Below are 144,179 nucleotides of genomic sequence, written 5' to 3' on the forward strand. Positions count from 1 at the left end.
GTGAGTGACAGGGAATGTGAGTGAGAGAGAGTAACTGAGTGAGTGTATTTGGCAAAGGAGTGTTGGGTGTGATCTGAGCATTCCTCCAAACGCCAAACCTGAACCTTTCAATTTTGTTAAGATACTTCAATAATTGGATTGTTAATTTGTTTATGCCAAAATGTCCGAAAAGGTTTAAAGTTCAATTTAAAAAAAGTTCTTTTGTTATTAGTTTAGTATAAATAATCCGGAAGGGGAAAACTACGCTGCACAAGGAGCATACGAGCGCAAAAAACACAAAAAACATTTCGTATCAAAATTTGAAATAATTTCAAAAGTGGATTCGACAAAGGTCCAGGGTAAAAATTCCCTCGGTCTGAGAGAAGGCAAAGGGAGTTTCATTATGCTACAGTTGCGTCATCACATAACGGAATCACTCAAAAGAGGACACTGAACATGAAACGATTTCCCTAATTTCTCTCTAACCCGGCCAATAACAGTTTTCTATTCGACCAGTTCTAAAACCGATGAAAGGGCCTGAAAATAAAAAAGGGAGGCCACAGAAAACATCGAAAGAAAACCGAAGGGAAAATCGGTTAAATAAAATATGTTCATTCATCGTCAATCAATTATACACATTTAATTTTCAATTTCGTTTCTACCGTCTAAATAAATTAAAAATCTACTAATATAGACATGTGTACCATTTTACCAAGGTTGAACGTTCTATGCTGCTTAATATTTTTTTACGTTGGACATGGTATTTTACTTCAAAAATTATAGAGGATAAAAAGTAAGAGAAAGAGAGTGAATGAATTATTAAGAGAGAGAGAGAGAGAGAGTGAGAGGGAGGGAGGGAGAGTGAGCGTGCGGGGTGAGAGAGCGTAAGTGAGTGAATAAGAGAGAGAGATAATGAGTGAAAGAGGAAGGAAGCAAGCAAGTAAGTGATTGAGAGAGAGCAAGTGAATGAGTGAGTAAGTAAGGGAGAGAGAGAGAGTGAGAGAGAGAGAGAGAGAGAATGAGTGAGAGAGGGAGAGAGAGTGAGGGAGAAAGATAAAAAGAGAGAGAAAACGGAAGCGAGCAAGTAAGTGAGAGAGAGTGAGTGAGAGCAAGTGAATGAGTGAGTAAGTAAGGGAGAGAGAGAGAGTGAGAGAGAGAGAGAGAGAATGAGTGAGAGAGGGAGAGAGAGTGAGGGAGAAAGATAAAAAGAGAGAGAAAACGGAAGCGAGCAAGTAAGTGAGAGAGAGTGAGTGAGTGAGTGAGTGAGTGAGTGAGTGAGTGAGTGAGTGAGTGAGTGAGTGAGTCAGAGAGAATGAGTGAAAGAGGGTGAGTGAGTGAGTGAGTGAAAGAGGGAGAGTGAGTGAGTGAGTGAATGAGAGAGAAAGGAAGCAGGCAAGTAAGTGATTAAAAGAAAGAGAGAGAGTGAAAGAGAGCTTAAACGGGTGAGTGAATGAGAGAGAAAGGAAGTGAGTGTGTGAGACATGGAAAACAAGATTGAGTAAGTGAGTGAGAAAGAGAGGGTGACTGAGTGAGTTATACGTCGCAATATGCATCAATTATTTTTAGTTAATAGTCTTTTTGTATTATGGTGTATGTTTATAGAGTACGGCTGGAAGCCGTATTTCGTCTTGCTTTAACAGTCGGACTTGTAAAGATGATGATCTGGGGTCCTCATTTTCTCGCTGGGATCACATTCGACGATTCAAGGGATGAAATTAAAATTATTATAAGAGTTGCGGGAGTCGACGGGAGCGCAGGATCCATTCTCAGAACGGCAGGCCGACCGTAACTTCGTGAATAATCCAACCGTTATTGGCAGCTGGAGAAGGTCCGTGTCTGTCCGGCCACCGGAGGCGTTTCGGAACCTGCGTCAAATTTGAAAACGCGAAAATCGGAAATTATAGGAACAATTCAGTGGGACGTGTGCCTCTTGACGTTTATTCTAAGAATAATCAACATTGATAACAGACCCAAAGTCAATATCTCTAAAGATTATGACGGAAGTTTTTCCACATTTCAAGAAGGGGGTTCAACTCCGCCAACCCAACAACAAAACGATGGCAAATAGAATTTCAGCTTCTTAAATATGTTGAAGGCAAAAAGAAAAAAGGAGGGATTCGTTAACAAAAATAATAATTAAAGGCTGTACATGGAAATTTGCCTTACAATGGTGGTGAGACCGTGAATGTTCCTTCCAAAGACCCTTTTTTTTTGCAAATACAAAATGATAACCCAGCCGATTTTATTTTCGGGTTTTTTATTTATTCTTCAGGTGTTATTCTTAAGAGATTGATTAAACGTTATTCCAGAGAATGTGGAATTTTTACAAATTTGCCTTCCCGCACCCGCCCCTCGCCCGGGGCTTTGAAATAGTTTAGCCACATTTTTGACTCGTTTTGACCCGGATCGCCGAGTTAAACCACGTCGGAGGAATCGAAGGGCGAGGTCGACGGGTATCTCAGTGAATCTTTAGCACGGAAACTAACCAATATTTTTAGATTGGGAGGAAAGGGCTGCATGCGGAGGGCTGGAAACGAGGAGGGGGTGCCCATTAAGTTATTAGGGCGTAGGCAACGTGGCAACGTGGCCCGGGCCGCCTCCTAGCATACACAACTGATATCCATCCACCAACTATTTCACTAGCTACAAAGCTATCTAAACACCAACCCGCTCCTCACCCACCTTCCTCCTCTCGGGCCCACAATCTCTCCTCTTCTCCCCATCCCCCTCCGACGACCTTGGACAAAATCATCTCCCTGCACAGAGCCGTGGCCCGAAATTCTTCCTCCGGCCGAGACGCGTAGACAATTTATTAAAGCGACAGTTTAAAAAGAACCGCTATGAATTTCCCCCGTCCACCTCTTAGAGGGCCGACACGATCCGACAAACCTGCATGTGATTTCCATTTGGCCAAAGGGGACGCTCTTTCCTAGAGATCCGGTACTCCATACCCGACCGACAACCGCCCTTTAAGAGAATTAATCGATTACGACCCGCCGCAGACGTTTTGAAATGAAAATATAAACAAATTGGGGCTCATTTGAGGTTTTCATATTCATGGATATGAGATGGCCACATGCTGTTGAAAATTCTTCATCCCTGTGCTTTTCCTTTATTTGTAGTTTTTCTATCCTTTGATAAAAGTTAAATGAAGGTGATTTGCTCTTTTTTCTGTCTTTTGTAGTAATTTTACTATTACCGGCCCAGAGGCTTAATCAAATCTCACACGACAAACTTCTCCATGAAAAAAGTACAAAATTCAAGGCACATCAATAAGAATGTGCCAAAATCTGAATCACACAGAAGCCAAGAGAGGTTTTGTAAAAAAAAAACATAAATAACAGAACCAAAAACTCCTCAATACTGTAAAAAAATTAAAACTTTTCTAGGTTGTGCAATGTACTATTTTGGTCGTAATGACTATTAATATAATATTTAATTAATTTTTAATAATATTGAGGAACCTTGTGTAATGGTGTTTTCCACAGTGTGCAGCTTTGACTAACTGCGTTCGTAAATATTACGTTGAGAAACCTTTTTCATTTTTTTGTCTTACAATTAGTCTTGATCTACCGAAAAATGCACGAAACAGTATATAAAAATGATTACAGCGCTCTCCCACTAATCCTAACTTTGTTGTATTCCGAACAATCCAGTACCCTGAACTGGACAAAATTCAAGAAGACAGACATACTGAGAGGCAGAGAGTGAGTGAAATAATGAATTAGTGTGTGGGTGAGGGGCTGAGAGGGTGGGTGAGTGAGTGAGTAAGACAACGTGTAATTAAGTGAGATAAAGATTAATTAAGAAGAAAGTGAGTAAGTGAGAAGGTGAATGAGTGAAAGAGAGATAGGGTAAATGAGTAAGTGAAAAATAGAAAGAGCAAGTGAGTGATTGGGAGAGAATGAGTGAGTGAAGATGAGAGAGAGAGAGAGAGAGAGAGAGAGAGAGAGAAAGAGAGAGAAAGTGAGCGAGTGAGTTTGAGAGAGAGAGAGTGAGTGAGTGAGAGGGCGAATGAGTAAAAAAGAGAGAGGGTAAATGATTAAGTGAAAAAGAGAGAGAGCAAGTGAGTGATTGGAAGAGAATGAGTGAGTGAAGGTGAGAGACAGAAAGATAGAGAGAGAGAGATAAATTGAATGATTGAGTGAGTGAGAGGGTGAATGGGTGAAAGAGAGACGAGTAAATGAGTAAGTGAAACAGAGAGAGAGCAAGTGAGTGATTGGAAGAGAATGAGTGAGTGGAGGTGAGAGACAGAGAGAGAGATAAAGTGAGTGAGTTTGAGAGAGAGAGAGAAAGTGAGTGAGTGAGTTTGAGAGAGAGAGAAAGTGAGTGAGTGAGTGAGTGAGAGGGCGAATGAGTGAAAGAGAGAGAGGGTAAATGGGTAAGTGAAAAAGAGAGAGAGCAAGTGAGTGAGTCAATGTGAGTCAAAGAGAGAGAGAAGTGAGTGAGTGAGTGAGAGAGAGAGAGAGAGTGAGTGAGAGAGAGAAAGTGAGCGAGTGAGTTTGAGAGAGAGAGAAAGTGAGTGAGTGAGTGAGAGGGCGAATGAGTGAAAGAGAGAGAGCGAGGGAGAGAAAGAAATTGAGTGAATGAGAGAGTGATTTATTTATTGTATTGCAACCCTCATCATTGAATTTTTTTCTTTATTCCGTGAACAGCAATTTGTCAATAAAATTTGAATTCAATAATCTAAGGTTCACCCATGAAACATTATTTCTATTCAAGGATATTGTAAATTTTCGGAAGGAAAAGAGTTGTGTGAGTATTCTTTTTAGTGTATCAGAAAAGTTACATACATTTTAATAGAAAATGATCTTCATCGCAAAATACCGTACATTTACAGAAAGGAGAGTAATTAATTAAGAAATATTATCGTTATATTTTATGACAGAATCTGTTCATACGAGAAGTTGGGGTGACATCGCCCTCCCACATCCTATAATTGACGCACTGATCGTAATAAAATTTCACCTGCGTTCCCACCAATCATAAAACAGGAGAGTGATTCATTTTTAATTTAAAATCCACTTTTTAGACACGGAAGGCTTTTTGTTCTCAAAAATCGGTGTAACATAGGGCGAATTGTTAAGATTGTATGAATATAAAAATAGTTTTCTTTGATCGAGACACCAGCATTTCCGGTTTATGTTTGGGGTTGTGGCCGTTGTTGGCGTTTTTCGAGCCGGTTCCTATGAGATATAACGCGGGTTGATGAACGCCGGCCTGGTTAAAGGTCCTTATAAAAAGCGTAGGAGGGATGAAAAACCTATTGCATATTGAAGGGAGTGTGTGGGATCCAAACCGAAGCCCTTCGTCGGTTCAACGTTCTCCACAGATGTAACACATGTTCCAGAATCGAGGACCGTCTTTTACATGTCTGGATATCGTGTATTTTCCCTCCGAGCGAAATACGACGTCTTTGAAAACACGGTTTGAACATTTAGTTTGGAAGGAGTGGAGGGAATGCACGTCGATCCTAGTCTGGCTTATTCGTTTTATAAATGGGCGGAGGGCCACTTTAAGAAGTCGGTTCAATTCGAAATCAACTGTTGAAAACGTGAAACGCAACAAATATTTGAGGATAAAACCTCGGGTTGAGTCAAAAATTTCAGAAACATTGAAGTATGTAAACATGTAGACGCGTTTCGACATTTCTTCTTCAGTGGTGTGTTTTTTAATCATACCAGTACAGGCGGGCCAAACATAAAGCGAAACTAGAGGCTTCACATGAAAATCTCACAGTTTTACAACAGAAAAGCTTAAGTCAGTCGTATTTAACAGAAAAGATTTAAGATAAGAAAGTGCAGGAAAACTCGATCCGAGCCTCTTTTTTTTTGTCCGTGTGAAATTCCACGTCGTCTCGACAGGTGTCGACCCCTTTGCCCTTAGCATTTTGCGGAAGAAGGATGGTAGGTACCGTTCGATGGTCCTGGGCCTTTTCCTCCGTTTTTTTGCCGTCTGAGGTAAACGTCGTCGGTTCCCCGCTGTCTGCCTGAAAGAGGAACACAACACAGCCAGGATTCGCAAACGGACGCCCACCCAAATAAACCACTCGATACCACAGCGAAGAATGTTTTCTGGTGTATCTTGTTATGATTTGAAAGAACAAATATAAACAAATTGCTTTATTCAAAGTCTCAGTTCAAATTCAACTACTTGATAACTATTTTTATTTGATTTATTTTTCACCTCAGGAAAGTCCTCGAGTATGGGAATCCACCCAAGTTCCACCAGATGGACAACTTGTTTTTCAGGTGCAGTCCTACCTCAGAAATTGTTCATGTAGGAAGGACCTTTTCTACTGCCGACCTGAATTAACATCTGATTAGTAATATTCCAAAGGAATCTTTTGAGGAGTGAGTGAGTAAATGAGAGAGAAAGAAAGAAAGAAAAAGAGCGAGTGAGTGAGGGTGAAAGAGAGATTGAATGAGCGAGATTGAATGAGTGAGCTAGTGAGTGAGGATTAAGAGAGAGAGAGAGAGAGAGAGAGAGAGAGAGAGAGGGAATNACCTATAAATTTACCTATTTATCTATATATCTATAATCTCTTTTTATGATAAGAGCTTCGAGCAGGGTTGTCGCTCTAAGTGAGGTTGGTTAATGGCACATGAAACCCGCATATGCTATAAAATACGCCCGTTGTGATGCGAGACAGGATTCAAACCAGGATTTCAAAGAAAGGCTCGATATGAAAAGCGAATGTCGTTTTCGATTCGGAAAATTTTCAACTACCATCCCAAGGAGAAAACGAAGAAAGCACGATAACTAACAATAAACATCAAAGACACAACGTAAAATCTTTTGGAACTTTGGTAATTGCAAGATTTCAGAAAAACTTTCATAAAGAAGAGAATCTATGGGGTACTTAATATTCCACCATCGTCTCTTTCACAATACACATTCCCACTAATAAATACATTCACTGTCAATATGCCCAAAGAAACACAAGACGAGATATCTACAAAGTGTTAAATGCAATAAAATACATTGTTTCCTTTAAAAATCAGAAGGGTGACATTCCTACATGCTCTCTATACGGAGCCAAGGAATGACACCCTTCAATTTAGTAGAAAAATTCCAACATTTTTCTGAAATGCCGTTCACTGGGCGCTATGGCCAAAAGTAAGTGTCTTTATATGTATGATTGAAAGGTTTAGGTATGGCGTTTGGAGGAATGCTCAGATCCTACCCAACACTCCTTTGCCAAGTACACTCACTCAGTTACTCTCTCTCACTCCACTCCCTGACACTCCCTGACACTCGCTTATACTCTTTTTTATGAAATGCCGTTCACTGCGCGCTATGGTCAAAAGTAAGTGGAGGGTGGTGAGGATTCGGTTCGGTTCGGATTATTAGCAGGATTTAATTAACTACAGTGGACTGTATTTTTAAGAACGTTATTATTAATGAACAGAGAGAAAACAGCAATTACGTTTAGGCTTTTTTACATTAAAAAAAATTAATCAAAAAAGCTTTAACAAGAACAAGAGGAAATAATGGTGTCATAGCCTGGCGGTAGCAATTTGAAGTAAAACTTTAATCTTCTTCAGCTTCTACAGAGGGTCTTATCCACAATTATGCCAAGGAATATCAAATGCTCTGGAGTAGTGAGAATGAATTGTGGTGTTTGCATGTAATTTTTTTTACGTGAGGGCCTATCTCAAATTACCTCGAGGATATCGAGTACTCTTGGGTAGCGTGAATAAAGTGTATTTTATTAATGTATTTATTAGCGTGAATGGAAGTGGTTATCCCAATTACCCCGGGATATGTCCAGTGCTCTGGTAGTGAGAATGAAATGTGGTGTTTGCATGTAATTTTTTAACGTGAGGGACTATCTCAAATTACCTCGAGGAATATCGATTACACTTGGGTAGCGGTGTAGTTTATTAATGTATTTATTAGCGTGAATGGAGGAGCTTATTCCCAATTACCCCGGGATATGTCCAGTGCTCTGGTAGTGTGAATGAATTTTGATGTGTTCACGTCATTTATTATCGTGAATGTAAGGTTTTATCCCAAATTACCCCGGAGAATATTCCTAGGTTTAATTCAAACTGAAATTTCAAAAAATGTTTGAAACTTCTATCCAATTGTGATTTCAACGGTTGGTGTGAATGGCTCCTAACATGGAAGGGGCAAGAATATTGTACGGAGGAGTTTGTATTGTAAGGAAAACTTTATAGGTTGGAGTTCTTTGCTGTCACGTGGAGTTTATTATATAAGTTCAAAGATGCAGTATAAAGTTTTTTCTTCTCTATATCGTCAGTTTACATTTCTAGACGATTTTGTATCTCATTGTACAGTCGTGTTGGTTACCTACGCCCTAACGGATAGCAATATGACTACATTTTCGACCTTACATCTAACATTAGCCCTGGCCTGTTAGATCGAGCAATGTTAACTAGCCGATTCTTACAAGTCTACGCCATCAATTTTCTCGATCTATCACGACAGAGTTAACAGGGTTAACACAAAGACCGTGAATACCCCTAGTATGTCATACGTTTTTAAAGCAGGGCCAATTGTACCCGGTCAGATGCTTAAAGCGGGGAACACACTTACCCGATGCAACGCTATGCGACGCTACCCGATGCAAATCCAAGCTCCGATTTTCCATAAGGTTATATTACACCCGGGCACATCTGCCCGATGCTACCCGACGCAAATCAAAGTCCAATTTTCCATAAGATTGCATTACCCTCGTGCACATCTGCCCGATGTAACGCTAACGCTACTCTACGCTCTGCGATCCCCACTGATCAGATTTTCGTCGGGTAGCAGTAGTACAGTCGAAGACAAAAGAACCGGACACTCATATTTTTATTTCAAACTATATGTATTATTGTCGTTATATTAATGCAACGTACTTATTTTAATAAAAACCAAATTAACCGGTAGGGTGTGCACATCTATGCGACGTCAAGTACCACGTACAGTTACACAGCGTGTACCACAAATCAGTATCACTATCGCAACGCCTCTTTTGTTCTTAATGCATTATTTTGAGCACAACCATGTAATAAATTGTTAGTTAAATGTAATTGTTTTAAATAAAGTTATTCCGGTGTTTTGATAAATTTTCTGCCTAACAATCACAATTAGATAATTTTTATAAAAACTCATGCATTTTTGATCTCGTTTAATTTGGTTAAAATAAGAATGTTGTAATTAATATAAAGACAAAATTACATATACATAGTTTGAAATAAACTATAAAAAATATGAGTGTCCTGTTCTGACCCTACTCGACGAAAATGGTGTAATTGTATGAGCAAAACCATGAAATAAATTGTTAGTTAAATTTTATAAGCAAAACCGTGTAATATAATGTTAGTTAAATTCATTATATCAAAAAATGGTATCCCGGTGTTTTGATCAACTTTCTACCAAACCATTAAAATTATTATTTTTTAAATAAAAACTAACGAATTTTTGATCTCGGTTAATTTGGTTTTTATTAAAATAAGTACGTTGCATTAATATAACGACAATAATACATATAGTTTGAAATAAAAATATGAGTGTCCGGTTCTTTTGTCTTCAACTGTACTCGATGCTACCCGACGAAAATCTGAACAGTGGGGATCGCAGAGTGTAGAGTAGCGTTAGCGTTACATCGGGCAGATGTGCACGGGGGTAATGCAATCTTATGGAAAATTGGACTTTGATTTGCGTCGGGTAGCGTCGCATAGCGTTGCATCGGGTAAGTGTGTTACCCGCTTAAAGCCAGAAACACACCCGATGCTACGCCATGCGACGCTACCCGATGCTACCCGACGCAAATCCAAACTCCGATTTTCCATAAGGTTGCATTACCCCCGTGCACATCTACCCGATGCTATGCCACGCTAACCTACCCGACGCTCTGCGATCCCCACTGTCCAGATTTTCGTCGGGTCGCATCGAGTACAGTCGAAGACAAAAGAACCGGACACTCATATTTTTATTCAAACTACATGTATTATTGTCGTTACATTAATTACAACATACTTATTTTAATATAAACCAAATTAACTGTGATTAAAAATTAATTAGTTTTTATTTAAAAAATTAATTTTAATGGTTTGATAGAAAATTAATCAAAACACCGGAATAGGATTTTTTCATATAATGAATTTAACTCACAATTTATTGGCGTAATATACTAAAATTGGAACAATTTATTACAAGGTTTTGCTCAAAATAGTGCATTAAGAACAAAAGATGCGTTACGATTGAGATAGTGATTATTGTGATAAACGCTGTGGACTGTACGCGACGTGTGCTTGCGTCGGATAGAGGTGCACACCCCACCAAAACGTGGCAAGGCGTCGAGTAGCATCGGGTAGCGTCGCATGGCGTAGCATCGGGTAAGTGTGTTCCTGGCTTAAGAGATGGTCTTGGTATGAACTTTACTTCACTGAGGACTTCAGAAAAGAAATTGAAAGGTTCTGGGAGGAGATTTTTACAAATTCCTTAAATTTTCATTGAGTTTACTACGAACTGTCGCTACGGACTTGTTTTACCTGATAGAATTGCATAATGAGTACTATAGCGATAATAGTTGGGTATGTAAAATCCATTAGTGAAGATGAAATGTTTGTTGTAGTACTCGATAAAAAAAAGGCATGTTTGGGTTAAGTGCGATAACTGACATCTCGCGTGATATTTGCGGAGCCTTAGCTTCGATTAGGGAGTAGCATCCTCTTTTAGCGACAGCTGGGTACTACCTCAAGGCAAATTCTGTTGGTCCGTTTCTTCCTTCTCCCCACCGCCGATTCCGCATGCAGCTCGCCAATTCGCCGACCCTCCCCACTACTGCGAACTACTCCGGCAGACTGCAGATAAACAAACAACGTGAGTAGGGTTCATTCAGGAGAATTTGCACCGGTCGGCCTTGACTGACGTGAATCCGCCCAAGGACGGACGTCGTCTCCCGACCCCCTTTCGTTTTTGCAACCGGACACCGGCACAACAGACTCTCCCTCGGACCGGAAATTCTCATTCAAGGCCGGAGTTAAAAAACCGTTACTGCCGTTTAAATGGACCCTGTTTTATGATTACGATTTTTGCATAACCTCCCAACCACGACAACCGTTAATACAATTGTTATGCAATTTCGTTGATCATCAGTGTTTTTTTTTTCATATGCGGAACCTATTCATTTTGATATTTGAAATAAATGACACCTCGATGCCACTGTCATGAACGATGTAGTGGCAGCCTCACCAGAACGTTCGTATTTCCCATTGAAATCCATACAGGGCCTTTTTGTCTTATTTTTTTTTTTTTAAATTTAAATTCTCTCGTTGTTGCCCGTTGATCGGTTCAGTCCATCCACTTCTGAAGACTGTAGCGGTCATTCACTTTATTCATTCAATTTCGCCTGAAACGACAAACTTGGAGGCCGATTATGGCCCTTTAAATAATTTTTATGAAGGGGCCGCCATTATGATCTCAATTTGGATGTAAATTAACATAAAATTAAATTGGAACGAATTTTCTTCACCCGGAAGTGTAAGGTCCAGCTTTTTACGGCCAGTAATAAAAGTTAAGACTAATCGATTCATTTTTGATATATGGCTAATGTAAATTATTGATTATAAATTACGTCTTTATTAATTCCTTTATGTTTAGTGGTCCGATTGACCAAATTATTTCTTTGAATTAATTATTCTTTGTATGTAAGGTCTTGGTTGAAATGAAAAAGTTAGTGCCACGAGCGGGATTCGAACCCACGACCTTCGGCTCAATACGCCGCTGCTCTAACCACTTGATAAAACTTAACTGAACCAATCCCGCTCGTGACATTTTTTCCTTTAGTCACGATAGCTCAAGTGGTTAGAGCTGCGGCGTATTGAGCGGAAAGTCGTGGGTCGAACCCAACTCGTGGCACTAGCTTTTTCATTTCAACCAAGACCTTACAGAATAATTAACTGAAAGTCCTTATTAATTTTAAACTCGTATATTAGCCACAGTTCGTAAGTTTTGTTTCATCAAAACAGGGTGTTTGGATATTCGTGTTACAAATTTTGCCAGTAGATTCTAAATTCAAAATAGAACCAAAAAGTCCTAATTAACTATGGCCCGAATCTCAACAGTTTAGGAGTTTTTCACTTTTTCTGATTTTTTAAGATTTCACGACATTGCTTCAAATAAACAATGATAACTCCAAAACTAAAAGGTTTTGGACAAATCCTTTGATACCATTTAAAACTACGTTAAATTTCCAATAAGGTGTGATCAATGCTAAATTTGTAAACGTTCGTGAAATAAGTGTTTTAGTAGCGAGAACGTTGAAAAAAAATTAATTTTTTTTCAAAGTTGAAAATTTTACTATGGTGAATTTCAGCAAACGAACTCCATTTTTTTTCTTTTAAGATGAAGAAATTGATGAATGAAAGGAAAAAACCGTGCTTGAAGTATTGGTACGGTGGAACGATTAATAATAATAAAAAATAAAAAACTTAAGGAAATTTCGAATGAATTTATTAAACGTTTTTTTAATTGGGGTTCGAAACCGAAATAGTGCATTCTCGCTACTAAAACACTTATTTCACAAATGTTTACAAGTTTAATATTGATCACATCTTATTGGAAATTTAACGTAGTTTTCAATGGTATCAACGGATTTGTCCAAAACCTTTTAGTTTTGGAGTCATCATTGTTTATTTGAAGCAATGTCGTGAAATCTTAAAAAATCAGAAAAAGTGGAATAACTCCGAAACTGCTGAGATTCGGGCTATAGTTAATTAAGACTTTTTGGTTCTATTTTGAATTTAGAATCTACTGGCAAATTTTGTCAAGCGAGTAGCCGCACACCCTGTATAGTAAGTTGGGGGAAGGGTAGCGTGAAAAAAGGACCAGGGGCGAAAGTGGGAATCGAACCCACGACCGCGGGGTCTACGAGCCGAGAGTCTATCACGCTGACCAATTGGCTGCCGCGGTCACGCAAAAGCAACTAATACACACACACACACACACACACACACACGTATGATCATACAGGCTTATATGTATATTAAGTGGGCGTGAGAAAAATAGCGCACTTCTGCACATATAACAGAAGCTTGTAAGCAAATTTTGCTTCAACTGCCCTACTTCTAGAAACGAAGATTTTGCTAAATGCGTGCTTGTTAATGTACATGTACATACACAAAACCACCTGGCCATTACCCGACCTATCACTGCTGATAAAAAAATCTGTGCGAAGAATCCATAATTTGATTGTCAAAACTTACAAAAAAAATCAGGACAAAATATATTGTAATATATTCATTTCAACAATCGAAATAAAAATAATAATACTAATGCACTAAAAAAGATTATTTTAATATATAAATGTTTAAATAAACTTCTTTGTGTTAAGGTTAATATCGTCAGACAAAAGCCCCACAATAGATCCATAACTTAGAGAAAATTGCCTCTATTAAAAATAATTAAACAGTCAAAAGTAAGGAGAAAGCATAAAAAATCCAAAATTAGTTACAAAATTTTGCTATACGGAAAAACGAATTACGGATATGGAATCTATCCTGTTCCTAACTCTAACTTAATATAACAATTTTTAACCTTACCATAACCGCACAACCCATGCGCCGTCCTCGATATAACGAACAAATAAATCGTGAATACAGCCCACAAACGTATGTTAAAAGAAATTTAAGGGTTACTTCCTATCTAGAAATGTCACGGTATATTTTAGTTCTAACATAACTTTTACAAACCTTACTCTATTTCTAACTCTAACCTAAACTAGCCTTACCTGACAGTCTCTAACCCCATTCTACTTAACCTAACCAATTTTCGCGCTATTTTTAACCCAAGCTGACACTTCTAACCAGTGCGCACTCCGCGATAACGCGAAAACGGTCTCGCCAATAAATTTGTTAACCTAGCCCAAAACTACATGTTAAAAGTTACTTTCAATCTGGAATTGTCCCCGACTATTTGAAGACACAAGACAAGACTATTGAAGACAGTAGTTTTGGCATAAGACTAACCCACAACGGCTGAGTCTCGAACACATGGGTTAGACTACCACCAGCACGACAAACAATATGTGTCCATATTTGCAGAAAGAAGAAAGACAAAGAAAGCTATCTCTTTCGTAGTTAAATATAGTCCACTTAATTACCACCGTGCGACCTTCCAGCACATGCAAAGTTTTTAACTGGTTTGTTTCCTTCGGAAATGAAACTATTTTGCATCTGTTCTATCCGAGAAGGGATGTCACGTTTTTAATCTAATACAGATACCAGATTTTTTTATACTAGGGACTTTCTTACCGTTATCACTGAAAAATTCATGTTATCAGCGGACACTACGATTTTTTTTTACATCACCCTGAAACTATCCTCAACGAAATATCAGATCCAATATAAGAAATATTTAAAAATCATATCGACTCCTGTACGACAAAAATTACTTTACATTTTTTTCCTACGCTTTTCTCGCCGTTTTTTGTCAATTTTTGTAAAGTTAAATAAGAAAAGTCCAGGCAAATAACCAGTAATATAAAAAAATATCGCACGTATGCGTATGTGATAATTTTGCAAAGGTTATTCATTTGTTAAGGTTGAGGTTAAGACGAATCGGACTCTTTACTACCTTGCTTACCGAGAACGATATTGATCTACAGTACAATTTCCATTATTATCTAGAGCAGCTTGTTAAACATAGGCTTTTTCAGACCCCAAAGCTTGTTAAAGGGCTCCCGTGTCCTTCAGGCTTGAGCTTTTTTCTCAGGAGTAGAAATCTCAGCCTGCTTAGGTTGCACCAACAGAGGAGATGTTCAGTCGTTCCTTCTTCCGACTACACGTGCTAGAAGATTTTTTGTAGCTCCATTCAGCACCAAGTTTTCATCATACTCATTTGTGCAATACTACTTAATATATGTCCATTCTTCTGTACCATAATCCAAAACAAACACAACCAATTTTTTTTGTGACAACAGTATTTATTATACATTATAAGTAGTATAGGTGACAACCCGGACAAACAGTTTTTACCCCTCCCCTCTCATCTCCTTCGCCACTAATCGTCGGATCTGATGGGGCATGGGATTTAACGAGTGACGTCACTAATTTTTTCAAAGGGGTTTGACAAGGGTTGTGACGTCACTGATTTTTTCATCACTACGGGATTTGACGAGAGTTGTGGCTACCGTTCTGCCCTCACTGATTTTTTTTTCACCATCCTGGGGCCGGGGTTAAGAAAAACTGCAGGTTTGATGAATATATATTATTTACAAAGTGTTAAATTAAAATAATTCAATTTCGTGGTCGCCTTTGTACATTAATGATATTTTCCGTTGGATTGGAAGAAAAATCTCTAGGTTCGAGGTATTCGAGGTCGGCGACAACGGCATCACTTATTTCGTTGGGTTTTTGGCCAAACCCTTCACCTCGGAAGCGAATCCAACATACAAATCGGAAATTTTTCCAATACTTTTTCGAGCAATGATTTGGTTGAGAGCACGTACAAATTTCATACTTCTATAAAAATTATGGTAAGTCAATATTTGTACAAAATAAATTAGGTTATTATGTATGTAAGTGTATTACCCTGTGTTGTCTGGACGAACTCTTTCAGCCAACACCTACGACGAAATCGATTGCGCAACATATTATCAAATTTAGACTAGACTAACATGTTCGACTATGTCTCATCCCTGTTGTGTGTGTGTGTGTGTGTGTGTGTGTGTGTGTGTTTTCCTCCCTCCAGTAAACCCTGGAGGAAGGGAGTTTATTCTGCATGTTCCTTACAAAGTTAATACATGCAACAACGATCAGTGTCATACATTTAATTACGCACACTTCATTCTAATGCTTATTTTTGTTAAGATGGCATTATCTTAGTTTGAATTTCTATTTTCTACATTTTTTTATATTATTTTACAGGCAAGTTAATTATCACATTATCCGCATTTGGAATCACAGAAGCACATCCAGATCGACTTCCCGAACAAAGCGCTGAAAATCTGCGAGGTAGACAGTCAACAATTCGGTTTTGCTTGGCGGCCACACTCCTCCCCCCAAAACACCCTCTTCATAAATCGGCTTCTTGGTCCTTCAAAATGCGAGCAGGAAAACAACACATGATCAAGGTTTGAGGGACTTGCTGAGCACACGTGCATATCTCGTTTTCGATGATATTATTAATAGCTATAAAGGTAGCTATTAATCTTTCCATGACCACTCAAAACCTGGGTCATTCTGCTGCCTTGTTGAAAGGATGCTGCGAGACAGGACTTTACTGTAGGGAAGTACTGTTTTGTAGTGGAACCGGTACCGCTTTTTTCCCATTCTTCGTTCCAAATTCTTCTGCACTTATCTTTGGTCATTGCTTCCACATAGCTCTTTGGTATCTTTGAGAATATCACCGTAGTATTTCCCGCTGCTGCATCTTTTGCAAGATGACCTGCTTCCTCATTTCCCTCTGTACCAACGTGCGCCTTAACCCATCGAACGAAACCCAACGAAAGGATGTCTCCATCCTCCATTTTTAGGAGTTTCAAGATGTTTTTTATATTAAAAGCAGTCCCTGTCAATTTGGTGTTTTGGCTGAGTGTATTAAGTGTGTATTGTTTGACTGTCGGTGTGTATTACAACTGATTTATCTCCTGGTCTTACATTCTGAAACTGTATCCAGTCCAGTGCTTTCTCTATGGCTAAAAGTTCTGATTATTGGAACACCAATCTGCTAATTTGTATTTCATCGATTGAATGAGTGAACCGGTGCTGTCGTAAACAGCAGCTGCACATCCCACGTTCGTGTCTGTCTTACTCCCATCTGTGTCCCAAGTAACTGTCTTTTTGATTTTCTTCTTGATCAGATGTAGTTATCACTTCAACTGTTTGTGGATGCAAGAGTGTGTGAACCGGGAAGTGTGTCCGTCTGGTAGTCGGGACATATGTTCCCATCATGACTATGATATGCCACACAGACTTCCACCACTTCCTTGATTTTCAGGTCTATAGGTTCCTCGCCAGCCAGAATGCATCCAGCGTTAAATTCGTACAGTGCGGTAACCTTTAATCACTCTGAGTAGGATCCTCCGTTGAACACTTCGCAATTTTTTAACATTGTATTTTTTTCCGTGGCTTTTGCCCAAACCTGACATGCATATGTAAGCAGAGGGAATATTGCGCCCCTGTATATCATCGATAGTGCCTCCCAAGCTGTATGTGTGTGTGTCTGTTTGTCTGTCTGTCTGTCTGTGTCTGTGTGTGTTTGTCTGTTTGTCTGTCTGTGTCTGTGTGTGTGTGTGTGTATGTGTATGCGTGCGCGCGTGTGCGTCATTCCTATATAAATTCTCTACTAGGATTAATCGAGGTTAAAGTCCATCATAACAATATGTAGAGAATAAAAGTGGTAAACAAACAAGTCCATGAATGTCTACATTCTCTGCTCGAAGTTGTGAATTACTTTTGTTGTTATTAAAAAAATTAAAAAATAAAACGAAGACATGTATCTCTCTTTGTTTGTAAAGCCTCCTCACTGCGCCAAAGTGAAGATAGGACAAGAAGAAGATTTGAAATAATTCTCGTACAACAATTTTGGTTTGCGGGATTTATTCGAATTCTCCAGGGACCGTCCAATTGGTCAGGTTTACGGGTGTTTAACTCCCACGCCAGTTACCATACATACATACTTTCATACCGTTATATTGAAAATTACTTCACACCCAAAAATAAATTATTTTCAATTTTAAAAAAGTAAAACTTTTCCAGAAAAAAATTGACTTTGTATATGAAAACACCGTTTAATTTATAACAAAAAATCCTTCTATATGTACAAAATGTAAGAAACAAAAAAAATCACTGGAAGTTGTTACATGTATATTTTTTAGTAGTTACATGTATAATATTTAGACAGTTTTTTCTTTTATATATAAAAGAAAAAAAGAAAAACAATAATTTCATGGGTTCAAGAGGAGGAAGGAAAAACAGGAGACTTTACGTAATATTTTTGATCCTGAAAAACGTCAGACGGAATTTGTAGGTTAAATAAATAAGATATCATAATGCGTTCTTTTTATTTTTTGTTTTGATGTAATTTAACGACAATTTGACGTCAGTAATCTACAAATCACTATCAGGTCAATTTGAAATAACAACCACTGAAGATTTAAAAATTGACGGAATCCCTACCGTACAGGAAATTGTTAAAAAAAGTCTGTACAGATTTGGCAGTAATAAAAATTAAAGAAATATATGACAATAAAAAAAAGAATAAGAAATTTTATACAGGGCAAATACAGACAACTCATGACCAAGAAGTGGGAAATTTTATAATATTGTCGTCTTAAAATGTGTAATTTGTTTGTTATCGGTTCATTGCTTCTAAGTTTTCTTTCTTTCTCAAAACTTCAGATAAAATTTCGGACTGATCTTTTTTTCACGGTAATTCTTGGTCGCTTCTATCATGTTCATTCCTAAAAATCTTTAGGTCCAAGGCATTGGGATGAGCGGAATAGGTTTGAAGGAATTTTTAGTAATAGGTTTTCGCTACATCTGGAACAAAGGGAATATTAAGGTCTCGGTGTAGGGTGAGGTTTGATGCATAAAATGGAGGGTCAACAATTTTTCTTAGGACTTTTGATTGAGATCTTTGGATTCGTTGGGAGTTGGAATAGACTAGAGGTCATACCATTCTACTTAAGTATGTGAACCATGGTGTATAATCAATCTTTTTTTGTCGAATTTGGATCATCTGTCTTAGTGATAACAATTTGTAACGTCTGTTTAGTTCGTTTCTCTTTATTCCTGTGTTCAAATTCCAAGTATTTCCAGGTCGTGTACCAAGCAATAACGTGTTCGACAGGTGTGTACAGGGCGACTGGCGATAAGTGACGAAAATTTCAGGAGGTGTTTCTACTCACCATATGCAACAAAAAATTTCCTATAAACTCTAAAGACTCATTTTGAGGGGGAGATATCTGATTACGTATTTAATGCCGGAGGTGAAGCTTAAGAAGAAGATGGTGGACAAAGAAATAGGACTTTTCATCGTCGGACTTATACCAAGAGCCATCATCGGTGAACGGGATGGGAGGAAGTCTTATATGAAAGAATTTCATGGTCGTCCGGGAATTATTATCAGGAGGATAACTGGGTGGTGAAACCATTATGTTTTTAGGGTTTCTAGTTCTGTCTTAACTTAACCATTGAGTTTTGAGTTGTCTATTGAGTCCATTGCAATATTTCAAAAACGTTTTTTCATCCAACATCTCATTAGTTGACTTAGCTGTTTTAAACAATGCGTATGTTGAAGGCTGAGGTCTGCAACATTCTTTTCTCTGTTTTCGTACATAATACGACTTCAGGTCTTTATAATAATAAAACTAGAACTAAAAACCCTTAAATTGGTAGGCTATAAGTAAAACTCAATTTAAATACAATACAGATACTGTTACAACCAATATAAAATACATTCTGTGCATAAAAGAATGAAAAATTATTATATAAACAATCAATTAAAAACCAAATTCAAAGAAAAGAAAAATACTCAGCTCCTGCGTCAAGCTTTCGAGAAACATATCTATTTTATAAGGCATTCGTAGTCCCAACTCCCATCTTTGTTTCACTTCTTATTATCTTACCCTGAAATCCTACCTATGCTTTAGAGTGATGCTTTAGAGTGATGGGAGGCAACGAGTTCTCGAAAATCTGACCGATACTAGCCGGCGTCCCACAAGAAGGACCTTAGGCAAATCTTGGGGTCTAAAACCGAAAATGGCCTATTGGCTATACACGGCAGTAATAAGGCCCAGAATAAATAATCTGGTGGAACAAAGCTCAACAAAAAGTAGCTACCCAAACATTAGGCAGCATACAAAGACTAGCAAACCTATGTATCACAGGGGCAATGAGAACACCCCTACAAACGCATTAGAAACTTTGCTAAACCTACCTCCACTGGAAATATTCATACAAGGAGAGGCTAGGAAAAGCTCACTTAGGCTCCAGAAACAATTAAATTGGAAAGGAACTAAACAATTCGGCCATACAACCATAATCAACAAAATCAGACACCCATTATTAGAAATGGGGACTGATTACATGATCCCGGAAACAATCTTCACAACTTCCTATAAAGTCTCAACGGACTATAAATGAGAGGAAGAACACAGGAGAGCATCAGATACAATGATATAGTACACAGATGGCTCCAAAACAAACGAAGGAACCGGATCAGGCGTTTTCTGTACAAGCCCAAAACATGAGTAATCAAACTCATTAGGGAAGTACACTTCGGTCTTTCAAGCGGAAATACATGCCATCAATGCTTGTGCCCTGGAAAATCTTAAACACACTGACAAAAAAATCCTCATAAGATCAGACAGCCTATTAAAGCATTAGCATGTAAAAGAATTACATCAAAACTAGTCAGTGAATGCATCCAAAATCTCCAAAACCTGGGGAAACACAACAACCTGATGATATCTTGGGTGTCAGGGCACAGGGGAATTTTGGGTAACGAGAAAGCAGACAGACTGGCTAGAGGAGAATCTGCAAGACCATACATAGGCCTCGAACCTATCCTTGGGATAACAAAAACAAATATAGAATCCTCCATCGCAGAATGGATCCAAGCAGAACAAAAACAAAAGTGGATAAACTCTAGCGGTGCTAGATATAGTAAACTTATGATGAAACAACCCTCACCGAGACTGGCAAAAACACTGCTGCAATTGGAGAGGGCCAAACTCAGAGGAGTGGTAGGACTACTAATCGGTCACTGGTATCTGAGAAAACATCTACACAAGATGGGTATATACAGCGATGATCCCATTTTCAGATTATCAATGAGGAGGAGGAAACAGCCACTCATATCATCTTCGAATGCGAAGCAACGTACCAACGTACGTAATAACCAAGAATGGAGATTTAACCTAACGTACGGAAAAGACTTAGGGAATCAAATTGCAGCAACAACAGTCAATGACCTGATACTTCTAACAAGAAGGATTGAGTCTATTGACTGAACTAAGGAACTAGGAAGGTACAATAAGCCAGAAGGCTGCAGTGCCTGGGGAATACAAACCCCGCTTCCTAGTAACTTTTCCACCATACCATACCATACCCACAAGGGAGCATTCTTGGTCCCATCCTTTATAACTTCTATAATGCTGACCTGTACACTCTAAGACCTAATCACCACTTACGCCGACGATATTGCAATTTTGTCTTCTAACTCACATCTATCAAAGCTAGTCCAACATCCAAGAACACCTTGAGCTTACCGAAGACAGGTGCAAAAAGTGGAGGAAGACTTTTATTTACTCAATGTACGTTCACATTGAGAAAACAGACTTGCCCTCCATTGTACATCAATAACAAATAAATACCGACCTCCATTCAAGTCAAATATTTAGGAACAGCAAAATGACGTGGGATCCCCACACACGGCTTAAGAGAAAACAACTTAACTTATTTGGACGAAGTCTTCTAGAACCGAAATCCGTGTTGACCGTTACACTAATGTTACACAAAACTTAACTGCGACCACTTTGGAATATAATGAAATTGAGGCGATCTGCATCCAACCTCCATCAGATCGAATCCTTCCAATCAAAAGTCCTCAGACAATGTCAACGGTCCTTTTTTTATTTTTTTATTTACGGATCGAAATCCACTATAAAAAAAAGACATTTTACAATAACANTTGGACTCTCTCATGCAGCCGTGTTGCAGTGTAAGAGTATAGAGATAAATAAAAGGTTGTTTCTTATGAGAGAATGTAATTGTGTAGCATTTGGAAACATTAAGAGCAAGTTTGTTATTAGAGCACCAGGTTAGCACAATTTTGTAATTGTAAGCAATCGGAAGGAGAAGTGATTATGGAATAGATTTTCAGATCATCAGCAAATAGCTTTACATCACTAATCTCACTGTCCACAACGACTTCAGCATCGCAATAAACGAAGATGGCCCCTTGACCCCCTTACCCTTTAAACCCTTACACTGAATGAATATTGGCTTCTCATGGCATGTGCCCTTCAGGTGAAGTACTGTGATCACATTTGTAATATATACTAGGTACAAGTATAGGTTATACTAGGTATTTCGGTTGGAATATGATTGGTTCAAAAGGCTAGGAATTGTATGACGAATCTGATGACATGGGAAAGTGGGAATATCTTAATTTTTGAATTTATAACTTTATTTATATTATTTATAAATTAAAGAAATCATAACAGCCCACGCGCCCAATTCAATTACGAAATTGTCTAATCTATCTACGATCTAAAAGGCTTTATAATTATTATATCGAAAACATTCGCGGCCTTTTTTCCTCCTTTTAATCGATGCATTTGTGAAAGCAGAGATATAATCTGAAGGGAGTTAGAATTACGGTCCAACCCGTGGCGGTTTAATAAGTGGTTCTTTTCCTTTTAATCGACGTCAGATAGCAATTTTAATTCTAGGAAGAAGCCAGTTTTCCCACCGGATTGACTGTGATGCTTCATTGGGCAAAGGCACAAGGCCATTTTTTTCGAAGCAGGTGCTTACAGACACGCCATTTATCCACCCCGGCGGGCCGAACAACCCGCTTATATCAAAGGAGGATTGATTCATTTTCAAATCCAAGACCGGACTTTAAACCGATTTCCCGATGAAAATTTAACGTGACGAATTGGAGAATATAATTCGGACCGGTTTACCTGCTCGAACATGATTGGTGTGAACATTTCCTTCAATAACTCGTTTTTCTACTCGGTTGCCACAATACACTTTAATTGAGTTAATTTTATGCCATTATGTGCATAGGCTAGGAACAACCTATTGCCAGGAAGAAGAAGAAACATCGAAAGATGTCCTCTGGAAGTTTTTCAACGATGGACAGATAACAGCAAAGACAAGTGAATGACGATAAACGAATATCAGTCACGGGACGTTAGAAACATCATTTTACACGGCAAATCAGAAGATAAATATAAATTATATCGTATACAGATTTCTCCAAAACCAGTGAAGTAACCAGGTCAGGCATATTTTGTGTGAGTCTGAACCATAAGCAATCTAACACTACAGAAGGAACACCTCGGTCTTTCAAGTTTCAAGCTGAAATACATGCTATCAATGCTTGATCCTAAGTAAATCTTAAGTTACACTGTTTTGTGAATCCTACAAGTTCAGACAACCAAGCATCCCTAACTGCTTCAGTACGTAAAAAGGTCACATCGTAATAGTGTGTGAATACATCGAAAATCTCCAAAACCTGTGTAAACATCTCAATATTAAATTTACTAGTTTTCGTGGTCCGCTTGACCAATTAATTAAGGTTTTTAGTTGAGATAAAAAAGTCAGTGTCACGAGCTGGATTCGAACCCACGATCTTCGACTAGATACGCCGCTGCTCTACCACTTGAGCTATCGTGACCTCGATCCACTCTGACACTAACCTCCCATCTCAACCCCACCTTTTGAATTTTCCCTCCTTTTTGCCATTTTTCAATCTGGCAATATCTTAAGTGCGAGGAAATAAGAATTCTTGGTTTGAACAACAGTCGAAGGCCAGAAGAGGAATCTACAGCAATAACGGCCAATGACCTACTTTTATCTTTTAAGTGGTACTTCTTACATTCTTAAAATAAGGATCAAGCCAATCGAAATGAACTAGGAAAAGTACAGAGTACTAAACTTCCGCTTGTTGCTACATCTCTGATCATCTTGGCATTAATGATAATATTAAAAGTCTTTATTAACTTTTAACAGTACTTAAACAAGTACAATATTACATATTCCTTTGTTTATTACATATGTGACATGCTAGACTTACTCATAGCCATTGAGACCGTCTCAGGTCTTGGCCCTACTGTTTTCTCTTTTATTTATGAGAAGCGTATAGCGGTGATCAATAATCATCCAAGGACGATCTCTGATATTAGTTGAAAAATCTTTAAACTGCAACACGGCTTCATGAGAGAGTCCAAGCTGATGATATGCAAAATAGCGTCTGACAGGCAGCGAGACTGGACGGACCGGGATGTTTCAAAACAACCAAAATACAAGTTCATCACCCGCGGACCTAAACAACATTCCATAGTGAAACTTGCAACTAGTACACAAATCCATCCACTGAATATGGCAAAACNAAAAAAGGGCCAGTGGCGACGGTGGGAATCGAACCCACGACCGAGGCGTCTATGAGCCGAGAGTCACCCACGCTAACCACTCGGCTACCGCGGTCCCCCAATTTTTATTATTGTTTTCCCAGAATGTGTTTCCGAGATCTAGGCGTTCTATTTGTGAGAAGGAACGAATCTTGTTTAGGTCCGCGAGTGATGAACCTATATTGTGGTTGTTTTGTAACATCCTGGTCCGTCTGTTCTTGCTGCTTAGGCCTGTCAGACGCTATTTTGCATTTCATCCTTTTCATTATCAGCTTGGACTCTCTCATGCAGCCGTGTTGCAGTGTAAAGATTTTTCAACTGATCTCAGAAGTCGAGATCGTCCATGTATGATCGTTGATCATCGCTATACGCTTCTCATAAATAAAAGAGAATATAGTAGGGCCAAGATGATCAGAAGCGATGCCACATAATGATGATGAGAAGTACTAGGTAGGTTGTTTGGTATTTCCCAAGCACTGCGTCCTTTTTAGCTTATTGTACTTTTTCTACTTCAGCACCAACCACCACAAAAGATGGCTAAATGACAAAACACGTCTGACAGATTTGGAATCGCAAGCTTAGTTGCAATTGACATCATTGATAGACAGACCAAAAATGATCTGCTACGACCACATTACAAGTTCATTACCCAGCAGACAACAATGTGAAATCTTACAAATTGTAAACTTAGTCGCATATTATATGCCAGGCCCATTAATGATAAGAATGATGTACATAAAAAAATGATGCTAATTCGATAATAATATGTTGTGGATGCGGGGTGGAACAAAAAAAAAGACTAGATGGTTCAATCGTTTATAAAACAATAAAAACAACTTTTATTACACGCGCTTCAGTAAACAAAAAAACCTATGGTCATTTTCTTCCTTTTAAATTAGTGTTTCCTCTTAAGTCCTCTTTCTTCTCTTTAGGTCTTTAAGTTCTCTCGTTACATTAAATTAAGATAAGAGAGCTTAACGATTTTATTTTTAGAATATTATTATAAAAGGCTGAAATGAATTTTACCCTATAAAATATGAGCCGTTTAATTTTCACCCCTAGGGCCGCCTATGAAGGGACTAAGGCGTCGGGGTTATAAGCAGGGAATGGCGCTTTGACTCCATTTCTTGGAATATAGACAAATATTATCATTCTTTTTTTGAGGGGGGAATCTCGTTGCAATTTATGAGTCTTATTCGTGTTTTTCACACTGCCCATTGAATAGAAATTTTCCAATAAAAATCAAGATATTCCGGGAGAGAAAATATTGTCACATACAACCGGATAGAAATTACTTAAGTGGGGTCTGGTTTTGTGGAGCCGTCGTGTCGTCGTGAGGAATCGGTTTAGTAAACAAATCACGCATTTGCCTACACCCTTGATACTGCGTAGTAAGCACTAAAACAGCCAGAATTCTCAGCCAGAAGCTTTCCAACTGCGATCCGGCAGGAATATTTTCTTCGTATCCGAAGACAATTTAGAAGAAATAAAACAGCGTAAAAGTGGCCCGATGGCAAAGATTTTCAATCTTTGTGTTCCATCCTCAGTCAGGACATTCTTTCTTTGTAATTGTATGTGTTTCTGATCTTGGGGGAAAATCGACTTGCTCAATATCCGGCTTTTATCACAACTTTCACATTTCAACCTTAACAATATCTTTTAACCGTTTGGGACAAGGAAGTTGTACACGAGAATAAAACTTACCATGATTTTTTTTATTAAAGTCTATTATGAATTATATATCAAACTCTTGTTTCTTCTGGATGTCCTGGAAAGAAAATGGAGGACCTTGTGATGATGAGTTTGATTCTATTGCCATTTGTAGGCGGTGATGTTTTTTAAAATATTACTATTCTTTATGGACCTTTAGGTAGTTCCTCCTAGTATTACACAATAGACCTAAGTCACATGTGAAAAAAGACAACTGACAAAGGAACCACTTCTAGTATAGATTATTTAGTAAACTTTTAAGTTACTGTTAAGGAAGTTGCACGGGAAAATAATTAAATAGCTTAAATAAAATTTCAAATTAGGTAGTTAACTAGTAAATCATTATTTTATTTTCATTATTTTCAGTGGTCTAGGAAAAAATGGCCCGAATCTAATTTAATTTAACACCAGCTGTTAATAATTAACAAAAACATTTGACTAACTTTTTTATCCTATTGCAATATGTTTATGATGTTACGTTTTGTATAAAATAAATAATAATATATACCCGTAGTTTTCAAATTATTCTATAATTTTTAAAATAGCATATTTTTAGCACCGCTGGATTGATTCCGCAAAAGAAAGAAGTCTGCCTTTCACTCCTTACTGCTGTGAGGGTTTTTTTTGTTCGTTTATGTTTTCTGCTAAAAAAATTACATTGCAGGCTATGATTTTTTTTTCGTGATTAGACATGTCCTTCTGGTGCTTTCCTGATTTCTGCCTCTAATTTTCTTATTCAATCTCTTGATGTGATAACCTCTAATTTGGCGATCAATTTTTTATTCGTTAATGTGGTTGACTAAAAACATTTACCTTGCAGACTATGACGGAAAAATATCTTGGAAACTTATGAAAATTATGTGCCTTTCTGAAATTAAACTGTTCAAACATTTAAATTAAGATTTTTTTTTTTCAGTTTTTCCCTTTGAAGGAGGAGAAAGTATTGCGTTCAGCCAAAAAACTGTGTGTAATGTTTTCTCTCAATTTGCACTTTTTTGGGTACCCTGTAAATAATAGAATCGAAATTTTAAACCCCCCCCCCCCGAATGAACAATCTGGATCCGCCCTTGGCTCCGTCTGTAAAACAAAAAATTTCAACCGCTCGTTCAATTTGATTTTTGTGTTCCGGATTTTGTAAATAAAGTTATGTACGTCAATCTAATGTTTGTTTTCATAGAGATACCCCCTCGATCACATAATTTAGGAATGGACTGGCTAATTTATAAAACTTTAATTTACTACATACTATTAGTTAAATACTTGAATGAGAGGGGTCCGGTCTGATTTTGTTCTGTGAAAGGGGTCCGCTGGCTAAGAAGTTCGGGAAGCCCTGATTAATCAGTCTCCAATTTTACGAATCTGGGTGACTGCTTATCCAAACAAGAATTCTTTGTTGTCCTGTTATGGTTTCCAAGGTTGTGGAGATTTTTGGTATATTCTGCGACTATTTTGGATGTGACCTTTTTTACATGCTAATGCTTTTAGGATTGTCTGATCTTGTAGGATTTAGAAGTCAGTGTAACTTAAGGTTTTCTTAGGACCAAGCATCGATAGCATGAACTTCAGCTTGAAACTTCAAAGACCGTTTTTATAGGATGTAAAGAATGTTTCTGGGATCATGTACCTCCATTTATTTAACTTCGATGAGTAGCCAGGAACCCGAATTTTGTAAAAAAAAAAAAGAAAAAAAAGTCGATATTATTTATTTTATCTTAAATTTTATCGACCACCATCCTTAAAGGGTTGTGTCGCTCCCACAGTCCGAACGTAGAATATTAAACCCCTATAGCTATACGAATTTTATTTATTAAAGCTCGTGGGTAAAAAAAGGATAGGGGATGGTTTAATCGTTTAATTGAATGTAAATGTAGGAAGAGTTCGGAAGGAAAAAAATGGCCTTGAACACGATGAGCCAGCAGGTACCCGAAGAGAATTCGTGAGAATCTTTTCACGTATTTATTCGGTGGGGCGAGTCAGCAGGGTGTTCGTATATATCCTAGAAAGGGTAGTGGCGAGTAAAAAAATAAGCGATATGATAAAAAGTAGTGAAGGGATTGTGGTTGAACCCCCACCTAAATGTCTGAATAGTCCCTTGACCTTAGAGAAGCTATGTTGCCACTTAGCCCGACACACCTTATCCACGAATTCCTCTTTCCCTCTCGCTCCTTCCAACGCCCTTCTCTCCTCCCACTCTTCTTCCTAAATATAAACAAATTAATAATGCACTGTTAGCAGCCAATGACCGGGATCGAAAGGCACAGGCTCCATCGAGAAAACTCTTTTCTGGCGACTCCGGGAAGAGAATATTATGCTTATGTATTTCCTTCAAATGAGTCACAGACTACGTCTTGGCCGGGCCCCTCCTCCGGAAAAACAAGACTAAAAACGGCTTCAAGGGCCATCTGTTTACCTCCTAGGCCCCATTCGAAACGCGTTCTTTCAGAAAATGGAATTAAATTCGATACCAGATCGGAACAAGTCCACCACCTATGCAGGAAGTCAAAGAGGCCTCACATAAAAAAAATACTCCAACAGGTGCATCCATCCTCCGGCCTTCCTCCTCCTTGCACTTCACAGGGCATAAATCGTCGGCCGGCCTCTAAATCGAAGCCAATTACGATTTTTTGCTTATTACCACGTTATTTGAATATACCAGACTTTCGTAATTAAAAAGCGTCTATCTAGTATCTTATACAACAACCAGCCTGAGGCAATCGACTCGCCTCCTTTATTGTAGAAATAGGAAATTTATCTATCAACCACTTCGTCGTGAGCTTTAGAAAATAAGGGTGCGCCCGAGCACGTTCCCCACATAACATTTCTTTCTTGCAAATGTGCTGAAACAAAACTCTTTCGTGTTAATTGTAAGGAATATCTCAATTCAACACTGCATACTATTANGGTAGGGTTAGATTACCTAACTTACGGTAAGGATGGGTTAAATACATTTTTCTTCTGTTTAAATAATTGAATTTCACTGGATTTTACACAGGTTGAAATTAAATTTCTACTTTTAGCCTTTTTTTATGTAAAAATTTCTTATTTAGTACTAATGTACAATTTAGAGGCAAAAATCAAGTATTTTTGAAACAAAAAATTTAAAATGAGATTACAGCTCAAAATGTATGTTTTGAGAAAGTGCATGTGATGACTGGAAAAACCAAAAAAATTATTTCTATGTGCAAGGCCACACATTTCGTGTATGAAAGCTTCAAAATTGAATCAATTTGAACTTTTCCCTTATTCAACGTAGAGACCTGTTGTCTCTTATTCAACCATACACGGAAGAAATAAACTGTGTCATCTCGAACTGAAATCGGTACTGTTGATTTGAAAAAAACTAAGGCCTACACTTTAAGGAAAAGCATGAGGTACTTTTAAAATGACACCTGGAAAATGCTTTGGTGCAACCTAGTATAATATAAATCAGAATTATACCGGCAGGAAAGATTAATATAAACAGTATCCCCTGTAAGAAAAAAGATATTAATTTTTTTGGGGGGAGCATTTATTCTATATGAAAATACAAGGGTTATATAAAAAAATCATTTTAATGAACGTAAAATAAAAGGATAACAATAACAGTTTTTTAAACTATAATTTTCCAAAACAGTAAGAGATATATAAATATATGTCCAATGTAGCTTTAATAAATCGACATGCATAATTTACATATGCAATGCTTATCCTACAATCACATGTGCATAAGGACCATCATTAAAGCAACAATGGTGATATACTATCATTTACATGTAGAAAAGAATTTCAAAAATAATTTATATAAAGCTGCATATACACTTAACTTAATAACAATGTAGTTATAAGTTTAATATAATTTGAACCGATATAAATACTATATTGAAGGAGTAAATAATTTGGTCTGTGGATGCATTAATATATTTTTAATATTTTTTAAAATAAAAACAAGAGCTATTAGATTTATTATAAGTTATATTATGAACATTTTGTCACAAAAATTTTCATATGTTGGTTGACTACATCAGCTTTTCACAAAGCCACACAGTCTGAATAAATCAAAATTGTACATTTATGTTTGGAATTTTGTTATATTCATCAATCAGGTTAGATTTGTTTCATTTAATTCATGCGAACTTGAACCTGTAAGTGAGAACAATAGCCATAAAACGAACAAGGCGATCAAAACTGTAATTATTTTCCAAGGGTTTCTTTTCAAGCTGCACACTTTACTTCCAATTGACCTGAAACATTAAAACATGAGTTTAAAAATAAATCAACAAGGATATAAATACATGGGCGATGGAAATATGCGTGTGAAGTAAACATATTAAGGCAGTTCCACACCAGCAGTCAGCTAATATAGGCATAAACAAAATGACTTTGTCTTGTGTTCTGTCTTACACCTGTCACAGATCATAATGTACTTCCTTTAGTGTAAGGTAAAGGTTGAGGAAGAGCCTGACAGCCTTGAACTTCCAGGTTGCCTCTTCTCCAAGTCTGGAAATGCCTTAAGCCAGAAACACACTTACCCGATGCTATGCCACGCTAACCTACCCGACGCTCTGCGATCCCCACTGTCCAGATTTTCGTCAGGTCGCAACGAGTACAGTCGAAGACAAAAGAACCGGACACTCATATTTTTATTCAAACTACATGTATTATTGTCGTTATATTAATTACAACATACTTATTTTAATATAAACCAAATTAACTGTGATTAAAAATTAATTAGTTTTTATTTAAAAAATTAATTTTAATGGTTTGGTAGAAAATTAATCAAAACACCGGAATACGATTTTTTGATATAATGAATTTAACTAACAATTTATTGTACTCGCTTCGGCGGTACATATACTAAAATTGGAACAATTTATTACACGGTTTTGCTCATAAAATTTAATTAACAATTTATTTCATAGTTTTGCTCGTAAAATTACACCATTTTGTAATGTCGGGTAGCATCAGAACAGGACACTCATATTTTTTGTAGTTTATTTCAAACTAAGTACATGTAATTTTATCGTTATATTAATTACAACATGTTATTTTAATGTAAACCAAATTAAATGAAATCAAAAATGCATAAGTTTTTATAAACATTGTTTAATTATGATGGTTAGGAGAAACTTTATTTAAAACAATTAAGTTTAACAAACAATTTATTAGATGGTTGTACTCATAAAATTTAACTAACTATTTATTACAAGGTTTTGCTTAAAATAGTGAATTAAGAACAAAAGATGCGTTGCGACTGTGATAGTGATTATTGTGATAAATGCTGTGGACTGTATGCGACGTGTGCTTGTGTCGGATAGATGTGCACACCCCACCAAAACGTGGCAAGGCGTCGGGTAGCATCGGGTACATCGCATGGCATAGCATCGAGTGTGTTCCCGGCTTTAAGATTGGCTACAAAGAACACTAGCATCTACAATACAGTAACAAAAATACTCTAAGAATAACTACGTCAAAGTAGATATATAAGTAAAGTAATTCCTTAGAAGGGCTTAATGTCCATTACCCATTGGATGTCGCTAACAAAGGGTCAAACAACTTTACAATACTTCTTTTATACCATTCTCCATTAAAAAGCCACGGGCTGTGTCAGGATTCTAACCCAGGACTCTAGCATATTCTAGACACCCTAATTGATTAATTAAATTTTGTTAGGTATATCATCAGAATTTGATATCAGGCTGTTTCACATAAAATGTCTTTTAGGTTTTATAATAAAGGTTGCTTAGTAAAACCAAAAGCAGTTTATTTAAAGTATTAACGTTTAAAAAATAAAGTTAGAAAATGCTTTTTGGACTTTTTTTTTTTAATTTATTGGCCTTATGATCTTGCATATTAGCCATGGTACGAATTCTTTGTGTGTTCAAATTGGGGGTTATCGGGAAAAAAGGGCCATAGGTGACGGTGGGAATTGAACCCACGACCGCAGCGTGAGAGTCTCTCATGCTAACCACTCGGCTACCGCGGTCCCCCTTTTTGGACTTGGTTGACACATGAGGACAAGATAGGTTTGCTGTGTGGAACAAATTTAAACCTAAAAAAAATTTAACTTGCTAATTTAGTGTTTTGAACCAAGAGTACTTTTCGGCGTAGGAATTGAAGGCAGAAAATGTTGACCTAGCAAAACCTTGAGGCCCCCACAATATCAATTTTCCAAGCTGAGATCCATACAGTACCAACAACAAACTAAAACTATAAGTAAATGTAAAGTCAAGTCTTCCAAACCCAACATTAAGATGTAAAAACATGATATTCTATAAATATTTGAAGTAAACGGTGATGTGGAATGCATTCCTTTCTTTTATGTCTTTCAACAAATAATAAAAATTAATGAAAACTTCCTTATACTCTGGTAAAACTGTCATTAAATATTTAACAAATTCAATTGAATTATACACATTAATAACAAAAACAAAATTAATAGACACAAAGTAATGATTTTCTAACTGACTTGTCAACTTGATACTAAACAAAACATTAAAAATAAACTACTTACTTTAGCCACCTGGGAATTGCAAATATTGAATACCTTCTTCTATATTTACTTTCATCTTCTTCAACTAAGAGCAACTTGGAATTAGAAGAACCATGGCCAACCCTCCTGGGAAACTGAGCTGGAAAACGAATCATAATTTAGTTTTTCCTAATTAATTATGAAGACATATTTACAAAGATTCAAGCCTGATAAGACTATACAAAGATGTTTATTTACAAAAATACATGCATATACAATTAAAATACTCTACAATGGAAATTAAATTAGAAATGGGACAATTAGAAATCTTTGGTGCTAAGTTGTGAAGATAAGAGGCAAAGAGATGGAGCTTAAAGTGGGAAAGGATGGTGCTTGGCGGACTGAATGAGGAAGGGAATTCTATAGGTTGGAGGCACGGGAGAGGAAGAAAATAAGATAAAATAAATAAATAATAAAAATAAATAAATAAGAATAAAAAAGAAAGAACAAAATTGTTGAAGAAGTCAGAAGGGCAGTAGTGAGTTTGATGAGAATGGATATTTTTTAATTAATTTTATTTTTGTATTTTCTTATTTATTTCCCTTTTTATGGGGGGTATTTCAACTATGAGGTTATATGAACCCTTCGGGTGACACTGTTTTTGAAAAAAAAGCCCATTTGTAAGTATGTCGGGTTCGAATGCAGGGATGGTTAGGGGCTGCTGGATTCGAACCCAGGACCTTTACCTTATAGGAATGAGCACCGTGTCAATGCCTTAACCGTTGTGGCCACCAACGCCCTAGTCCCAACCCTTAGTTTTTATTTTTCTCTCTCACTATTTAATACTTTCTTTTTTCAATTAATATTATAACAATGTACTTAAGGATTTCATTTCCTTTCTATTTACAATTATATATAGAATATTTGGTAAAATATTTGTGAAAATCAAGGAGCCAAATTTTAGACCATGACTTACTACCCTACATAACGTAAACCATCCCTAACTCTAGCCCTGCCTAACCTAACTGTTCCTAACTCTAACGCTAGCCCTTACTTAACCTGTCCCTAACTCTAACTCTGCCTAACCTAACCGGACCCTAACCCTAACCATACCTACTGCAACCTATCCTTAACATTAACTCTAACCCTACTTAACGTAACCTAACCCAACCATGCGCGTACCTGTGTAATGCAACATGAATGACACAAAAATGGTCATGCAAACAAAATATGTATCCAGCTCAAAAACATACCCATGTGGATAGTTAATAAACATTAATTTCTGGAAGAATAACAACAGATAATTCTTTAGGTCTGATCAACTGGAATGGATTTTTGGACAATTTTTATATCACTGGTTGCAGGGAAAATTGGGTTAAGTCAAAAATCAAAATTTTGGGCAAACTTTTTTTTTGGGGGGGAACAAGTTTCCATGAATGCTTTTCTGATTGTCTCAGTTCTGAAGTGATTTTGTTATTCTTCAACTTTTACTTAAAACAACTTTCAAAATTTTTGACTGCAACCACAGATATGAAACATATTTAATAGATTCACAATTCCATTACAGTTTTAACAGATAGTTTTGGTTTGATTTTACAAATGTAATGGATTTTTGCTTTTGTTAATATGTGTATTTTTTTTCTCAAGTTTTCGACATCTTGATCAATTTAATCCATGTGCTTTCTTTTTTATATCAATGTTTTTGGTTACCAAAGTAAACCATAACTAACATTAATAAGTTTGTAAACAGCAATTTAACTACATTAACAACAAACAGCAATAAAACAATTAATACATAGCACAAATAATACACGAAAAATTCAGTTTGTGTGTAAGTGATGTTCTTAAATTTATCTACTTGATTTTCACAAATATTACACCAAAGGAGTTCAATAAGTAGAAAGAAAATGAAAACCTTAAGTACATTGGTATATGTAATAAAATTGATTAAAAAAGAAAGTATTAAATAGTGAGAGGGAAAAATAAAAACTAAGGGTCAGGACTGAAGCTGAAACACCACCTGCATATTTATTTCCTAGCCCTGACTATATATCAGGATTATAATTTTAAATTAAACAAACTATAAAAGGTTTAACTTAATAGACTGGTACCTGTCTCTTCTGGGCGGGATGTTGGAAACATATTTTCATCAACATGAAGCACAACGTCATCCCTCAATTTGGATGCCTGCATAGGCGGAGAGTTCTTTTTCAAATGCTGTAGTGGAAGTTCACTATTTGGTTTGAACTCCTCCTCATTCATAATCTGAACATCAAAATTCAAACAATTAGTTAATTAAATGATGCAATTGATAATTTTTATATCTGTGGTTAAGTGAAAAGTGGGTTAAGTCCAAAATTGAAACTTTTTGGGAATCATTTCTCTTCCTCTTTCTCTGGTTTTGTTATTTTACTATGTTCTGAACATGATATTCAAAATTTTGGACTTAGTCCACTTTTCACTGCAACCACAGATAAAAAACATTATTTTATAGTTTTCCCATTTTAAAGTTATTCCAACAAACAAAAGGATTTACTTTTCCAAGATTTTTGGTAAAACTTGAACAATTTGTTTTATTACCTCTGGTAATCCTAGTCCAGATCTTGCCCAATTAACTGTCAGCAATTTTTCTCGTAGTGCGGCTGCAACTGGAGATACCACCTTGTCCTGGGGTAGAATTAATTTATTACAATCTGGACATTTAAAATCTGGTAGGTCATCAGTCGTTCTTTTACCAATCTGTTCATATACACTATTGTTCAAGCACCTCCAATGATAAACATCTGTAAAAGTGGAAAAAATTAAGTCATTAATATTCCATTCAATTTCAATGATAAAAAGTAAATAAAAAGTTATTATAATGATGCAAACATTACAAATACCAATTAGAACAAAATACGTTGCATATTAACTTAATTTCTGCTGACACACTCACTGCTGTGGGATAAGGTAGTAGGTCTCTGAGCTAACATTGTTTAACACAATGTGGAGAATTCAGGAAATGTGAGAAACTAATGCTTGAAAGAAAAAATGGTGAAACAAAAGTTTAGAATGGAACTTCAGGGAGCAATAAAAAATCAAGTCTTGCATGAACTGTATCATCAACATCACTAGGTATGTAGGAGGATATGTGACTAAAAAGTTTGTGCAGTTTAGGTGTGAGAATGACAGAGGATCAAAACACAAACTCCACTTCCTAATAGTGATCCCTAGGAAACACTAAACTTCTATAGCATACGACAGTGTGGAAAATTGTCTCCACCTTTCAAAATCCAGAAGGAGAAGCAGGCTAGGGGTACTGTGACATCCCAACCCACAGTTATTCCAAAACCCAATTCGACCTCTCATAACTAATTTCCTTTGTGCTTTTAGATACCCTTGTTACGTTCAATATACTGCTGTAACATCTCCCCCCCCCAAGTTAAGGTGGAACAGCTAAGCAAACTCCAGATATCAGCTCCAGACCTCAAGTTTTAAATAATGCCTTTTCCTGTCTCATGGGGGATGACAGGGGCGACCTTTTACTACTCCTAAATACTTGTGGGAAAAGAGACTATGTGCCTCAAAAAGAAAACTACAGCTTGGAGGAGACAGGATTTATGGATGTTTCAGAAGAAATGGAGCATACAGACGCTGCAGAGGTCATAAAGGCTACACAGGGCATGGGAACTCCAACTACTGAAGAACTGATGAGGACAGCAAAAGAAACCGAGAATGACTCAACCAGGACAACAGTAAAGCTGCCTAGAAAAAATTGGGTACAGTTCTCCAGTTCTATAAGAAGCACTACATGGCACTTAAAAAACAGATTAACAACAGAAGTAGTAACGATAAAGTCCCTCAGAGTAGATCCATAAAAAATTTATCCAGAGAAAAAAGTGTCTACGAACCCGGAGTGTGGAATAAAATGGAAGAACCTTCAGGAAAAGACCAAAGGGATCTAAACGAAGTACTTTCATTGATGCATTACAAAAATGTCAGGAATATTACCTAAAACCTTTATAGGGTAAGTTTTTGGGGTTGAATGTACTATAAACATCGTAGGTAATAATTTCAAATGAATTTGTCTGTCGCTTTATTAGGGTTGGTGGGGTGAAATATGGTATTTTTGTACCCTTGTCATTTAGAAGCATTAATAGATCTATCGTTATCATATAAAAGACATTGGTACTATAGGTATACCATGAGCGGTTAAGGACTAATGAGTATCCAGTGACACTTCTCACTACTTAGAAGTTAGATGCCATCAATGTGTGTACTGAAATAAATCCTAAAGCTGGAAAGGACAAAACCTTTAATACGCTTACATATTTTTAAAAAAAAAGGGTGGACAGACGAAGCTATACAGGCCTGAACAAAAAGCTTCCAAGATAAGCTAGCGCCTTGGGAAAATACAAATCTTTTTTCACTCCAAAGAAAGAAAATGAGAATGGTAATGAATTATTTCCATAGAAAGGGGAAAGTAAGCTGTACGATTGTTGTATATTTTAGCTAGAAAATAGGTGAGGGTACCACGCTGCCGGCCTGACTGGATGGTTCACAATTGATCATCTATGTCATAGCACAGTGCAAGTAGGCTAAAGGGGCTCTGATGTCCTATGTCCTATACCCTTTAAAGTGAGGTACCCAAACTCCCATTCCTCACTAAACTAAGTCCTACCAATCGCACCCCCTTTATTCCTGCCTCCCATCAGCATCCACTATCCTCTCCCACACAATCTTGAGCTAGACAGAAAACAGCATCCACCCCAATAAAAGGTATTATGCAGACCGAGCTGAATGACTTATTGGCAGCCTTAATAGACTGTCTTGAATTGTGCCTCTCTGATACCGGGCGACCTCAGAGAGTAATTAGCCTTACTCCATCATGCAGGGCTCTTAGATCTTGGCGGAACTCGGAGCAAACCATTTAGTTCCCTTGCTGCATGTAAAATTCTTATGAGTAAAGAAACTGAAAAACAATTAAACCTGAATCAGGACATCACTGCTTCACAAACTAAAAGTAATTAAAAAGGAGACAAACCTTCAAATGGACGTTCAGTCTATGGTAACACACAACACAAGAATTAACCCATTTGGGAAACCCTCATCAATGAAATCGCCAAAGTAGAGTTTGACAGAAATTACTTCAGGCCAGGAATGATGGACCTTGACTGTGAGAATGACAAAACTGTAGAATGGCAAGAGGAAATAACTCCCAAACTGGAAATTAACAAGGAGAAGAAATCAGTAGTGAGGGTCAGAGATTATGTTCCAAGACCCCACTCGATTCTTAACTCGACCTTCTCCTCCCCCAAAAGAATAATGACATGGAGAAAATGAGAATGTCCCAGGTGAACATCCACCATGGAAAAGCTGCCTTGGCAGTAACAGCTGGGATGTTCACCGCACTACACCTATGGGTAATTCCCATCCAAGAGCCCTGGAAGTGGAAGGGATAAATCAAAGGTTTGTCCTGCAAAGACAGTAAGGTTGTATGGGATTCCAGACAAGAAAATCCCCATGCATATATATTAATTAGGAAAAAAAAATATCTCTATCTTGTAGAATTCATGTCCAGATAGCAAGTCTCCATTCAAATAGAGATAACGAGGGATGGGAAAAACTAGAGGCAGTGATAGCATTGGCATAATTCCCAGGAGAGGAAGACCACCATCCCTTGATTCCGCATAGATTGGCTTACCACTGCACCAAGAAAAATCTCCCCCTTCTCGTAGGATGTGATGCCAATGCATACCATCAAATCTGAGGTCACAACAACAACAGACGAAGTGAGTCACTTAGAATTTTTGGTGAAGGAAAGATTAGGAATTCTTAATTGGGTCAATCCCCCACCTTTGTGACAAGACAAGAAGTATTAACATTTGCAGCTATACCCTGCACAATGTCATAAGGCATTGGAGGGTTCTCATGAAGAATCAATGTCAGACCACACACAGAATAGTAAGGTTTGACATTTAATCAGATAGAAAAGACCCTATACAATATAAGAACCCTTGAAACAATGACTGGGCAAGGTTCATTGAATTGGTACAACACAACTTGAACCATGCAGCAGTGTAGGAAACACCAAAAACCTGCAATGAGTTAGAAATTGCAGTCACAAATATAGTTATAGTTTTATTTATATCATTGTATTAATTAATTTGTTAATTTATATCACAAATATAGTCACAAATATTATAGTTGATGCATAAAAATCAAGCTGCCCTGTGAAGGAACTCAAAAGAAGAGGAACCACCCTGGTGGAATAGAGAACTGGGCAAACTAAGAATCAAAACCAGAAAAGCATTCAATTAAGCTAAAATAACAAGCAACTGGGGAGAGTGTAAAAGGTTACCCACCATCTGCAGGGTAAAGAGAAAAAAACTTTTACAAATTCTGCAGTAATGAAAACTTTTGCAAATTCTGTGGTAATGCAAATATCCTCAGTATCAACAGCAGCTAGACTACATAAACCACTAGCAAAGGACAGAGTAGGTATAAACACTGCCCTAGCACTGTAGCTACACAGTAGATGCAAAACAAAAAGCAATGCTTCTTCTAAGTGCATAACAGATAAAAGAAAACTGGAAGAAAGCAGCCGAAATATGCAAAGAGAAAAAGATCCTCAGGCCAATCAATTCTTCCAGCCCATGTAAAGTGCCAGGAATGGATGGGATTCTACCCATCCTGCTGCAAAAAGGAATAGGAATAATAATTCCAACTCTGGCGCGCATATATAGCAGCCTAGCATTAAGCTACATACCACAAACAAGGCATATGGCAAAAGTAGTGTTTATACCAAAAATTAGGAAAAGAGACCCTACACTACCCAAATCCTATAGACCAATTAGCCTAACGTCTATTTTACTAAAAGCACTTGATAAGCTGATAGACAACCATATAAGAATGACAGTTGATAGACAAACCACTTCAGTCAACATGCATGCAGAGCAGGATGATCCACAGAAATGCTCTGTACCAGTTAACCAGTGACCTGAAGGATACACTGGAAGCAAAGGAAGCAATCTGTGCGTTCCAAATTTGAAGGAGCCTTTTATAATGCATCCCATGCATCCATGAAGGCCTCCCTACAGACCATACCACATCTAGATGGAATGGAGAAATGTTGAGAACCAGAAGAGCTGAGACAAGCCAAAGAAATGATACTACACAAGTTAGTACAGCCAAAAGATGCCCATAAGGAGGAGCTATTCAATTCATAATCCTAACAGTTAATGAATTGCTTGAAACTCTGGAATGCAGAGGGATAAAATGTCAGGGCTATGCAGATGATATAGCCCTGACCACCAGGGGAAAATTCGAAGAAACCCTCTAATATAATCCAAGAAGGGTTAAAAATCATAGATGAATGGTGTAAAACTGCTGGTAGGATATATAGGATATATATATAGGACCTTAATAAAGCAACTATAGTCACTTTTACATGGAAAAGAAAACTGGATCACATGAAGAAGATTGGCATAACCCAACACGGCACATGCAGATTCTGCAAAGGAGCAGAGGAGACACCAATACACCTACTATAAAACTGTGGTGCTACACTTGCCCGCAGGAGGAAGTGTTTTGGGACATTCAACGTAATCGTAGAAGAGATTCAACCTCTGAAACCGAGCCTACTAATCAAGTTCCTTGATGAATTAGGACTTACTGGTGTGCTTTAAGCACAGAATGGGGGATACAGTAGCTCCTAAAGGGTGCAGTATAATATGCACCCCGACTTATACATCTATCTATCTAGAAAAAAAGGTGGCCTTCTGAGGAAGGTTTAAGAACTACAAGAGTGCATAATTAACGGCATGAAAGTACATTGATTACATACGGTAACATATTAGCCTGACACATTCTTCTGATTCCAGTGGACCATTACAAAGTCCACAGTTTGGTTTGTATTCGCTATCATGCAGCCATCTTATGTACGATTGGATTATGCACTGAAAAAAAAAAAGAAAAAAATTATGTTACTCTGCGTCACTTTATAAAAATCAAATAATTTGTCTTGAGAGGCATACAAATTTCAGTGGAAAATGTAAAACTCATGGGGAAAAAGTAAAAAGGATGTTTTTCATTTTGTTCCTGAGTTTACTGTGCTGGCTGAGTTCCATTTTTAATATCTAAGGCTGTGGGCATTGACTTGAGCTCAGCTTCTTTGCCTACTAAGCTTCATAAATGATCAAAGTGAATTTTCATTATATAAATTGGTTATATGTTAGTTGAAAATTTCATATTATTTTCTTTTTGTCAACATGCTTCGACTTTCTTTGTTAATAAAATTATTAATAAAACTTTTTGGCTGTCTTCTGGCAGATGGCTTTTACCAAGCCATGCTAATAAAAAACATAAGATATTGCAAAATGTTGAAATAATAAAGCATTTAAGAGCATGAACAAGGCAATAAAAGAATGTTGGCAGCGTCAGTGAGCCAGACCCTCCAATGAATTCTAGGATATGAAGAGCACGACTGAACAATGGCCCTACGAGTGTCTGAAATAAAAGGGATTGTGCACACCTATTTGAGGATAGGCCATACCCAACTAACTCGGGAACACTTTCTGAGACAAGCTGTGTGCAGGTTTCCCATTTGACGAGAAAGGTCGTTCAGTGTATCAGTGCCTTGGCCAATACCGGAGTGAGTAGGCAAGGCACCCGATATAAAGCTTGAGAGTAGGTTGTAGGAGAGTAGAGTACTCAGATTCCATTTTGAAAAAAAAAAAAGTAAATGTCACAGACGGGATTCAAACCCATCAGTAAAGAAAGCAACAAAAGAATGTTGGCAGTGTCAGTGTGTAAGACCGTTTGAAAAGCTGTTATACACGAAGACCACAACTGAGGCCCTCTGAGTCTCAAATTCAAAGAATGGATCATGCTCACCAGTTTGAGGATAGGTCATACCTGATTTGCACACAAACATGTTTTGGGGCAACCCCGCACAGGTGACCCGTTTATAGAGAAAGGTAGCTAAGTGTGTCACACTTGGACATGTGCCTTGGCCCCTCACAAGGAGCGAGTAAGAAAGTAGGCAAGGCACCCGACCTGAAGATTTGGGAATGAGAAGAATAGGTTGTTGGATCCATTTTTATATTCAGGAAATTTGAGATAAAAGGGTCACAGATGGGATTCAAACCCATGCTATAAAAGGGATACCAAAGAATGCAATAAAAGAATGTTGGTTGCGTTAGTGCAACAGGCCATCCGATACACTCTTGTGAACAAGAGAACGACTAAACGGAGGCCCTCTGAGAGTCAGAAATGAAAAGAACAGCTTATGCTCACTTGTTTGATGACAGGTACCGGATTAACAAACGTACACCTTTTAAGGCAAACCACCTGCTTTTAGAGAAAGGTCGTTCAGTGTGTCAAACTTGGTCAAGTGCCTTTCCCCTTGCAGGAAGCGAGTAGTACCAATATAAAGATTCTTATAAAGAGGATAGGCCTGATTAATACAGGGTCACCTTTACAAATGATTCAACCCAAAATCATCAGAACTGTACCGCAGTGTTCCAACCACCTCAGCACTGTGACTTTGATCCCCGGCCTTTTCTTTTCAAAACATACCTTAATGAATATTTAGATATCGTGAGATGTGGTCTGGTGTGATGTAGGTTTAGAAAAACATTTTCTTTATCATACCAACGTGCTTTTCTAAATCTACAACACACCAAACCGCACCTCACAATCTCTAAATAATCATTAATTAACGGTCATTAAATACTGCACAAAGCTTAATTTGTGCAATTCCTTTATATTGTAAAGTTATCATTTGAAATGGTACAAATAAAGTACCATTATTATTATTTTTATTATAGGCTTATCAGTGACACATGCCTGGTTGGCATAGGAGCAATAAATTGATTATCAACTAAAAGAGCAGAGAAACACAAAATTATTCAAATAACTTTGAACGAAATCAACAAAATTGTTGAAATATGAATCACCTTCTGGCATGTCGACACGCTGAACGTAGAAGCCAGTGTAAATCATTAGGAAAGAGAAAACTTGGTTTTTGCATTGCCAAGGAAAGTATAAAGGTTGATTTATACAGACACGTGAAGGGAACGTGAAGAGAACGAGCCGTCTGTTTTTTTGGGGGCTTGTATTTATACATGTACGTAAAGTGACCGTGACGTGAATTGCCACACTTTGTTCAGTTGTGATCAAGTTGCGTTGTTGCAAGCATGTCGCAGTTCCATTTTTTGATTGAAGATTTGACTACTATAGCAGTTTTGTTGGAGGAGAAACGGACTCCTACGAAGAAAAGAATGAAAATGTGGTGTGTCCACCCAGCATGGAAACTCCGCAGAACGCACGGCGAATTTAAAATCTTCAAACAGTTAATTCCACACGATCGCAAGTTTTTTGAATATTTTAGGATGAGCAGCTCATTTGAATTGCTTCTCAACAAAATCATCGAAAAACAAAACACAAACTGGAATGTGACAAGAAGACCGGAGTGAAAATCTATCTGGGCTGTTGTTATTCATACTTGCTACGATTGTTGATGTTGAATTTGTATTGAAACAGTTTTGGGAGTACTGAGACGAGACGTTTGGAACATGTGGGGGTTGAAAGGTGTATCAGGAGAAGTGGCACTGTTTTGTGATCTTCCCACTTTGCTGCGACCTCGGAATATCCTCCCAACGGCAGATGAGGTTTGGGGCTGGTTGGTTTCAGCATTACTAGGCTCTTCTGAGGGTGTTTCTTCCATTGCCTCTACTTCTTCGGTTAGCGCTGATGTTTCTTGCACTGAAACATTTGTTAGTGTGTCTCTGTCATTTGAATAGGGCAAGAGAAACTTCAGTTGATCTTCATATTTGTATTTTTTGGTGTTGTTTTCAGCAGCCTGTCTGCTTTTGGTTTTATGCTTTTGCATATATCTTCGAAAATGATCTCTAATGTTTGTCCATCTATTTTTGCATTGATTACCTGAAAAAAACGAACGAATTCTTTCAAAAGAACACTGACGGGTACTGAACGACCTCAGCAGAATCGTTGGCGACGACAACTGAATGGGAATCTTCCAGGAATCGCACGTGTCTCGTCTTTGTATAAACACTTCCACTGAAAAGCAAGAAAGCAAAGTTTCCAATGACTCGTTACAGGCTCGACTCGTTCTCTTCACATTCCCTTTATGTGCCTGTATAAATCAACCCTAATACAGTTGACACAATGGTTTAAACTCTTTAAAGAAAAAGTAACACTGACGAGTACATTTACATTTTCGTAGTCAATTGACTAAGTTACTTCTTCCAATCAATTAATTATTCTTTCTAAAGTCTCGGTTGAGATAAAAATGATGAGTACGATGGATCAACGGTGGCTATGATGCCACATATGATTTGACATTCATTACATTCATTACTGCCACTGGGCATTGTACAACTTATTAATTTATATCCAATGAGACATCTAAATAAAAAAATGTATAAAATATCTTTTCTTTTTTTTTGTGTGTGAACGTAATGGTGGATAATACACATCTTACGTGGCAACATATACGATCTTATTGAATTATCAGCTAGTCAAGATATTACCTTTGGATGGTTGACGACGATGCAATGTTCGCATACGTTTACTGCGTGTTCGAAGCAAAACAAAGTCGTGACTTTCCTCTTCGGACACTTGCACAGCCCCATTTCATTGGAGAAATCAATTTAGAAACGTTATAAAGGCGTAATTGAATGAGTCGGGAGGGTTAAACAGTCTGACATTTACCTCCTCCGTTGGATCTGGCTCGGCGAAACCTGAACGTTAACAGCTCGGATCAACGCTGATATGGTGTGTAACCTGCTTCTTTGGTGCTCAATGCAGCAGAAGGCAACTTCCAACTTCTGCGGTCTGCCTGGTGACGCTTCTGTGATGCAGTACAGTCACAACAACCAAATATGAAAATTTTAATTTTTTTCTGCCTAAAAATACCCTATTTTTTCGATAAAATTTACCAACTATAATGATTATATAAACATAAAAACTAAAATACATCCTCCTTTTCAAAATTGAATTACATAATTTTAAATCGTTGATTCTAGTGGACAAAACTACCAAATTATTTTAAGCTGTTACAACATTGGAAATAACAAATGAAATACATTTTACAAATATAAATTTACTCATTCAGAAAACAGTGAAATTTCACCATAAAAACAAAGGAGAGTATTTTTACGGCCACAAAAGCCTAACAAAGAGAAAAATTAATGAGATAGTTACTAAAATGTTTTACAAACTGAAACATTAACAAGGGATGTTTGGAAGAATAAAATCCTTGAAATTACCAGAGAAGCCTTACTAGGGTATGTAGAAGAATCAAAATTTAAACATGGATTAAGGGCAGAATTCAAAGGCCCAAATTTTGACCTACGAAAACCTTTAGGTCCCAATTTTCCAAGCTGAGATCTATTCAATACAACTCTGTGCACAAGATAGATAGAAAAAAAATTACACATGGTTTAATACCGTCTGTCGGAGGATGTTGCAACAAAAAATAATTATNCACAAGAAATACTTACAGTAGTATCCAAAGGTATGGTATGGTGAAAAAGGCAACTAGGAAGCGGGATTTGCACTCCCCAGGCACTGCAGCCTTCTGGCTTATTGTACCTTCCTAGTTCCTTAGTTCATTCAATAGACTCAATCCTTCTTCTTAGAAGTATCAGGTCATTGACTGTCGCTGCTGCAATTTGATTCCCTAAGTTTTTTCTGTACGTTAGGTTAAACCTCCATTGAGCTATTGCTTTGCATTTGAAGATGATATGAGTGGCTGTTTCCTCCTCCTCATTACATAATCTGAAAATGGGATCATCGCTGTGTATACTCATGTTGTGTGGATGTTTTCTCAGATGCCAGTGATCGGTTAGTAGTCCTACCACTCCTCTGAGTTTGGCCCTCTCCAATTGTAGCGGTGCTTTTGCCAGTCTTGGTGAGAGTTGTTTCATCATAAGTTTACTATGTACTATGTGAGTTTATCCACTTCTCCTTTTGTTTTGTTTGCATCCATTCTGCGATGGAGGATTCTATATTTGTTTTTGTTATCCCAAGAATAGGTTCGAGGCCTATGTATGGTCTTGCAGATCCTCCTCTAGCCAGAGTATCCAAAGGTGCACAGATGGTTCTAAAAAAAGATCAATGGGTGAAGGCAAGGGGTAAATGCCAAAATTTTGACCAAGCGAAGCCTCTTGGTCCTACATAATCAACTTCCAAACTGGCAATGAGATCCGTTCAATCGAACTCTATTTCACAAGAAATACTAACAAAATGGCAGAGGTACACAGACGGTTCCAAAAGAAAACGTGTGTAAGTAGGGGCTAAAGGCACAAATTTTCACATAGCAAAGCTTACACCGTCAATTTTCCAAGCTGAGACCTTTTCCTTTTATTTGTTGCCATTATACGATGTTTAATTTCCGACTAATTACCAGTTCCACTTTCCCATCAAAGAATTCAATGAATAGGCATTACATTAAACAGTAATATGTTTCTTGTTAGATTTATCTTTAAAAAATATAAAATCAATATGTATTTTTATTTTATATTACATTCTGTGTGCAGTTTTTAAATTTTAAAAAATTAATTTACTATGTATGTATACAGTTTATCTATATTTTGTTTTATTATTTTAAAGTAATATTTTCTTGTTTAATTAAAGTGGGCTATTTCGCCTGTAATTGTAGATAAATAAATAAAAGTTTATTTATTTACAAATAAATTTTCAACAAAAATACTCGAAAAACCAAATTTTTGGTTAAATTGTGAGCTTTTCTTTTGTGGTGATGAACTTGCAGTTTGGCCGATAATTTTAGTATCTTCAGTTATGCGTCATTTTATTAATCATTGGCTTATTTATTATTATTATTTGTAAGATGGCTGGTTCTGTTTAGTTGCGATTTTAAATTTTTGGAATTGAAATTTGCCTGGTCGATTCGACCAGCCACTTGTGACGAAGAAGACCCACTACTCACTAGGACTAGAGAGGGGACTGGTTTGTAAACAGAGCAGTACCACTACCGGGCACCGGCTCACAGTTTCGTAATTCGTAGTTTCGTACTGTTACCTGATGCCGGCCTTCGCTGTAGACGGCAACTTGGACTCTTGGAGATGACCCGGCCGCTCTCGAATGCCCTCAACGGGCTGAAAAAAGCACTGTCAGATGGTTTGCCGGCCAACAAACTGAACCCGCTGGTCAACACCGTCTGTGCAATTACGGAAGACTTGTTCAACAGCCGGGCCGAAGAGGAGCTAGGTAAAAATCGAAGTTGTTTCGTTTCATTACGTATTTCAGCCCTACCACTTGTAGATTTTTGATTTCATATCTGTATAGTCGCTCACATATTGTAAATTTCAACTCCAAAAGATCGGACATTGGCTGTATTAATTCTGGAGTTCCACAAGGGTCCATCTTAGGTTCTCTTGTATTTGCCATATACATCAATTGATATCACTTCTACGTAGTCTCTTGCCAGGCTGATCTGCCCTTCTGCATTAATAGTTTCAATCATATAAGGTCCAGGACAAATGTATATGGCAAACTTTATCGTTTTCGTTAATTTTTTTAAAATTATAAATAACTTCTTTCGTTACATTTAAAAATTAAATAAAATTTAAAAAACGTTTAAAACAAATGACAAAATAATTCTAATAACCGGCACAGTCTCCACCTTTCTCCAGCCCAGTTAGCATTCGATTTGGAAGGTCGTAGAGGCGACAAACATCTTTAGAAAATTCTTTCTTCCAGTTATTCTTGGTTTGTGCATTTCATATCTTTCGATTTCTGGAACTTGGCTTCAGCCTTTATAAACACTCCTGACAAGATGTCGCCCAGAAATTTTCAATTATATTAAAATCTCAAAGACTTACCAGGTCATTACAAAATTTGATTTTTTTCTATTTGCAAATAAGGCTTTTATCATTTTTGCTGTATGGGTAGTAGCATTGTCCTGCTGGAATACAAATTATTCACTTGAACTATCTCTAAGAAATACTTGAGAAAGGTCTAAAAGGTAAACAGATGATAACAAAAATGAACAATGAGTGAGGGCAAGGTCTAAAGGTGCAATCTCTTTGCACAAGAAATACTAAAAAAGGACCAAAAGGTACAAAAAATGGCTCCAAAAGGGAACTATGAATAAGGGCAAAGCTATGACCGAAACAATGACATAGCATAACCATCTAGGCTCCAAACTATCAATTTTTCAAGCTGAGATCCATGCACTAGAACTCTGTGCACAAGAAATATTCAAATAATGACTATGAGGTACTCAGACGGTTCTAAAAGGGAACAATGAATGAGGCCAGGGGTTAAAGTCCAAAATTTTGACCTTGTAAACGATTATTATAGTATAAAAATGGATCCAACATGGAACATGGGGTGTGGGCAGGAGTCAAAGACAGAAAATTTTGACCTAACGAAACCTCTAGGCCCGACGTTATCAATTTACCAAGCTGACATCCATTCAAGTAAACTCTGTGAGCAAGAAATATTTACAATAGGATCCAAAAGTACATAAATATACATATTATCAGTCAAGCAGCACTGAAGGCTTTTAACTCAACTACAATTCAAAGATTGCCTTGGAATGGCTAACATATGTCCAGCTCTTGGGAAAATGTAGTCAGATAACTGTGAAAGGACTGCAAGGATACAAGGGGATCTAAGGCAACGGACAGGCTGACAAAATATCAAAAACAGGAACAGCATCACACCCTTTGGACCAGAACCAATCGGCAAATCGGCGTGCCCCAAAGCATGCTTAAAGCGGAACTGAACAACTGGATGGAGAATGAAATGATTACTACATAAATGCACAACCAAAACATTATAGACGTTTTGAACACTTTTCAAAAATATGTAAATATGACATCTACCTAGTAATGACTCTCTAAAGATTTTAGTAAAATAGATGGCAAATAAAGAAAGTTGGTTTTAGTGGATTTTTTTTTTTTTTAAAGAAGTCATATTTTTCTATATTAGTATTGATTTAGTGTGTCACTTATTATTTTATTTTCCAGGGTTTGACGTGGCATCTTTCTTTGACCATAATGGCGTTCTCTACATGCTTCAACATTGTGAAATAAATGTTTCAATAAAAAAACGACTATTGAATTGTTTTAAAATAATACTAAAACTGCAATGTCCATACTTGGAGTGCTACACAAATGAAATTTGGGTAAATTTTATCTCCGAATTTTACCAATTTTTACTTTTATTATCATGTTTATTATGTTTTTCTTTTTATTGTACATATTCAAATTATTATATGAAATTTTTCAAAATGAAAACTGTGTCACAGGCTAGGCTCATTCGAACCCATGATCTTCTAATAAATACTCCAATGCTCTACAAATTAATTGAACTATTGTGATTTCGATCAACATGCCTACTTACCAGGAAAATAAGTGGAAACTGCCTTGCACTCTCTAATAGGCAGGATCGAGAAATCATTATTTAATAATGAATATACACTAGGTTGCTTCTTCGATATCCAAGGGGCTATACTTCTTGCATTATATCAGCATTAGATAATTACAATGTCGACCATCACCTTACTAGATGGGTGAAGACCTACTTGGAGGGGAGGATGGTCAATATGTGCTTAGGTGGTAGCACTCTTAAAATTAATGTAAAAGGAGGCTGTCCACAGGGAGGCTGTTTGTCACCTCTTTTATGGCTAATTACAGTAAACAGCTTAATAGAACTTCTGAATAATTCAGGCTTCTACAGTCAATTATTTTCAGATGATGGTACCATAATGCTCACAGGTAGGGATCCCCTGACTCTTTCACTACTGATGGAAAACGCCATGGGATTACTTTATGGGTGGTGTTGTGACAAAGGTTTATCAATTAATCCTGCTAAACTAGAATTGATAATGTTTAGCAGGAGAAGAACATTACGTAATTTAAAAAAACCCTAAATGTCAGGGCATAGAATTAAAGTTAGTGGATTCAATCAAATTCCTTGGTGTGACACTTGACAGGAAACTTTATTGGAAAGGTCATATTAATAACATATACAGGAAAGGCACCATATCAATGGTACAATGTAGGAGAATTGTCGGTAAAACATGGGGCATCAAACCATGGGTAGCCAAATGGCTATATACTGCAATTATTCTACCTAGATTCTTTTTCGCAGCTTTAGTGTGGTGGAAAGGTCTAGAAAATAAAGGGAATAGTAATAAATGAAGGTCATTTTAAAGACTAGGTTGTTTGATAATGACAGGAGCATTTTAAACTACACCCACCCTAGCACTTGAAATCATAACCAATACCACACCACTTCAAATTGAGGTTAAGATCAGAGCACTAATCAGCTGCTACAGGTTAATTAGCGAGGGCGGCTGGAATCATAAATGCAATAACATAGGTCACTCAAAAATCTCTCAACTATTGAGTAAGGTTAACGGTCAATTATTAAGCGTTAGTGATAAAAAGATTAAATCCCCTTCGGGGAAAAAGCACTTTCAGGTAGTCACCCCTTGTGATTATGATTATAGTCTGGATGATGACCATCGTAACATAGACTGCTGCACAGATGGATCACTTATCAAAGGTAGAGGGAGTGGTGCAGGAATTTACATACCAAAATTAGGAATCAGCATCTCCTCCCCTCTTGGCAATAACACCTCCGTTTTTCAGGCAGAAATCTGCGCCATCATTGTGTGTTGTCGAACACTGATGGAAAATAAAATTATGGGAAAAGATATTAAAATCTTTTCTGACAGTCAGGCTAGTCTTAGGACATTACAAAAAGATTTGTCAACCTCACGACTGGTGGAGGAAACTATAGATCTTATCAATAGGATCTCTTTCAGGTTTGAGAACAAGGTAACCCTTATTTGGATACCTGCACATAAAGGACACCAGGGCAATGAAAAGGCGGATGGCCTAGCCAAAGAAGGTTCTAATACTGTGTTTGTTGGGCCACAACCAGTATTACCCCACTCTATGAGCACAGCGAAAGAGAGTATCAATAACTGGGGCATGAAACAATTCTTAAGGGAGTGGAATTTATCCCCCGGACACAGGCAATCGAAAGAGTTTGTTAAGGCGATCAAACCAGCAGAATTGAAATGGCTATTCTCTATCTCAAGGAAGTGAATTAGGAGGCTGATAGGTATTCTGACGGGCCACTGCCCACTGAGAAGACACCTCTTCGTAATGGGTATCCTACCAGATCCCTTTTGCCGCTTCTGCGAAATAAAAGAAGAAACGGCAAAGCACTACCTCTCAGAATGTGATAGGTATTCTAGGTCTAGATTTGAAATCTTTGAAGGAGAGGACATCACCAAATCACTCCCCGAGATAAAATGGTCCAAAATCTTGGGGTTTGTGAACAAGTCCAAGAGGTTTATGCAGGACACGTGAGCCGACCAAGTCCCGGACCTTTTAGGGATGGGGTACGAGTCTACCCAGGCATTTAACCCCTCGGGTCTTGGTTGCCCACCCTGCATAATATATATAGAAAACTGCAATGTCCATACTTGGAGTGCTACACAAATGAAATTTGGGTAAATTTTGTCTCAGAATTTTACCAATTTTTACTTTTATTATCATGTTTATTATGTTTTTCTTTTTATTGTACATATTCAAATTATTATACGAAATTTTTCAAAATGAAAACTGTGTCACTGGCTAGGCTCATTCGAACCCACGATCTTCTAATAAATACTCCGATGCTCTGCAAATTAATTGAACTACTGTGATTTCGATCAACCACGGTTCGAATACAGCCAGTGACAAAAATTTTTCCTTTCAAAAAATTGTGTATAATAATTTGATTTATCTTAAAATATCTTAGAATATGCAGTTATGTATGTTTTTTATGGAACACTTGGTTCATTAATAATTCTAAGATTTTGTGATTGTTTTTGTATGGTATGACTAGTAAACAATCTTTTAAAGCTTAGATTACTTACAATCGAATTTATACCCATGTCAAAAGCATTGACTTTTGTTCTTTCTTGACTATTTGTTTATATTTATGTTTTAAGTAAATCTTCTTATTAGATTAGGAAAAATTATGTAAAAACAAAATGTTTTCAGACGTTTTTTAATAATTACCTGTATGCAACAAAAGATGAAGAATTTGATGAGAATTTATATTTTGACATATGCAACGCTTTACCCAACTCGAGATGTGAAATAATACAAAATTTCAACCTCTTCATTCATCAAATACTTCCTACTTGTAAGTCAGGAATGGACGCTACATAAATTACTTGTTATAAATTAATCTGTATTTACTAACCATCTTCATAGTAATTATACTTAAGGTGCCAATTAATAGAAAGTTAATTTTCATAAAAATGTTTCCAGTTTATGATAGACGAATTGAAAAAATGAAAATTTTATGCACACTATTGAAATGTTTTCCTGAAAAGAACAGTATGAACAAAGAAGACACAGGATTTATATTTGCTATGCTTATTAGTCAAGATAATTGGAGTAAAGTAAGTCCTTTTTAAGCTCCCAATGTTTTATTCTTTATTTAATTAACGATTGCTACTATTGATTTTTCCCTGTGACATTTCCATTGTAGGATACTGTTCATTTTATCCTAACGAGTTTGCACTTGTTGAAAGGAAACAGTTTTTATCACTCTTTGTTTAACTCACAATTAAAACATATTTTTAATCAAATGACTGAATGGTTGGAAGCTGAGAAGATTTTTAATAGACAAATTGCAGGTTAGTTGGATTTTTATTGACAAATTATGATACTGGGATTTATCACCTTGCATATTGTTTTTATTACTTTATTGTACTTGTCTCTATTTATTTTACCTATTTTACTTTCATTATATATTTTGACTACAATTTAAATTGATAGAAAACTGCTAGTAATATCACTTACACTTCACGATGAGCAATATGTAAAAATGTTGAAGAAGGTTGGTCCTTGATTTAAAGGTAATTGACTATTCACATCTATGGATCACTAATCTGGTGGAACAAAGCTCAATAAAAAGTAGCTACCCAAACATTAGGCAGCATACAAAGACTAGCAAACCTATGTATCACAGGGGCAATGAGAACATCCCTACAAACGCATTAGAAACTTTGCTAAACCTACCTCCACTGGAAATATTCATACAAGGAGAGGCTAGGAAAAGCTCACTTGAGCTCCAGAAACAATTAAATTGGAAAGGAACTAAACATTTCGGCCATACAACCATAATCAACATACAACCATAATGATCCCAGAAACAATCTTCATAACTTCCTATAAAGTCTCAACAGACTATAAAGAAGAGGAAGAACACAGGAGAGCATCAGATACATTGATATGGTAGACAGATGGCTCCAAAACAAACAAAGGAACCGGATCAGGCGTTTTCTGTACAAGCCCAAAATATGAGCAATCAAACTCATTAGGGAAGTACACTTCGGTCTTTCAAGTGGAAATACATGCCATCAATGCTTGTGCCCTGGAAAATCTTAAAAGAGGTTACACTGTCAAAAAAATCCTCATAAGATCAGACAGCCAAGCAGCTATTAAAACATTAGCATGTAAAAGAATCACATCAAAATTACTCAGTGGCATCCAAAATCTCCAAAACCTGGGGTGTTTTGTAGATGCCGGCAGGAGAAAGTATTGGATATCTACCCTCCAAGTCCAGCGCTACCAGGGATAGTTGCCGGCTGTTGCATAAAGATTTGATGGATAAAAAATAGTTTAATAATTCGTTTGATAATTAAATTTATTAATTCACAATTTATGACATAAATACGGAAATTAAAATCTGGCCAGAAACAAAACAAAGTTAATGAATAGATAGAAATATAAATATAGAGAGAGATAAGTTAATACAAAAAATGGCAATGTTGAATAAAAAGAATAAGGACGTTCGTACGTCTTGTTGACTCACGACAGTGAAGATCAAATGATAAATTTATGCTCATCTTGATTGGAGTCTGGGAGCCACTTGCCGGACGAAGTCAAAGATGCGTGCGTTCGTACCCGTCGGAAACCAGAGAGCGACTGACTGAAGAAAGCTGCTGTACGTTCGTGCGTACAGGTTGAAACCCAGGGAGCGACTGGCTGAAGACAGATGTACGTTCATACGTACAGGTCAAAAACCAGGCAGTGACTCGCTCTTTTTACGACGTCTTGCTGAAAATTGACCTGCTTCTCCCTCCAGCGTCTTGATCCTTACAAATTTTTCGTGTTCACAATTCTTCAAAATGATAAATTTAAAATAACAAATGACAATTTCCCAACCAACCATTAATAAATAAAAATGTTTACATTGGTGTAAACATGGGGAAACACAACAACCTGATGATATCTTGGGTGCCAGGGCACAGGGGAATTCTGGGTAACGAGAAAGCAGACAGACTGGCCAGAGGAGGATCTGCAAGGCCATATATAGGCCCTGAACCTATTCTTGGGATAACAAAAACAAATGTAGAATCCTCCATCGCAGAATGGATCCAAGCAAAACAAAAGGAGAAGTGGATAAACTCTAGGTGCTAGACATAGTAAACTTATGATCAAACAACCCTCACCGAGACTGGCAAAAGCACTGCTGCAATTGGAGAGGGCCAAACTCAGAGGAGTGGTAGGACTACTAACCGGTCACTGGTATCTGAGAAAACATCTACACAACATGGGTATATACAGCGATGATCCCATTTGCATATGGATAATGAGGAGGAGGAAACAGCCACTCATATCATCTTCGAATGCGAAGCAACAGCTCAATGGAGATTTAACCTAACGTACGGAAAAGACTTAGAGAATCAAATTGCAGCAGCGACAGTCAATGACCTGATACTTCTAAGAAGAAGGATTGAGTCTATTGACTGAACTAAGGAACTAGGAAGGTGCAATAAGCCAGAAGGCTGCAGTGCCTGGGGAATACAAACCCCGCTTCCTAGTAACCTTTTCCACCATACCATACCATACTATACTATTCACAAATATTTGATGGGATTTGAGGATGTGGTCCAATGAATGCTGTATGTTGAAACTATGTTAAGCTTTCGGTATTTTATTTCACCTTCTTCAGGGCTAGATTCTCAGTCAAGATTGAAAATGATTTTCTTTTATCAATATGTATTTTGTAACATGTAACTTTTTATCTCTTTTTACCACTTTTTACTTTTTTTTCTCTTATGTTTTTTTATCCTAAATATGGTGTTTTTTAATAAATAACTAAATATCACTTTTTACAAATTAATATCACAGATAAAATCAGAAATATAACATAAACAAAGAGGACTCATAGACAAGGAGTCTACATTTCTGATTTTATCTGTGATATTAATTTGTAAAAAGTGATATTTAGTTATTTATTAAAAAAATGTTATATTTCTCAACATTATATCTCCTAAAAAAGGGTTGGGGATGTTGGATATTTGGTGTATTACACCAGTAGCGGGATATTTTGTGCAGCCTCATGCCAGTGCTGACATGCGCCTTCATCTAAAGCAAACCCAATTCTTCTCGTACCTTGGACCCTAATTTGCTCAATTAATTGTCTGTGATTTTTATGATTTTCAATTGACATAATTGTTATTATGCTGTCCTTATAAATAAACAATTATTTTTTTACTCGCATTTGCCATGCTAGCAGTTCTGGGTCCCAACAAAGCACATGGCTTTTTAACCTTTTTGGGACTTGTAACGAGTTCTCTTTTATGGGTTAAAATAATAATGGGTTAAACACGTGCCAGCTCCCCCCCCCCACTCTCAGGAGGGTGTCGGTCAAGCCAGGACATCCGACCAAAAGAACATGCTTGTCAAAACAAATCTATATCTTTGACATTTATTATATGCAAATAACAATATTGTTACTGTTATTATATTAATAGTTTCTTTCCTGCAGTTATTGGCCAGGAACACCTGAGCGGTTGGGATGAGTACCAAGAGTGGAATTCATGGTACGGTCTGGTTTCCCAGATGTGGTAGAACGTTGTTACAATGTGTAACAATGTCGGAGAATTTGACGGGAACCGTCGACCAGACAGATTCAGTTATGTCTGTCCAAATCAAAATTACAACCACCCCCACCTCCACTCAGTCTATAACTGCGCCTACAGCAATAAGTTGTAGATGCCTCCCATTTGTGTGATTATCCAAACAGTTCCAAAAACATGAGTTTAAAAATGAAACCTGGATCTGAAGATATACATATGTTAGACAAGTTCCCAGATTTGATGATGATGATTTGGGATCTGGGAATTTGTGTCCGCCACAATGGATTACAAACAGCAGTAAAACAAGAAAAAAAAAACAAGAAGTGTACATACGCTTGTTTACGTTGCGCTAAATAAATCAGTAATCAGTGTTTATCTTGTTAATATGTTTTAAAATATATAATGAATAATTTTTGAGAAAAATAAATTTTCAATTAAATGCAACATTGTTTTTGTCTTTCCATTTACTTACTTCTGTTAAAAACTATAATATCTGTGGAAAGTACTGCCAAATTATGAACATGAAATTTGATCAGTCTCAAACTTGTAACTATTTGCACTACAATCTTAAATGGATTAGCTTGTTGTTTTGTTACATTGCTAGATTCTTACAAGTAGTTTTATTTAATTTTCTAGATTCCTGGACGTTATTCATCAAGGACAACTTTAAAAAATTCAACACACATATTTTTGGAAACACCCGGTGGTTCACGCAAATGGAAAGAATAGTTAACAGTCCTAATGAAAATATTAAATTTTCATTGAAAGCGCAATGTGCCCAACAGTACTTCAAGTGCCTTCTAAAACAGGATAATGACGATCAGTTGCTGGCAAGTTAATTTCTTCATTTTTAAGTTAACATGAATAATTGTCCTTATTTATATATTCTTATATTTTACACTGAACATATTTCAGTTCGATGATTTTGACAAGTAATTGTGATTTTTCAGCGTTATTATAAAATGTTTCTTAAAGAATTTGAAAACAAACAAGTTCCTTTGAGACTATTCTCAGTTCACTTTTTAAAATTATTCATACCTTGGAAGTACGACACGATTCCACCTGAGGATCAAGTTATTTTTAATGACATGTTGATTAACCATTTGTATTGGAGGTAAATAAACTTATTAAGTACTTTGCAATAGGAAAGAATCTGAACCACCATTTTTACAGATTTTTTTCATTACTGATTTCTAATAAACATACTATCTAGGTTTGGATCTGATGAGTACTCGTTCCCTCTTGGTGACTATTTGGAACTTATGTCATTATTCTTTTTGAAATGTCGAAACTCATTTCATGCAAACTCATTCTTCTACAAAAATATACTTTTTCAAACGATTATGTTATATCCAAAATCTGATTGCAAAGAAGAGCTTGGAAATAATATTATTGCATCTCTTTACATTTTTGACCAACTGTCAGGAAACATCGATAGTATAGGTTTGTTCATTTGTAATCAATCATAAGGGAGTAGGATTCTGTTTAAAAATTGGCTTGTATATAAATCATTCATTTTTAGTACACGGATGTATAATCAAACAGTGTTCTCACAAATGGGTTGGCAATTATGAACAGGAGAAGAAGAAAATTCAGTTTAATACTTATCATCAATATGTTTCTTTCTGGATACATATTATGTGTTTTCAATGCGAAAACACTACAATAGGTAAAACATTTTTGTTTTGTTTTTACTGTTAAAGCAAAAGAAATTATGGTAGTTCATTGTGCCCTTGTTGCAGAAATTCCTCAAAAAGATAGGGACATTTTTTGTCAAAAATTATTGTCATCGTTTATAAAATTGCTTGAACAAGGATTCGAAATGAGTTTAGAATCAGACTTTACGAAGAGTCGAAATGTAAGTAAGAATTGCTTCTATTTATTAAATTCTTCTACAATTTATTAATGTTTAATATACAATTCAGAATTGTTATAGAATATTTTGAATTGTTGAATTTTATGTTTTTATCTTGCACATAATTTTTACATTTATTTGATAGAGATAAAAGGTGAGGTGTAATTTTGAGAATGTTGACTATCATATTAGGCTTTTATAGAAAAATGACAAATTTAAAAATAACTTGTTCCACTATAAACTATAGAACTATGAAAATCCTAGTCACATAGGAACCTAATATAGCTATTAAAAAGTAATATTTTTCATTCAGACTATATATTTTAGTAATAGTAGTAGTAATATTTTTCATGCAGATTATTTATGAGTGAAAAAGTGGTTGTTACATCTACTTTAATCATAATTGGCATCAGGATGTATTGATGTACTATGTGAACATCACTAATTACGATTTATTGGTATTTCATTATCTTAATATTCTTATTTAAATTATCTTTTGCATAAAAAGTAGTACACCCTCATACTAGCCTAACCTTAGCCTAACTCTGCCCTAACACTAACATTACCATAATGCTAACTCTAACCTAACCCAACTTTATCTGTAACCTAACCCAGCTTAACCAAACACTAACTCTAAACTTAACCTAACCTAACTTTTTCCCTAACCTTAACACTAACTTTAAACATAACATTAACTAAAACCCTAACACTAACTCTAACCTACTCCTTTCCTTAACCTTAACACTAACTCAACTCTAACCTAACCTAACTCGTTCGTATCCCTAACACTGACTTTAACCTTAAGCTTAGCCAACACTAACTTTAACCTTTTAAAAACTTTCAACTTTTAAAAAACCTAACCCATTCCTAACACTAACTGGAATCATAACACTAACCCTAACTAATTAACTTAACTTGTTCCTAACCTTAGCGCTAATTTTAACATAACAGTAACTAAACCCTAGAGCCTCTAACCTAACCTAACTTGTCCTTATCCCTAACACTAACTTTAACTCTAACCTTGACCGAACTCTAACACTACCTAACCCTGAACTAACCACGGAATGGATAATGGAATGGTAACAGAATAAACAAGTGTATTTATGTCAAAAAATATCTCACAAAAATGCTAGCTGTAAAGATTATTCTGTTTCAACACACTGGGGTAATGCATAAAATACACGTTGTAAGCGGTACTGTAATCCCCTCATAACGGAAGTGTAGACATGGTGAAACAAAATTTCAGACTGGATGAGTGGTCCATTCTCTCCCAAAAAAAGATGAAAGAAATCACATCCATGTAGCCAGGAAATAATTATGTTTTATAATATATAACAAGGAAAATAATTTCATCATAATAGAAAATAATAGCAAAAATTCACTATTTTAAAACTATAAAATCACTTATAGTGGTAGCTCAGTAGTTCAATAGTACTGTGTTGGTTCATACCGATTGGAATTTTCAGATGTGACTTGAATTCACTTTCTCTTTAATGTATAAAAGTTGTAAAAATTATAAATATGCAATGTTTCAGAGTCAAGAATTCACTGAAAGCACAATTATTTCAACTTACAATGTAAATGTAACCATTTTTGAAAATTTTTCTGTGTTATTCTGCTGTGTTGTCAATGAAATTTGTGAAAAAATACCAGTTCCTGTGATTGCTGATTTGTTTAACAAAGTGACTAGCATGTCAAGGAGAAATCCTGACATCTATGGTTTATATGCCATTACGGCGACTTGTTTAAACATTATGAAGAAACACAGCTATATATTAGTAAGTTGAATTTTTGCAAGTATTATGAATACAACTTTTTCAATGAAACATTGAGGACGAACAATTGCAAATTTTCAGAATTTTGAATTAAGTAATGACTTGTTTAATATAAACCAAATTACATTTGAGTATTTTAACCATTTATTCCAAAACGGAAAAACATTTGATGAGAAGTTGTTAGAGACACTAGAGACAATTATCTCAATTCCTGTGAAGTTAGTGCCATATTTTTCCCCTGAATTGCTTATATTTTTCAAGGTGAGTTTTTTTTTCAACAACCTTATAAACAAATACTTTATATTCTTATATGTCTCTCTTTGCTTTTAGAATATTTTTTACAATCATTTCTATGGTTCGGAACCAGTTTACAAAAGTTTAAATGCTATACATTCATGGATTACAATTCTTGGACTAGGACAACTGGAAAATTTTCTTAGAGACCTCATACCTTCTTTTAGAAAATTTATATTCCAACTTGAAAGTGGTAAGTAAATAGGAATAAGATTTGTTTGACATGCTAAATAAATTATGAATTACATATTATGGATACTTTTGGAATTTCCAATTGAGGTCTGACAGGCGATGCAATTTGGTCGTTTCCAATCATTTTGGTCTACCTATCCTCACAGCTTTTGGGCTGACATTCCACTGAAGATAACAAGACAACAGAAACACTTCTGACAGACCGAAACAGTGATGATTGGTGGACAAAAAAATTAAATAAAGTTAATACAAATGTATAGTGTGTAATAATGATGGTTGATTATTTCACTAGTTAGTTGATTAAAAATAGGACATTAACTTAAATTGTTTTTAAAATCATTTAGTTGTTGCGTGGTAGGCAAAACAACTAATCACATAATGATTTTCACCGTTGTATATTTTAATTACAGATGTTGATGATAAAATATTTAAGCATACGTCCAATTCTTATAATTGTATCATTAAGCTTTTGGCCTTATTTCCACAAAACCTGTGCTGCCACTTGTTTGATCAAGATCCATTGGCAGAAGTTCAATCTTCATACCGGCTGAGTTTACATGTGCCATCAAAAAAACTTATGGGACTATCCTTCCAAATAGGTAATTATTTGCAGGATCTAGCTCTACTTTTATTGAGTTTTGTTCTTAAACTGAAATAAAATTCACACACATTTTTTCTCTCCTTCATGGAAAAACTTTAAGTCATGGAAATAAAACCTAACCCATTCCTAACATAACCTAACCCAACCCTAACTCTGTCCCTTAACCTAACCAAACCAATGGTGTGAAAATAGTCATGCAACAACTTGTGTATCCAGCCCAAAAACATCTTGATCTATTTTCTATTTCAGATTGCATTATACCACGTGTCATATTACTTGTGAGTGAAACTGCCAATGGAAAACTAAAGCAATCCTCTTGTGAGCTACTTCATTCACTTTGTGTATTCTGTTTAGGCACAAGTGAGGCAGAACTAACTTTTGCATGCACTGTTATTTATACTAATTTACAATGAAATTTTAGGTTCACAGTTGGATCTGTTACACAGTACAAATTTTAAAATCTTACTCAACAGTATAATTGAGACCATGATTTCAACTTCATATCGCTCTGACGGAGTAGTTTACGAAATGTTCAAATGCTTGCTTTTTGAAATCTGCCATCTCTTTGCGACAAGGCTTCATTATTATAGTAATTTTGCAAGCTCTTTTATTGACATTATACTGGTATGTTATTTTAAATTGGTTACTCACATAAAGTTAACTTACGTTTAACAAAATGAATTGGGAACTAACAAATGCTACCACCGTTTTTAATGAAAGTTTCGTGCTACTAGGTCAAAAAAAAAAAAAATAGCGTTCTTGCTAATGTGACCTAGGAGCCAAAGTAATTGATTATATATCATTTGATTCATTTTTTTATGTAGGATAAAAAACAATAAGCAAGATTGTATTAAAACAGATAAGATATATAAAAAGTTACACAAATGTAAAGACGCTTTCACTCTTAATAAACTAGGTAAAAAAATCCAGATTCATTTTAAGCACTCTTTAAAGCCATTAAATATGAATTTTCACAGCAATAAAACTATAAACATTTTTGTGCTTGATTCACCAGAGGCAGTTGTTTTTCTTGCTTTTGTCCAGTGTGCCACATAAAAATTCATATCATCTCTTCATTTTATTCATTCATCTCTCGATTTTATTCAAATTCAATATTATTACAACCAATGAAAAGCTGAATGTTTTTACTTTCAGCTCATGGCAACAACGTTTAGCTTTTAAGTTTTCAAATGTTTTATTTTATATCTTTGGTTTTAATTTATTCAGAAGCCAAATTTATGCCATTACGTGTAGTTTATTAGCTTCTAGACTCCGGTGAAACGTTTTATCACAGGTAGAGATGTTTCAAAGTTTACAATTTGAAACAACAAGAACAATTTGAGCAAACAATTTTTTTGTACGTTCCCTAATATTAGTATTTTGGTGTTTTTTGGGGTGCAGAAAATACAAATCAACTTCGTTTCTTGCTTAAAAAAAGGATACAACAGTGTTTTATGTTTGTTAAACGTTTCCCAATATTTTCTCATTTCCAGAGAGGACTGTCGAATGAAGTCACTTCAGGTGCAAAGAAGTTAAGCATGAAGTGCATGAACGAATTTATCACCTGGACATCAAAAAGTGAAAACAATGATATCATTCTTAATAACAGTCGAGAACTTGTAACAAAACAAATTTGCTATTATTTCCTTCATGGCTGTACAAACAGAAGGAGGGGTTAGTATTTTCATTAAGTTTGTCAATTTTTCATTTATATTAATGCTTTCATCTTCACAAACACAGGCATAGACACAAAAGAACAGTTTAATTTTAAATGTACTGAAATTCGAGGGGAATGTAGTGGCCAAGTGGTTCGGGTGTTACAATACAATACAATACCTTATGTGTAGAGATTAGTGACCGTTAATAGATAGTTACTCAGATATCGTGAGATGTGGTGGGGGGGGGCGACCGCATCTCACGATATCTGAATAACAATACCCAATACTTTATTAGAATTGATACAAACAAAAAAATAGAACTACTGATATAAAGTATAATAAGCATAGCTAATAGCTGTCTGCTGAGTTTTTTACTGCATAAATATTAAAACAAAAAATTCGAAGAGAAAATTAACATATAGCAGGTGTATAAATCATAATAGATGGAAATATGAGAAAAAAGAAGAAAACAAAAAGAATTAAATAAGAACGAATTACCTTTTGAGAATTGATAGAGTACTAAAAAATAAAGCAGTAAAAGTAAAAGTATATTTTTACATATAGGGACAATTAGTGCATATCTGAAAGCCACTCGTATCTCACTCTCCAGGCATGCCGAGCAAAGGAAATTAGCGGTAAAGGGGATACTTGGTTAGAAAGATATTCCAGTATTTCAACTCTGGAGATGACCGTCTTACCCAAGTAAGATACCCGCAATTCTGAGAGAAGAGAGCAGACTCCCAAAAAGTGATATGAATCTTCCCTGGCGTGGCTGTTACAAAGTGGACAAGTTTCATCTTGAGGATCATTCAAAACCCAGTTGTGACTAATATTGGCCACATTAGTGGTTCTGGGTTCGAATTCCAGCAAAGCCCATGGCTTTTTAATTGTATATAAACATGAAGAAAGTATTGTAAAGTGGTTTGACCTCTCGTCCGCAATACCTGACTGGTCGCACACTGGAACTGACTAAATCTGACTGTGAGTGCGGACTTGATACTCATCTAATGTGACCTCTCACATTGGAACAGACTTGTCAGAGCCATTTATCCATCAGTTGTAGTTGTTACGTTGTTGACATAAATTTGGAATGATTTTTTTTTCAATTTTTTAAAAAGATTTTTTAATATTTTAGAATCAATTTATTGAATAAAACGAATTACTTATTTTTGCGTCCATGGCTACTCAATAAAACATTGAAACAACTAAACACCGAAATGTGCACTATGACTTTGCATCCTCTGAGAGTAGAAATCTGCGAAAAGTGAGAATTTGTGTGAAAATTTGTGGACGATCGCAAACACAAGTCGATGCTCTCACTTTTTTCCAAAGTTTTTTGTCTATTTTATTTAAAAAAATATTAACTATAGTTGCAAGAAGTGAATGGATCTAAAATATGTAGTTCAGATTTTTATTGCGAACAGGTCCTCTAAGCCCGTCATGGAAAGAAAATACTATTCTTCTTAGATGCGACGTCTGCTGGACTCAAAAATTCCCACCTTGCTAGCATCGAGTCACAGATCAAAATGACATGGTCATTTCCCTAGGTTGGGAATGTTTGTGCAAAGTTGGGCATATCTGGACGTTTAAAAATCGGAAATAGTCGGTTCCATTGTGAGAAGCCTGTTAGTTGGACATTAAGCCAAGATGATAAGACTCCAGGATTCTTCTCAAATTTTTTACCCAGCAGACCCCTTTCACAGAACAAAATCCTGGGCCGGACCCCTCTCATTCAAATATTTAAAATTACATACTTATAGCCTGTAGTAAATTAAAGTTTTATTACTTAGCCAGTCCATTCCTAATTAGGTTATGGAGGGGATATCACTTGAAAAAATGAACATTAGATTGACATACTTATCTTTGATTAATGAATTAATGGGAAGAGTGAGGTTTTTTATCCTGCACAATTTGGATATGTTGGATTTCATTTTTAATACATAGAGATGGATGTCGGGTTCAGCATCTAGACGGCTTCGGTATTTTTAGCTTAATGGCTGTATAGATAGAAAATCCGGATTCTCATAGCTAAGTTGTGGCTAATAAAAGAACACATTTTGCTTTTTCAATGAGCGGTTGAAATTTTTTGTTATCCAGATGGAGCCAAAAATGGGGTAAGTACCAGACTCGAAAGTAGATTTCAAAAAGTGGAGTCTGAAGTAATGTCTATCAAACATTCGTATTCACTTGAAGATAGACTGGTTGGATTTGTCGGAACTGAAACCACCTATGGTCTTGCAGCATTGTATGATAATGTATGATGCATTGTAACTCAAGCAGTTGGGAAGTGTGCACAAGAGACATCGCCAAATTTTGAAGGTGTTCATATATTTCATCAATAAACTCATTGTTCGCAAGCTTCAGTTTGTTTGCTTTTAAAAATTGTTTAACACAGGAAAACACTACACTTCTTCCTTCTCAACAGATTCATCCCAAAACTGGATTTTTCTTTTGAAGGCGTGAACTTTGTCATTAGCATCGAAAGTTATGATGCAAAGAAAGACTAGTTTCATTAATTTCATGAAAATATCTGATAAATACGACAGTTTATTTACAAGGGTGGAGCAATTTTGCCATTTCTCATCATTGAATACTTTGGCCAATTTGACGTTGTGGTCCATCAACAGAGATAAGACTTCAAAACATAATTCTTGTAATCGGGAAAGTGATTTTCCACTTTTCTCTGTTTGGAGAAGCAGGGAATGATGAAGACTTCCCATATTATCACATAGTATTGTGAAAAGCATCGACTAGATATAATTAATAATTTGAACAGGCTCATCTGTAATGAAAGTTTCAGATGAAGAATGAGAAAATGAATTGTGTTGGATGCGAGAAACCAGTGATTCTTTTACATCATTTGAAAAATCAAGTATCCATCTTTTGACAGTATTTTTTGATAAGGGCTATGGTTTTATGAGGGTTTCAGCGATAGTATGAACCTTTACTTGCCTGTGCCACTTGATAAATTATCCATCAGTGAGCTTTTATTGAGTTTCATTTACATTTTTTGCACGAGTTTTAATGAAGATTTGAGAAGCAGCCTGTTAAGTGCTCTTCCTCATGAAAAAATCGGTCTGTTTCTCCCGAGTTCTGGGTGTGTACCCTCAAAATGGAGACACAATTTAAACGGAACCATTGAACTGTTTTGAAGCACTTTCCCACAAAGCACAAACTAAGCATTACTCTACATCTAATACCTTTTAAATATTCCAGTTCCACTCGCTATTTGACCGGTACTTATTTCCAAGACTTGTAGCATTTGAGCATGCTAGATCCAGTGCCAAAATTAAATTTCTAGGAAACTATCTGTCTCACTTACCTTGCCTATATTGCTTACATGTGCAAAAAGAAACATAGAATGAATAAATAAAAATAAAAAATTTTCCGTTGCATTGCTATTAGTTTTTAATTTTATTTATTCATTCTACATTATTTTTGTAATTATTAATTTTTCTCGAAGTTCGCCGGGTACCACTGTTAGGGAAGTCCTGACTTACACTGAAATTTGCCAAATTACAAAGAAGACAAATTATTTAAATATGCTTTAAAAAAAGGAAATACTTATTTTAGAAATTATATAACTTATAATTAGTCGAAAGCTAAGTGGATGTAGAATTTTTTTTTAATTATTTCAGGGGCAGCCATAGCTTTTAATTGTATTGCCGAAACAGTTCTTAAGGAAAGAGATTACGTTAACAAATACAGCATTTACATTATATTCTACATGATAACAAGTTTAGAAACTTACGATGAAAAAAATAACGAAATGAGAACTTTTTTGGAATTGTTACAAATTGCTGTAGTCGATTTTTTTGAACCCGATGTAAGTCTATTCTAGTCACATGAGATTTAAAAAAAAATTATATTTATTATTTTTAGTCGTTCAGAGAGAGGCTACATCCGGAAGGAATTGAAGATACAACCATGCAATGTCTTTTAAAGTGGCTACTTGGAAAGTGTACTTCATACAGTTATGAGTGTCGTAATAGTTGTATTAAATTGATAAATCTATTTAGTGATCATTACAAAGGTGACATTGCCATTATTTTTGTGCTTAATGTTTAAAAAAAAAAAAATTAAGTACCAATAACGCATATTTTGTTTCACAGATGCAATAGACATATCTCATTTGTTTTCTGATAATGATAAAACTTACCTTAGTCAATTTATGAAAATCATTGATATGGAGCCTCCAAGGCAAGGTGATGATTTATTAAAATGGCTGTCAACTTTGAACATTGTGTTGGAATATTTGGAATTTCATCTTAGTAAAGTTGGCTCAAATCCACCTTTGCTAGAGTAAGTAGAACAAAAAAGTTCAGATTAAATTCTCAATAAACAACAAATTGAGGTAGTGGTATGATAAAATTTAGTTTGATTTTTGTTTTGGGTTAGTAAAAATGATTATACAGGGTGAATTTAACTTCAGTTTCCCCAATTTTTTAATTAATTTTTTTTTTTATTGGGGCATTTTTAGGAAAACCCCGAGAAAAATGAACGTTTATTTTTTGTCTAGTTTCTGATAAGTTAAAAAGTTCTGAGTGTATTCTCCAGGATAGCAGGACATGGTTAAGAAATTAACTATTTCAAAGATACACATGAAGGTACAGGTCTTTATGGAAGGTTTGTTGAGGCTGAATTCAAAGTGCAATTTGGAGTTCTTAAGTTATTCACTAAAAAACAAAGTGAACTACTATTCAACTGTAATAGTTTCATCTTGATTCAACAATACAGGCCCAACCCTGAATCCTGTTTATTAGGAACAGAGCCCCGGAGGTCTTTTTTGAACCTGAATACAAACCAGTCAGGTGTTTTTTTATAATACAATTTAATCTGAGTTTCCGACAGTTTATTAATTACTCAAGAAATTAACAATTAACACAAGATAAGTTTCCTTTTTAGGTTTTAAAACAGACAATTAAAATTTTTTAAATTTAAATAAACAGGAATTTCATGCAGATCATTTGGAACAAGGGTGGATGGGTACTAGTTATGTCAATACTCTTTTTTAGGGATTCTAACACTTTTATACTCCTTTTTAGGATCTCACACCTTTTTGTCTCTCATCTTTAAGAAATGGGCTGGATCCCTCTATTGTCTGTCCCCTAATAGTGCGGATTATTTTTTATTTTTTACTCTAGGACTAATCATGCAGTCTAAATCACAAAGTTGCCACTGTGAAATAAATTGAAATGTGACATAACTATTTAAACCATTTAAAAAACTACTATTTCCAAGCATTGTTTTTTGGGCCACAAAACCTTTTCCAACTTCTTCAACCAAGAACGAATTTATTTATTTATCATTTTAATTGATAGTCAATTAATTGTTCATGTAATTGGAAGAAAATTTTTGCAAAAATTTTCTCAAATAACATCGATTAATAGGATGCTCTGGATATAGCTCATTAAAGTGCAAATCAGCCAGGTGCAAATTTCTGTCTACTTTACCCAACAGTGAGAACCATCTCCACTTTTTCTTGTAATGTACCAAGCACTTTTATGATATGCACAATAAGTCAAACAACTTAAAAACATAACTCTAGTGTGATGGCTTTTAAGGCAAGTGTTAACTATGGGTTAAAACATTTTAATCACTTTTTTTGGGGGGGGGGGATTACTCAAAAGCCTCAAGATTCAACAAAAAAATTTACATTTATGTTTTGTTTATTAAACATTAATTCCTTCAAATTTGTGTTTTTGAACTGAAATTTACACCAGGCTAAATAGTTAATGAGCTATGTCCAGAACTAGTCCTGTTAGTCTGTGTTATTTAATGAAATCGTTGCGATGCTTGGAAATATGTGAAACAATTAATTTTCTATCAATGAAAAATTTGTACATGTTATATGTATAATTAAATATATGTTGTATTACATATTATCGTTAGCAACATGCAGAATATATTCATTGATTCCAGAGTCTACTAGGTCTAGAAAAAAATGTATTTAACATCTCTGAAGTAATGAGCAACGATGCACTGGGAATATTCTTATTCTTGCTTATGCATCAAACGATTAAAAAAAAAAAAAAAAAAAAAAAAAGCTGCATAAAGTTGTGATTATAATAATAGTATGTATTATTGTCGATAAATATCAAGTAGTCATTGCTGGCCCATTGCACTTTAAACAGATTTTTTTTTCTTAAGTGTATCTTTGTCACTGACTATCTTATCTCCTGATTTCTTAATTTGCTAACCTCTCGGAGGTACCTCAGGTTGTCAAATTATTATTAACAGAATAATAAAACACATAACACATAAATGTTTTCACTTTTCCCACTTCCCCCAGAAACACCGCTAGTGATGGGAGCCCTGCCTCCTGCTGAAACACCCCCCAAAATACGCCGGTGAAGAGCCGACAAACATCGCCCCTGAAAACATGCAGTGGCCTCCTAGCAAGATAGCTGGAGGCACACATCCGGCATCGTGGTACTAGATATTCCGAAGACATTGATATCCTTTCACCTCCCATAATAGGCCAGAATGGTTACATTCACTCTCATATTCCTTGTGGCGGGTTTAAATCCTCCATTCATGCTGATAAATTACTTTCCCTCTCCTGACAACACACTCTCACCCCAGAATACTTGATGTTAAGGTACTGAAACAATGTGCCTGCTGCCATGCTGTAATGCCAAGCGTTGGTCAGCAGGAACTCTGAAGCTCATCCTGCAGGCTTGTAATTTTTTGAATTGTAAAATATGCCCAACGCTTAAACTTCCAGAACAATGGGAAATGACAAGGTCTCTTTTTCACCAGCAAGTGCTTATGTGTAAGCCTAGTACGACCTATGTGTAACCTGGTAAGTATGGCCTTTTCCCTTTTTGACCAGGCCTCTGTAGACCAGGGACCAATGCCAGTTCTACGGTAAATTGGCAGAAGTCTGTCAATTTTTCCATTTATCTTTTACATTATGGAGAATATAAAAATGACTTTTTTTCAACTTTAACCTAAAATCAAGTATTTTACCTCAACTAAGGCTTGTGGTTATTTTTAGGTTGATTTCAAAATCAATTCATGGCTTCTTTGGGGTGCTGGACAATTTAGAAGGGCATGACGACTTCGCATGCAATATACCGAATGAAATGGTGAACAAAAACAAAATGAAACATTTGTGGTATAAGCGCAGCATAACATCAAATATTGCAAGAATATTTGCAAATGATTCAAACTTATTAGAAATCACTGTTAATTCTAATCCCAGTTCACTTATCAACTTTATATGCATGTGAGTTACCAAAATGCCATTGTTTAGTAAAATTATACTATAATTTGTATTAATTCATTTAGATTTAATTTAACATTTTAGGTATTTTACTTGCCCTTTAAAGGTTGGGTATTTCGGACACCACGCTCATCTAGAATTGGCAAATATAGTGAAAATAGTACAAAACTTGTCGATTGTGAAAAGTACTTTGCTGAATCAACTAGTCCAAAAGTATAATGAGACTGTTGATTTGGTATTGAACACACTGCAAAGTTATTCCTGCCCCACGCAAGAATATTTTGACCTCCTTTCTAAGCTGGAGTTTTTATTTCGAGAGACAAATAAATACGACATAATAAAGGTAAGAGCGTACTTACTAGGTTTGGCAGTCTTTGTGTGCTGCCTAATGTTTTGTAGCTTGTTTTTGCTGAGCTTTTGTCCACCAGATTAGTGAACTGAGATTTGCCTAAAATTCTTGTGGTCAATAGCGATATTTTGCTTTTTGTTATGATATGCTGTAGGTGAAGGTTTTTGAATTTTTTACGAAGATTATCCCTAGGTATTTAATTTTGGTTTTTAACTGCAGGATTTCATTATAGGAACTTAGGCCTTGTATTGCTATGTTTATTTTCTTGGTAAATGCAATTATTATAGTTTTGTGATGAGAGTTTGCTTCAAGATCCCATTGTGAACATCATTGCTTTACCATGGGGCTTCTCAAATTGTGACCCCTTGAGGGTCCGCAGTGAACTTTGAGAAAAATTAATAATTTCATAAAGAAATGTAAAACGAATAAATAAAACTAAAAACTAATAACAATGAGTTCTGAAAAAGCAAAAGAGGTAAGGTAAGTGAGATGGATGTGACTAGACTAGTCTGTCAATCGGTTTCTTACTCCGAATTTCATTGTTGATACTGGGGTCCTTCACCGGGAACAGCTGTTTCTGGAACACCCTGGATTTTTGCAGTGTCATATAAAAAGCCGTTGTTTTTTGAAAATCTGATTCAAGCTCAAACTAATCTCGCGAGTGCACTACCTATTTGTGCCATTCTCGTTAATCAGTTATTTACTCCAATATGGATCGGTGGCTGAAGTCAGGATCTCTGAGGAAGCATGTAGTTTCTTCATCACCTACACAGCCAGCGAAGCGCCAAATTGGAATAGATGAGGCAAAAGGACACCTTCTGATGAGGATATTACTGACGACAAACCAAATGAAGAACAGGCTTCAGATGAAGCGCCTCAGCAGGATCCAGCATGCTCAAATTATAAAAGTCACCGAATAGGTGCAGGACAAATAGCCAGTGGAAGTGGAATATCTAAAAAGCATTAGTACCATGACAACTACTTATATTTGGGATTTATAGAGGTTGATGAGAGTAAAGCTCAGTGTGTGATTTACGCGAAAGTCCTTCCAAACAGTTAGTTCATTCAACGGTTCCAGTTAAATTGCGTCATTTTGAGGGTATGGGTATCAGAACTCCGGGTAAAACAGACTTTTTTCTTTTCTGGGAGTGCACTGAACTAGGTGCTTCTCAAAAATTAAAACTTGCAAAAACGATTAATGAAAATTCACTACTTGATAAGTTATCGAGTGGCACAGGCAGGTAAAGCTCATACCATTGCTGAAACCCTTATAAACCATCTGTTAATAATATTGTATCTTGCATGCTTGACGAAAAACAGTAAAACTTATACATTTAGTGCCATTATGAAACAATACTGTCAAAAGACGGATACGTGATTTTTCAAATGTTGTAAAAGAATCACTGGTTTCTCGCAGCTAACATAATTTTCTCTCCAAATCGACGAATCCACTGATGTTGTTGTGTTGGCTATTTTATTGGCTTTTGTCCGTTATGAATACTTGGGATGTTTCGAGGAGGATCTTCTCCTGTGCAAACCACTTCCTGTCAATGCAGCAGGTGCCAAAATATTCCGTTCGTTGGACGATTTTTTTTGCAACTAACAAAATTTCATGGTTTAATTGCATAGATGTGTGCACAGATAGTGCAAATGCAATGACAGGCTGAACCATTGGAGTGTTTACTAAAACAAAAGATAAATTGAATGATTGCAGCAACAGTCGTGTTTTCCACAGACATGCTTTAGCATATTATCACCTTAAAAATAAAATAAAATATCCATATATGTTTTATATATTGATTTCTATTTGTATGAATTTAAAAAATTGTTTTCTGCTGATTCAGGCTTGGAAATGGTCTCCTCTCAGGATTATGAATTATTTGAAACAATTGGTAATTAATGGAAAAATTAAATCAAATCAAATTAATTACCAAGCAAGAAAATTGTTATCTAAAATACTCGATTTTTCAATTTCACTGACACCTCAAAATGTAAGTTTGCTTGTTAAAATGTAATTTTTATTGTCATAGTTTGACATAAATGTACTTATTATGTATGACATGTTTATATAATTTAATTTTTAACTTTTCCAGACATCTTGGTTTTGGAACCTTTTCTGTTTTAACGAAGGCTCTATGTTGGAAAATTACTGGTTGATGACCGAGTTTGATTTTTTTTTAATATTTAAGGATGTGTTTTGCAGTTACATTGTTCAAAATTTTGATGAATCATCCGTCGGAAATTTAAATTCTGCAAAATTGGTCATTATTAAAGAAGTATTGGAATGGGCTAACAAGGACCAACCTTGCAACACAATTGGGTAAGTCCTTTCTAATTAAAATAAAAGTGTTACAAAAATATTAACTTAGATTTCTATCGATTTTATTAATTAATTTGATTGTTCTATTATACTCATTCCTGTTTAGTATTGGAAATGCTGTATTAAAGTATTTTATCAATCAGTGGAGAGATACGGAAAAGTGGCTGGAAATGCATTCATCGAAGAAAAACGACATTCTCGACTTTCTCTATGTTTTGGTGAAAACCATGCATGTTTGTTTTTATGGCAAATCAAAATTGGGAAATTGGATTTGGTCGGAATTCGATTTTACCAATATCAATTATATAAAACTGCTTCCTTATGTTGTTTCATCCTCTTCTTATCTATTGTAAGTATGCTTTTGTTAATATCAATATAAAAACACAACAGTTAAGAAATTTGCCCAAAAATAAAGCTTAAAAAAAAACCTTAACCTCAATATATTTTTGCAATTATTGTAACTCATTGTAAAGTTAGCTAGGAGATTAAAGCAGAAAATGGCCCATTGGCTGTATATGACAGTAATAAAGTTCCCATATCTGATAACCAAAACTCAGCAAAAACAAGCTGAACAAACATTAGGCAGCATACAAAGGCTGGCAAACCTTTGCATCTCAGTGGCAATGAAAACAACCTTGATTGTACTAAAAAAACTGCTAAACCTACCTCAATTGGAAATATTTATACCAGGAGAAGCAAGGAAAAGCTCATGTAGCTTCTAGAAGCAATCAAAGTGGATAGAAACTAAACATTTCGGGCACACATCAGTAATTAATAAAATCAGACACCAATTCTTGTAAATGGGGACTGAATACATGATTCTGGAAACACTCTTTACATCCTAAAAGGTTCAGCAGACTACATAGGAGAAAAAGAATGCAGCAGGTAATCAGGTAGAATTGTATGGTATATAGATAGCTCAAAACAAATGAAGGAATCATCAGGCATTTTCTCTCTAAGCCCAGAAATATGAGCAATCAAACTCATTAGGGAAGTAATATTGTTCTTTCAAGCTGAAATAGATGTCATCAATGCTTGTGCCTTAGATAATCTTAAAAGAACAAAGCTTTTGAAACATTAGCATATAAAAATTAGTCAGTGAAAGCATCCAAAATGTCAAAAACCTGGGGATATGCAGCAACCTGATGATGCTTCATGTGAAAGTACCACCCCTAGTGATTTGTACTTTTCAGAAGATGAAATTTTGATTTGGAAGATGCAAAGTGCTCTCTTCTTAATTTGCCTTTTCCTCTCAAGGTTGGCAATCCAAACAGCTAGCTTTTCCTTGCCGGTCCCTGAAAACATCCATAGACGAGCACTCAAGGCACTGCCTCAAGTTCAGCCAAAAGTTCTGCCTCCTTCCAATGGAACGCTTCCCCAGTAATAACCTAAGCTATTCATAACGGGCTTCACGCATCACATATCCAGTATATTTTTCTTTATTTGATCGTGAGAAGATCTTCTCTGGGCTTTCCACATCTTGTTTGTAACCATATGGATATAAGATATGCGGGAGTAAAAATGAGTTATTTCATTTAAATGTTATAAGTGTTGTTGGAATCCTTTAAATCAATTTCATGCTGAGAAACAATTCTTGTAACGACTCATTACTTTTCATTTTTATCTTTGAAAAAGGGGCATTTTTAAGCAAATCCCATGTTGTTAAACTAGATTTACCGTGAATAAAAAGCTTTGTCAAACCGCTTAAAGTCTTTTTGGCATTAATGAGGCAATGCAGATCACCCCTATTTATTATTTTTGCCAACCCTTATGATGAACCATAAAGCCAACTGCCAACTGGTCGTTGCTATACCTATCAAATATTTTTTTTCCGACTGTTAATTTTATTTTATTTGGCAGAATTACAAAACTTAAAAACAGCAGCTGTACCGAAACTTTATTTCAAGAAAAATTATGGAACGGTTTTAAATGTTCTGCCAACACCAGTTTGATCGCTTTTATCATTTCAAACACTCTAAAGGAGAAAGGTGAAGCACACTTCTCTACACATGACATATCGAATATGCTTTCGAGGTAACCGATAAATGCAACACTATTTCAAATTGTTAAATAAATTTTTTTTTTTTTTTTTAAATAACAATCTCCAATTTAAGGATGCCAAAAGAAACAGAAAACACTTTGATTTGTGATAGCTACAATGCGATCTTGTGGAACGATGGTGATTTGGAAAAAAGATTACATCTATTGAAAAATATATTCGTCCCTTTATGCTATAAGGCAGGTTTAGAATCCATAACAAGATTTTATGTAGAGAAACTTAAAGAATTAAATACGATAATATCAACAGACATTATTCAATCTGTTGCTCCTCCTAACGAGGTAAAATTAAAACTAAATATTTTTCATGTAATATTTATCAGAGATTTATTTGTATCTTTAGGAGGAAAAAAGTCTCATCAGTAAAAAGACTATAGCCTTTATTATTCTAGAGACTATGTTTGGAGTTCTCAAAATTGAATATGTTCTCAAATGTATAAAGCAAGGATTTAAAACTGACAATGCAAGAAATTTGGTTAAACAAATGCTTCTTAGGTATTTAATACAACATTTATCCTATGTATTAACAATATTAAGAATTCACTAATTTCATGGTCTGCTTGACCAATTAATACATTACAATTCATTAAGGTTTTTAGTTGAGATGAAAAAAAGTTAATGGCATGAGTGGGATTCGAACCCACGATCTTCAGCTAGATACGCCGCTGCTCTACCACTTGAGCTATCGTGACCTCGATCCACTCGGACATCAACTTCCTATCTCAACCCCACCGTTTGATTACATGACATTTGAAAAATGGCAAAAAGGAGGGAAACTCATAAGGTGGGGTTGAGGTAGGAAGTTGATGTCTGAGTGGATTGAGGTCACGATAGCTCAAGTGGTAGAGCAGCGGCGTATCTAGCCGAAGATCGTGGGTTCGAATCCCTCTCGTGCCATTAACTTTTTTTCATCTCAACTAAAAACCTTAATTAATTGTAAATATTAAGAAGAATAATATTAAACAATGTGCAATCTGGGGAGGATTCATCTTACCTCATGTGTACGGACTCTTAAGTGTGTTGCTAGCTGTAAAAGACCGATCCTCTGGTCATCCTTCTGTTAAAGATACGCTTAGTTAGAGAATCTCGGAAAAAGGTAGTTGTCTGGGTACTTAGACATGTCGGGCTGTAGTGACTGACTGACAAATGTGCGGAACCTTACTATAACAATCTGACCCACTGATGCTAAACGAATAAAGAATAGAATACAGAAAGAGTGGCCTGGTGGATCAGTGGACCTCGAGATGCTCTTGCACGTCGGTCGATAGGAGGCTCCAAAAGAATATAAACTACGGAAATATTATCCTAAGCTGACATTGACCAGGCTGACAGCCTGGGTCCCACTTAATTGAAGGGTGTCATTCTTTGGCTCAAAATAGAGCGTCTAAGAATGCTATCCAATATGATATACTTGATCAAAGCAGCGAGTCTTTGGGTCCACTGTAATTTTTGGAGGAAACAGGCTGTTTTATTGTATGCATTATTTTATAGGCATCTTGTTATGTATTCATTAAGAGTGAATGTATTTATTAGTGTGAATTTATAGTGTGAAAGGGTGTGTTTGAGCACGGCAGCTAATCTTTTGTGTCCCCTGTTGTGATTTTTGTATGAAACCGAGGTATTTTTGTATATATATTCTTTTACTGCAGTTGATTTTTTGGCGAGGTTCCTCGTTCTCAAGTTTGATCAAAAGTTAAGATGGCAGTTACATATTGACGTCTTTGAGGTGAAAAGAAGGCAAGTTATAACATTATTAAAGTTCATTGGTCAATTCAAGTGGGGTTGGGAGCAGACAGAGAAAAAATGTTTGAATTTTGCTGCTGTGTTCGACCTTGTTTGGTTGCATGGCCTATTTTTAGCCTGAAAAATGCCCCTGAAGAAGCTCTAAAAAAAAAGTAAGCCCAGTTGAAAGTATGTTGGTAAGTCCCAGGATTTAGGGCCACTGGATACCAACACATTAATTGTTGCGGCCCCTGACACTCTCATCGAGCCTCAATTAGTTTATTTAGTATGAATGTAGCTGTTTTTATGTCTACTATTGAGTACTCCATCAACCTACTTGGGTGCATGTAAATAAAAAACTATTTAAGAAAAAGTGATTGGGTTTAGGTTAAAACTAGAGGGCTGAAAAGACCTTGTTGTTGGCAGCTCCCGGAGCCTACGTGGTACAAATAAGACGTATGTCCCCATACCACCAAAACACCAGAGTAGGTGAAAACCACAGGTTTTATTCTGCACATACATTCACACAAGCATATTGAAATGAATAGACAATTTGTAATGTAACTATACACAAGAGACATTAAGTTGCTTTATTATCTTTATTTATTTCCAGATGTTTTGTTTTCAATAAATCTATAGTAAAATTTCTATCAAAATGAAAATAGTTTGATAGATACGTTCCTTAAAAAATATCCCCTGGATTTATGGAAAATATGTGGATTTTACTTATTGAATTATAAATGGATGTAATAATGATTTGTAGAGCGTATAACATTAGAAAGTGTAAACCGCACGAGCTTGGTGGGAAAACTTACTGTGAATACTGGCGGTCGCTTCAGTGCGCTGCATTTAATTGTACAGCTGCAATTATTTGCAATACTAAAAACGGCAGTGGTGATGAAATGTTTTATGCAAAGTTTATTTTTAAAGAGGATCGTGATAAATGGATGATATGGGATAACATTACCTATAAACAAGATGATGTCGCCTTTGTTTCTTTCGAAGAACGTGTAAGAAATTTAAAAAATGTGCCGGACAGAATAGGAAAATAAGTAAAATACATTGATCATTCTAGAAAAGATCAGCTAAAATTAAAGTCTCGACATCATTACAGTACAAAGATAAATTAAAATTAGAGGAGAATATTTACGATAAAGTTGGGTCATCTAGTTTCTCACTGTCAACATTTAGTCAGGATTGTAAAACATTTGATTTTGTCGGTTCCGCTGATATTCCAGCTATGGTGTGTATTTGAATTATTGTTTCGACTAAAATCCAGTTTGACTAAATTCAAATTAATTTTTTAGAATCGGGAATGCAGCTACCAAGAATTTCAATTTAAAAAAGACCAATTCAACGAACACGAATGTATGGGGATTTTGTGTGGAGTTTTACATCAAATGATTAATATTGGTGTTATTAAGAAAAATGACCCTGTGAGTGTTTTGAAAAGAAAATAATTTAAATTTAACAGTTTATTTTATAGAATATCTTTTTTAGAGCATGCCGGTGTGGATATCTTCATTACTTAATTCTTTCACTTTTCCCACTTTAAGAGTATATGGTAAATTATTAATTCTTAAGATGATTTTGAACACAAGAGAAATATTTAAACCATACGCACAGTACTGGTTATTGCCGATAATAGTCACAGCTAATTCCATCATTCCTCCTTTACCAAATCAAAAGCTGAATTACATGCTATCTGACATTGTACGTTAACAAATAAACATTGTTGAATATTGGATTGAAATTTTAATTATGCTATTTTATCAGGTTGTAATGCTTCTTTCATGGCGAGATGCCGCCCTTCCAAAACCTACATTTCAAATATGGGTGCTGATAGAGAAAATTATTTCATCTTCACCACCAAATATGGACAAACCTGAACTCAAGCAAAATATGTATCTAATTACGTGAGTTTTCCCTTTACATTTAGCTGCATTTGAATTTTTATGTATTAATCAAATTATTATTTTATTTTATTCTTCTTATTATTTTTTTAAAGAGAAATAATGATTCACTGGGGCTCTAGCCTCATAAAACCCAAATTAGATTCTCTTAGACAGCTGATAACATCTAAAGACCTGCGACATAATAAAATGGGACTTCAAATTTTTCAACTTCTTCTTAAACACGGGGTTCAAGTTTCTTCGAGTGTTAGTGAGGAGACAAACTTTGATGAGTATGTCATCATTACCATACCTAATATGATAATAGTATTTTAAAGGATTTTGTTTTTCGTCTAATTAAGTTTATATGATTAACAAGCTTAAAAATTTTGTTTTAAAATACCATAATATGTTTTCCAGATTTATGCAATTAATTGATAATGTTGATCAAGACATATTTATATTATCGGCTGAAATTTTGGGACTTTTATTGAGGTAAGGAAATTTTAATCATAATATACAAGTTTTAGATCGTCCTATTAACCAAAGTAATTATTTTAATTGATTTATTATTTTTTAATTGAGTTGAAAAATTAGTGTCATGCGGAACCTATGACATTTGGATTTTAATATAGACATTTAAAAAAAGAAGTGATAGAGAGATGGAGGGACAGGCAGACAAAACTCTTACTTTCCACTCACATATGTTCTCGAAAAACATTGAATCAAGATAACCTAACCTGTCTCTAACACTATCTGGTCATATGAGTTGAGTTAGGTTAGGAATGGTTAGGTCATAAATAACCTAACCTTTACACTATCTCTAACCCTACCTAACATTGGGTTAGGTTAGGAATGGTTAAGCCATAACTAACCTAACCCTTAAACCAACTCTAACTCTACACATATGGTTAGGACCACCGAATGTAACTCAATCCTATATGCACTTCCCAGTAATGCAAAATCAATAGCACAAAAATGTTCAAGCCAAATAAAGTTGTTTATCCATCAATAACATTTGATGTTTATATGTCATAATAAGTTAGTTACACTGTCACAATTCTTGTCAATCAAGAAGAAACATATTGATTTTTGAAGGTGTATTTCTTGGCTAATTGCTAATTTTTAGAGGCAGACTTTATAGTTTTGTTTTAATTTGATAGAAATTGAATTATTTTAGCTTGCTAAGATGTTTTCAATAACTTGAAAGGGTATATTTACAAAACTGATTTTATATGTACCTAATGCAATTTTAATTATTTCAATGTGTTTAAACATTTTGTAAATATTTTTAGACTTTCTGTTAGTGAAGAATCAAGAATGGAAAGGCAAATAAAATTAGTCGACGTTCTGTCTAGAATGCATATAAAACATAAAGCAAAGTTTTTTGTCATTTTTTACCATATTCAACTACATTATCCACAGTTATGCCATATGTAAGTTAATCGCACATTATTTACAATGGATTAATTATTATAATTTTATAATTTCAGGTTCATTTCCCACATAATTACAAATCTGAAGCATCAGTGTTACAACGATACTTACATCAAATCTCTCAATATACTAAACAGTTTCTTAGCAGAAGGGCCAAACCTGGATAAAAATGTTTTTCAACAATTAAAAGATTGTTTTACATCAATCAATAATGAGTATGTATAGCCATGCCATATACATTAATTTATTATCAGAAGAAAAAAAGAAACCACATTTCTAGGATTTTTAAAAGGTTTTAAGTTTAATTTTAAGCAAAAATATTAAGTAAGATTCTTGTTATCCCTATTAAACAAGATTCAAGAGTGTGGGGGGTTTCTAGTATGTATTTTGAATATAATGTCCAAAGCGACAACATTGGTTGCTGGGAGAGGATCAGAGTTGTACAAGATTGGAGGAGAGAAGTGATAAGGCAAAGGATGAAGGATATTTGCTGGGATTTAATTTTGTTGAGTCTGATCCTCCTTTCTTGGACCATTCTTCCAAACAGAAGTATGGTTCTGGAGGTTTCTGGAGACCTACTGGGTATTGGTTTGCCAAAAAGATGGCAGTAACATCTGAATACTGTAAACAGGATTGATCTGAATGTCCGCATTGCATACTGAATAGAGAATGAGTCCAAGGATACTGCCTTGCGGACTGCTTCGGCATAGTGGGAGGGATCCATAAATTACATTATTATTCACTTATTAAATTTTCACCTTGACCCTGCACAATATTACATTAAATTCTTTTTTGTTGTTAGAGATCAAAAAGTGTTATGCCCCATGCTGCAAGTTACCTTGACGTGCTTTCAAAAGTACACCGACTTTTCTCATTTGCTAAGTTTTGAAAATTTAAAAGTACTTATAGCTCAGCAAAGTTTAAATGAAGAAACACGAGGGAAATTATGTGATGTCTTAGTTTCCATGTATGAAAGATATCAGTAAGTGTGTACTAATACTTTATATCACCAAATATTACCAAGTAATACTAAGTATCTTATTATTGTATATTATTAATTACTTTAAATAATGTGTTTATTTTAAAAACTAATTTGATTCAACAAATGGTATATAGACACGGGAAACAATATTTTTTCATCTTAAACATCAACTATTGTCACGAATATTTAATTATTGAAATTTATTTTCTTTCAGTGTACCTAACAGCCGAGAAGAAAGTGAATGTATGAAAGAAATAGAGGCATATCTGTTCGTTAAACTTTTTGATGAAAGTGCACAAATTCAGAGTAAAATGTTGCAGTAAGTGTTTAAAAAGTCTGTGCATTTATTTGTAAATTTGTATACAACGCTATCTTGTAATTGAATTTGTTGCAATATTTTTTAGTTTTATTTATAACTAAGTATTTTACAAAAATACATATCTAAGAAAATTTGATAAAATATTGCATATAATTATAAAGGATGAACAGGCTCTGTCAACATTTATAAAAATATATTAACTATTCACCTTTTTATTTTGGCTTTTAGATTTTGGGTTAAAGCTGGTGTTCTCCCTCCTGATGTGGAAAAAGCAGTTCTCTTTTTATTAGAATACGCACTAAAAGTTTCTTATCAAAAAAACTTATTAGGCATATTGATCAATGTGCTAATCAAGTACCTGGAGCAATTTGTAAATTTTTCCGAACAGGTTTTCCAGTTTGCTCTCATTGACTACAATAATGGACAGGTTTGTATTTTAGTATCGATATATTTTTGAGTTGGATACAAAATTTTTGCATTATAGGTTAATACAAGTGGGTTGGGTTAGGTTAAATAGGGTCAGGTAAGGTTTATGATAAAAGTTGTTTTATTTTTCAGAAATTATATTCTCAATTTGTTAAAAACAGAAGAAAATAATATAGCTTTTGAAATTTTTATAGTACACTCATTCTTTTTTTTTACCTTTCGTTAACCCCAAGTAGCAATTTATTTCTATTTTCTTTACTATGTTAAATTTTATGTGCCATAATGATTCATTTAACCCACGACTAATGAGATAGAATCATCACTCATTCTGAAAGGACATTTCACTACATTTCCTTGTTGCTCAATATTTGACAGTTTCAATTAATTAAGGTTTTTAGTTGAGATAAAAAAGTCAGTGGCTCGAGCGGGATTCGAACCCACGATCTTCGGCTTGATACGCCGCTGCTCTACCACTTGAGCTATCGTGACCTCGATCCACTCGGACACTAACTTCCCATCTCAACCCCACCTTTTGAATTTTCCCTCCTTTTTGCCATTTTTCGATCAAGGTAATCCATTGACTTTTTTTATCTCAACTAAAAACCTTAATTAATTGGAATATATTAATTGGTCAAGTGGACCATGAAATTAGTGAATTTGACAGTTTTAAGGAACGTTAAAAGGTATAGGAAGACTGGTAGTCTCTGTTTTGTTAAAATGCAGGTAATCTTGAAAATTCAACAGCATTTAGCGTTAAAAAAATTGACCGCTGGATTTCGGGGCATATCAATTTCAGAGACAATTAGAAGATCTTAAAGTCAAACCTTAGATCAAGAATGCCTGAGATAGGCCTTCTTGCACCACAGAACACTTTAGAGACTTGGATTTATAATGGAAGAGCAACTATAGAGGAATAGATAAAAGTCCTATTCACCACCACTGAGACAAGAACAGTCCAGATAGGTGTGAAAGAGTCTGGAGAACGATACAGTTGCTGCACATGGAGACAGTGACATTTGGAAGAGGACGGCATTTCTCAGAACATACCGAGTTGGTTTTTGATCCAAGGGGTCTTTGAATGCCTTGAATGTGAAGAAGATGATGCAGTGCCTTTTATGCCTTTCTTAGGCTCTGAATCATTGCTAAAATCAAATTATATCGTTTAAAAAAAAATTCATTTTAAAAGTTAATTTTTATTTTAAAGAACACATGCTTTGAATCAAAGGACGACATGAAAGAACAATTTACTTAATAATAAGGGGGAAAATTTTTACAATTAAATATAATTAATTACTTTCTCTAAACCTTGTTGAAAGTCATGGGATGTAATAATTTAACTGTCATTTTCAACACGTTACATTGTAATAAAAACATGTTTTAATTGTTTCTCTATATTCTAGATTTGTCAAATTTACAACAAGCCATACAAAGTTAATGAAGGTGAGATACTGCATGCACCAAAGTTTGTCATTTCAACGGACAATTTGAGTGTTTATAACAAGTGCCAAAAAGAAAAAAAAGGTATTAATCATAATTTGATCCACTTAATCGTTACTTTTTTTTCGACAAAACAGTTTCAATAATAATAATAAAAATATATTGTATATATTATATAAATAAATATGCTATCTATGTTTGAATTAGGTAGTACTTGTGAAAATTTGGAGAGACAATATAGATACTACCATGGAGATTATCCGTATACCAAAATTGCTCTAATTGACATATTAAAGCCATTGTCTTCTTTAGCATTGGTAAGACTAAATCTGCCAGAAGTTTTTTATATTCTTATATACAAATATTGTTGTAGTTCGATGAAAATTTTGCTCAAAAACTTTTCTTAGCATTGGCTAATGGAATTTGTGAGTTGATTAAGAAAGACCTTTCCCGCTGGGCTGACTTTAAGACCAACTTTACTGCGTTATTCAATATAATAGACAGAAAGCAACCTACGGTGAAACATAAAATTTATCACGTTATGTTAGAGATTGCAATTAGCAATGATATCTGTTTCAATTTTAACAATACAATAACAGGTGTTGTGATTACTTAAATTAACAGTTTTAGTTTCTTAGCTTGGACCTAATTATACAAATATTTCTTTTGTACAGATTTGTGTATAAGCAATAGATTAGAAGAACTGGGCATACTTTTTGCTGAAAACTGTATTGTTAATGACAATAGAGAAGAAGTATATGAGGAATCTTCGTCTAAAAGAATAAAGCTGGACCCTAGTTGCATTAAGGACGAGGAACCGTATATTTCAACAATTATAAGGTTTACTTTTTTAAGATTTAAATTTTATAAGCTCTTGATTATTGTTTTATATAAGCTCAAGCACATTCATACGTGTGTGTATAAAATCAAAATTATGACTTTGAGTTGTGGGAATCACCTACCTTGGGTTTTGGCAGTTCTGAGTCAGACCTTGGTCTTATCCATCTCGTTGCTCAAGCAACGTTCCAGGGGCTGTCAGCAACTAGTTCGTTTAAGCCCACAACGCATACTTACCCCATACTCAATATTCTGCCATCTATTACATAGGGCAACCATAATTTTGTTCGTGAGTTTGTTTGTAACCCCTGCCATCATCAACTCCTAATTATAAGTTGTACATTGAGACTGCATAGAACTGTTGTTTGTTTATTCTTTAAGGTTACATTTCAACAATTAATTAAGGTTTTTAGTTGAGATAAAAAAGTCAATGGCACGAACGGGATTCGAACCCACGATCTTCGGCTTGATACACCGCTGCTCTACCACTTGAGCTATCGTGACCTCGATCCACTCGGACACCAACTTCCCATCTCAACCGCACCTTTTGAATTTTCCCTCCTTTTTGCCATTTTTCAAAAGAAATTGAGCAGCGGCGTATCAAGCCGAAGATCGTGGGTTCGAATCCCGCTCGTGCCATTGACTTTTTTTATCTCAACTAAAAACCTTAATTAAATGTAATATATTAATTGGTCAAGTGGACCATGAAATTAGTGAAGTTACATTTTAAGTTTATTTTGAAATCGCTTCATGCAAAATCACATCACTTGAAGTTATTAAGGGTAACATATCCTGGTTCAAATCCTGGAATTCTCTTGCGGAGAGGTATAATGTGGCTCGGTCCTCTTTGGATAATTCTGCAGCGTGGTCTGAAATGTTTTCCAACCTTCTTCATATTATGGGGGCTCGTCATCGGGAGAGTTGTATTAAGTAGTTGAAAGAAAGTTTACAAAAGAGAAAAAGCATAATGTACAATGAAGATGGGATTTTGTCACAAACTTTATATACAAATTTATATTGATTTGTGTATCAATTTTACTTTTTTTAAATGTGCTCAAAAAATGACACTAAATTTCAATATATTTTTTCTTTAATAAACTTATTTATAATTGGATTTGTAGGTTGTACCTTAGCATCAATGAGGATGATGTGGCTACAGATATATTTGACGACTATGTCTCCAAGGAAGAAATATACAGAAATCAGTCTCAACAGTACCTCAGTTCTTTATTTAAACTAAAGGTTAATAAGTAAAAAATTATTTAAAAAGTTATTAAAAAAATAAATAAACATTGCTGTATACTTGTTATAATAGAAATGTTATGCACTTTTTGATTGGGAGTCATTGGATAAATTACTATTTCCTGAAGGTGAAAGTTGTAGTTCATTTTGGAACAGTCATGATTTAATTTCAAGGTAATTTCTTTATCAAATTTGTATTTAGATTTATACCAGTGTAAGGAAATTGATTGCATAATCATGCACAATTTTCTAATGATTTTTTTATGTTGGAAATCATTTAATTTCATTTTTAATATTCTTTTTTTTTGTTAATAGAAAAACTGATATATTTCCATTTATTGTAAAATCAACTGTGCAGCAAGCTATTACTGGACGATGTGACGCTCAACTGTTAAAACTTGAAAAATTGACTCCTTTCATGGTATTATTATGTTACCAAATTTTCTTCACAGTTAAAATAAAATACTTTCCAGGAGGATTTTGGGGCAGAATTATCTTTACTTTATCTTTTAAAAGAAGATGTTACAAATTTGAGACTCAGTGCGCAACTGTCTTTGAGGAACCACATTAACAATTTTAAGAGGGAGTTCTCAGATGTGAAATTTTTTTCAATACATGGATACATTTTGAAACTGAAAAGTCTCATCGATTTATATGTAAATTTTCTGTTTAATTTCTCTTTCTCAGTTTGACATTTTTTCAACATAGAAAGTTTCTTTAAGATGAATTAACTCTTTAATTCTTAACTCTTTTTAAGATGTTGTCAAGGGCAGAGAATTTTTACCTGACCCATTTTGTGGATGAGTATTGCGATGTCAGATTAAAATTCTATGGGAATCTTTTGAACTATGTTGACTACAGAGCCTTTTGCAGGTAAAACTTTCAATTGCCTTAATGCAGTGAAATTGAAATTATAATTAAAAGGAGGAGGGAAGGAATGTGATTCCTCTAAGAATAGAGGAAGAGCAAGGTGGGAATGGGGAGCACTTTGCACTAGTTTATTATTTTCACCACTTGATGGAAAAACATTAAATCATAGATATTTAACTCTAACCCTATTCAACCTAACCTGTACGCAACTGAAACATTAACCCCGTTTAATATAACATGTCTCTAACACTAACTCTTACCCTGCCTAACCTAATGTCTCTAACTTTCAACTCTAGCACTGCCTAATCTAACATGTCCCTAACTCTAACGCCAACTATCCCCACCCAACCTAACCTGTACGCAACTGTAACTCTAACCCCATTTAATATAACATGTCTCTAAAACTAACTCTTACCCTGCCTAACCTAATATGTCTCTAACTCTCAACTCTAGCCCTGCTGAATCTAACATAACCCTACCTCTAGCCCTACCTAACCTAATATGTCCCTAACTCTAACTCTAACCATCCCTAGCCTAACCAAACCTATCTCTAACTTTAACCTTACTTAACCTAACCTGTCCCTATCTCTAATTCTAATCTAACCTCTTCCTAACTTTAACCCTACATAACCTAGCCCTACCCTTGTGCACTCCTATGATCTCACAAAAATTTTATCCAGTCAAAAACATATTCATGTTAAAAGTATTAGATAAAGATATTAAAAGTATTACTACATTAAACGTTTAACATGGTATTAATTCATACGAATAATCTGGACTTTTGTATGATCAAGTGGATGGAAAGAACCATCTAATCATATTAATCCATATGCCCATCTAATGCATTTATATTAAAATAAAGGATGGTCTAACAAAGCAAATTGTGGTATAGCCAAACTTACATTTGTTACATGTTCAAAATAACCATAAAACATAATCCTAAAGATTTACCTTGCTTTGCTATAATTTATCATCCGAACATTTATTTTAGGGAAATTCTACATATTAATGGATTCAATTGTACAGCTGTGAATTCAAGAGAATGGGCTATTGAAATGATAGATTTTGCAGTTTCTAAACATAAGTTTTACATGGCAAGAAAATACTTAGTGAAGTTGCACAAAAAATTGGTAAGATATGTACATTTTGTTTTTACATGAGATTATGCCAGGTTGTTTACACAGAAATAAGTCCATAGTATTTTTTAATGGTAAATTCAATAAAAATGTCAGGTGGTTCTAAACAAATTTTGTTTACAATCGTCCATGTAATTTTTGTAATTCTGTCCTCCCAGAACTTTTCAGGCTCTTGAGCAATGAGTTCCTTCACATTTTCAGCAGTCCTCATGCGTAGTAAAAATTTTCCTATTACTAGTTTTTCAGATCCCAGAATAAGTGAAAATCGAAGGGGCATTGTCAGATGAATACGGTGTGTAGAGTACATACCATTAAACTCCAATTTCTGGCTTACCTTCAAAGACATGTCAGGGGGTGATTAGCTGGTCATTTTTACACAATTGATAATCAATCGTATGTGGTATAGATTAGAATTAATAGTTTGTTTAGGCTGAACAAGCACACATAATAAAGCTCTCCCTTCCAATACACCAAATGACATGGCGATCGATGCCTTTTCAAGTTGTTAATGGTAGGTTGCTGCTTTTTTTCCCAGAATTTTCCACTCTGAATTTTTGTAAAGGACCCATTCATCCAGTTATTAATATGTTTAAAAATGGTCCTTTTACATTAAGTTTAGGAGTGAATTGCACGTGGAGATATGGTCCAATAAATTTTTCTATGTCAACATTTCCACAACAAACATATTTAGCTGTTCTCATGTGTTGAAACACTTCCAATGCTAAACTCAGTCTTGTCGTTGAATTTGGGTTGTTTGTGACAAAAGCAATGTGTTCATCGACAGTTAAAGGACATCCAGAGTGCTACCAAACTAAAATTTCCACTTCTGAACTGAGTAAACAATTATGGACAGTGCTTTCCCTTAAAGAATCATCACCATACACAGCAAAAATTTTCCTTGTAGTCTGAGCTGAGGTTTTTCCCTTTATGGTAGGTAATAAAAAACCCATCCACTGGCAAAAATGCACCGTTTTTATTCCATTTTCTAAATACAAAATTTAAAATGAAACTGACAAAAACACTTTAACTAATCTATTTCCAGAGTGTGATAATAATGACTATTTAAATGACAACACTGTTTAAAAAAAATATATAAAATCAAATTATTAAAAAATTCTATGGACATATTTTACAACCAGATAATAACTCTAGGGGCATTTTTCGTCACTGCTTTGGAGCTGTTGTTAAAAATTTAGTAAACATTTTATCAAAAGTTTGGTTAATGAGTATTGGTTTGCGGTGAACTCGTGCTGAACTGGCATAGGGTCAATTATTGGATCAGTCTTCACTCACGGGCTTGTTAAGTTATTCAAACGCCTTTTGGCATTGTGCCATCTTCAGTGAGGAACTGTGAGGAAGTTGACCAAACAAGTGACCCTAGCCAGTTCGGCATTAAAAATTTAGCAATTTAGTTGTTAAATGCGTTTTTCTTGTAATTTTTCTCTCTCTCTCTCTCTCCCTTTCTCTTTCTCTCTCTCTCTCCCTCCCTTTCTCTTTCTCTCTCTCTCTCTCTCTCTCTCTCTCTCTCTCTCTCTCTCTCTCTCTCTCTCTCTCTCTCTCTCTNTGTTTCCATTCTATGGTTTATATATATTTGTATTTCAGGATGACAACATGGAAACACCTGTTAACAAAATCATCAATCAAATTAAACTGGGTGAAGTAGGCTTGCTGAAAGTACAAATGATAAATGAGCCTACATTGAAATTAGAGAGTTTGAAAACGAATTGGAAAGGATTAAGTAATAAACTTTAGCATTTATATTATTTTTAAAATTAGTTTTTGGCAAAATTTTTTGGTTACTCAATCACATAAAAATAGCTACAACACCAGAAAAATAATTTGTCTTTTTGAGCACCTGGAATGCTAAGTGGGCTGTGGATCTGACATCTCAAAATACTTTCATAATTACAAATTTATGATTAGTCACTAACGAAAATTACGGTAACAATTATTTATTGACAAATAAACACACGTAAACAAAAGCCAAAATAAGAACAATTGTACTGTTAAAATTGCAAGTAAAAGTCTAACTTGGAACAATTTTGAAATATTTTTTCAAAGTTATGTAGACTTTTTTTTTACTTTGCCTTACAGACAATTTGGTCAGTGTCATTTTGCTCGTGAGAACTCTCGCCACTCCATCCATACCGACAGACCAAAGCCACCCCCAAAGGGCACTACCACATACACCTAATTTTGGTAGTATTAGTAGGATGTGGATAAAAACCTTATGTAGCAGCAGATGCCCCTAGAAAAATCCACATCCTCCCTGCTTCCCAGGGACCATTTGCCCTTTGCAAGTAGAGCATCCCCAGAGATCCCCAAGCCGGCCAACACATTACCCCCAGCACGACTCAGGCTCCTCACCTCTTAATAGTTAGTAATTCGTATTTAGGTCTTCAGTTTGTTTTTATTTAAAAATTCAAACAATATTCTAAACAAAATTCCTTTTAAAATTAAAGGGCTTCTCTACCTCTGTGCAACTAAAGAGAGGTAGATTCAAACATGAAATTTCTTGCAACTTCATACTCTGGACATCAAACAAAATATTTTGCATTGTCTCAGGTTCATCACATGTTTCACAATTCGGGGAAGGTCTTAAACAAATTCTATTCAGATAAGCCCCACGTATATAGTGATTCAACCTAATTCTAAAAATTGAAAAAAAAAAAAAATGCCCTGCTTCTCCTCATTAGGACAATCCAGGAAATGGGACAAGATTCGGGAATCAAAAACTTAAAAAAATAACCTGCCTTATGCCTTACTATTGTACCACTTTTCCATTCCTGTGCCAATTTTTTAGTTAATACCTACCCTCCTTGAATCAGATTTAAGTATTTTGATGTTCTTGACTTCTCCATCTGATGTAGCTTCCTTTGCCATTGTTTCAAAAACCTCGTTATGCACCACTCCACAGTGACTGCGAAACCAACCAAATCTTACGTTTTTACTTTTTTTTTTTTTTTAATTTTTATTTACCACCCAGTATCGAACCATCTGTAAAAATCAAATGGTTATTTTTCATTGTTCAAATGTCGTGTAATCGGATTGGATTCTCGACGACAAATGAAATGGCCACGGAGAGCTTTAGTGAAGTATACTTCATTTAAATTCATTAAATTCACTAATTTCGTGGTCCGCTTGACCAATTAATATATTTCAATTAATTAAGGTTTTTAGTTGAAATAAAAAATGGCAAAAAGGAGGGAAACCTCAAAAGGTGGGGTTGTGATAGGAAGTTGGTGTCCTAGTAGATCGAGGTCACGATAGCTCAAGTGGTAGAGCAGCGGCGTATCTAGCCGAAGATCATGGGTTCGAATCCCGCTCGTGCCCTTGACTTTTTTATCTCAACTAAAAACCTTAATTAATTGAAATATATTAATTGGTCAAGCGGACCACGAAATTAGTGAATTTANAGAGTGCAGCACACAAGAACACAAGAATGCCCTGAAGATGATCTCAATAAAGATCGAAACGTTGGCACTATAAAGAAAATGTTTTTCTAAAACCTACGTCACACCAGACTGCATTTCTCAATCTCCAAATAATAATAAATAAAAAAGGTTGGGCGCTAGTAAATAAATTTAATGATTGTAGTTAACTGACAAAATGACCAAAAAATTAACATAAATGTGCACGCTGTGCAACTTACAACTGGGGGGGGGGGTCATCCAAGTTGAACGTACAAAACTAATTTTCTGTTGGCCGCTGCTGCCCATTCTCAGTGTCAATTCGACAGTTTTTCCAGAGAGCTTTCTTTTTTGCCCCGATGGTGGGAAATACATCGTCCTTACTGCAGGCTCGAATTTCCTGGCAGGTATCTGTCCTGATTACTCGCTCCAGGATGGCTTCTGCTATACATAAGTAGGAAAACCCATCGAGTTGCTGACATCCTGTCTCTTTCCATCTTTCGGCCCTGCAGGACTATTCACCTTACGATTTGTCCTGAACGGTGGGAAAATCATCCTTGTTGTGGCAGCCACAAATCCTTGTCTAAGATGGGCCTCAGCTGCATACAAGGAGGAAAATTCGGCAAAATGCCGACGCGTATTCCCAGTCCGTCCCCTTTAGCCTGTTGGACTTGACTTTTCTCCTGTCGTTGCCCTCTTATCACTCCCCTCATCTGCTCTTTTCCTCTCTGCTGGCCCTCCACACCTCCTCTGTTTTACCCCATTTTATTTTATTTTTTTTAATTTTTGTATTATTAAAACAAATGCTCATTTGTACACAACCAACTATGGTCCAGACTTGGCTGCTTTCTTTTCCCTGGCTTTCCTCTCCTCTCTCCAGACCCACCACATCTAAGACTTGTTCTACGAAATACCAGTCAGCATCCAATGGGTTGATAGTGAACTATCGAATTCTTAAAAAATTTTTTTTTGTTTTTGTATGTTTATATTCTGTGCAGGAGTGACACTAAAGTAAAGTTTTATCTTAAAATAGTAAATATATTTAAAGGGAGCAATATGTGACCAACATGGCCAGCAATATGTATGTCGATAATTTGACCAAAAAATTCAGTTTTCACTCCAAAAACTGATTTAAAAAATCTGATCTATTAGAAGTGAGAAAAACTCAACTATAAACAAATAAAATATGGAAAATATTTAAGTTACAAATTGTGAGATTTCTTCATCGGGTCTGTGGCTTGATAAAACCTGTAGTTTGTCATTTCTTATCATTTTGACCTGCCTATTCATATGGAGGATATGCCTATCCCTGCAAATTTGTGTCTGACTCAGGTGAACTGAAGAACTTAAATTGATGTATTGGATCTTCTTGAGGTCATTTTACAGGTGAATAAAAAACATCACTATTGGGTTTCACCAAGCTTTCGGCGAATGTTCCGCCATCTTCAGGGCTTCACCCAGTTTTTTAAGACAATTAAAATTTATTGCACATGTTTGTTGTTATTTTAAACTGAAGGTGGAAATGAATCTACATACTCTTTGTAAGTTAAAACTCAATCTCAGGTACATGTATTTCTTTATTACAGATACGTTATATGTATATACAACTTTTAAACTGTTTTTTAACTTAGAATTATAATTTAATTATTTACAATATGTACAAGGAACTTTAAGAAAATTGAAGAACTTAAATTAGAAACAGAAGACAAAAGGCTGAAATGCTTCTGACAGGCCAAACCAGAGATTATAGGCAGTTTAAAAGATCAGAAACAACAAATATATTAAAAATGTTGTTTGAAGTAGTTCAGATATAATTGTTTACTATGCTACATCTATTGCAGGTGAACTAATAGCGTTAGTCAACGAAAATGCTGACTGTTTTTCCGAAAGAAAAACGATTCAGATCATTAATCGCTATATAGCAGTTTTATGTGCTGAGCTGATCGAGTTGAATTCTGAATACGACTTTACGGAAAATATCAGTGAGATTGAAAGGACAATTCAATCAATTTCACCTAATGCTGTTAGAGTATCAGGGTAAAGTATTAAAGTATTGTTTATAAAATTCCATTATAAATTATTCACAAATTTTTCAAAATTCAGGTTTTGACACCCATAAAAACAGGTATTCAGAAACACATGTTGCTGAATGTGGCCAAACATTATCATGCACAAGCAATGATTCAGGGCTTAAGAAAGGCATAAAAGGCACTAAATGATCTTTTAGAATCATCTCCATTTATCTTAAGACTTTTCAATTAATTATTCTTTTTATCTAAGGTCTTGGTTGAGATGAAAACATTAGCGTCATGAGCGGGAATCGAACCTACGACCTTCGGCTCAACAGCTTCGGCCGGTGTTCTAACCACTTGAGCTGTTATGACTTCACTGGGAAACCACGATCCAAGTCACGATAGCTCAAGTGAATTGAGCTGAAGGTTGTGGGTTCGAATCCCGCTCATGACATTAACTTTTTCATTTCAACCGAGGCCTTAGATAAAAAGAATAATTAATTGAAATAATTAATATGGTCATTTATGACTGCTAAACATGTATGGATTTTATTAAGGCATTCAACACAGGCTTCATGGCTAAGACATGACTTCAGCGCCTTCCAAGATATGCTGTCCGAGAACATGAAAGGTTTTCTGAATATCACTGACAGAATCTTTCTCCAGGTCTTTTCTAGGCTTTTTCAGGGCATATGGTCTCATCTCATTGGTGAATAGGTCTTTTATCATTCCATAATTGGTGCTCCTTAGCAAATCTTAGTCTATGTAAGTTACATTCTGAGAAATGTCGGCTTAGAATATGATAGACCCGTTGATTGATATGTCTCGAATTTCAGAGTTTAAATTTTTAATGTCAGAAGCTATTGAATTGCACTTCCGACTTGTTTACATTTTTATAAAACGGTTGTCTTTGGGAATGGTGATTCTGGGACCCCTGAATTTGGTCTCCTTGAGTGACTCCCTATCTTCTGTGTTTTGTCGGTCTTCCAATATTCCTTGATTTTGATTATGCTACTATGCAAACATGTTTAAGTATTTTTTAAGTGCGTTTGACACTTAAAGAAAAAATTAATATAATTAAATAGAGTGAAAGTGAAAAACTAAGTGTTGACTTGGCCGCGAAATTTTCCATTGGAAAGACTACAGGCAAGTGAAATTCTACAGGTTAAAAAGAAATGTTTAGATAAATTTTACAAACATGGAAATTACCAATCCCACAGATTTTTCCCTAAAATGTCCATTTCAGCCATAGACTAGGACATATTTTATTTGCCATACTTGGGCTTGTAAAATACTATTGTTTGGTGTGCTTATCCAAGAAAAGGCCTTAGAAGTTGCAAAACATTTAGGGCAAACATTAAATCGCTTTTCAGTTGGCTCGACAAATTAGAACATGGAATAAGATTGAGCGAAGGATTGAGGTTGTACAAAACTGGACAGAAAACAAACAATATTGTGATTTTAAATGCAAAAACATTTTTAATTGCGATGAAATGATCTTATTTTTTAGAACACTTCCAGCTAAACTATCCTTTTAAAAAAGAGTGAGAGGAAACGTTTCAAAGGAGCTTTTCACTTTGCTCTAGGCAAAAGTGTGCTTGGTGAATTTGAAAAACCTTCTGATCATAGAAAAGGTTAAAATCCTCAGTGTGTCAAATGTATAGATATCTTGCAATCCCCATTGTGGCCTTTCTTGTAATACTAAACATTTTTTCGCTCTTATCCTAAAAGCGGACATGTCTGTGTAGTGGACAATATTTCATTCTCTAAGATTGTCTGTCATATGGAATTTTCACTGTACATAGTTTTCTTTATAATAACAATTAATTAAGGTTTTTAGTTAAGATAAAAAAGTCAATGACACGAGCGGGATTCGGACCCACGATCTTTGGCTAGATAGGCCGCTGCTCTACCACTTGAGCTATCGTGACCTCGATCCACTCGGGCACTAACTTCCTATCTCAACCCCACATTTTGAGTTTTCCCTCCTTTTTTGACTTTTTTATCTCAACTAAAAACCTTAATTAATTGTAATATATTAATTGGTCAACCGGACCATGAAATTAGTGAATCTTTATAATAACGTTCAACCTGATTATATTATTTCATTGTAGGCATTTTACATTCTACAACTTAGGAGAAAAGGAGTTATTGTTTCAGTTTGGACTGCAGTGTTTAATAAATACTGCGGAATATGATGAAGGCATAAATGCTGGTAAAGCGTACATGTCTGTCGCTATGTTTTGCAAGAAATACTTTACAAGTATGTTTTTTTTCTCATCCTAATCTTTGTTAAATAAATTATAAATTTGCATTGATCTGTTTTCTTAAATAGGATTTGCATACCGTGAACAAAATATTGAGATTTTTATTGCTCAGTGTATATTACGCTCTATGAAACTTGGATGCGAACAGGCACGGCAGTTGTTACCTTTGATATTTACATATAAAAATGTGTTTATTGAAGAGAACTGCTTGGAGGAAGTAAGTAAATACTATGGTATAATATCATAAAAACAAAAACCAGACACTCATATTTTGTCGTTTATTTCAAACTGTTTTTATCATTATATTACTTACAACATATTTATTTTAATATAAACAAAATTTAATGAGATCAGAAATTCATGAGTTTTAATAAAAATGATTTAATTTTGATGGTTTGAAAGAAAATTCGCCTGAACACCAGAAAATCATTTGGTGATAAATTAAAATTTAACCAACAATTTCATACCTGGTTTTGCTCATAATAACATGTTCTATCTCCTCTGGCCTCACAGAGGGCTTAAGTCTCCTAGCATCGAGTAAATAAACAATCAGATTTTGTCTTGTGAAACAGAATCCCACTCTTCAACAAGAATGGTTTGAAGCTGTTATGCTTGTTGGAGGTGGTGAACGATATCTAACCCATCTTTATCATGTCCTATAAGTTTTCTATGGGATTCATGTCAGAAGAACTTCCTGGCCAATTATTGTGGCAATCCCTACCTTCAAATAATAGATGACATTCTAGCTACATGCGGTCGAGCATTACCATACATTACCCCAAGTTGTCATAAATGAAGCAAATGGGACGACAGCTTCCAGAAGAACTTACTCAACAAATCTTAGTGATGTCAAAGACAGAGTTGGGAAAAAACTAAAATTCAACTAAAACTAAAACTAAATTACTTAAAATTAATTAAGGTTTTTAGTTGAGATAAAAAAGTCAATGGCACGAGCGGGATTCGAACACACGATCTTCGGCTAGATACGCCGCTACTCTACCACTTGAGCTATCGTGACCTCGTCCTACCATTTGTCGTCGAGAATCCAATCCGATTACACGACATTTGAAAAATGGCAAAACGTAGGGAAAATTCCAAAANGAATCCCGCTCGTGCCATTGACTTTTTTATCTCAACTAAAAACCTTAATTAATTGTAATATATTAATTGGTCAAGCGGACCACGGAATTAGTGAATCTAAATTACTTACTTGAACCGGAAAGGTCAACTGAACTAATAGTTTGTAATCGTAATTTCAAACTAAATGAGTTCAACTAAATTAGTTTAGTTGAATGGAAACTAAAACTAATTTAGTTGTGCAGATTTAGTTGAACTAAAAAGTACAAACTGTTAATTTTAGTTTTAGTTTTCAACTAACAACTAAAACTATTTTTCAATGAACAATTTATTTGTTACTTCCATGTTCTAAATAAATAGAAGTGTTGGGATCGACTATAATCAGTAGAAATGTGTCCCACACCCCCGGCCAAACTCAGAGGAGTGATAGGACTACTAACCGGTCACTGGTATCTGAGAAAACATCTACACAAGATGGGTATAAACAGCGATGATCCCATTTTCAGATTATGCAATGAGGAGGAGGAAACAGCCACTCATATCATCTGCGAATGCGAAGCAACGTACCAACGTACGTAATAACCAAGAATGGAGATTTAACCTAACGTACGGAAAAGACTTAGGGAATCAAATTGCAGCAACAATAGTCAATGACCTGATATTTCTAACAAGAAGGTTTGAGTCTATTGACTGAACTAAGGAACTAGGAAGGTACAATAAGCCAGAAGGCTGCAGTGCCTGGGGAATACAAACCCCGCTTCCTAGTATCCTTTTCCACCCTACCATATCCTCACCCCTCCTGAATCAATTCTAATAGGGTGCCCTTCTTATGATGAAGCCTTGCTTCAGGAGAACGTCTTTAAAAACTAATTAATGGGTAGGTAGTATAATAATAATAGTACATTCTTTAGAGGATTTTGTAGAATAAACAAATTTTTACGTCCTTGAAGAAACCAGGATTCATTTGGCCCAACAACAACATTATGTTGGATGTCTTCTTCCCCTCCATATTTTGGACATCACATGGTAATTTGAATGCAACATAATTTCTTCAAAGTACTTAACAGTTTCAGGTTTTAGGTTATGTAAATAACAACATTTTTCCCATTGTTGTGTGAATATATGTACTTGTAATAATTGCAAATACACNCACAACAAAAACTCAACTAAAATAATTTAAAAACTCAATTGGTGAATTAAATTAGTTTAAAAACCTCAAGAAAAGTTTTAGTTGTTAGTTGAAAACTAAAACTAACAGTTTGTACTTTTTAGTTCAACTAAATCTGCTCAACTAAATTAGTTTTAGTTTCCCATTCAACTAAACTAATTTACTGGAGCCAATTTAGTTGAACTAAAAACTGTCAACTAATTTAGTTGAAAAATTTAGTTGCAACTACTTGGCAACTATTAGTTTTTAGTTGAGAGTTTAGTTCAACTAATTTTTAGTTAATAATGCCCAAGGCTGGTCAAAGATCCATTTTGTATAATAATCAGTTTGGTACGGACATGGATGTTGATGATTCCACCCCATGCTATAACTGATGGTCTTTGAAAAGGCTGTGACTCATGCATGGCACAAGAAGCAAAGCGTCTCCACATCTTCTCTACACATCCTGACGGGCTGAGAAGACACCTCTCCGTAATGGGTATTCTACCGGATCCCTTTGCGAAATAAAAGAAGAAACGGCAAAGCACTACCTCACAGAATGTGATAGGTATGCTAATATAATGAATATAGGTGTCTGGTTTTTTGTCTTTAAGTGTATATAAAATGTGAAAAATTACTGACATTTTGTTTATTAAGTTATATCAAGTACCTAAGTGGATGGTGTTTAAATGGTTGCCCCAACTTTTTGTCAAGTTGACTGAATCTTCATCAAAAGTCTTGTTACCTCTTCTTAAAAAATTGTTCAAAATTTACCCATACAGTGCATCAATTTCTTTTATAATGTGGAATGATGTCTTTGGGGACGATGATAATAATAAAAATTACTTCAAAACGTAAGTTCAACAATGATTTTTTTTATAGTTTGTACTATTGAATAATTATGTTTATATGTTTAGATTATCAACAGTATCTCCAGACTGTCTATTGATGACAAAACGTATCATTAATGGGTTAAATCAGTTATGCCATCCGACAATTTTATTGCGTAGCTATTTAAAAAAACTTTTAGATGCATACAAGACAAACAGATCAGTTGTTGCAATATATAGTGAAATTTATGCAAAATGTTTTTATACGACTGGAAATCAAATGGTTGGGAAAATTTATGAAATCAATAAACCACATTTTGATTTCGTCCAGAGGATTCAGAGTAATTTTCCATTTTTCACAATCAAACAATCGAATATTTAGTTATTTTCCTTTGGAAACTACCAGGTAACCAAAAGAGTTTGTGCGGGTTTAAAGGGTTTAATGATTGTCAGAAAATAGAAATATTTTATTTGGGGTTATATTCTCTATCGGCATCTTCTCTCAAGCTACTATACTTTTATAAGTTATGCCCTTATAAAAGTTTGGGTCCTGGGACTTAAATAAATTCAGCATATTTTTAAGCTGTTGGTGATTATCAAATGTCCAATGGCACGTATGACTATCCATTGCTAAGAAAAGGTGGATGTCAGATGGGGCCAGGTTTGGAGAGTACAGAGGGTGCGGTAGGACCACAATGAAGCTTCAGTTCTGGCTGTGTGATATCTTGCATTCCGGGTGAAAAATTCAAATTTCTGTTCATGAGAGAAAGTCGTTTCTGGGCCAAGGCAAGAGATTCTTGTTCTGGTTGGTTGGCGTGAGTAGAATTTTGTGGTGATAGTTTGGCCACGTGGCATGAGTTTGTAGTGGACAGTGCCTGCCATACTCCACCAAAGACAAAGGATTACCTATTGTTGGTGAATATTTGGTTTTTGCATCAATGGGACGGTCATTTGGTGACAACCAATGGTACAACCTCCTTGTATTACATGTGCAGGATCCATTTTTCGTTGCATGTGACAATGTGATCAAAAAGCTCTCCACTTTGAGCTGTGAAAGCAATGAAAAGCAAATGTTTAGACGCAGAAGCTTGTTACCTTTGGTCGATTTATGAGGAACCCATTTGCTCAGTTTCCATGTTTTCACAAGTTGATGGATTAATATAGTAATTAAAAGAAGTAATGACTCCCTGTGGGCACTTCATAAGTCGCTGAGAATCAAATCCTAATTATAAAACATTTGAAAAATGGCAAAAAGAGGGAAAATTTGAATGGTTGTAGGTTGAGATGAGAAGTCGGTTTCTGAGTGGATCAAAGTCATGATAGCTCAAGTGGTTAGAACAGCAGCGTATTGAACTGAAGGTTGTGGGTTCGAATCCCACTTTTTTGTCCACCAAGACCTTAGATATAAAGAATAATTAATTTAAATAATTAATATGGTTAATTATGGCCTCTAAACATATATGGATTAATATGGTAAAAAGAAATGCTGATTAACGGTATTAAAACAATAACAAATGAAAAACTGCACAAACATTTCTGATTACCTGGTAGTATTTCATAGAAATAAATATTTAAACAAATAAAATTATTGTTATAAAACAAAGTTTCTTTAGATGAAAAACAAAACTACAATGAATGCTGTTTTCAACTGCAAATGAAAATCGCAGAGTTACACCAAAATATACCAAAAATTGATGAAACAAGATTAGACCAGTTTTGCCCTTGGCTTGCCAATTTCACTCCACACATCGGTTCTTTTGACATACCGTGGGGTTATGTGGCACCATCCGATACTCATAAAAATCCACCTAAATTATTAGGATTTGCCACGACTGTAAGCTTTTGAAACTTTATTCTAAAATATAAATATTTAACTTAACCGTGATTTTGTCTTACAGATTCAATTAATTTCATCTCTTCGCCATCCAATCAAAGCAACTATGCTTGGTAGCGATGGTAAATATTATAAATGGTTGGTGAAATTCGGTGAAGATTTGCGCAGCGATCAAAGAGTTCAGCAGCTTTTTGACTGTATGAATCACTCGTTTAAAAATGTTTCTGAAACACTTGACTGCAAACTAAACATCTATCAGGTACCTGACAAATTGAATTTTTATATAAAGCTATTAACATGGTTTTTGGGCTGGGTACAGAAGATACAGAAATTTTTTTACATTACCAACTTCACATCATCAATTTTGTGAGGATACAGCTCAAGAATAAGACAATCATATATAGTAGAAATAAAAAGAACAGTTTTGAATTGTTGCAAGTAGAAATAATCTGACAGAATGAAGAGTGTAAGGAAGGTCAGTGATGAAAAAGAGAAAAAGAACTCAGTGTGGGCTGTATACCATGACTATCTGCGGCTGTGGGAGGTCGTTTTCCTTTACCATGTGCCTGACTTCTTCTCGACGCCTTTTACCATGCCATTGCCTGCAGTTTAAGGCAATCCATTCTTTTTTTACAGTTGAGCCTATTGAAGGCTGGTTTAATGTTATCTTCTACCTCCTCAATTTTCTTTACAAACACTCCTGGATAGTATCTACTACGACATCTATCTCCTGGATGTTCAATCGTCAGGAGTGCTTAGGGGTAATCTAGGATGTGTTGAAGGTTTGCTGGATGTGGCCTTTTGTCCCTTTTCTAGAGGATTCCCCAACTTGGCCTTTTTTTATACCTGCTCAGGGGTGTTTTCAATTTCTCCTCAGTTTGCTCGCAGTTCTGACAGCTTTATAGTTTCCATCTTATTATTCCCTTGCCTCAATGCCACACAGTGGTTCCACCTAGAGTTTGGGAATCTCATATGGTCTCTTTTGTACTGAGGCTTCTCTTGCAAATTAACCATGTCTGTTCCATCAGGTTCAGGAGCAGCTTCATTCTGTGACGCCATTCCAGTCACAGCAGTTGTTGCATTTGTTTTTTATTTGGGTCTGTATAAATTCTCNTAGGTTAGGGCAGGAAGAGTTGTTAGGGTTGCAGGGAGTATTGTCCTCTCAGCAAGCCAGAACAATATAAAAAACAAGTCAGTTCAGTGTGCAAGCTACTAGCCAGCTAATCCATGATTTTTAGTCTATTTTTATTATGTTATTATGGCCAACCATAGAAGACCAAGGTAGCTGAGTGGTTAAGGCTTCAGACTCTCAGCTTATAGATCCTAAGGTCATGGGTTTGATTCCCACCATTGCCTCTGAATTTTTCTGACACACAAGAGTGGTCACAATGAAAATTTCCACTGATCAATGGAAGGTCCAGCAGGTTCAGTTTCTTGAATGGAAGAACACTGGGGATCAATTTACACGTGTGTTGTTGCGAGCTCCCAAAATGGAACTAAGAACGAGTACAATAAGCTGTAAAGACACAATGCTCAGGGGGAACTGCTCCAGTTATTTATAAGCCATAATTAAAAATGGCTAACCTGTAATCAACATCAATTAGTTTTCTTGGATTATGATCATGATGTGTATTTTCAATTTTTATTTTATTTTAGGTAATACCACTGAAACATAACTTTGGATTAATTGAATGGATGAATAATGCTACCACTATGTCTGACTTCATTAACAAAAGTTTGACAATAGAAGAAATACAATTGAGGTTTGTATTTATTTTTTACATTTGGAATATTTATTTATTCTTTTGGCTAGAAGGTTAGTGTCGGTTTTAACAGAAACATCGGTTATACACCAAACCACAAGAAAAAGAAAAGAAAAAAGACACTTGTATTTATTTTGTAATTGTTAAAAATTTGTTTATTTTGCAAAAGATCATTAATAACTTGTTGTTTACCTGTATAAAATGTTACTTATCCTTTTACACTCTTTAGATTAAAAATAAAGAAAATCAGTTCAATTTCATCGTTTACAGAGCCAACTTGTTAGGTGAGTTAATTGGTTTTTAAAATTGTTTTCTTTGATGAAGCAATAAATTTGAGTACAAAATTAATTATTCTTAATTAATTATTATTCTTAAAAGCATTCGGTGTTCAGAAGGAAAAAGGTTTTTTTTTTAACTTTAAGGATAACTTTAAGTTTGGACTTGTGACACATGCATTGCTAGTTCTTACAAGATGTTTTCCTCCCAATGGGCAAAATGTTAGTCACAAGGGAGCCAAGAGTAATCGAGGTTCTGCGTGAAGATTACGAATATGTTTCCATCTTGCAATGAATAAAGTTACTTGATGGCCCTTAGGTAATAAAATAGCATGCCTCTGATTATAGGAAGTCTTATCCTTACCAATCCGTCCACCTACCCTTATCCAGGAAGTGGCTGAATGACTGCAGCTTACACTTGGAGTGAACAACCCCATGAGATCACAGATGAGAAAAATCTTCCGCAAAGGCTTCTGTTTGCACAAGTCATATGCACACCCTTTCAGCTGCAGACCATTCAACACTAGATTTAAATTTTGGTATGTGTTGTTTCAAATATAATTGAATAAATCTGTGCAAATAAATCATAATTTTAAATATCCTGGGGTAGCTCAAATACCTGTTCCAATCAAACAGTTTTACTGTCTTAGTAGTTATCAAAACATTTTTTCTTCAGATGTAGCCACATGCTGAGCCAGCCAGAACGAGTCATGTAGGGAAAACCAAACAGGTCCTTGCCACCGAATATTATTGTTTAAAATGTCTGCAACTAAAAGTTCACGGGAAATTTTATCAGCTGGGTTTTTGTTGCCAGATACATGGCACCAAATGTGGCCAGGTGTTAAATCTCTGATTTGTAGAGAATGCCTCATCCCATTCTGTCTTTAACGACCAAAGCACTTGCAAAAACATTTTGAATTTTACAAGGACAGGCCCCACTAAACCAATGTGATCGAAAACCTTAGTCGTATCTGACAGGATGCTACGCTTTGTAGGCTTTTATTCTCGGGGAAGAAAAATCGAAAATGTAAAGTAATCTTGTTCTGTATTCCACCAGATGTCAAGGGTCTTGATCGAAACATCCTCTTCATTTGGTATAAATTGAGTTTCTCTCTTTGCTGTAGGAATTTTGTTTAATAATGCCGAGTCATTTGCACACCATTTGTATAAAGAAAACTGAGCGCTCTCAAGTATCTTTATAACCTCTTCCTGAATCAACTTGAGATTTTTTAATCATTGCAACCAGTCAAGTAGTCCATATAGAAATTTTGCTAGATTGATTTGACTTCAGAGGGATGGTAAACTGAAACTTAAGCCCTCTGTGAGTAAAAGAGCAACACCAGGTAAGAGATTGTTAGTTACCTTTTAATCTATCACTAAATGTTTTTCAGGTGTTTTCGTGGATTTTCTATAAAACCGTCATAATTAAATAAATTTTTTTTATTAGGGCTCATGAATTTCTGATCTCGTTTAATTTGGTTTATATTAAAATAAGTATGTTGTAATTAATATAACGATAAAAACACTTACAGTTTGAAATAAACAACAAAATACGAGTGTCTAGTTTGTTGTCTTTGAGTGTATAAATAAGCCTTGTAATCGATGTAATTTTTAAACTATGGCATGGAATTTTATTAATAAAGAATTTCCTGATTTTCATTGAAAAACACCTATATTTTTATGTAGGAATGATATTCGTAATTGTCATGAAAAATGGATCTTGGCTTGTGATGCAGAAAATTATTGCAGAGCGCATAACATTGCTGTTCAACAATACACTAAAACAGAGGTGGAGAATCATTTTCAAATGAAATGCCAAAAACTGCCAAGTAAATTAATAAAGTAAGCCAAGCTTCGATTAATTTCAAATAATGGAGTCAATTTTTGTTTAAATAGTACCTTTTGGTGTAACAGACACTTTTTTACATTATTATTAACTATTGTCAGTTAAGTAACATGTTTATAGGAAGTCTTTAACGAGAATGAGTATGTCAGCATACGATTACTACAAATTTCGAATGAGATTCCTTAAGACCTACTCGGTGCTGTCGGTTTGCCATTGGATACTCGGGATCGGCGATCGTCATTTGAAAAACATCTTAATAACTTCATCTCATTGTGAAATCATCGGAATAGATTATAACTATGCTTTTGATATTGGCCTTCGATTTTTACCAATCCCCGAACTAGTACCTTTTCGTCTGACACCACAGTTTTATGATTTGTTTCTACCTCTTGGGAAATCAGGTATGTGTCATTTCTTAACAAATATCAAGTCTGTCCTTGTAATAAAACTCATATTTATAACATTATGTCTCAATATGTTAAGGTATTCTTCATCAAACGATGATCAGTGTCATTGATTCAATTGAAACCGAAGCTATTTTATCTATAACGAAATTGTTCTCTGAGGAGCCAAAATTTCTAGAGTATATCATCAGAAAATGTTCTTTACATGAGAGTTTAAATAAAGGTAACTAAATTAACCTAAATCAACTAAACAGTTACTTATTTTTTAAATTGTCAAAAATACAATTGCAGATCTTCCATTATTTTTAAATGATATTTTTCATGTTATTGATGGTAAACTGAAAAAAGAAAATCCTGTTTTGCTAATGGAAAATCATTTAAAAAGAGGGTTTTTACCACAACATGTCGCTGATGTTTATGGCAAATTAATAAAGGCAGAGTTTGGAGAATATGCCGTGAAATCTGTCTCAACATCTAAAGCACTGGTAAAATTTAGAAAAATAAATTTAAATAAAAATTTATTTAAATATTTTTCTATATTATGATTAAGTAGTACCTAATTGTATGATGATTAAGCAATAAAATATTTTATTATTTAAGGTGAATTGTTTAGTGGATATCTCGACAAATAAGAGGATTCTGGGGCTGTCTCTACCTGCTTTTGAGCCTTGGCTATAAGTTGCTTGGTATGCTTTAAAATACACATTATAAATATATATTTATAACAATAAAATGTTATTGTAAAAATTGTTTGATATATTATGTTAGAGGAGAGAAAAAATATTATTTTATTAAAAAAAAGTTACTAACAAAAGAGATGCATTTTCATTGGAATTTATTATTCTTTTAAATAATTTATTTTGCATGAAATATATTCAAAGAGGTTAATACACTTGCCACCTATGGCTCGAAATGTGCGTTTTAACCACTGCCTGACTCCATCCAGTCCTGTAACTATCACCTATATGCCGATGACTCCCAAATATATATATCCTTCCACCCTTCCGATCTTCACTCGGCCACTCTCAAGATTCAAAAAGACCTAAACTCCATCAACGAATGGGCCCATAAAAATTCCCTAGTCCTCAATCCGTCCAAATCCACCGCCATAATTATCGGGTCCAGGCAACTCCTCAATTCCCTCCCCAGCATCCCACCTCTCATGCTAAATAACCATCCCATCCCCTTCTGCTCTTCGGTTAAAAACCTAGGAGTAGTCTTTGACCAAAACCTTTCCTGGCATTCTCACATTTCCCAAATTTCCCGCCATTCCATTGCCTCCCTCAGCCTGTTTCGTCGGTCCTGGCTTCTCTTACCTTTCTCCACCCGCAAACTCCTTGTATCTTCCCTTATACTTCCCTTCTTCGATTATAGCTGTTTGGCATACGGTGGTCTCTCGGAGGGGGAGAACGCGCGATTGAAGCGTATTATGAATTGTTGCGTAAGATTTGTGTACGGCACCCCACGGGGATCCCGGGTGTCGGGGTTGTATTCCCAACTTTCCTGGCTATTCCCCTCCTTCCGTGCACAGTATTTCCTAGGTTGCTTTCTTTTCCAGTCCATCCACACTCGTCGTCCTCCTTACATCATCCAATCCCTCCAATTCAACTCCTCACATCTCACTCGTAAGACCCGCTCATCCCCAATCGACCTTATCCTTCCGCAACATACAACCCATACCTTCGAAAGATCCTTTCTGATCCGAGCCCCTAAACTCTGGAACTCCCTTCCCCTTTCTATTCGTCACACTGCCTCCTTTTCCTCCTTTAAATCCCACCTGTATAATCACCTCCTCTCCCTCCAAGCAGAGACCTCACGTTAACATTTGTTATTTTTGTTTAATATTCTCGTAATTTTGTCTTCTGTCCTGCCTTATTGGTATACATTGTGCCAAGATTTCTACCTTTTTTTTAAACTTCATAGAAGGAACTTCCTTTATTTATTTCATGTAAATTATTCTTAGGAGACATCAGTCCCAGAATAAAGTTATTTTTCTTCTTCTTCTTTAAAGTTCTAAGAAGGATTTTTGGACCTTTAGGATCAGGACAAACCAAGAAGTTGCTGAACTTTGCCAGTTATTGTGGCCTTTATTAAGACAGGTAAGCTACGGCTGGGACAAGTGCACAGGATACATCCCAAACTTCCATGGGCACGCTGACGGGAGCAGACCACGAGTTAGACCATGTCTTAGATGGTTGACCGACTTGGAAAAAGATTTGTAGGCTTTAGAACTGCGTAGATAAAGAACAGTGACCAGAGACAGGAAGAGGTGGAAAACTGTGTGACATAATACTAGTAGTAATACACTTCTTCCAGGAGAGACAAAATGCAAATAAAATTATTTTGACACTATTGAAAAACAACTGGCTAAATCTGTGTGCTGTTTAAGCACCAAATCTTAATGATCTTAAAGTAGATACATGGTACATGGTTTAACAGCCTATTACCCTTTGGTCATCGCAGATTAAACACAATCAAATTTTACCTTGTTTCCTGTTTCATCTCTTAGCTTAAAACCTAGTGATTTTGTCCAAATGGTTGAGGGTTTTCTTTCTCAAGGCAGTTTTTCAGCTTCAGCCACATTAAACGCACTTTCTGTTGTGCCTAATTGTGGTTCCGGTCCAATAGATGGGAAGGGCCCCTTTGGCTAGTTGGTCTATTTGGTTTCTTCTATACCTTCATGTTTGGGAACACATCAAGGTAAAATTGTTGTGTTCTCCTAAGGCCTTTAAGCAATTTACCCCCACCGAGACTGTTGTTTGATTGTTACCGATCATCTTAGTCTGTCAGATGTGTTTCAGCATTTTGCCATCTTCACCAGGCACACTGAAGAAGGCAAAATAATGAAACACATCTCTCTGAGCAACACAGTGAGGATAGGTAGACCAAGTTGATTGGTATCAAATTACAGGTTTATCACCCTGTAGACCACAGGAGGAAATCTCATGAATCTGAGACTAGTTTGGAGCTAAAAGCATACACATTTAGTTCTTTTATTGCTGTCTGACCATCTGAAAGTATGCAAATCTTCATTTTCACCTTTCATTTTCTTCTGTATCAACTGCTGAACAGAGACATATTGCATGGACCTCAGCTTGGAAGAAGGAACCAGTCCAAGAGGTTTTTCTTTCTGAAGGCATTTTTTCAGCTTCAGCCCCATCTCGGCGCACTTTCTGTTATGCCTAATAGTGGTTCCGTTCCGATGGGTGAGAGGGGCCCCTTCTTTGGCTAGTTGGTCTATTAGGTTTGTTAGGTATACCTTTATATTCGGGAACACATCAAGGTAATTTGGCTCCTTTACACCTACTTTGATCTGTATAGTACAACATACACCTTCCTGAAACTACTCGTTGCTTTTTTCCCAATATCTCTATTATCTATGACCTCTTGGGTCTGTTAATGTTGAATTTTCCTCTCAGTTTGGCAGGTACTGTTTGGGATAGGGATGAAAGTGGCGGCCCAAGGCTTTCCGCACCTCGACCTGAGAACTCACTGGCCAGCTTCAGATTGTTGATTAATCTCCAAAACCTTGCCAGCAGCTCCTTAGTGTAGAATCTTACTTGCGGCTTTTCCGGCAAATATCTGCACCTGCACAGACCTTCACAAAAGCATGAAATGTGTTCTGCGGTCTTCTCTGTCTGTACTCTGATCCAGTGCATGTGCCTTCTTAAGTGGCATTGCCCTGTCAGGAGTTCAACCAGAATCCTGGTTCAGTTACGGTCGCCTTCCAGTAAATCCTTTGTAAGTTTTGCGGATGGCCCTTATGGTATTTATTTCACCAAACTATGGACTCATTAAGGATCCATTTTTGGATGTATCCTCTTCTGTGGCAAGATGCTAGGCCACAGTAGGGTTTGGGACCTAGAGAGTTCATGTTGACTCCCTCTTTGGCCAACATGTCAACCTTTTCATTGCCTCCATATTCCATTTTGCTCAGCGTCAGATCATTAGCCTTATTTTTTCTGTGTAGTTTTCGGTTTAGGAACCCAGTATGCTGTTAGTTACCTCCTGCACAAATATTTCCTTGTCTTTCCATTCCATGTTCTCCTCCAGTAAGGATTGTTCCTTTGTGTCCTGTATAGTGGTTGTTGGTATTCCTGTATGTTGTTTCTATGAGAGAGGGAGTGTTCGAATGATGTGCCTATGAGTTTGATGGTTCCCTGGATATATTTCAGTTTAAGATGTTTTCATCAGCCCCTGGGGAAGTAATGGTCAGTTCTAAGACTTTTTGCCTACAACAGGTCATGAAGATGGGTTCTTGACCAGTTAGCAATGTTTAACCATTCACCAGTTAGGTAATCTGATTAGGACTCACCTTGCTTGTTTATGTCTGTACTTATTCATATAATATAGTGAGCATTTGTGACACTATGGGTAGTTTCATGTTTTGTTCTCTGGAGTACCTCACGATGTTGTCCAGCAACTTGGGTGTACTCGGTTCCTCTCTTGGGAAGTTGGCTGAGCAGATTAGTCATCTTCTTTCTATACCCACAGTCTTTGCTGTTAGGAATATGGTAACAAAGTCGTCGGAACATAATTATTAGTTTAGTGTTAAACACTACAATCCCAGGTTCGTGTTGATGTCCTTTGGTATATTACCTGTGTCTTTTTGGGATTTTATTCCTCTCACATTCCCATTGCGTACCCAAGGTTCATGAACCAGGATGACATCCTTGTCAGACCTACTGCAGTGTGACCGATGTGGCATGCTGGAAATACCTGAAGTACCCTTCTTCCTCCCTGTGCTTTTGTTATTGGGCTGAAGTGGGTAGAGTATCCCTGTATGGGATATCTTCTTCCATTCGCTTTACCTTCTGTTGCTTCTATTGGCCTTATCATATCCTTTTGAGTGGGCTTGTCTAATTCTCAGCCTGCCTTGCTGAGGAGTCTGCTTCCATGCCCATGGTTGGGAGGGTGAGATGAGCCTTTTGGCCTTCCTCTTCCTCACCCTTACCTTTTTTTGGCAGAAGTGAATTCTTCCCATTCTGATGTGGACGGGTGTATACTCACCTTCTGGAGTTCATCAAAGGAATCACTATCCATGGAGAAGGTTCACACTGTACCCTTCTCCTGTCGGGTTTCCCGCCATACTGTCCATAGGTGGTTGTTTAGCTTTGGGTTCCACAGGCAGTTTAGCCTGGTCAGAATGCTATCTGCCATCACTCTACCAGTTTCGGGGTCATCCCTTGCGTGAGTCTCAAGGACTGCAACCTTCAATGGCTTCAGCATTGGTACGACCATGTAGCCTGGGCCTGTGTGTGCACTTGTTGAACTTCAATTCTGACATCTGTGTTTCTCCAGCCAATACTTTATCGAAGGCTAGCATGATGGTATCCTCAAGGGCATCAATCTGGTTTATTTGTAGCCATTTTCTACTACAGCTATCTTGACTTGTATCTTGGGCCCCCTTGTAGGATATATCCTTCTTGGTGAGGTCTTGGCTTTTTCAGGACCTGCTTTCGAGGGGTGCTGTCTTCAGACCTTGGCCTCTTCTTTTTGACATTGGAAGCAGGTTTTGTTAATGAGCTGTTTTTTTCTCCTGCTTCTTTTCCTTTGTCACGTTCAGGATTGCCTTTATAAAGTTGTTTCAGATTATCCTTTGCACCTTCATATATTCTATGATTCCCTCCTTCAATAGGTTTGCTAATCTGTTTCTGGAGGCTCCCAACAGGCGGACCTTAATAATCTCATCTGCCGAGAGATGTTTGATTTCCTCCAGGCTTTTTGACTTGAAGGGGACGTATTTTGGTTTGGCACTCCTGCCTGGTTGGGTGGCCTCTGGGCCTGTCCCAGATGTTTTTGTTTTATAGGCTTCATAGTCCCCATGAACAGCTACATCCCAAGCAGAGCCCCACATGCTGGGTAAGCCTGGATACAACAGGGTGTCGACTGGTTCCCTGAGGGCTCCGTTTGAGACACTATTTTTTAATACCCCAGCACCATTCATCCTTTATCATGGGTTGCTTTACAACTTGGATTATGGTCGCCATGGCCTCTTTAAGTTTGCCTTGATATGCCACCCCACTCCTTGTGGGGGGGGGTGCCTGCAACGTAGAAGTGTTTCCCAGAAGGAACTGCGTGGAAATCAGTTGGTGTTGTGCCCCCCTCCCAGGTACTGTTACAGCCATCTTATTCATTTTATGATGGTTCTTGTCTTGTTTTTTTACATCTCAGAGCCTGTTGGCACTCTCAAAAGCCACCCTTTGCACATGAATGTAAGGGTGGGAGATCGAGTGTGGGTTTCATTGTTGTTGAACAAGTACAAAACAGGGGTTTTTCTTAAGACACTGCAGTCTTGGGATTGGAGATATGTGGTTAGAGGTAAGGTAAAGTTTATGAAATAAAAATGACACATTTGGTAAATAACTTTTTTAATGCTTACTTTACAATGAATGACAATGAAAAGAATATATTCTATGGTTTTTTGAATACTAAAAGCAATTTGTCAGTTGATTATTTTCATCACAAATAAAGAATTTTTAAAATACAGATTCACACTGGTTATGCACAATTTATCACAGAAAAAATGCGTAGATGAATAATAAATAGTTAAATGACTGTGAGAAATAATTGATAGAAGTTTACAAAAAAAAAAATTGTTATGCTATACAAGAGTTTATAACTAAATAAAATTTGTTTATTAACTTGGTATTAACCGATTCTTCTTGCAAACAAGTTTTAACACAATCAGAAGGGAAAAAACCTATATTTATAAGAGCACAGATTTATCACTTATGTACTTACATAAATTACTGATTTAGATTTCTTTTGCATAAGGTAACTAACTGTTAAAAATATTTTGTTAAATCACCTCGCTAATTCGGAAAATCATGGTTCAAATCAAAGTTCACATTCTAAACTGGCACTTGGCTATGACTTTAAAGAAAACTAAAAACAAAATTTGGCACATACTCTGACTTGAATTTTGCATCAGTTCATTTTTTTTTTTTTTCTCCGGTTAGTATATACATTCTCTTTCAAGCATAAGCACAAAGATGGCGTTTGCACGTTTAATGCATTAACATAAGTTCACAATATAATATTACATTTGTCATAAAATTAAAAGAAAAAAAATATTTACACAATTATAATAGAGACATTTTTGAAATTACTAGATAATTAAAGTTAATAATTTTTACATTAAAAGTGTACTCTCCTGAACGTACATTCTTAAATATATTGACCATCGCATAATGAAAAGTTAACTGCATGTTTGTCAATTCTCGTCACTATAATAAAATACATTTAAAAAAAATCTGTAAACAGAATTATATTACAATGTCAGAAAGGAAAATTCTTTAGCAGATTTGATTTTTCTTTCTTTTTTTAAATTTTTATTTTTAAGAATTTATGTGAAATTTAATTTTTCTGATCATTTTGGTCTGTCTATATTCCCAGAAAATACGGGCTGACCAAAATTATCAGTTACGACTCAATTTCAGGTTCATCACCCAGTCACATGGAGAAATGTTACAATTTAAGAATATATGCACAAAAATTTTTGAAAGATTAGTTTCAATAAGGTGTGTTAACTAATTGTGCTTCAATTTTGCTAGGGGCTGACACGATTCAATGGAAATTAGAAATTTCTATGCACAGGACAATCACCAAAAAATTGTTTATTTCTTGTATCAGTTGTTAAAAGTTGAACAGTGGGACAAACAAAATCTTGGTTGTTTAACGTTTTTATCTGAAGCACAAGCAGTGTAACTATAAATGTGAAAAGTGCTGAGATGAAAACATAATTTAAAAAAGTACAAAAAACTAAGAAAAATACAATAAGAAATGGATTTGAATGGCAAAAGCAAAAGAGCAGCACTGACAAAAAAATTGTTTAGTACTTCAAGAAAATTTGGAACAGTACAAAATTTTCTAATAAGGTGGGACAATAGAAAATAATTTCCATTGGAAATTTGGGGTAAAATTCATAATGAAAGATCACTCTTGCTCGATCTTCGTTCAATTTGACGCTGAAAACATAGCGTAACAAGAGAGTACAACACAAGAGGTTTTGCTTAGTTCCTAGAGATATAATGTGCCGATTCGAGTAGGATGATTGTGCTCTGGTGTTATTTTGTATGGATTCGAAGGTTTTCTTAATTGTGAAGACTGGATTTCTTGGGGTCGACAAATCTCCCAGACTAGGTTTGTCAAAGAAAGTGGACGACTTAGTCGCCGAGATCGTTTCTCGGGCAGTTTGACGCCTGCCCCGGAATCGCCTGACGTGCGGCCGCCGGAATGGCTCGAGTCGAGGGTCCCGTCCATGTCCATCGCCTGGTGCAAGTTGTTCAGGGATTTGTATCGTACGCTCACGACCGGCGATCCCGTTTTCCCCGGCGGCTGGTCTTTCATAGGCGAAGAGCTCTTCTGCCTGAGGACCCGACCCCGCTGGGAGTTGGAATTTTTTACATATAGAGAAGGAATTCCACTTTTGTCGTGCCTGGAACTGGGGTTGTTGTACGCGGCTTCTTTTCTCGTTCGCTTTTCGGCTTTCGGATTGGAAAACTGCTGCTTTTTAGTGGGGATGGTCTCGATCGGCGGAGGCTCGGGCCGGAATCTGTCGTTGTTGGAGTTGGAGAGAGGAGCGGATGCGGCGTGTTCTGTCGTCGGGTGCGTCGGCTCGGCGAAAGGCGATTTAATGTTTTTGGGCAGAGGGGCGAAACCCCGGACGTAATCGTAAATCTGGTCTATGTCGTCGTAATCGTCTCCGGAGATGTTCGGTTCTCGGTTTTCGTTATCCGTGTTCATCCACGTGTAGGAGGTCACACTCGGGGAATCTAAAGAGGCGCTCCTCCTGAGGAAGTATCCCGTTTTTATCTGCGAGTAGCGCGATGTCGCTCCAGCTCTGCCGATCTTCGTTTCTGAGAGTTTACCGTCAAGGACGTGAGCCCTGTCGGCGACTTCGTTGACCAAGGAAGTCCCTTTTTCGCAGAGCCTGTTGAACTCTTTCATGGTCTTCAGGAGGTCGGCGTTTCTGGCGGTCTGGAGTTTGAGGGCCGCCGCCAACGGAAGAGAGACGACGTTGGAAATGTCTTTCTGGAGAGGAAGGGCGAACACGTTCTCCTCTTCGATAACGGCGAGCAATCTCAGTTCCTGTACGGAATGACTCGAACTTTTCAAACCTTTGGGAGGCGGCCCGTGGACGAGACGTACGGTCAAAGGCATCCTTTTCGAAAGAAGATTCCGAGCCGTATGTACCCCGCTGATATGGTCTTCCTTCGCCAGTATGCTAAATTTACCTCTTTGGTCGTATCCGAGAAAGACGAATTCGTTTTTAGAATCCATACACTGTAAAAATCTCATTTTGTAACCGTTGAGTTGGGCTTCTGTCACGGGGAAGAGCGTTTCACCGATGAGTACCGTACGGAGGCCGTTGGTGCAGAGGACCCCTTGACCGTCGGTCTTCGCCATCAGGGCTCTTATCGGTTCCCTGACCAGGAAGCCTGTATCGGGCATTTTCCTCGCCAGTTCGGCCACAGTTTCTATCGCCTTCATGCCCCGGCCTTCTTCGCTGAGCAACTCGAAATAACCGGGATACGATTCGGGGATTTCTATCTTGGGGCCGACTCCGACCACTCTCCGGCCTTCTTTGATTTTGACGGCTTGAGCCAAGATCTTGTGCTTGTTACCCGTCGAGAGGAGAAGCGCGGTCGACTGGAGGCCGGGGTTCGGCAGGCTGGGCACCCCGAATCCGCCATACTGGCCCTTCACGAACTTCACCACAACAGGAAACGTCCGATTGTTGGTGAAATCCTTCAAGTACAAAGCTTCATCTGACCATCTGGCGGCGGCAACAATTATCTGTCCATCGGTAGCCATCGCCTCAGATTATCCGGAACATCTGAAAAGAGAGCACAGTTTTAGGAATCAGACATTAAAAAAGTATAGGGCTAAATTTAAAGTACATGTAACAAAAGATACAAATTCGTTCAATTACTTATTAATCAACGGGTAGTGTTTTTGATTAAAATTATTTCCCTTAATCATAAAACTAAGGTGTACCAGCAGTGTGACTGATAAAATTAGAAGAAGAAGCTTTTTTTCAAGACCTTCGACGTCTTAAATTTCCTAACATTAAAAGGACAAAGCTCAACATGCCAGCCAGTAGCTACTTATGCTTAACTCTTTCACTGTTATTTTTAACCCTTTAACTACAAATATTGAACTGATATCGTTAACGTTAACGCAATGTTGGCAGAATTTCGATCAATCTGTTCAAAATTGTCAGAAACATTGAACATGGCCCCTGATAGCAAACTTGACCTTACTAAATTGATGACAAGTAAAAAACTAAATTTGAGAACATCCAGGTCGAATATATTTGTTTAGAAACGAAATTTGCATATGCCCACTCGAAAAAATCGAGTAGGCGGAAAATACATCGGGCAAACTGGAATGAAACTCCAAGATAGGTTATAACTAAAGAGCGTTAATATATACGATAATATACATTGAGTATATAATTAACAGTATTTAGAATTCGTACATAACGTTTACGGATTAATTAATAAAATTTATGCTTTTTTCACGTTGTTTGTGACCTTCAGTATCATTTGAAGTTTTAAATAACGAAAACAAAATATATACGTCATAAATACAAATTTTCCAACGCTTATTGAAGGAAAGTTTAGTGTTCAAAAATATGTAAAAATCTGTCTTGCTTGGATCATTAGAACATGAGCAAAAGACATCTGTCTTGGTAGAAACACTAGAAAACTAACGAGATGTCAAAGCATTCAAGAGAATAAAAAAGGACGTCTCAAAGGATCCAAGAGAAGAACATGCGTCTTAAGGTATCCAAAAGAGGAAAAGACGTTTCAAAGGATCCAAGAGAGTAAAAGAGGTATTTAAGGAGCCAAAAGATGAAAAATGCTTAGGTTAGCAAGAAATATATTAAAATGGGAAAACATCGTTTTGCTAAGGCCACTAGAAAATGAACAAAACGTCTTAAAGGATCAAAAAGAAAGAAATACGTCACAAAAGAACCAACAGATCAAAAGACGTCTCAAAGGATCCAAGCGAGGAAAAGTTGTCTTATAATATCCAATAGAGGAATGAATAACATCTCAAAGGACCCAAGAGAGGAAAATATGTTTCAAAGGATCCAAGAGAGTAAAAGACGTATTTAAGGAGCCAACAGAAGAAAATATGCTTAGGTTAGCAAGAAATAAATTAAAAAAGAAAAAAATCGTTTTGCTAAGACCACTAGCAAATGAACAACACGTCTTAAAGTATCAAAAAGAAAGAAAGACGTCACAAAAGAACCAAAAGATTAAAAGACGTCTCAAAGGATCCAAGTGAGGAAAAGTTGCCTTAAAACGTCGAATAGAGGAATGAATAACATCTCAAAGGATCCAAGCGAGGACAAGGCATCTCAAAGGACTCATTCTTTGGAAATTCACTTTGCTGTTATCCCTAAGAAATCACAAGACTTCATAAAGAAAAACATTTAGGGTAGTTTGAAATGTATAAAAATTAAAATAAAAAAATCGTCTTTAGACAATGAGAAATACATATAAGAAAAAAATGCTTAGATATGGCTGTTTGAATTGTAGTAAAACCGACGAAAATTAATCTTACTAGGACCAACATCTTACTAGGATCCAACAGAAAAACTCTAAGGTTTGATAGCTTGAAATATTTAACAATGTAAAAATCAGTCCTGTTGGTCTCTTTTTAATGTGCAAGACCTCTCTCGAGTTCGTGAGAGAAAAACCTCTTTTCTTACGAATCAAAACGTGTGGATTTACGCTCACTCGTGGGCAAACGAATCAACGAGTGCATTGGGAACAGTTAGAGGAAAGGAGGAAGAAGAAAGGAAGGATGGCGAGAGAAAGAGATAGAGTGAGAGGGGGGAGAGAGAGAGAAAGAATGAGAAAGAGAGGACGAACGAACATAAGTACACCGATGTCCGTGTTCGGTTCAAGGCTACACTCACTTCCCAAGTCGTCTCGGCTCACCAGCACTTACTCATCCTATTTTCTTTTCAATTTTACACCGGGCTTAATTGGCAGTTGCGCTTTAACGGAAGAGGTGAATCATCTCTTGGGTGGAAGTTACCGTAGCAACTGTGGCAAACTATCTTTTTTTTGCCTATTCAGTTCGTTTGTTTCGTAGATAAAAACAATGAAAAAATTAATAATTAAACTGAGAATTTTTAAGATTTATTCATAAATAATTAATGGTACATGCGAGGTGAATGTAACAGTAAATTTTAACTAGGGGACCATAAGGAACCGCTAGTCGCTAATGGTTATCCCCTATTTGGTATGTGTTATTTTACATGCAAACTCTTAAACTTGCATGTATAAAAAAACATACCAATTTCATTTTTAACATTTATATTTTAACTAACAATGTGAGTTTTTTTTAAATATCAAAATTCGAGTTTATTGATCCTTTTTATGGTCTTATTTAAATGGAGGATCTTCAGCATGGCGATAACGTTTTAGAAAGGGGAATTCGCCTTGGTTGCCTGGGTTATTTCTACGTGTTTTTGTCCGCGGATTTCATGGCGATACCATTGTCTTGATTTATCATGAAGAGGAGCGTTACCACTCGCCACTTTGTGAATCTGATTCTTCCAACCGGCCCTGATCCGACGATATTCCTTCGTTTTTATGCACGAGCTCTCTGGAATATTCGAAAGTCGATGAATTCCGTCGCTTGTAGAAGGGTGGGGCAGATCACCCAATTCCACTGACCCCGGTAATTCATAATCAAACTAATATAATAGTTAGCAAACCCCATGTACAAATATGCGTAGTGGGGTGGAACCCTTGGGCAACCCATACAAGTAGCAAAGAAGTTTTTGACCTAATTTTTAGAGCAAAAGTTTTAAAACGTGTGAAAGAATAGAAAAGAGGAAAAATGCTTAGGGTAGCCTGAAATGTATTAAAAGAGAAAGAAATGCCACAAGAAAATGAACAGAACGACTCAAAGGATCTAAGCGAGGAAAAGACATCTCAAAAGATAAAAGAGCGGAAGAAACCTACCAAAGGGTACAGAAGAGGAAAATACTTCTCAAACGATACAAGATACGAAAAAACTTCTCAAAAGATAAAAGAGCGGAAAAGACATCTAAAAGGAACCAAAAAAGGAAACGACGTCTCAAAGGATCCAAAAGAGGAAAAGACGTCTTAAAGGATCTAAAATAGGAACAAATGTCTCCAAGTATCGAAAAAAGGAAAATACGTTTGTCTTGACGGATCCAAGAAAGGAAAAAAAACGATCAAAGGATTCAAAGGAGGAAAAGACGTAACAAAGGATCCAAAAGAGGAAAAGACGTCTTAAAGGATCTAAAATAGGAACAAATGTCTCCAAGTATCGAAAAAAGGAAAATACGTCTGTCTTGGCGGATCCAAGAAAGGAAAAAAACGATTCAAGAGAGGAAAAGACGCCTCTAAAATCCTAGAGAAAAAAATACGTCTTGAAATATTCAAGAGAGGAAAATACTTTTGAAAGTATACAAGAGAGGAAACGACTTCTTAAAGGGCACAAAACAGGAAAAACGTTTCAAAAGATCCAATAGATGAAAAATGCCTAGGTTAGCATGAAATACATTAAAATGAAAAGAAATTCGTATTGATAGGGTTGGAAAATGAACAGGAATAATTAAAAGATGCAAGAGATGAAAATATGTATTAAAGGATCCCAAAGAGGAAAATACGCCATAAAGAATATTCACAAGAGAGGTAAAAACGTCTCAAAGAAGCAAGAAGAAAAATACCTTTCAAAAGATCCAAGAGAAGGTATACAACGACTTGATGGTGGTACAAATCATTGGAAATCTTTCTTCCTGAGGTCTCCAGGAAATGAATAAGACGTCTCAAAGGATCCCAAAAGAGTGTAAAACGTCTCAAATGATTCAAGATATCCTGTTGTTATTTGTTATCATAATCATAAATAAATTATTGCTATTGCTTTTTTCTTTTGTACACGCTATGATCCTGGTCCGTAAATTTTCGCATTTTTAAGTGATTATAAGTGATGTCCAAGTCCATCGGTTATAGTAAACAATCGAGGGGAAAAAAGGCGAATAGTCCAAAGAATTTTCAGACTACTCATCGGCCGAACATCTTTAAATGCTAATAATACAATTAAACGTTTATTCAGGAATTTGTGGATCATTAATGCATCCGAAGGAAAAAGGCTGTTCAACGGTTTGTGTTACAGACCGGTTTCAATAATAGACTATCATCATTGGATATTTCTGATTTTGGCGGAGGCTACCCACCAGGAAGAATGGTCCCGTTAAAATCCCCTCAGAACTGGATATATTATGCAAAGGATTTAGGACTCATGTTATTACTACATTAAAAAAAAAAAAAATTGATAACGGTATGCTTAAAGATTTTTTGGAATATTTTTTTAGTACAATAACAAACATTATTTTAGCCTTAGATCTAGTTGCTACCCACTTTTTATTACCTGATCCTAAAATCCTATCTAACAGATTATTGTTTTAAACTAAGGTGGGGAGTTTTCTCAGAGACGAGACCGACACAAGCCGGCGTCTCACAAGGGTGCATGCTTGCTCCCATCCTACATTCTGTTTACGCTGCTGACTTGCCGGTACCCCTTACAAGTAAAACAATGGGCATTACGCCTTGAACACTTTACATTTGTAACAACGATGTTGGACTCGTGGTGGTCACGGTTTGTAATAAAATTGCACTTTCGCTAGGAGGGTGCTGTTCAACCTGAAAAGGAGTAAGAGATGCCCTTTTCTACCCCTTCGGGGAGTGGGTGAAAGTGGAAACACTGGATGCTACCAACCTCCTGAGATCACGAGAAAACAGGGATGACAGAAAAAGAAATTTTTAGTTAAGAAGTTCATACGAGCAGCCGATTGTTCGAACAACAAGGTTCAGATGCTGTCAGCACTCGAAGAGTTATCTCCAAGCAGATCAGCATGCATCATGAATCGTGACCAATAGCTGCATTACTCTTTATATGTTGCGGAATGTAAACTAGGGCTAGAAGAAAATGTCGTTTTTATCCGCGGATGTGGGATAGATCGCTTCCCTTGGATCAAAACACACATGGGTCAAATGTGTCATGCTGAATGACATAAAGATTGGCAGAATTGTGAAAATATTGCCAAAATTAAATTTTTCTTCTCGACAGCTCAAACACGAAATCGAGTCGTTTTCAAATTGACCCATAAAGTGACACATAAGAGTGGTCATGGTAGAATGATAGCCTGTCTTCATTTTCAACATAGCAGACAGGCCGTAATGTTTGGGATAACTCCCAAACTGTTGAACAATATGCCCTCTGTTGGATCGAGTTGGTCAGGAGAGTGATAGAGGGCGAACCGCGAAAACTTCAGTTCGGATAAATAAGGTCCCTTTCAGCAAAGAACTATCAGAGCCACCTGGATAGTATATCCGGGATCTTCTTGGACCCATCAGGGTCTTTTCAAATTAAACTATTTCCTACCCACTCCTTTTAACCTTACCCTAAAATACTATATAACAGATCGTTGCTTTAAAGTAAGGTGCAGCTCTGGTTTCTGAGAGACAAGACTATCCAAGCCGGCATTTTAGAAGGGATCATTCTTGGCATACGACATTTAACTATCCTTACAATTGACCCGGACCTCAATTTTTCTTCTAACCACAATCCTAACCAATCCATCAATATCTAAGAGGATCTCGAGCTCATCGAAAGAAGACAAATGCTCCCAAATTACGGACTTTGTCCAAGTCTATACTCAACAAGATTCAACAAAAATAACTTAGGACTACCACGAAGACGTCTAGGGCTGAAATCAGACATGACTCTAAACAACTAACCTACAATGTACAAAACATCTATAGGATGTACTATGTACCACCAAACCAATTAATGCCCAACTAATCCGTGCATTTCAGTTAAAAGTTCTAAGAAGAATTCAACAAGCTCCTTACTATGTCTCTAACCTTATTGTGTACAATGATCTTAACCTTTAAGTTTCACTCCAATCTTTAAACCTCATCATACTGCTCAAGCCCTCTCCACCTATCATCCAAGAACTACTCGCTCTTAATCCGTTCTGTTAGGATTGAGTGCCAGCACTTGTCCTCCGGGTGCGGTGCACATAGACGAGTATAAAGAACAATTTTTAATGTGTATAATTCATGTGTAAGGTACAAATAAATGTAAAATATTGGGGACAGTTTTAGGGGCGGCAAACTACATTGGTCATCGCCATCCTTCTTTCCCGTGCTTTCTCCTTCCCTTTTCTTATTTTTCAATAAATATTTGTAAAAAATAAATGAATGTTATATTTATGGAGGGTCGGGCCGAGTCGTGAAAAGTTCATATGTTTTAAATTACTTGTAATTTACCCTATTTGTTGTAATTTACTGGACTCTCACGTTCGGTAACGCCATGTATGCAACTTAAGTCTTGTTTTTCTTTAACCTTTTGCTTTTGACTTGCAATTAAATTATAATTATTGCATCGTGTAGCTTATTTCTACGTTGGTTTTTTTTTTGACAAATCATCCGGAGTTCCTTTTCATCACTTAACCTCAAAAAGTAGGCTCGATAAACAAGTGAAAATAATTATTATTAATGTATGTTTTTAAAAACAGGTTTGAAGAAGGCTTTCGAAATGGTTTTTGGTCACAAGGTTTGTTGGAAAGTGGTGCAATCCCGTCTGCCAGTCGGTGAACTGTCGACAGTGCTTTGATTGCACTTGATAACCTCTGGTCCGCCCATTCTCGCTGCCTGTCCTCTCAAATGGTGTCAGGCGCGCTTCGCCGATAAAAGTCTGTTACATTTAATATTCATCTGGAAGGAGGATCGAGATGCATTGCGTTTTTTTCTAAAAGAAATAACACGACTATCATCGTGATGTGTAATTTCACCTTGCTCTCTTAGTTTCTAGATAACACGTTTTTAAATCAATTGTTGATATTTCCCCAAGTGTTTTCGACCAAAAACCAATGAGAAACAAAAACAAAAAATTAACTATGAAATAAAACTGGCCTGCAAATCGTCCTTTCGTTTTAATGAATTAAAATTTGTTTAGGCGTTGACACGGCGCTCATCACTGTAAGGTAAAGGTCCCGGGTTCGAATCCAGCGGCCATTCGAACCCGGCATACTTACAAATGTTTTTTTTTTTTTTAAACCGGCACCCTGAGGATTGATATAACCTCTGCTGTTGCGAACCCTCGTAAAAAAATGAATTAAAACAGGTAATTAAAGAAGATAGGAGGAAGGAGAGATAGACGTTAATTTTTCTGTCTGTCAGTATCTCTATCTTCTTTTCCTTCTCCTCTATTTATCCACCTCTCATTCTTTCTATCTCTCAACTTTGTCTGTCTGTATCTCTCTCTCTCTCTCTCTCTCTCTCTCTTTCTCTTTCTTTCTCTCTCTCAGATTGTAACTTTCTATATCTTTCCTATTTCTCAACTCTGTCTGCCTGTAATACTTTCTCATTTCACTATCTATTTCTCTCTTTCTACCTGTCTGTCTTTCTTTCCCTCACTGACTCACCCTCTTTTTCTCTCTCATTTTTTGTACCTTTCTCACTATCACTTTTGCCTTTTCTTTATCTCTATCTCTCTGTCTTTTCTGTTCTGTTCTATCGGTGGGTCTGTCTTTATTTCTATATCTCTCTCTCTTTCTCTTTCTCTCTCTCTCTTTCTCTCTCTCTTTCTCTCTCTCTTCTATCAGTATATCTATCTTTTTATCGTCGGCAGACGGTTTTTTCATTCATGCCGTTATTTTATGTTAATTATTCATGCCGTTATTATTATTATATCTATCTTTTTATCGACTATATCTACCTGTCTGTCTTTCTTTCTCTCACTCAACTCCTCTTTTTCTCTCATTTTCTATATCACTTCTATCTCCTCTATCTGTCTGCTTCTCATTCTCATTCTTCTCATTCTCTCTCTCTCTCACCCTATCCATCTCTCTCTACTATCCTAATTTTTTTATCCTTTACAATAGCGAGATGTCTGACCAATCCGAAGGCGGTTAATTTCTACATTTCTCTCCCAAAAACGGAGGACACATCTGCAGTCACTTGTAGAAGAAGAAAATAACTTTTTATTCTTTGTATCTTTTATAAAGCCCATCTTGTGCGTGAAATAATTTTAATAGCGCTAAAACTGTCGATGCTAGTGAGTAATAAAAAACCGATAGAATTTATTAAAGGGTATGTCCTCAGTCGAAAGTGTAGGGTGGAGAAAATTGCTTTTAACGTTCCTAACTATATATTTTTCGATTTAGCAGTGTATACTTATCTGTGTTTATTGTATTGTTTGACACTGTTTTATTGTCACCACTATTGAAGAGAAAGGCTTTCTAATACCACGGCAGCGGTTTGTGCGGGCTGTAATCAAGGGCGATTTGAACTATTACAGACATTTTCCGTTTAGACCGAAGGATAAACGGCCGTTTCGTCCTTGCCTTGGGAAAACGCATGGGGCGACTCGGCGGTACCACTTCTTCCAAAATGGAATCATTCTAATCGATAAAAATGCTTTAGGGAGGAGAACGTAACAAGACGGAACGGCAAACAATTTGAATTATCCCGGATTGTAATGGACGGACGGTTTCCCTTTTGTTCCGAATCATTTCGTTGTGAAATGACTGTATTACTTGTCTTTAACCCGAGAGGAACTGGCTACTTCCATCCTTAAGATGTATTGTTTAAGACTGACGTTCAAAAAAGGATCTCACGCATCCATGCTTTTTTTATATTATGAATATAATGTGTCTGTTTTTAAATGCAAATGGCCTTTGTGAAATAATAAAAAGTAGGTGAGACAGTAGGCGATTAAGGACGCTTAGGCAATTTTTAGCTCGAGGCTTTGTAATTACCGACTTTTATACTATATTACCCTCTTCTTTTGCTACTCGTTGATTTATGTGGAGATACCCTACCTCCCCATTCCCACGCATTAAAAGGAAAATTATGTAAAGAAATAGAACATATTCGCTACTCAAACAGACAGTCATACTTAAATCTCTAAGATTTAAAACATTACTCACAACAAACATTGTCACAGGCTGTTTCGTGTGAAGAGTACGACCTGTAGATGAAAACTTAAGCCGGAAACGAGGAATCGTCCTCACCCGATTAGATAATAATAAGAATAGGTCATACACGGTTGGCACACGGACCTATGGGCTAAACCCCGCGCAGGTGACCCTTAAGCAGAGAATGCAAAGGTTGCTTGATGTGAATTTGTGGAAGCTCGTCATGCCTCGGATCTTTATAGAGAGCAAGTAGTCATGCCGCCGAAATTTAACAATCTCGGACACAGTAGCGAGTTTCTGGATCCTCTATTCCGCTTTTCGGAGGACGTGGTGATTTTTTATTGGATATGGTTTTGCGATTATGAGTTTTATTTGAGTGTGTGTATTTATTAGTGTGTGTGGTGAGGTGTAATGATGAAATATATCACAAATATCTTCCCCCCTAGCAGTGTGTGTGAAATATTTATAAAAGTACCCCACCGACCCTAATTTAGATTAGGTTATTAATACTGTAAGTGGATGGAGGATTATTTAGTTCACCACCCGACTAATCGGAACGAGTGCTGAGTACATAGGTGTGAATGTATTTATTTGTGTGATCGTATTATAGAAGTTAGTTAGTTTTAGGTTAAATTATATTTTGCATACATTGGGGACTGAAATGTCCTAGCTGTCGAAGGCAGCCTGGAGTCCCCCGTTGGTTGGGAAGCGACGATCTTAAGAAAACATTGGAGTCTGCTCGGTCTCTCTCTCATTATCTCTTCCACCTCCCTTATATATCTATTTCTTCTGGCTGTCTGACTTTCTTTCTCTATGTATGGTTTTCTTGACTTATCTGCCACCTCATTTTCTACATCCCTCATATCGCTCCTCTGCCTGTTTGTTTTTCTCCTCTCCCCCTATATCTGTCTGCCATACTTTGTCTAATCTCTGTCTCTTCGATCTCTCTCCCCTTTCTGACTACCCCTTGTTCTCTCATTTCAGTATCCCTCTCTTTCTCGACTATGCCTGTCCTCTCTCTCTCTCTCTCTCTCTCTCTCTCTCTCTCTCTCTCTCATCTCACTCAACTCTTTCGGTTTACCGTTCTCTCTATTTATATTTTCCTGCTACATCTCTTTCTCAACTTTGCCTTTTGACTGCCTTTCTTTCTTTCACCCGCCGACAGACTTTTTCTCTCTCTCATTTTCTATCTCTCCTATTACACCTAGATCTGTATGTTCCTCTCTCTCTCTATTTATATTTTCTATTCTCTTCTATCTGTGTGCATCTCTCTCTCTCTCTCTCTCTCTTATCTCACTCAACTCTTTCGGTTTACCGTTCTCTCTATTTATATTTTCCTGCTACATCTCTTTCTCAACTTTGCCTTTTGACTGCCTTTCATTCTTTCATCCGCCAACAGACTTTTTCTCTCTCTCATTTTCCATCTCTCCTATTACACCTAGATCTGTATGTTCCTCTCTCTCTCTCTCTCTCTCTCTCTCTCTCTCTCTCTCTGTCTCGTTATCTCTTTCATCTCTCCTCTATCTCTCGCAACTCTCATTTCACTTTCTTTCTATTTTTGTTTTCTCAACTCTGTCTTTCTTTTTCTCATCCACTTCATTTTTCTCTCTTATTTTCTATCCCTCACCGTCTCTCTCATTATCTCTTCTCCGAGCGTGGGAGGTCGGTGGCCGGTCGGATCGAGTTAGTCCTGGTCGATTAAGTTGATTTTTTTTTCACTGCGTTTAAATTTTTAAATTGTTACGCTTATTCGGGCGATAATGACTAGTTCTGCGTTTCGTCAACGCGGATCGTCGAAAATTCGTCGGTAAGCTCCACCACGATGTAAGGGTTTTCCACCCAGTTTTTTCTTTCAGCAATTCCTACCCTTCCCTGTTCCCCCAGGATTCCTCCTCGTAGGTGAAGGAAAGCGACGAGAGGAGGGGGAGTTAGTTTTCAATTATTTTATTTACTTTTTCTTCGTACATTAGTCCACTAAATTGTCGGACCACCTAAATTTCTGTCAATTCTCTCTGACATACTCTGTCTTTTGATTTTTTCTTTTTAGACTATGTCTGCATGTCTGTGACTTTCTTTTTCATACTCTTTCTCTATCATTTTTATATCTCTCCTATAACTCCTGTGCCTTCCCTTTATTTCTTCTACTCTATCTCTTACCCTCTGTCTGTATCTCTCTCCCTCCTCTCCAGACCTCAACAAGAAATTTCATACAAGGTTGTCAAGCAAGGATCAATAATTGAAACTTCGATTTGAGTCTTAGAAGAAGTCTTAAAGCTGTCGAGTGTCGAGAGATTTAAGGTTATCGCGTCAAAGCATTGTTTTTCTATGAAAGGGAGTAGAGCAATAATATGTCAATTGTCGGGGGCGTGATGTGAAACAGGATGTAAACTTCGGTCGGAAATTTCACTCTTGACCGGCTCATCTGATTAGCACCGATATGGAAAGAGGCTCGGAAAATGCTGGAAGAAAGTGGAGTAAAAATGTAGGCCGAGCTGTTTGTTGTGAAAGGGCCACGGGACGAGTTCGGCACGATTGTTTTCCCTCGGTTTTGTTTTTGTTGCCGTTTCCACGGAGTGCGGAGGCGAACTGTTCTTATGTGTGCCAGATTTTAAATTCGGACAATTTTAAATTGTTCAACAATCTGATTTTAATTTTCATATAATGAAACGCCATAGACGTTCCTGGAGGGGTTTCGGTCAAAATGTATAAATCGTTGAAGACTGATGCTGATCGATAATTGAAACCGCCGGCCCACGCCGGTGACCTGGGAATCAGCAAAATACGCGATCCCTATCTTCCAGGTGAGAAGTAAGACCTTTTTTTGAATGGGAGGTCGCAACGAGGGAGGTTTAGAAAGCGGCGAAAGTGGATTAACCGACTCCCAAGGCCGCATCGTTGTTCTTTTTCTCTCTCGTAGTTTTTAGAACCAAAATCTGGAAGAGCAGCCGGGTCAAAATTTCAATCCACGTTCCATGACCTGGAAAATGTCAAAATAACGACTAACTAACCGGAGGATCGTTTCTAACTTTACCTGTACGAAAAGATTCAATTCAATATTGAAACAACCTATCCTATTAAGGAAAAGAAACTTTAATATTGCATGTCATACCAGAAAAAAATACCTTCGGTGAGCTTTTAATATGTATATATACTTTTTTTTAAATGCAGAGGCCAATTATCCCAATAGGGGGTGCGTCGGTGGCTGCAACTGTTTAGGCGTTGACTCGGCGCTCATCACTGTAAGGTACAGGTCCCGGGTTCGAATCCAGCGGCCCCTGCATTCGAACCCGACGTACTTACAAATGGGCTTTTTTTCAAAAACACCGGCACCCCGAGGGTTGATATAACCTCTGCTGTTGCGAACCCTCGTAAAAAAATATCCCAACAGGTGGTCAATACATGAAGTAAACAATAAAATATAACCGATGGACAATTTTCAGTACTACTCTCAGATCTACCTCAGCAGGGTCACAGTGTACGCAAAATATAATTTTTTGGCTGTCAAAGTTATTCAATTAGTCATTGACGTAAAAAAAGGCCTTAAACTAATATTCGTCAAAGGACCCTCGCAGAAACTACCAACTACTCAACCTATTAGGACTAGTAATAATAAAACTGCTGACTGGAAACTACATACTCTGGAGGATAAAGTGTAGACTCGGAGCAGTTATTGCCAGGGAGAAGAAGCGATATGTTATCTATAATTGTGAATGCCTCTTTCTTTTTTTTCTTTTTTTTTACTCTCCTCCTTCCCCGCCGTACCTGAGGGAGACCCTATACCGGCGGACCCGCCATACTCTAAACTTAATTCAAAAGGGCGCATGGGATTTGTGGTTTTGAGGTTAAACTTCCCTAATATTTCCTAGCTAGTTGAAAACGTGAAACTTTTTTCCGACAAATTTTAAATAAATATTAAGCTAAACGAGAGAAACAACCTGATTTCCCTAAAGTTTTAACTATCTAAATACTTAGTAGTTTTTCTCCCCTATTTTACCTCCTCCATCTTTACTACGCTTCTTGTTTGGCGCTGTTAGTCACAATCCTGTGGAATATTTCATAGGTTTTCTTGTCCATCGCAAGCCTCCGTTTTTCTGCTGGCCAACTTTGGAACATTTCGTTGAGCGGCTTTCTGTGGGTTTCGTAAGGTGCACATGTTCCATACCCTAGGTCGCGTCGCACCTTCCGCAGATTGCAGAGGTTGACAGGCGGGATCTGTACGACCTGAAGTTTCCACGTCCACTCAGGAATCGGGAGAGCCAAAAGTTGGGCTTAATCCACAAGGACGACATTCGGCACTTGTACTTTTGGGTAGTACTCAAAAGTGGTTCTGCCCTTTGCGCTGTGGGACCATCGATTCTGCCACTTGTCGAGGATCCATTTTTCCATCTCTGCTTTGGCCGACTGGTCAGCTTCCATGATGGAGTTCAATGTCTCTTGAATGGTGCGAAATCTTAAGCAGGCTGAGGACACAAGGGAGCCTTCACTCCGACACAGGAATGATAGAAGAGATATAGAAATTGAGAGCGAAAGAGGAAGTGACCAAGACAAAGAAGAGACTAGTAATAATAAAACTGCTGCCTGGAAACTACATACTCTGGAGGATAAAGTGTAGACCCGGAGCAGTTATTGCCAAGGAGATGAAGCGACAGGTTTTCTATTATTGTGAATGCCTCTTTCTTTTTTTTACTCTCCTCCTTCCCCGCCGTACCTAAGGGAGACCCTATACCGGCGGACCCGCCATACTCTAATCTTAATTCAAAAGGGCGCATGGGATTTGTGGTTTTGAGGCTAACCTTCCCTAATATTTCCTAGCTAGTTGCTGAGGAATTAGGAGGCGAAAGGGACTTAAAAACGAGCTTTGAATTTAAATAAACTAAATGGGTGCTCCCTTGTTGTTTCTCTCTCACATATAGGTTTTGTCAACAATTAAATAAATAAATAATATAAATCGGAGGTTACAAAAGGGCTTTTTTTTTCAAAAACTTGTACTTTTGGGAAGTACTCAAAAGTGGTTCTGCCCTTTGCGCTGTGGGACCATCGATTCTGCCACTTGTCGAGGATCCATTTTTCCATCTCTGCATTGGCCGACTGGTCAGCTTCCATGATGGAGTTCAACGTCTCTTGAATGTGCGAATGCCTAAGCAGGCTGAGGACACAAGGGAGCCTTCACTCCGACACAGGAATGATAGAAGAGATATAGAAATTGAGAGCGAAAGAGGAAGTGACCGAGACAAAGAAGGCCGACAGAGTTGAGAGACAGTGAAAAAAAGATAATGTAAAAGAATGAAGAGAGAAGGTGTTTTAGTCATTGCCACACAACATTGAACTTTCGGACAGATATTGTTTGAAAGAGGCTGCGCGGCAGTGCTTGGAGAATACCAAATCCCCGCTTCCTTGTACCCTTCATGTCATCACGACTTATCAGACATATCTCGAGAAAGGGAAAATATTAAGAAAGGACAAAGGAAGAATGGATATGTCGTTTGTTATATCGGATGTGGATAGGCTAGGGTCAGGTTAGGGACGTGTGATTCAAAACCGTTATTCAAGTTTTATAGTATCCAACTTTCAGGACATGAAACTAAGTATCCACCGAGTGAGACTTGTTCCGTTCGGCTTACGGTGTGAATATATCCGTGGAAGTGGGACAAAATGTTGGCCCAGTCACAGTTGACGCATTTCCTACCAGGAATTGACCAAGATTATGAAATATAAAAGAAATAGCACTGGCCGGACCAAAAGGCGGTTCTCAGTTCTCACAGATCCCAAGTTTCTTTTCCTAACGAGAACGGGTAAACGTTTCTTTGTTTGAGTAGAAAGCCAGCGGCGGGGCCTCCCTGGATTAATTGTCCCAATGGAATAAGCAAGGAAAGGATGAAAGTGTAGCAAATGATTTGTTTCAACCTAGATCACTGAGGATGTAGGGCTCAATTACTTTCTTCTCTCATTTCTGTTACATCATTAACTTCCGTTGCAGATCGTGTTTCTGATTCCGTTTCCCATTTCCGAATAAGCCGGTTCGGTTTAAGGTTAGACCTGCTCATGTCTTTCTTTCCATTTTTTACCTTTTGATCCTTTTGGAAAGTTCTGACGTGATACGATGACTGAAAAAAAGTCACGATTTCAGTAAATTAATAACAGACTACTAACACAATTTTATAATTTATGTACAATCATAATTTCATGCTAGTGCCAGTTGAATAAGCATGTAAAATGAGAAAGATGACCTTTTGAACACGCTGCATAAATGGTAAAGAGCTAATTGCGATATTTAACAGAGCAAAATTGGTGGTGTTGTGTATACTTTTGACACAAAAAGCCGTTTACAATCAAATCAAATTTGCAAAATTAGGTTTAGAGACAGACTAATAAATATAAAATTCCATTCATTTTCCTATTATAAATTGCAACGGGAATGTCTTACGTGAAAATCGTGATTTGCCGCATGCTGAGACGCTATTGGAAGAAAGGGTTTGAAACTGACAGATGAAGAAATTGCAACGGAACACCAGCCTTAAAAAGATGAATATCGAATTGAATCAGTCGCTCGACATAGTAAGCCGGGATTACAGTACCGACACTACAGGATTATCGGCTATATATAATTGAGACGTGGCATTTGAACCTTAAGGGACCATCTTGAAAAGATTCACGCTCGGAATATGCTAGAGAGATATATGAGAGAGAGAGAGAGAGAGAGAGAGAGAGAGAGAGAGAGAGAGAGAGAGAGAGAGACAGAATATGAGAGAGAGTGAGAAAAAGAGGAGTAGAGGAGTTAATGAGAGAGAGAGAGAGAGAGAGAGAGAGAGAGAGAGAGAGAGAGAGAGAAGNCCAATAAATATCTCTACGCCAACCATAAATTTATTCAAAAGATTATTTTTGTCATAAAACCGTTAGAGATAAGATATCATCAAGTTTACTTTATTTGGATACCAGCTTACTCTAGGGATGAAAGAGAACGAAAAATTACAGAAAACGCCCAACCATCATATTAAAAGCACTTACAGAAATGCTGTATGAGAAAAATGGCGTAAACAAAAAAAAAATCAATCACATTTAACTTCATACTGCAGCAGCAGATGGGATAAAATATTACTGACCAGAATAAGAATAGAAAGAAAACACAACAAAATGACAAATAGACACATAACATCCAAAGCACCTTAAGAACAGTAGAATTCGCCGAGAAAAAATTTACGTAAATATATCGACCTACGACTATCATATCGTTCGCATTTTTTAATTTATAATTTGTAACTCTTTTTAATAATTAAGCCAAATTGAATGAGAAAGAAGATCGATGATAGGGAGGTAAAGAAAGAATGTGTGAAAGAAAGTTAAAGAAAAAAATTGGAGTAAAAAGGGTGTACGAAGAGCGCAGAAAAAAAAGTGAGAAAATGAGAGAGCGCAGAGAGTGAGGGAGGCGTAGGAAGTTTAAGAGAGTATGCAAAGAGTATGAAAAGGGAAGGGGAATAAAAAAGATAGAAATAGATAGATAGATAAAGAATTATATAGTTAGAGAGAAGAGAGATAGAAAAAGAGAGAGGGGGAAGGAGTAAGAGGAGGGGTGAGAGAGGGAGTTGTCTACGTGAAGGAACAGAATAGAGAAAGACAGAGAGAAAAAAGAGTTCGTTCGAAAAAGGCAGGGGGATAAAGAGAGAGAGAGAGAGAAAGAAAGAAAGAAAGAAAGAAAGAGAGAGAGAGAGAGAGAGAGAGAGAGAGAGAGAGAGAGAAAGAAAGAGAGGGAGAGGGAAAGTGACAGAGTGAGTGCGAGAGCGAGTACGAGAGAGAGAGAGAGAGAGAGAAGGAAAAGGGAGATAGTGCGAAAGTGTGTAAAGAGAAAGTAAGTTGGAAGGAGTTGAGATAGAGATCGAGAAAGATAGGGAGATAGAGAAAGTTAAAAGAGCAAAAAAGACTGACAAATTTGAGATTGACAGGAAAGAGAGATAGAAGGATAAATTGAAAAGAGAAAGATGGAAAGAGTTGAAAGACAGTACGAAATATTGAAGAAAGAGGTAGATGGATATTAAAAAGGAAAATACCTTGACTTGATGAATACAATAAAGAATGCCAGAAAAATACTACTCTCTTGGCAGAGGCATATTCGAAGGAAGTAGGAATCAATATTTTGCCTCTCCCCGCTTATAAACCGGAGTGGTTAATTTATTTTATAAGTACGGTCCATTGAAAATTAGAAAAATGTGAAATTATGGCGCAAGGTAGAACAGTATTTTTTTTAAATATTTTTCACTCGGACGTGTTCATGACATTGACAAATAATCCATGTCGGAACAAAGTTGAAGACCTTTACACATTTTTAGAGAAGGGGTTTAATAATCAGTACAAGGTAACAATTCGTATCAAAATATTTAATGGGATGACATTCGCATCGGAAAACAAACGCGATTTTGTTCCCCCCCCCATGGCAGTACAACAGGATTTTCAAGTCCGCTTGGCCCCGCTTCGTCTAAACCAGTCACTTATCTTTGGAAATCCAGGTTCCCGTGTTCTGACAGGAAGCGTTCGACATCTGTCGTGATGATCCGGATAATTACCAGTGAAAAAAAGATTGTATTTTCTTCGTGATCATGATTACAGAGTACGACGTGAGCATGACGGATCCGGCAAGTCCGACAGGATTTGGATTCAATCAATCTAATCAGCCTAATGTTTAATTCATAACATTAAACGGTCAAAAATCATCCAGCAAAAAATCAATTTTAATTCAATTGAACTTTGAAAAAAGTGTTTCCTTGGAGGTCGTTTAAATTTGTTATGCCTGTAAGTTTAGACGACGAAATGATTCAACAGGAAATATTTTTAGCCCATAACTTTACATGGAATGAAGAAACATCATCGGAACGTCACTTTTATTTAAGGACTTTAAAGCCTGTAAAACAGACCCAAGTATGGAAAATGAGGATCTTGTTTTTATAAAACATAGTTTACAGGGTGTTAACCCCTCTCGAACAGCTTGTGTGAGATAAAATAAAAAAGAACTGAGACGCTATCAAATTTATATCTGCAGTGGGTACTTGAGAAGGCAGAAAAAACACAAAGTGGAATTTTGAAATTCCGAATACGTCGAATTTCAGGAAAATTGGGGTTTAAGAACAATCACAGCGGTGGAATGTGGTTTTCAACCTGAAACGAAATTTATTTTGGCCAAATTTGAAATTGGAACCTGGCCGAATCAACGGGTTTACAGGGGAAATATGATATAAATAATGAGCACTGCAGTTATTTTGGCTTATTGTATTTTTCTTAGTTCTTAGTTGTCCCCAGTACTTAGACTGTGGAAGTATTAGTAACCACAACATTCCCTAACATATATTCAAAGTTCTATGTAGGGAACTTGGTCCATAGACACACTAAACAAATGGGCGGAAACTGCCAAATTATGAATGTCATAGGTCAACAACCACGTTGATGACAATGATGATAAGAATAGATACTAGGAAGTTTGTTATTCTCCAAGCACTGTGTGCTTTTGGATTATTTGTTCTTTTCCTAGTTCCTTCCTTAGGAATTCCTTCAATTGACTCGGACCTTCTTTTAAGAGGTAGCTGTCATTATAGCAATTCATTTCCCTGGGCCGTATTCCCTGGGTTGCTTCACATTCGAAAATAATATGAGAGGCAGTTTCTTCCTCCTTTATAACCTACTGGGTCATCATGGATGCCCATGTTGTGTAGGTGTGTTCTCAGATGGTATTGATATGTATTCCTCTGAGATTTACCCTCTCTAAATGGATCAATGTGTTTTCCAGTTTTTCTGAAGGTTACTTTTAACCTTTGATTGACTATGTCTGGCACCTCTAGAGTTGGTCCATTTCTCCCAATGTAGGTAATCTATATTATATATACTTCTTTCAATTAATAGTTCTTTTTATGTAAAGTCTTGGTTGAGATGAAAAAGTTAGGGTCACGAGCGGGATTAAAACCCACGACCTTCGGCTCAATACGCCGCTGGTCTAACCACTTGGGCTATCGTGACTTCGATCAACTCGGACACCAACTCTCTTCTCAACTTGCAAACTTTCGAATTTTCCTTCTTTTTTTGCCATTTTTCAATTTTTTTATATTATATACTCTTCTGTCTGCTTGTTCATTACCTAAAATTCCCTTTCTTGATCCGTTGATTTCACAGTGCTTCTTCATCATGGTAATCATAAAAGAACTGTCCCAATGGCTAAAACTACACCTAAGATTAAAGTTAAGATTCGGCTTTTTTTTAACCTGACGCACCGCGACCAATATTCGTTTATTAAGTAATCTCCATTTTTATCAGGAACTCTTCGTGAAGCTCAAGACTTTTTAGGAGATCATGCTTTGTCTAGGACGCCTTTATCCCTTAGGCTTTAGGCTTTAGCTTTTCCTCTCCCAGGAATACGAATCTCAGCTTGTATAGGTTGCATCAGCAGAGGATATGTTCCATTGTTTCTGCTACTTTGTGCCTCTGCAGTATCCAGTAAGCAATCTTGCTATCATAGTCCTAGGTTTTATTGCACTGGAATATATTCCCATTGAACCGTGAACTTATTTTTCACCCATTATCTGACGGATTACTTTTTGTGGGCAATTGGGTACGTACGTACTGTAAGAGAGTTCTGACTGAACATGGACCAAATCTCAAACGGCTCTGGACTTGCGTATTTATGATAAAAAACCTTTACTTCTGCTTAGCTATCAGTTGTGCTTGTTTGTAAACCCAGCCTTTTGACCTCCGTGGCATATTGTTCAGTAAAACACAGCCTTAAAAACAGTGGTATATTGCCCAAGGCTTACATGACCTCTAGTCGTTGGTTTATTCGTTGGTATTTCTATGGATAGTTCCTAGGTAAGTGTGGCGGCCACCTGCAGTTACCACGGTACCCACTAGATGTCACCACTATTTCAGGAATGGCCTCGCTTTCTACTCTGCAGCCAATCAGAGTGGAGCAATTCCGTGTACATAAGCAGACAGTATGGTTGACTTCAGACTCGTCTACCCGACTATCTCTCACTATCTATTATCTACTTCGACAAGCCGACTATACCAGCACTACAGCAAGGGCCATCGCAGCATCGCCTCGCTCTCACCTTCTCACAGCCGACTGCTGGCTACTGCTGCTCTCTCTCGGCTACTTGCTAACCGAGTCCCTTCTTCCGCTGCGTAGTCAACCGACTCACGATGTCGGTCCGTGAGTGTGTGATGTGTAGGTTCGATGGCGTATATCGAGTACCCCATCGACCCTCAATTAGGTTAGTTCCATAATAGGTATATGTGAAGGGTGATGGAGGAATATCGAGTGCTCCATCTCCCTAATTGAATGAATGGTTTGTAAATCGAGGTGAATGTTTTTAAGAATGAGCGTGAGTATGAACGTGTTTGGAACTGCATGCGTTGGGTGCTGAATTGACTTAGCTGACAGCACCCTCCCGGAGCACAACCTCGGAGGCTGGGCAGATAAGCTGAGGTCCTGGCCCCGGACTGCCAACTCCCACGTTGATTCTCGAGTCGTCTGGCAGTTTTCTGTAAATAGCAAAATCTGGAATTGTCGGTGTACTGCTAGAAGCGAATGGGCTCAACTCGGCACATGCTTGTATGTAATGTACGTAGTTTCGGAGTTAAGCTCCTGTTGTTTTTTAGTTTTTACCAATATTTTGACCAAAAATATTGGTCAAATGCCGCTACGTCCGTGTTATAAGAATGGTGAGGCAAAGTTCACCAACAGTGCTAGTTCAAAACTCCGTTTACCACGGCCTAATATTTGTAAAAACCGTTGTATCGTATTAAATGTGTTATTGTGCTTTTAAAATCGTTCAAATATATGAAAGACCTTTTGATATTTCCATCTGATAAATGTGCTGACGTGTTCATCAAGGTTATATTAGTTTTTTGAGTGTAGTGTTTAATAACGTTTGATCTGTATATTTTCTGTAAATAATTGCGACTAAAGGTCCATTATGGTTAAACTGAAATTATAATAAGTACAGGTCTAGTTTTAATAAGTTTGTAATGTTTCAGAACTTTTTGATTTAAATAACTGTTCTTGATTTGATCCGGCGGTTAATTTTGTGCTAAGAGACTTTTGTTATTGAAGGCTATTTTCATGACTCGGATTGAAAGGGCATAAAACGTATCATTATTTGTTCACGATCGATGCACTCTTTCTTGTTCCAATCTCCAGTCCAATCTCCGGTCTTGGAGATTCGATTCCGACTAAGTTGTAGCATAAATTTTCTCAATATCCACGACCGGGGATGATGTACGGAAAAAAGAGGACCGGGAGGACGTCCATAGAAGGTCCGTGGTGCCACTTGTTAAAACAAAGAGAAGGACAGACGGGTCATTTGCGGAGCGGAGAAAAGGTAAAAAAGAGTTGCACAACGGCCGTGAAGAGTCTTAGTATTTTTAAATCCCGATAGTCGGATAAATAATCGTTTGTTTCCCAATCCGGACTCAGTGGGGAACGTCGGAAGAGTGGAGATAAAATATTCCCAGACAATAAAGGGTGTGAACAGCTTGTCAAAGGGTTATGCAACCCGTGGAAATCGGAATTAAACTATGATCTTCCGATTCGGCAAAGATTTCGAAAAAGAGCCCCTGCTCGGAGATCACGTTACAACCTCTGTCGAAAGAGGTTCAACGCGCGTGTTTAAACGTCAAATAGAAAAACAACTTTAATGGTCTCCTTTTTTCAAAGAAAGGCCCTGTTGCAAAGATCACGCCTTCAAACGTGCAACAGTTTATAAAGAAGCCTATTCCGATGCAACACTGCTTTGGTAAGTGTACAGCTACAAGACAAAAGCAAAGAGTATAAAGGCGAAAACTTTGGACACAAAACCTCAAGAGGTTTTGAAAGAGCAACTTAATAAAGCGCCGTCGTGAGTTCGATTCCCCCAGTCACCCCTGGAATTTCTCACCTCTCACCCACCCCCTAGAAATATGCTATTGCCCACCGGCTAATATGTAAAAACATAACTGTGAAATATATAAAACTGCTGTCAACATTGATATACATTCTTACATTAGTATGAAAAATATTCATACAGGCACAAAAGTACGAGGGTAAAGTAAATTATAGAAAAACAAGTAAAGATAATTAAATCTGGTACCTATAAAAAATTAAGACGTGTCACATATCTATAATTTTTCTTTACAGATTTCGATATTTCCTAAATCATGGAAGCAAACTATTGTGAAACCTTAAATAAAATTTCTAATTCCATTTCCCGAAACTATTTCCGTTCTATGTCTAGCCTCTGTAACCTTGTTAAACCTCTTGAAAAATTGGTCAACAACCTTGGGATCGTCCTTGATCCCTTGTCGTAGAAGATCTAGACTTTTCGCAGGTTTTCCACCCCTCTATTATTCATCCTAGCTATCGTCTTACTTCCAGTACACCAGTAAAGTTTTCATCCCTTATTCTCTCCCAATTTGATTAATGATTTGCTTGAAGGTAAGCTTAAACATTATTGAATTTTTTTGTTCGTTTTATCTTCGGACCAAGGAGATGCGCGAGTTGCTCTATTTCACTCTTTCTCTTCAATTTTCAAAAAATTTTCGTTCCAAATCAACCTCGATCCTCCCTCATATCCATCAATTACATAATACAAAACTCAAGCGACTCCGCCGTCATTTTATGCCGTTACATTCATGACTTCTGAAAATCTATAAAATTTGCTCCCATCACCCCTTTATAAAGGTATCTCTCAATTTTACCTTTTATTTCCACTTCCCGACTTACAAGCTGCAATTGTAAGAATTCACGATAAACCTCAGGAGGACTGGTTATACAATGGTCAGACAGCGTATGCAGATAGCCAAAAAGCCAAAAACACCAAACATGTAGATACAAACCGACCAGGTCGGTGTGTCGCGGATTTGGACCAAACTATTTTTGATGATTCTACACTTCAAAATATCGGACACGGAGACGCCACTTCTTGCGAATAGGCCCGAAATATTTTTATTTCGCCTTTCTAGATACTCAAATCAACTATGCGAATATATCATTTTACAGCAGTTTCTATGTAGATTACAATAAAAATATAATAAAAGCTATCAAGTTTATGAATAATTGAAAAATTTCTAAAAACCAAATATTTTTCAATTAAAGTAGGTGATAAATTTTTTTTCGGAACACTAATATATATGAAATATATAATATATACAATTTCGTTTTAGTACCTCTATAGACCTATAAATGTGATTTTTGTTTGAATTTAAATTTATCGATTTTTCGACTCCTAAAAATTTTCCGATTTTTGGGAATTCGTTGTCGGAATATCTGATTGAAATGGCTATAATTCCAAAACGGCTAAAAGAATTTTAACGTCAAAAGGACCACTTGAAAGAAGAGGAATATAGCTTTTTAACGATGTATGTACCATTAAAATATAAAATTTTGAATAAGAATCCTATAAGAAAATACACAAAATAGGAAATTATTTGTCAGAAATTAATTTTTTTCTAGTTTTAATGGAAATAATAGTCCGACTTTAATGTTTGATACAGTTACGATTTGCACTTGACAATGTCTTTAAAACGAATTATCAACTATGAAAATCGGTCTAGGTTTTGAGAAAAATTATGTTATAATTGCACTAGTCAGCTTGCACTAACTGATAGTCACGACAGTGGTAGTCGAAATTATTATTCAAAAATTGATTTACCCCGATATCCGAGAATTTCGGCATAGTTTTATAACGTCATAACTAATCAACGTCAAAATAACTTCTGACCTTTTCTTGCTAACAAACTTAAGGAGTCTTTGGTGACAAGTGTAAATAAGTAATTCCATAAATACCTACACTTTCCTCAAGTGGAGGAATTTGGCGAAGGTCAAAATTTGGATTTGACCCCATTTCCGTGATTCTAGCGTTATAAACCCTTAGACGTCGACTTTCGCGGAAATCTGTATAAATAAATGTTTTGACTGATAATTTCAAATTAATTTTTGGTTCGTTTTATCTTTGAACCAAGGATGACGTGACTGATGAGGGATTTGAAGTGGTTACTACAGAAAGCAAAACTACCTTGGCTTCTTCCTCTTTTTGATATTTTCCCATTACCCTCTAGAAATATGATCTCACCTTCAGACCGTCTACACTCCCTTAAAACTAGCTCCCGTTCTGACCTCTACTGATACCCGTGTTCCGTTCTCATCCGTGCCGCAAAGGAATTCTCTTCTTGACTGTTTTGGTATGTTTCGACATCTTCAGTGGTGGGTTTGTACCAGCGATCAATTCAAATCAAACCCACTTGAAGATTATGAAACTTTAACCCTGTCCTTCTCGATGACCTTAGACGCACCCAGGGACCATGTCGTACACATGGCCGTAAAAGTATTTCACGTTATATTAACACAAGAAAAAAACCCAGATAACTCCAGTTATTAAAATCATTATAACCATTATTCACACATTCTTCGTATATATAAACAAAAACTAATTTTCAAAAATGAACGTTACACAATGTAATGGAGTTAGCGGCTTTTTTCTTTATCGTCCTCCGGTACTTTCACCGGCGAAAAAAAGGATACTACATAAAAGAGAGGACAAGATTACAAAGGCTAAATAGATGCCAGACAATGGGCCGTGCAGCTCACACGAGCATAACTATAAATGTATAAAATGAATTTCCCTTCAATGGGGGGGCCCAATCTCTTTTGTCGGTGTACCAAAATGAAGTTTTACAACGAACTAGAGCAAAGAGAGTGGGACCTTTTCGCAATTCAATCCCATAAAAATTGTTGCCGGTCACAAATCCCTTCAACACAAATATCAAAGTATCAGTGGAGGTTTTTCCTTCTTTCAGACTGGAATAATATTATTTTTTATTGTTTTACATTATTTTTTTGTTGTTTTACTTACACTTTTTGCAGTGAATAATGCTAACATTTCCATACGAACCTGAAAAAAAAAATATATATACTGAGTGGCCCCAAATCATGGATCAAAAATTTAAAATCTTATAGGAAATTGAACGATGAGTAAAACAGGTCATATAAACCTGGGACGGGAAAGCCTTCAGTACAGAGGTAGGGTTAAAAAAACAAGAAAAAACACTTTTCTGACCTTATTTCTGAAATAGTAAGTAAACCGCTACTGCAAGCATAAAACAACTCGAAACAATATTCATAGTGTATTTATTTCAGCGTCGAACTAAAACCACCCTATTTGGTTGAGNAAATAAATATCGTCGAAAGCTCGGCGTTGGTACAATAGCAAAAAAATGACCACAACCCTAATCCACGTGACTAATATTGATATAATTATACTAGCATGTAATGAAACTCAAAAGGAACAATTACCAATCATCTGTCCAATTCGTAAGAACAAGAGGTAGACGAGATGCAACTTAAAGGTGAAAAGAGACGAGAATCAGCGGATAGTGTGAACAAGGGAATTCCATAGGTTGGAAGCACGTATGAGGAAGAACTTGTGCGAGTAGAGAAGGACGGGAACTAGTCTTAGTAGAGGATCTGAAGTTAGGTCATATTTATGGAGGAGGATGGGAAGATATCTAATAGATGAAAAAGCCATGGAAGTATTACTTTCGGAAGTGTGTAACCACTTCAAGTTAAGGACTAGTTACGTTGGACATCCTTGATCCAACGATAAAACGAACATTCATTGAACGTTTAATCTTACCTTCAAGATCCCCAGTGCACAACACATCCTTAATCAAAATGTGGAAGAATAAGTACGAAACTGTAAGTGTACCCATACTAAACGGGATAAGTGGCAGAACGGAACTGCTGGAGGGTGGAGATATTGTCTTGCAGTTCTAAACAAGGACTATCCTGAGGTTCTTGACGGTGGGACAGAGGGAAATAATCTGTTAACTGAAAACGGTGGTATAAGAAGGAATGGGATGTGTGCCGATATCTCTGGTTCCTCCCGATAAAGTCAGATCAGTAGATAAAAGCCGGTATAGAAGCAAAATTCCTTAAATTTTGCTGAGAGAGAGGAATGCATTCATCTTCCTTTTTGAGATTTATAAATCAGCTTGCCTCATGCTATTTGTTACCAGTTGGATGAGAGGACTGTTCCCTTTTTTGGCTAGTTGGCCAGCCTTTTCATTTTCTACTATATATTCATGTTCCGGAACGCACTCTAAAATTACCTTGTTGTGCCTTACTAGAGCCATTAGACAATTTATGCAGCCATGTTTGAAGCTAAAATCATAAACATTTATGCCTTTATAACTATTATCATAAATATTTATGCCGAGAGTAGTAAATGTTCGTGCACTTTTTATCTTTTTCTTTTGTCAACTCCTGTGCACAGAGTTGTATTACATTGGACAATTGTTGGGATTAGTCCAAGGGGTTTTACTAGGGTATAGTTCGGCCCTTTCACCCCTACACCTACTTCCTGTTCCATATTTGATCCATCTGTGTACCATATTAGGGCCCCTTCATGAAAATTAAGGCTACATTTCTCCCAAAGTTAAAAAAGGCGAGGTGGAAGGGTCTGTGAAACTCGAGTTTTTCTCTCATTTTGTAAAGGACCGTTATAGCGATATCATTTATTTGAAATCTTTCCAGAATTTTGCGGTGGCTTTTTTTTTTAGATCTGGCTTTATTTTCTTGTATCTCAGGAGTCTGTTGTCACTCTTAAAAGCCATCTTTTGTACATAAATATAAACAGGTCGTGTGCGGTTTCCGTCGTTACGATGGAGCAGGTCTGCATTGCCACTGTTATATTAAGATACTCTAGTCTTTGTAGACTTACTAGCTTATTCTGTGTCTCCTTGTTCACTGGTTTTTTCCCCCCCGGCCGGCTAGCTGCCTGGGCTATTGCCGGCACCTCACATTTCTTTCACCTCACGTTTTAAAAATTTATTTATTTATATATTTTATTTATTTATTTAAATTTTTTGTTTTTGAAGTTAGTTTTTCTGTAGAAAGTCTGGCGATCTTTCGGGTGTGTTCTGGGACGTTATTTCTACATTTTAGCTCTCCCACACGTGGTGAAATGGCTCTGAAACTATCTCATTCACTAACATTCAATCCTAGCCTAGCCTATATGCGGGTTTCAGAGTACTCGATATTCCTCTGAAGACGCGCCCTCGTTCACGCTAATAAATACATCCATACATTATGTACAATTAAAATTACAATCTAAAATATTAACCTAGGTGGTGGGTTTATGGGGTACTTGATATTCCACCATAGACCACCCATGCATACACTACTATCGCACTAATAAATACATTCACTCAAACAGTAACCAATCATTCTGTATTTACAAATAAAAAAAATGCGGATCCACTGGCGCATTTAATATTACAACAGTGCTTCCGCCCATTCACTCTAAAAGATATTATAGCCTAATACTAACCTAAATCGGTGGGTCTGTGGAGTACTCGATATCCCTGCACAACCCACCCATACAAACTCACTTTCGCGCCAATAAATACATTCATTCTACCCAAAACACACAAAGAGATATCTATCCTAGTTTGGTGGGTCTGTGGTGTACTCGATATTCCGACCACTACCCAACCACACACTCACACATTCTCGCCAATAAATACACTCACTTCAGGAAGGGAAAACGAAACCACGTGTGGAGAAGCCTTAAAGGCGACCATATGCATTTATTTGCTTCAGATATTCCATTACGTTCTTGCTGTTGTCATTGCTGTGTTGTAAAACCACTTTCAAACTCGAGGAAAGGCCACACTTTGTTCTGTGCGGCGCCAATAGTTTGCATCGGTTAGTAAATGCTTAAAAGTTATTTGTGCGCCGGACAATGGGCATCTCCGTGAGTAGTATAGGTGACACTTGGGGCAGACAAACATTACCTTGTTCACTGTTTTTGGCCATTTTAGTAAAGCTGCATATCAGGGTCTGACCGTTGTATATAACGAATACGCCATACTCGGGATTATTCTGAATTCTTGCAATTGCAGCTAGTTAGTGAGGGAGCAGGAAGGAAACATAAATTAGAGATACATCTTCCTACATATGACGCCAACAATATTTTATGGATTTTGGGTAGACATTAATGTATCAGCAAAAAATGAAAACGGACTTGCTTGAGCCTTGAGAGACTCGAATAAATCAATGGATATGAGAGCGGATTGAGGCTGATTTTGGACGAAGATAACTTGGAAACAGAAAGAAAAGAGTAGAATATATGATCTGAAGTTGAGAAGACCATAGGGGGGGGGGATGGGAATCTAATAGACTTATAAACCAAGGAAGCAATGTCTGCTGTAGGATGAGTTTACAAATCACGTCGGACCTCCTTAGTCCGAAGATAAAACGAAAAAACAATTCATTAGATGTTTAAGCTCATCGTCAAGCAGATCATTAATCAATTTGGGAAAGAATAAGTGATGAAAAGTAGTTTATGCGTACTAGAGGATAGAAGGAGACTGGTATGACTATAGAGGGTGGAAAATCTGTGAAAAATCAAGATCTTTCAGGACCAGAAATCAAAGACGATTCATAGATTCTTCTTCTAAACACCTTCTCAAAGATGGGACGTATGGAGAGGAGGTAAGGTATGAAGGAAGGATCTGGAATCAAAATACAAAACCCTGGGTCGTTCAAGTTAAAACCATTTCAGGGTCCCAGGAGCTAAACGGCTTGAAGTCCTGTATTTTTACAACCAAACACTTTGCGGACAGGTGTCGTACAATATAATTTAGCCAAGCTCATTGTGACTATCTTTCGGTCAGAAAAGCATGCCCAATGTCAATCAGGAACCGACGCAAGTTAAGCCAATCTAGATTCGAGTGTACATGACCTCTTTTTGAAAGCCTTTTTATCTTAAGCTGTTTTTGCTTTTCATATAATTATTTTTCTTGTTACAGATTAAAATGAAAATATTTGTTAATAAAATTGAACCGCCGGTGAACTGGCGTCTAGCCGAAAAGAATCGCAATATTACGCTGTAAATAAATGCAAATAAGATAAATCTGTTGAGAGATTAAAGCGATTAATAATTTCTGAGACAAGACCAATTAATTTTCTAGCTGCGGAAGGTAGTTTACTCTTCCGTGGCTCGATTGTATGCGTCATTTAGCAGGGTGTTTTGGTCTCTTTGTAACAAAATACCTTTCGTATGACAACAGAGCCTTTTTCTGCCTTCTGAACAGACAAAATTATTACTAAAAATGCTCGTTTATATCGAGAAAAGTGTTGAAGTGCTGTGCGAAAATTTGACAAAATAAAATTTACAATATATTCGTTTGCACGCGGTTTTCGATCATCCGCTGAGGGATAATTAATATAAAAAAAGGTTTTCATCAGGACGAACGTTTTGAACATATCAAATGGACGCCGGTGGAAATAAAGCTCGTTTTATCTCAGTTATTAGAGCAATTAAGTGAAATCTTTTTTAATTGCACCTTTTAACCATTAACCTGCCGCGGTTGCCATTAACCCAAATAGAGCGTGGAATGCTTTGCAGGCTGCTGAGGTTTTGTTTTTACGCAAGTTTACAAATAAAAGGATTGCAGACGTATTACAATAGAGTCCACGAGTATGGACGATTATCCGCATTTATGTAACTAATCACATTTTAAAAAGGATGTGGCTTAATATACGATATGATAGAAATGGATTCTCTGGCAATTGTATATTACAGCCCGTGGAAAAAATTTCGTTGTTTGAATGTAAAAATGTAAGGGTTGTTGCTAAGATTTTTCAGTTTGAACAGCGTTTGATTTTTTTATAATAAACATACACAATTATGCCCCTTATTAGTATATCCGTTAAATACTGTTAACGTACCAATAAAACAATTTAAAAGTAAAATTATCCCAATTTTGGGTACAAGCAATTGGTCAGCGGAAGATCCATAACCTATAAAATTCAAACTTAAAAAAAAACCTCACCAAAACTGGCAGCGTAAAACAAAAGGTGACATTGCTCTATAACTGTCATTGGCTTCTTAGAAAACACCAATTTATATAGCATATCTTACTTATATAACTTACACTTAAAGCCAGGAACACACTTACCCGATGCTACCCGACGCAAATCCAAACTCCGATTTTCCATAAGGTTGCATTACCCCCGTGCACATCTACCTGATGCTATGCCACGCTAACCTACCCGACGCTCTGCGATCCCCACTGTCCAGATTTTCGTCGGGTCGCATCGAGTACAGTCGAAGACAAAAGAACCGGACACTCATATTTTTATTCAAACTACATGTATTATTGTCGTTATATTAATTACAACATACTTATTTTAATATAAACCAAATTAACTGTGATTAAAAATTAATTAGTTTTTATTTAAAAAATTAATTTTAATGGTTTGGTAGAAAATTAATCAAAACACCGGAATACGATTTTTTGATATAATGAATTTAACTAACAATTTATTGTACTCGCTTCGGCGGTACATATACTAAAATTGGAACAATTTATTACACGGTTTTGCTCATAAAATTTAATTAACAATTTATTTCATAGTTTTGCTCGTAAAATTACACCATTTTGTAATGTCGGGTAGCATCAGAACAGGACACTCATATTTTTTGTAGTTTATTTCAAACTAAGTACATGTAATTTTGTCGTTATATTAATTACAACATGTTATTTTAATGTAAACCAAATTAAACGAGATCAAAAATGCATAAGTTTTTATAAACATTGTTTAATTATGATGGTTAGGAGTAACTTTATTTAAAACAATTAAGTTTAACAAACAATTTATTAGATGGTTGTGCTCATAAAATTTAACTAACAATTTATTACAAGGTTTTGCTCAAAATAGTGCATTAAGAACAAAAGATGCGTTGCGATTGTGATAGTGATTATTGTGATAAACGCTGTGGACTGTACGCGACGTCTGCTTGCGTCGGATAGATGTGCACACCCCACCAAAACGTGGCAAGGCGTCGGGTTGCGTCGCATAGCGATGCATCGGGTAAGTGTGTTCCCGGCTTAACGGTTGTTACAAACATTAGTACTAAGGTATACGAGTTTTAAATTAGCACAATTGATGAACTTTGCCTCACACTGGTTATAACTCGGACGTCGCGCCATTTGACCTATGTCTTTTCAAAATATTGGTCAAAACTGAAGAAAACAAAATGAGATTAAACTGCCAGAAGCTTACCTAGGAACTATGTATGGAAATAATCCAACGACTACAGGCTATATAAGACTTGGATGCCAATGTTACTGTGGCTACCGAAAACTATGCCAGGGTGGTCAAAAGGCTGGGTATTACAAAGAAGACACTCGGACAGCTAAGCAGAAGTAAAGGCAAATTTGTCAGGACATTCTGGTAATCGAGGCAGCAAGGGGTATGATAAACCAACTCTAGAGGTGCCAGACACAGTCGATTTAAAGTTAAAGCTAAAGAACCTTCAGGAAAAATGGAAAACACATTGTTCCAGTTATAGAGAGAAAACTCAGAGGAAGGATATCTGTACCATTTGAGAACACACCTACACAACATGGGCATCAACGATGACCCCGTAGGTTATGCAATGAGGAGGAAGAAACTACCACCCATATTATCTTCGAACGGTAAGCAACCAATAGAGACATAAGGCCGTACCATGAAGGCCCGGGGAAAA

General features: G+C 36.4%; 4 protein-coding genes across 11 annotated transcripts in view; 2 read left to right on the forward strand and 2 right to left on the reverse strand.

The window, feature by feature from the left end:
* Positions 1–29,681: 29,681 nt before the first annotated feature.
* Positions 29,682–44,070, reverse strand: LOC106666656 (zinc finger protein-like 1). Its single transcript, XM_014393997.2, has 6 exons — positions 43,775–44,070; positions 40,066–40,177; positions 34,821–35,023; positions 34,352–34,505; positions 32,283–32,400; positions 29,682–30,012 (listed from the first exon to the last, which is right to left on the reverse strand). The coding sequence occupies exons 1-6, from the start codon at positions 43,874–43,876 to the stop codon at positions 29,871–29,873; spliced, it is 831 nt and encodes a 276-aa protein (XP_014249483.1). The 5' UTR covers positions 43,877–44,070; the 3' UTR covers positions 29,682–29,870.
* Positions 44,071–46,214: 2,144 nt separating this feature from the next.
* Positions 46,215–103,420, forward strand: LOC106666628 (DNA-dependent protein kinase catalytic subunit-like). Of its 7 annotated transcripts, XM_014393950.2 has the most exons (64): positions 46,215–46,475; positions 48,242–48,399; positions 51,278–51,422; positions 51,551–51,684; positions 51,774–51,921; positions 55,792–55,985; positions 56,106–56,269; positions 56,369–56,598; positions 56,678–56,824; positions 56,898–57,013; positions 58,546–58,788; positions 58,867–59,046; positions 59,116–59,272; positions 59,682–59,870; positions 60,122–60,232; positions 60,294–60,496; positions 61,366–61,546; positions 65,169–65,356; positions 65,413–65,563; positions 65,643–65,832; positions 68,531–68,761; positions 68,843–69,101; positions 70,952–71,098; positions 71,201–71,427; positions 71,534–71,776; positions 73,288–73,461; positions 73,542–73,767; positions 73,829–73,980; positions 75,971–76,217; positions 76,283–76,450; positions 76,515–76,643; positions 76,708–76,920; positions 76,984–77,123; positions 77,216–77,392; positions 77,520–77,594; positions 78,395–78,535; positions 78,593–78,751; positions 79,339–79,518; positions 79,733–79,837; positions 80,066–80,264; positions 81,664–81,784; positions 81,908–82,017; positions 82,074–82,299; positions 82,375–82,540; positions 83,659–83,779; positions 83,853–83,953; positions 84,095–84,200; positions 84,253–84,435; positions 84,537–84,652; positions 85,641–85,779; positions 87,388–87,523; positions 91,037–91,232; positions 93,322–93,470; positions 93,543–93,691; positions 96,356–96,552; positions 96,616–96,869; positions 98,142–98,362; positions 98,427–98,621; positions 100,019–100,125; positions 102,087–102,242; positions 102,367–102,647; positions 102,730–102,873; positions 102,942–103,135; positions 103,251–103,420. In XM_014393950.2, exons 1-64 carry the CDS (start codon positions 46,331–46,333, stop codon positions 103,326–103,328), a joined length of 10,812 nt encoding a protein of 3,603 aa, XP_014249436.2. In that variant the 5' UTR covers positions 46,215–46,330; the 3' UTR covers positions 103,329–103,420. The 7 variants fall into 7 exon arrangements, 5 of the variants coding, with proteins under 5 accessions (XP_014249436.2, XP_014249437.2, XP_014249438.2 ...); XM_014393951.2 differs by lacking the exons at positions 102,087–102,242; positions 102,367–102,647; positions 102,730–102,873; positions 102,942–103,135; positions 103,251–103,420 and adding an exon at positions 100,749–101,843; XR_002910144.1 differs by lacking the exons at positions 96,616–96,869; positions 98,142–98,362; positions 98,427–98,621; ... (4 more) ...; positions 102,942–103,135; positions 103,251–103,420 and adding an exon at positions 95,998–96,266 and having other exon boundaries at positions 96,356–96,445.
* A 4,391-nt stretch (positions 103,421–107,811) lies between these two features.
* Positions 107,812–144,179, forward strand: part of LOC112126692 — a 92,847-nt gene continuing 56,479 nt past the window's right edge. For both annotated transcript variants that reach the window (XM_024226255.1, XM_024226256.1), the window contains exon 1: positions 107,812–108,971. In XM_024226255.1, the coding sequence (XP_024082023.1) occupies positions 108,506–108,971 (466 nt within the window). In that variant the 5' untranslated portion in view covers positions 107,812–108,505. The remainder of the gene's footprint in view (positions 108,972–144,179) is intronic.
* Positions 109,964–144,179, reverse strand: part of LOC106666642 — a 69,916-nt gene continuing 35,700 nt past the window's right edge. Inside the window, exon 2 of the mRNA XM_014393975.2 lies at positions 109,964–112,491. Within this exon, the coding sequence (XP_014249461.1) occupies positions 110,673–112,469 (1,797 nt within the window). The 5' untranslated portion in view covers positions 112,470–112,491 and the 3' untranslated portion in view covers positions 109,964–110,672. The remainder of the gene's footprint in view (positions 112,492–144,179) is intronic.

The sequence above is a fragment of the Cimex lectularius genome, unplaced genomic scaffold, assembly GCF_000648675.2.
Source record: "Cimex lectularius strain Harlan isolate CLEC.00 unplaced genomic scaffold, Clec_2.1 scaffold117, whole genome shotgun sequence".
NCBI lineage: Eukaryota > Metazoa > Arthropoda > Insecta > Hemiptera > Cimicidae > Cimex > Cimex lectularius.

Bases quoted from the DNA above. Each gene is read 5' to 3' on its own strand.
- LOC106666656 (XM_014393997.2), bottom strand. From the start codon at position 43,876: ATGGGGCTGTGCAAGTGTCCGAAGAGGAAAGTCACGACTTTGTTTTGC. The intron at 40,178-43,774 runs GTAATATCTTGA...TTTTTTTTTCAG, and splicing joins TCGTCGTCAACCATCCAAAG to TGCATAATCCAATCGTACAT. The intron at 32,401-34,351 runs GTACCAGTCTAT...TTCGTTTTCCAG, and splicing joins ATCCCGCCCAGAAGAGACAG to CTCAGTTTCCCAGGAGGGTT.
- LOC106666628 (XM_014393950.2), top strand. From the start codon at position 46,331: ATGACCCGGCCGCTCTCGAATGCCCTCAACGGGCTGAAAAAAGCACTG. The intron at 59,047-59,115 runs GTGAGTTTTTTT...CTTTGCTTTTAG, and splicing joins AATTGCTTATATTTTTCAAG to AATATTTTTTACAATCATTT. The intron at 84,653-85,640 runs GTAAAACTTTCA...CATTTATTTTAG, and splicing joins GACTACAGAGCCTTTTGCAG to GGAAATTCTACATATTAATG.